We start from the raw sequence: 144,179 nt of genomic DNA on the forward strand, positions 1-144,179 counted from the left end.
CCATACCAAAACTGATTATAGAATAGCCTGGAAAGTTTGGTCTGAATCTATATACTGTTCTAGCAGATGTGAAAGATGTAACAGATTTCTTGGCTTCTACTAATTATTAATATGTATTATTTTATATAGCACCATCATTTTCTGGAGCATTGTACAATGGGTAAACATGACATAACAAGTAGTAAATAACATAGCAATTTGAGGTAACATAAGGTAACAAGAGGTAAGGAGGGCCCTGCTCAAATGATCTAAAAGGAACCATTTTCAGGACCATCAATCTATATCCTTCAGCTATTTCTGCAGGACATACCTCTGTGGACTCTGTGCCAATTCATTAATATGTTGGCTTCCTAAAGGTATTAAACATTATAAAAAAAATATCTACAAAAATAGGATGTTGAAATGGTCATTCATTTTCTTTCATCATAGCCAACTAATGAATCATTGTCACTAAAGCAATTGTCTGCCAAGCACATTTTTATGTCTAGTCACGTAAATTTGTGTCAGAGTTTCTAGGTCTTGATTCCCATAATAAATCTTTTGATCCTCACAGCATCCCTTTTTATTTCTAAAAGAACTGACAGTTACAAGGTCAATCTTTTATCCTTGTTTTCGTAACCATCCTAACTTATTTGTTGTTACATGTTTGTAACATTATTTAGATAGCTACTAATCTGCCCATTTGCAGCTTTAAATTTCTTATTGTAAACCACATGCTCCTGTCTCTTCCACTATTATTGCCAGGTGGATTAAATGGGTCAATGACTGTATTGTTTTTTTTCTTTGCTGCTTTTTTGTAGTAAAGGAAATTAGGGCTGCAACAACTAATCGATAAAATCGATAATAATCGATAATGAAATTCGTTGCCAACGAATTTCATTATCGATTAGTTGAATCGATTATTATCGATTATAAAATGAGGGTTTTTTCAGAGCAAACGCTCTGAAAAATACCCCTCATTATATAATCCGTTTAGTCTGACTCACAGCAGCAGCTCCTACTTACCAGCCCCTCCCTGTAATCACTGTGACAACTGGCCCCGCCCCCTTCCTTCTCCCAGAAGGCCAGAACCACATGGCTGTGACACTCATCTAACTGTAAGTATAAGATTAATATTTGGGCTGCTGAAAGTTAGGGGAGGTGGGGGTTAATTTAGGGGCAGTTATGGTTAATGGGGTGTTTAGGGTTAATTTAGGGGCAGTTATGGTTAATGGGGTGTTTAGGGGCAGCTATGGTTAATGGGGTGTTTAGGGTTAATTTAGGAGCAGCTGTGGTTAATGGGGTGTTTGGGGTTAATTTGAGGAAGTTGTGGTTAATGGTATGTTTAGGGTTAATTTAGGGGCTGTTGTGGTTGACAGGGTCTTTAGGGTTAATTTAGGGGATGCTGTGGTTAATGGGGTGTTTAGGGTTAATTTAGGGGCAGTTATGGTTAATGGGGTGTTTAGGGTTAATTTAGGGTAGTTGTTTTGATGGGGTATTTAGAGTTAATTTAGGGGTAGTTATGGTTAATGGGGTGTTTAGGGTTAATTTAATGATGAGGACTGAGGGTTAATTTGATTAATTTAATAAAGTTAACTTAAGGTGCAGTTAGAGATAAAGGGGGGCAAACTAAGGGGAATCTAAATCCTGGGGGCAGTGAAGATTAACCCAGTACTTATTTATAAAAGTATGGTGTCAGTGTGCTGTGAACGGGTCTGTGACTCTATGAGGGGACTATGAGATATCTGGGGGGTATAAGGCATATCTGGGGAGGACGGAGTGACATATCTGGGGGTATAAGGCATATACATTATATAAGGCATATACATTATATAAGGCATATGTGGGGAGGGCAGTGGCATGTCTGGGGAGGACGGAGTGGTGTATCAGGGTGTATAAGGCATATCTGGGGCCACAGTGGCATATCTGGGGGTAGACTGGAGTGGCATATGTGGGGAGGGCAGCGTGGCATGTCTGGGAGGTAGTGTGGCATGTCTGGGGAGGATGTAGTGGTGTATCAGGGGGTATAAGGCGTATCAGGCACAGTGGCATATGTGGGGGTGGAGTGGCATATGTGGGATGCAGCTTGGAGTGGCATATGTGGGAGGCAGCGTGGAGTGGCAGATGTGGGAGGCAGCGTGGAGTGGCAGATGTGGGAGGCAGCGTGGAGTGGCAGATGTGGGAGGCAGCGTGGAGTGGCAGATGTGGGAGGCAGCGTGGAGTGGCAGATGTGGGAGGCAGCGTGGAATGGCAGATGTGGGAGGCAGCGTGGAATGGCATATGTGGGAGGCAGCGTGGAATGGTATATGTGGGAGGCAGCGTGGAATGGTATATGTGGGAGGCAGCGTGGAATGGTATATGTGGGAGGCAGCGTGGAGTGGTATATGTGGGAGGCAGCGTGGAATGGTATATGTGGGAGGCAGTGTGGAGTGGCATATGTGGGAGGCAGCGTGGAGTGGTATGTGTGGGAGGCAGCGTGGCAAGCCTGGGCTCAAATGTGCATAAATTGGGGGGGGCTGGTTGGGAAATAAAGACAAGAAATGTATTTTATCAAAGTTTTTTTTTTATTCTGCTGTTTGTATTTAACAATTTGTTTATTAAATTATTTTAAATAAATGAAAAATTTACATTCATTTTTTTTATCCGATTAATCGATTAATCGAAAAAATTATCGGCCAACTAATCGATTATGAAAATAATCGTTAGTTGCAGCCCTAAAGGAAATATAACATAATATTCACCTCCTGTATTTAATCACAGAATTCTTGATTAACAGGTTTTCATATGTGTACAAATTGATGATGGGAATTACCGTATATTCAGTTTCTCAGAAATGTCAAAAAAATGTAATAAACATTGATCAGCATGTAATCAACTCAACATTCCAGCTTGAACAGGAAAAGGTGAGTCTGCTGTGTCATGAAGGGCTTGGTGTTAAACATCATAATTACAGTATGAATATAAGGGTTACCTGGCCTTAGTCATGCTATTACTGTCAGTTTCAGACTAAGCTAACTGCAAAAAAGGTAGCTCTGCTGGACAATATTTTTATTGTTGCTATTATTGTTGTCATTATCTCTTATTTATATAGTGCCAACAATTCACCTAGCGCTTTTTGTCATGCATACATTCATAGGGAAAACTAGAATTGACAAACTAAGACAATAATAATTTTTCATACAATAATAATTTATCATTGTATACAATTTGTGACCGATCCCTTTATATCATGCATTTTAACAGAAGTAGTAGTTGCTACAAGATTTAAGCCTTAACCAAAAGGTCTTCGGGACCATCTTTGATACAAACAATTTAATGCTAGATAAAAAAAATAACGGAACTTTTTAAAAAAAATATTATAATTCTTAAATTTTTTCTGTAAAGCTTTATGCCATTTATGCACAGTAGGTCTTTCACATGTGGCACTTATAGATGAATGGGTCACTAAGAAGCTTAATCTGATTATATACTATCCAATGGGAAACCTCAGCACCTATCTAATAACTTTGACAATATGTGACAGGCACCAATCGATTATACTTGTCAATATACAGAACATACATACACACTCCCCTACCTCTCTTGCAGCTAGGTTTTGATTTGGTATAGACATGAGGACTTGTAAAAGGTAAATTGCCCCTAGAAAAAAAAGTCACTACTTGATCCTTATACTGCCATGTTCCCAAGGAGGTGCCCCTATGTCTCCGACCAAGACGCCATAAATAATGACACAAACACCAGCAGAATAGGATATTTTATGTCACATTAGCATATTTGCATAACACAGTTATGACTTACCATCAGTAAAAACGTAACCAGTAAAAACATCTATCACAGGCGTAAGAGGAATCTCTTTATCCACAAGTGAGATTCCCACTCAGGAAATCAGTGCCATCCACAATCTGCCCCACACTAAATACCACCGGTCAGTCTAAAAACCAGTGGGTCAGGCTACAGATCTGCCGTTCAACACCACTTTCCTTAGTGGTGCATAATTCTAACATCTAACTCTTGAGATTTGACTTGCCCCTTCTTAGACTGGCTCACTCAAACTCCTCCGAGGGACTCCGGTTGCACCTCTCCTGTGTGAAAAAGTACCAATAAATCATCAAAAGGGGGGGGTGGGACAACTGAGAAATCTAATCCTCGCCCTTACGAAAAAATTACTGCAGTTTTTCTGAAGTAATCCTGCTGTTTTTTGGACATGGAAAAACTGCAATACTGGACTTTTACTGCAGTATTACTGCACATTTACTGCAGTTGTACTGCATTTATACTTCACTGTACTGCAGTTGTACTGCAGTTATTTTTGTACGGAAGTACAAATGCAATAAAGCTGCAGTACATTGAAGTACAATGTAGGTTTGCAATATAAAAAAAAAAGTGCAGTAAATGTGCAGTAAAACTGCAGTACAGTGAAGTACAAATGCAGTACAACTGCAGTAAATGTGCAGTAATACTGCACTAAAAGTGCAGTGTTGCAGTTTTTTCATGTCCAAAAAACAGCAGTATTAGTTCAGAAAAACTGCAGTAATTTTTCGTAAGGGTCACACTGTCAAATGAGGTTCAGCACCATGTGCTTGGGCAATTTATTGGCAGTAACACTTCCCTCCCCGCATTGACACGCCCCCTTCCAGGCTTCCACAGGGATCCATGAACACTGGCAAAAAGGAGGTACCCTCCTTCAGGGCCTGTAGGTACTTCAGGAGTCACTTGACCGTTGCACTGCCCATGTTCCCAAGGTCCCACTTTGTCGCCTGCCAAGGCACCATAAATAATGACACAAAGCAGGATTGGATGTTGAAATGGCCGAGACATTCATTTTGAAATATTATGACGTTACTCTTTATTAGAATATTTGCATAACACATGTACTCTAGCTGTACAATCCTCAGCCGGCACCTTTTGAGAAGAACACCCAATATCAAACCCAGGGTGTCATGACCCTGGTAAGCAGGTCGGGTAGGAGCCCAGTTGCAGGGGATACAAGGGGTTCTGTCTGTACCCCACGATGCCTGATGGCTAGTGGGATGGTACAGACAGGCGCAATGAAACACAGCACAGGCAGAATACTTGAAAGGTACTGTATTATTGAAGGTAACAGGAACAGCAAGTACAGGCAGTAAGTCTCTAGGCAGGATGCCCACTGGCAGGGCAGACGGCAGGATGCCCACTGGCAGGGCGGACGGCAGGATGCCCACTGGCAATGCAGACGGCAGGATCAACACAGGGTCAGGTACAGGGCCAAAGCAGAGCGGTCCAAACACTTTAATGCAAAGGCCCTGACTGAAGGGCAGGGCAGGTCTTTTAAAGGCAGGGCTTCAATCAGGTAATGGGTGCAGTTGTACCTGATAATCTGCTTCTGAGCACTCCAGAGGGAGGAGGGTGGCCACTAGTGGTAGCAGATGGACACGACAGCGAAATAATTATGCATGGTCCGGGATAACAGGGTGGAATCCTGACATACCCCCACCGCTAGGAGCAACCTCCGGGTGCTCATAGAACTGTATAGAAGCAGTGTCACCGTCTGTGGCGAGACATCTTTTTTCTGGCACGTAGCGCTTCTTCAAACACGTGCTGATCCTCACGGCATATGATAGTTCCGTTGGAAGCCACTACACAGCCTGGTGACAGCGCCTCCTCTCCTGGACACACAGATGCGACAGTCCTACATCTAAAGTCGTCAGGGGTTAGGAATACCCCCTGTACACAGAGTCCCTCTGATTGGAGTTGGTTATCACCAGGACTGGACTGGGTTGAGGCTGGAATGAAGGACAGCTTACCAGACCTCTGATCACGTAGATATTGCTCGTAATGTTTAAGCTCCTTTCTGTGCAGGATTGTCCCATTGGATGCTAGGACGTAACCAGGAGCCCCAAGGGAGTGTCTTGGGGTTTGGAGTTTCCTGTTCTCACTCCTGTGAGTGATGGGAGTGGTGGTCCCAACCGCACAAACAGCCATAGTGTTCTCTATCTCGGGTGTGTCCGCTATATCAGCTTCAGAAGAACCATCATCCATGTCAGACCAGTCCGGGTCGTTAGACATGGTCTGGAGTTCATCTGACATGACTTCAGACGGCGTAGGATGTTCAGGTGCTGGGATTTGGTTAACCCCTGGATCACCATTCGGGGGAAGCGACAGAGTGTGCTCCAGCTTTGATGCATTATTGTTACATGCAGTTTCCTGGGCACGGGGTTTGTCAGAATGGGTTGCAGACGGTTTGGCTGGTTTCAACGGACAATATGTAATCCTATGACCAGTCTCTCCACAATAATAGCACAGGTTATCTTCTTGCCTTCTCTGTTTTTCCTCCTTGGTAAGTGGCTCTCACTTGTAGCTCTTCTTAGCAGCCTTCTTGCTTTTGGTCTCGGTTTTGGTCTTTTTATCAGCATGGTCAGGTTTTAACACAGTCCGTACAGATATACATATCTGAAGAAGACACTCCGCCAGTACTTCCAGAATACTTGAAAGGTACTGTATTATTGAAGGTAACAGGAACAGCAAGTACAGGCAGTAAGTGTCTAGGCAGGATGCCCACTGGCAGGGTGGACGGCAGGAAGCCCACTGGCAGGGCGGACGGCAGGATGCCCACTGGCAATGCAGACGGCAGGATAGCCACTAGTGGTAGCAGATGGACACGACAGCGAAATAATTATGCATGGTCCGGGCTAACAGGGTGGAATCCTGACACAGGGGCACTAGCGCTACAGTGCCCCGAGAAGACAGAGGAGAAAAAGATGGAGGAGAAAGGAAGCATCACTGCCGGTCATGGGTGCCAATGGCCAATGAAGCTGGGGAAACAAGAGGTCTCTCAGCGCCATAAACATTGTCCTTAACAGGCCTCGTAGTGCATAATGTAGCACCCTTGATGCAAGACTGCTGACCAGACACGCTACACCCAGAGTTGAAACAGCCAACCTGCTGAAACGACTTCCCTGCTGGATTCTCGCCTAACGCGCTAGGCTGGAGGCAATGTGTCATCCACATCGTCTGGCTCATCTATGGCACCGACAGATGTGGACACATAGATCAAACTCCGGTGCAGGGATTAAGAGTGCGCCAGCTCAGGTCTGCTCTCTGACATCCAGAGGCTTCCCGCTCAGGGACACTCTGCCAGCCACTTCCTTTCCTCGTTCTGTGCACCTCAGGAAACGACGACCAAACTACCGGCTGTGCTGGGATCAAAGTCCACATCTGGACTGGGAAATGCTGTAGGCCCCATCGTGCTGGAACTTGTCTCTTTGCATGACCTCACTTTTTCAGCGACTGGGGAGCATGATCCAAGTCACCAAAGCGATGGCTGAGTCACTCCATACCTCGGGTCCTGGTTAAAGATCTCTTCTATGGCACCTGAAATGGTAAGAAAAAAACACACACAAGGCAAACACAGAAATCTAACATTGCAACTGTCAAAAAAGATCCAGCACCATGTTAATGGGCCATTTATTTTAGTAACCTATGCCTCCCTGCATTGGCACATCGTTACAGTTCTGTCCATCACCCTGCGATCTACCAACCCTATCAAAACGGGGGTACCCTCCTTCAGTGCCTGCAGGGTCATGCTCTCCTTATGCCAAGGACTCCAGGGGTCAATAGAACTTCTATGGTGAGTTTTACTTACACTACATGATCAAAAGTATATGGACACCTCACCATCATACCTATATGCTTGTTGGACATTCCATTAAAAAATCTTGGACATTAAAATGGAGTTGGCACCCTGTTTGCAGCTATAACAACGTCCACTCTTCTAGGTAGACTTGTGCATTCGTCTTCGGGCGAACATGAAAATGAACACGAAGAGTGCGGCGGTAAAACGTAGGGGAAGACAAAGACACACACCACGAAGATCTTCGTGATCGTCTTCGTCTACCACTCTCCCCGGTCCCTTCCCCTTCTAACTTACCTTGGCATTGCGGCAGTTCACGGAAGTGGAAATCCGCAGGTTCGCCGTCACGGGTTACAGGGCAGTGCGAATGAGCCTATTGGTCACCTACAGGGACACTCATTGTGACAAATAGGCTCACTCGCACGGCCTTTGTAACCCCTGACAGCGAACCTATGGATTTTACCCCTTCGATGCTGTGTTAGATAACGCGAGCGGAAATCCATAGGTTAAAGGGCCGTGCAAGCGACCAATAGGCTCACTCGCACGGCCCCTTAACCCCTTAAGGTCCAACAAGTGCACCAGGAGCCTAAAAGTTAACTTTAAAAAGTTAACCCCTAATGAAGCAACTTGTCCGGCAGATCCCACTGGTCTCCCTGTTCTATCATTTATTAACTGATAGAACAGGGAGACCAGTGGGATGTGCCGGGTAAGTTGCAGCGGTGCGGTTTTAAAAGTCTGTACGAGCGACCAATAGAGTTGCTCATACGGACATTTAAACTCCTGGCGCCAGAGCTGCTGCGGTACGCGTTAACCCCGTATTTAATCCCTTAACCGGAAAAACGAAGAAAAAACGAACACGAAGAATGTCCACGAATATTCGCCCGAAGAGAAGACAGGAACGGGCAAATATTCGCGGAATACGATGATTTTTTTTTCCTGAAGACGAGCACGAAGACGAACACGAAGAGCCCCCTGGTGCCCAAGTCTACTTGTAGGAAGCCAAATGTGTTCAATGGGGTTAAGGTCAGGGCTCTGTGCAGACCACTGAAGTTCCTCCACACTGAACTCTTTATGGACCACACTTCCACTGATCTTCGAGTTGTGTGCAGCTGCTTGGCCATGGAAAACCATAGCTCCTAATGTACAGTGTTAGTGTTGATGTTGCTTACAGAGGCAGTTCGGAACTCTGTAGTGAGTGATGCTACAGAAGACAGACTATTTTTATGCACTACGTGATTTAGCATTTAGCAGCCCCGCTCTGTAAGCTGTTACTGCTAGACATGTCTGCTTCACAATAATAGCACTTATAAAGAACTGCAGCAGATCTGGCAGCGCAGAAATTTCACGCTCTGAGTTGTGCAAAAGTAGCATCATATGAGTGCAATGTTTCAAGTCATGGAACTCTTCGGAAACCCTATTCTACAAAATGCCAGGATAGTCTATATTGAATGCATTGTCTATACGTTTTTTGGAGGTGCTGTATTACCAAGCCATTTGGCTAGGTTTGCTCTCTAGGTTAATAGATTCTAGCTGCCCCCTGGATGCGCGATGCAGTACACAGTGACATTGATTTTTAAATTCAATAACGTCAAAGTGATAGATCCTGACATGCACAAGCTTTCCTTGAGCTACATTAATTTCTTAATTTCAAGAATGTGATATTTATTATCATCTTCTTCCAAATCACTTATTTAGAATATATAAATAGTCCAGGGATATAAACATAACACCCAGAGGAGTAAAACACTCTCCACTTCTAAGTGGTCAGCTAGAGGATTTGACACTTTTTTCATATTGTTTTCAAAGCTCATTTCATCCATTTCGTAACGATCAAGTCATCATAGCTATTATCATCACCTTACTCTTTGGTCACTTTGTTTTTTTTAAGGACCTATTTTCATTTTCATGACTGAATATTTTAGGTACATTTCCCCTCACTTCTAAATATAAACGTCTTCAAATCTATCAGAGGAACTATGGCGGAAACAATGATTAGTAAGTCTAAAATTTCCAAACCATTGTGCCAGAGGAGGTGTGTTACCACATACATTCCATGCTGCACTTCCAAACAGGGGTTTGGTAATAGCTCTGGGCCAATAGTGAAATCAGCAGAAAGTACAGTATGGTTTTCAGCTTAACTATGTTTCCATTCTTGCTTTTTAGTACAAGCCAAAAATATGTTGGCAAAACACTGAGTCTACAAAAATACCAACTTTTTTTTGTTTTCTTTTTAACACAGATTACTTTGTAAATTGCTGGCTTCCACCGGGTACCTATTTTGGTCACTTTTCCATTCTTGCAGACATAAAAAGTAAACTGGATTTATCATGTCAGCTGTATGTTATATAGGTTTAATGTCTGTTGTTGATTTTAACAGGAGTAAAATTACAATAAGTCATAACCAACACAATGGAAACATGTTATTTTTGTGTACAAAAATACCTTAATATGCCAGGCCGCACACTACTTGAGCATAAAAATATGTGGCCTGTCATATCCAGCTGGAGGTCGCACACTGGAGAACATGATCTGCTGTTGGTGAGGTACATCTGGTAAGTATGGTGCGCTGCCATCCACCCCACTGGATATTTTTCCTAATGTGCAAGATGGCCACTCTTCTGTTAACTAGTTCTTTGTTGAATACATTTGTTGAATACAAGCTGAACTTATGTCATTAAGCGGCCACTGGCTTAAAGTGCCAGGGCGGCTCACAGGTGTTGGTACTTCATAATGGATAATAAAGTCAGGGAGGTGTAACTGCAGCAACTTGAAACTTCAGCTTTAATGAATACATCCTACTATATTTCTAGAACCCCATTTGCACATTACACGTTCCTCTTTCCTTGGTGCCTAAATGTCCTTCATTCGGTCATGTTCTCAAGATGTAATTCTGGGTCAACAGATGTGTTAGCAGGACAGAAACTGAAAAGTCAAACATTGTCGGTCCCTAACTTAAATCATTGAGCAATTTCAATAAACATTTGAGGTATTTAGTGTTGCTAATACTGGGTTGAATAACACATGACACAATTGTTGTAAATAAACCGTTTGTTATTCAGTGTATTCAAGCATTTTGTTAGTGACTAAATTACCTTAATATGCTTCAGGTCTTTATACAAGATTTTATCTCACACGCCAATATATTATCTCACACTCACACTGGTTTGTTTACCAGAATAACCCTTTGCCGGCTGTCTGCTAGTTATTTCAAGACTGAGCTATATGCATTCCCACCTGCACTGTACTCCATTACTGCAACTTCTCTGGCTAGTTCCCAACAGGCTGGTCCCTAACAACCAGTTTTGTCATCATAGGGATACCTTCTTGTTACAAGAGCAATCACAGAGGTCTACTGAGACACCAAAGGGGTCATGTCCCATAGTAAGTTTAACATTCTTTATATTTTATTTTTACGGGCTAATGGATCTGAAGGTAGTTTCTCATTGTGCTAAATGATCATTTTTTCTTAGTTCCACAGAAAAGGAGACAAGGCTTCTGATATTACAGGAATTACACTTTAGGAGACTCGGATTACCCGAACACTCGGCACATAAATATATATGCCAATATTACACCGACCACCCCAATAAGAAAAAAAATGTCAGCATACTTGAACGGATCCATATCAATCTTCAGCTACAAACACTGAAGGCAGATAAAAAGGTAGATACCTTCTCCTTGTCGGCTCCCTTAGAAAAGCAGGGAAAAAAGAGAACCAACATAGCAAATCATCACTTTTAACAAGCAGATTAGAAACACTTGAAACATTTCATAAGAAATCCTTAACAGAAGCGGTACTCCGCTAAATTACACAACTCCAAGAAGAAATAAAGTCTCTTTTGTATAAGAATGTTTTACATGCCATTAACTAAACTAAACTGAACAAGTCCTTTTTTTGAGAAGGCCAATAAACCTGACATCATGCTGGCCCAAAGACTAATAGACCAAAAAAACTAAATATCTCCAAGAGACAAGACGCGTAAATTGTAGTCCACCCCCAGGGACATAGTAGATTAATTCTCTGCCTTCTATAAAAAGTTGTACGACGGTAATAAGGCCCCAAATGAAATGGATGACAGAGTTTTTTAAACATCTTCATATCTCAAGGATTTTGAAATGCCCTATTACTGAAAAAAAGCTCCGGGCCCACAAGGCCAACCCGGCTCTTAAAATAAAAAACATCATACAAGGATTAAAATCAGCAATCCTCTAGATTTTTAAACCACTTGTCAGAGATGCTTGAAGCCAGAATAAAAGTTATACATAAAGAAGACAAAGATCCTACAGACTGTGGCAGTTGCAGGCCAATATCACTAAAACTAAAATTTGAACCCTATTTTGGCATTAGATACGGAAAAGACTTTCAACTTGTTTGCCTGGACATATATGCGGTAGGTATTAATCAAGTTTGTAATAACTGGTCAGTTTATACAGGGCACATAAGCGCTATACAGAAACTCCACAGCAACCATCACGCTTACGGGCTCTGAATCTAAGAGATGCCCCCTGCCCCCCATACTCTTTGAAGTATGTTTATAACCACCAGCAATTGAAGAAACAGAACACAAGTTAAGCTTATTTGCTGATGACTTGTTACTTAAGATAGATAACTTGTTACTTAAGATATCAAACCCCAGATCACTCTCCCTAAACTATTTAAGACTTCTGGCATATATCTGGCTATAAAATAAATAACAGCAAATGCGAAGCCATGAGTGCTAACTTTGACCCACAGGTGGTGGAGACCTTTACTTCAGCAGCATACCTTTTACTGGAGACTTAAATCTATTGACTATAAAGGACTTTATATAGAACCTTAGAGCTAGCTATGCTGACTTGTACATTGCACTTTCCAACATTGATCCGCTCAGTATCTAAGATACTATACCTGTTTACTGCAATACCAACAAAAAAAAAGACAAGAGAAAAAGCAGAGCTATAGTAAAGAAAGCAGGAATATGCAAGCAGTGAGCTGAGAAGGTAGGGAAACATTGTGTGAGAGAGAGAGAGATAGAGAGATTGAGAGTATGGAAGTGTAAAATACTGGTAAGACAGCATGGGATGTTACAGAACAACTAAGAGGCAGGTTTATTTGGTGTGAACTACTGTTTACACAACATGGTTGCAGATGGATGTAAATTGTGATGACGAAGATGCTGCCTATGTCATAACCTGATGCTTGATGAAGTGTGCTTCCATATTACAACATATAAGCTAAGCATCCAAGGCTTAAGAAATACATAAACATCATGTTGGCTTGTCAATGGGAAAGGGTGTTATTCAAGAAATGGAGTGGAGAGATGTCGACAAGAAAAAGTATTGGGATTTGATAACGAGCGACATACAGAACTGTGCTGTGTGTGGAGCACAGACATTTGTACTTGGACACCATCCAATCCGTGCTGCCTGAGTCACCCCTCTATAGGCCAATCGCAGATAGTATTATTATTGCCAGAGGACCAGATTGTATGATAGCATGGCTTGGAAAACCATGTACAGACTTTGAAATCACTGGCACAAAAAAGACACAAAGCCTGCCCAGATTAACTAATTCATACATGTGATGGAATATACATCATAGGACTTTGAAAACTTTAACTGTTAACATTAATGTAACTTGATTTTTTTTTTACTTACAAAAGGAGCATTCCCTGAAAAACCAGTGATGGGACTTTATTAGTATTTTATGTCTCACAAATATGTTCTTCGCTTCCCACTCAAATTCCATCATGCCATACTGCATTCTTTAGTGTCTACATTTCATAGTGTTCAGAGTATTCTTTAAGTGGTGCTGGAGTTACGTGACTGGTAAGTGCCATCACAAACGGAAAAATGTGGATGAGTTTGCAGTACTGCCTTTCGGAATTCAGTATACTCAGTGTATTCTGGCAACATAAGCAATACACACATTACCACATTTGCCTATAAAAATACCTATAATAAAAGGTAATGTGTAAGTATCTGTAACCTTTATTTGACTATTTGATTAGAAGACGCTGAAGACAATGGTGGCTTGTAGGTTTAGAAATATGTAAAGTGTATACTAGACATATAATTTGAAAATATACGCATGCAAGAAATTTGCGGTTGATGAAATTAAGAATTTGTCATGCTCTTTTATAAGAGGATACCAAAGTAAAGAAATTAGGCTAAAAAGCTTAAATTTAATCATTCTCCGATGTAATATGAAAGTAAGAACACATGATCAGTGTTTGTGTAGGACATCTAACCAAAAAGAAGATATATCTAAATAGATATATCTGCTTTATTTACTGGAAATTAAATCAAAAAACGCTATTGTCAGGAACCAATATTTCGCTGCCTGAACCATGGCTTTTTTATACCTGTGGTGTTTACATCTGCAACCACTAGTGGCCACCCTTCACCCTCTGGAGCACTCAGAACTCAGGTGTGCCTTGTTACCTGGGTTGAGCCCTAGTCTACATCCAGCTGGGCCTTGTTACCTGGATTGCCCTGCCTTTATGAACCTGCCCTGCCCTTCAGTCAGGGCCTTTGTATTGAAGTCTATGGACTTTCCTGCTGTGGCTCTGCACCTGTACGGTTCCTGGTTCCCTGCTTTGTGTCCTTCCAAGTGGACCTCCTGCTTTGTGTCCTTCCAAGTGGACCTCCTGCTTTGTGTCCTTCCAAGTGGACCTCCTGCTTTGTGTCCTTCCAAGTGGACTCCCTGCTTTGTGTCCTTCCAAGTGGACTCCCTGCTTTGTGTCCTTCCAAGTGGACTCCCTGCTTTGTGTCCTTCCAAGCGGGCTGTGTGCCTTTCGTGCCCTTCCAAGCGGGCTGTGTGCCTTTCGTGCCCTTCCAAGCGGGCTGTGTGCCTTTCGTGCCCTTCCAAGCGGGCTGTGTGCCTTTCGTGCCCTTCCAAGCAGGCTGTGTGCCTGTTGTGCCCTTCCAAGCGGGCTCTCTGTCTGTCGTACCCTTCCAAGCGGGCTCCCTGCCAAAAGACTTACCTGTATTTTATTTTGCCGTACGTCCGGTTACTTGCTTAGACTATATTACCCATATTTGCTGGTCCTGTTATATACATGAAATACACTGCATTACCTGGATTTCTGTTTGTGGTGTCTTTGTTTGCATAATCATGCACCGTGGGTTACATACTGAACCCCAAGTATCCCCTGCGCATGGGCTCCTACCCGACCTGATCACCCGAGTCCTGACAGAATACAAAGGCCATTACAAGGAGTCTGCGGGGTCACTTTCAGTCATCAAAGTGATAGGAGAATGCTTGCTTGAACTGTGCAAATCATTAATGCAAATCTGGGACTCCAACTCCAATCACTCTCATGAAGACCATTCACCTACACCTGCTACATCACCTGAGAAATCCAACAAGCCTGTTACCAGTATTAAAAAGGAATCTCCTAGGAAACGTGAACCCCTTACCACAACCGAATTACAACAAAGGCGTGATGAGGAATCTTGCTTTTACTGTGGCAAAAAGGGACACTGGATCACCCAATGTCCTCTGAAACCTCCTAAACCCTCTGTACCGAGTGAGCAGTCTACGTCACAACCACAGAGCTCTGCTAAAAGGGGAAATAGCTTTATTCCCCAGCATAGTGAACCCATGGAGTATATACCAACCCTGGTGATTCCTGGTGCTTCTCAAACTCCGGTGGATGTCCAGCTGAAGCCTGATGATTGTTCTGTGATGGAATGCAGCGTCTGTGATCCTACAGTCTGTGGCAGTGTGGGTTGCTCCCATATGGATGAACTTCCTATTGCTTTCTGTTCAGCTGTGATTGCAACTCCTATCACTGCTACCTCAGCAAAGTGTGATACACCAGAGACTACCATAGCCCCTAATATCTCCTCTGGACTGATAGCAAAGATACATGACCCTATTCCATCTCTGAGGAAGAAGGGGCATTCCATCAGTGCTTCACATACCAAGTCTGCTTCTCCCGTTTTGAACCATTGCAGTTCTGGTACTACCCCCCTGCCCCCAGTAGTGCCCTGTGTACAGGGCAGCTATGTGACCCCTGGTACATGGAAAGAGAAAGCACTGAATCATACCTTCTCATCAACTTCTTCAGCATCCAGTCCTAATTTGACCTACGATTGCACCACAGATAACCTTTCCTTTGATTGTGTTATTACCTCTAATGGCAATATAATCAGAAAGGAAGACCTGGAGATCTGCGAACAAGCTTTACCGAAAAAAAGGAAGAAGAAGAAATCACTTTAAGTACACCCTCCTGCTCAGTTTTCTAAAGGTGTACAGATTTTGTTCAGACTGTTTGCGTTCTGTGACCGCTCCTTAGGGAGGGGGTACTGTCAGGAACCAATATTTTGCTGCCTGAACCATGGCTTTTTTTATACCTGTGGTGTTTACATCTGCAACCACTAGTGGCCACCCTTCACCCTCTGGAGCACTCAGAACTCAGGTGTGCCTTGTTACCTGGGTTGAGCCCTAGTCTACATCCAGCTGGGCCTTGTTACCTGGATTGCCCTGCCTTTATGAACCTGCCCTGCCCTTCAGTCAGGGCCTTTGTATTGAAGTCTATGGACTTTCCTGCTGTGGCTCTGCACCTGTACTGTTCCTGGTTCCCTGCTTTGTGTCCTTCCAAGTGGACTCCCTGCTTTGTGTCCTTCCAAGTGGGCTGTGTGCCTTTCGTGCCCTTCCAAGCGGGCTGTGTGCCTTTCGTGCCCTTCCAAGCAGGCTGTGTGCCTGTCGTGCCCTTCCAAGCGGGCTCTCTGTCTGTCGTGCCCTTCCAAGCGGGCTCCCTGCCAAAAGACTTACCTGTATTTTATTTTGCTATACGTCCGGTTACTTGCTTAGACTATATTACCCATATTTGCTGGTCCTGTTATATACATGAAATACACTGCATTACCTGGATTTCTGTTTGTGGTGTCTTTGTTTGCATAATCATGCACCGTGGGTTACATACTGAACCCCAAGTATCCCCTGCGCATGGGCTCCTACCCGACCTGATCACCCGAGTCCTGACAGCTATTAAGATCTACACAAAAAAAATGTATGCTTTAGGCAGGTTTCCACTTGGGTTTTTGTCCTGCGTTTTTTTTTTTTCTTGATGGAAAACTGCCACTGCATTTTCCTGCGTTTTGGCGTTTTTTTCTGGAGTTTTTTCTGGCGTTTTAGCCTTTCTGTGGAAATTGCTTTTTTTGACCTTAGGCAGTTTTTCCAGCCTTTACAAGTTAGAAGTTTCACCCAGCTAAAAGGGATTAGGATAAATGGCAAGTATCTGCCCCCTGATGTCATTTACTTGGTAGAGTTCTACTTAAACGCCCTGGCGGACCCTTTTGTCTCTTTTCTGTGGTTTGTAAGGCCTGCTTTATTCCGAATGTCTGCTCCTCTAGGAAGATTGGCCCCAAATGATGGTGCAAATTGTTTGCTGTTGCTTTTGGCACGCAGGATCCAGTTGATGCGTCGCGTATGTTTGTTTGTAATGGCATGTTTGTTCTAAATGGTGTAGAATTCAATATGAACTTTGTTTTGTGTAAAACTGTTTGTTTCCAGCCTATTTTTCGTAGGACACACAGATCCTGGGTCCATCCTCTGCATTGTAACTGTGGAAAAAAACGCCATAAAAAACGCCAAGGCAATAAACCCACATGGCTTTTTCATGGCGTTTTTTCTCTCCCATAGACTTCTATTGGAGAAAAACGCCAAGATTTCCTTGCAAAAAACGCCAGAGCGTCAACATGCTGCGATTCTGAAAAACTGCCACAGAGCCCAAAAAAGCAGAAAAACGCCAAAGAGGACTGAAAAAAACGCCAAACAAAAAAACGCCAAGTGGATATGGCATTCTGCGATTTCCTATTGAAGAACAGCTAACATCTGGCTGCTGCGTTTTTTTCACTAAAAAAACGCCAGGTGGCGCTATTGGCGTTTTTAGCTAAAAAAAACCAAGTGGAAACCTAGCCTAAAAGAGGCATTGTACGCGAATGCTAGAGGTTAAATCCTCTAAATGTTTTTTTGTTGACATCAAACGTGATATCATGTATTCAAACTTTGGTGGCATTACAAACATATAGCATCTTGACTCAATACTGAACATCACCAAAAAACTGCAAAAATAATACCAAACACCGCTCTACTAGTACTGCAACTCCGTATCCATAAATTACCGCAAACCCATGATAAGGCAGCAGCAACATTCCACTAACCATGTTCCACTAACCTGATTAAGGTTTGAGTCTTTACCTCTTGGCTACCTTTTATACAAAAGCTGCTTGCGAGCCACAAATTAAAATGGGCCTGCTTGACCGCAACGTTGTCTTCATTTTGCCTATCTGATAGGTGGAGTAATCTGTCCGTTTCTATATACAGAATAGCTATTTCTCTCTTCCTGCTGCCCACTTTCCAAGCAATTGAAGCTCACTGTCGACACCATGAAAAAGTAACACTTAGATGAATTATTAAATTAAGAATATATTCTATTGCCAGAACGGTTTTTAGTAAGTCAAACGTCCTGGTAGCCACCAGAAAATGCATATTATTACTATAGAAAGACCTAGGGAAGCATATACTAGAAGTACCCATAGAAGACAATATACGGCAGAAAGAGGGGTTTTTTTGCCAAATGATAAAAAGGACACTGTAAAAAGGATACATAACCACCATCGTGGTGACTTTGATTGACACATAACCTAACAATGCATTTGTTAAGCCTTATGTTTACCAAAGCTAAAAGGAAATGTCTTCCAAACTATGGGTTAAAGAACGTGCTTAGAATATTCTTCAATATCATCAAGTGAGATTGTTCAGCCTGAACAGTACATCACATTTCAAAGTTATTGCCAACACAGCCTTGATCTCATAAACCATGTTGGGAATTGAGGACTAAATTAGATAAAAACCTTGATAGAGCAGAAAAGGGCAACATAAATTCACAGTTTACCTAGACTTCACATTATTTATACTAGTGTTTGAAATATCAATATATAAATTGGCTCCAGAGTAAAAAAAAAACTCCAGGAAGTATATGGCAGTTCCCACAGTATTATTTTATTTGTAGAGAGATAGACAATAGAAAAATAACAATAGTCTAGTTTCGTTTTACAAGGTTCTTTGTTAAAGGTTTGTTCTGCAACCTCAATTACTTTCCCTCTCTCACAGAAATATATATATATATATATATATATATATAACCATATTACCTACTACACTACAATAATTTTGTCCTATTCAGACAAAATAATAATAAAAAAAAAAAAATAGAAAACAATTAGAAAACAAAAGAACAAATATCATACAGTATTATATGATGTTTTTTTAATTGGGGCATGTTAATAAATATATTTTTGGTGTTTTTTCACATCTATATTAGCTGTAGATAATATACATACCAGTAAGCCTGAATACATTAATTTTTTAAAATCCTTTTTATATGATTTATATACATTTGGGTTGGTACCCTAAATGAGAAAGTGGGAAATAACGATTGAAGAAAGACATAGCAGAAACTCAAAACTTGTTCTGGTCCTATAGTGTAAAAAAGCCCTGCTCCATGAAAATGTTCCAACTTAATCTTTTTTTTTTTGAGGACAGCTTGACCCTTTAGGTCAGCAAACTCTTCTGGTGTATCTCGTAAAGATTACTACATGTTAGATTGCATAAAATCAGCTTTAGTGCTATGTTAACAGTTTTTAAACATTTTCAGACAGTTTATCTGTTTTTAAGATGCAGCAATAACTTACCGATAACTTACAACACAACATTTGCCAGTATATATGAGATCCCATCTTCCTGATTGATTGCTTACTACATTGTATCATGGGCAGAAATATCTGTTCTGCTTTAAATGGTCCTGCCATGTTAAAATCAATGACAATTAGTTCCAATTAAAATGATTATGCTAAGACTTCTGAAAAGATATCAATATAAATTAAATAGAGTTTTTCATTTCTATATGTAAATAGTTTTTTGGGTAAAAACATCTAATTTCACCTACATTAAACATGTTTTATGATTCTTATTACAGCTATTCTTGTTTCTTGTCTTTTTATTTATTAAGGGATTTGTCCAATTGTGGGTATAGAAGTAAGGCAATATTTCCAAACAAACCTAACTACCTATAACCATTTTTACTGGTAATTTGCTTTTTATGATCATAAAATTCTTGTTTCCCTTGGTTTATTTTTTTCATCACTTGCATTAGAGATACCCTAAGCTTATTATGAAGACACTTAGGCTAGCTGCTCAGGTATTGTTCAGAATAATGTATTGGATATTCAGATACAATTCAGCCAATGGGAGGATGTCCATTTTGACTATACAATAAAGACAAAATAATAATGGGTGAGGTTCTTGGAAAGAAACAGAAAAGAAAAATATGTGTTGTCATTATACAAAGTCATAGGCCTGAGAAAATCACACCTCGATCAAATATCAGCTTACTATATTTACATGAAAATGACAGCGTTACAATGGCATTACTAAGCTAAGTGTCATCTGCTGAGGATTCTCATGAACTGTATGTACTGACTGTGTAACTATATGCTTAAAATGCATCTAAAACAGCTTAAAACAAGAAGCAGCTTTAAAATACTCAATGCTTGAGGTGTCTTGCTTCCTGCCATGCAATAAAAGAAAAGGTGCCTGGGACTTGCAAGCGGAGATTGCAAGCTAGGCCTTCTCATCCAACATCAGTGCCTGACCTTACAAATGCTCTACTGGGTGAAAATTCCCACAGAAACACTCCAAAATCTTGTGGAAAGCCTTTCCAGAAGAGTGGAAGCTGATATAGTTGCAAAGGCAGGACGAAATATTAATGACTATGTATTTAGAATGTGATGTCCTAAAAGTCCCTGTTAGTGTAATGGTCAGATGTCCCAATATATATATTTTTTTGCCCATATAGTGTATGTCAGTACTCTCAAGGACCGGTTATAATAATTTTAAGGAATAAGTTAAGCCACACTTACTTTGTCATCTGGCTGCCAGCATTAAAAGTGCCAGTGTTTTAGGTTGCTATGTTTCTGGGTATTTAGCTTCACTTGCTTCCTGGTTGAAAGTTGGCTGCCCTTACCTGGCTGTGGTTTCTTTAACATTTCTATGGGATAATATCATAATGCCAAATAAAAATAAACAGATAAACTGGAAAAAAAAAAAAAAAAAGATTTAACAAAAAGAACCCCACACACATTTGGAGACTTTGGGAGAATGCCAAATCTAGCCTCTTCTCATTGTTTCCATTATAGACCCTAGTATTTTAGAGTCAAAAGTTATAACACATATGTTGATAACTTTCATGTGTTTTGTACACATGTATTATACATAGCTCATTACATTACATACAATAATTAAATATTGGCTTTGGGCAAAATCAATCGAGATAACCGGGCATAAAACTGCAGGACGACCTCTGTCCAGCAGGTGGCGCTACCTTTTGAGGCTCAGTAAAGAGGCGGTGGGAGGGGTTAAATAAAATTATAGGTGGTAAGGAGGCTGGGAATACATCTTCTGCTGGGACCCTATACCGGCCTCTCCCTTAAGGCTGCATGATAGTAGCAGACAGGGAGGAAGTAATAACTCCGCTTCATTCACACGCTTGCTGGATAGGGGAGCTGTTGGATACATTTTTTTATCTTGCAATTTCCAGCCCTTCTGTTTGGCTGGAAGAAAAAAAAACTTTTGTGATTACAGTTACTTTATCCTTGTGGACTAACAAGAAAAAGAAACTTGTGAGTGGAGGAAATTTGGGAGCCATCCCTAAGAAGGTATAGTAAATTTATGGATGGATATATTTATATATAGGATGTATACATTTCTATCTGAGTGCTTAATTGTTTCATATGCTGGGGCAGTTCGGTGGCATTAAGAAGGTTAGTGGCCCCGTAGAGCTTTTAAACGCGTGAGTAAGTGAGTGTGTGGGGGACACGCGTGCCCCGGGCAGGGAAAAGGGATTTAAATGCCCCGTCTGATCGAACGCACAAAGCGTGCAGCAGGATACCGAGCAATGTTTAATAAGGAGACGGGGCATGTGTACACGAGTAACCCTTTACATGCTGGGTGTGGTTCTGGAACAACTTCGCGTTACACACCTCCTCTTTTGTCTCCTTTGTACATTCACAATACATAGAACAGTCTCCTGCTTAATTAAAACGGTTTGGCCAACAATCGACAGTTTCACGTGAGCCCTTATCCGAAATTCGGGATGTATAGCTTTATTTAACCCATCTTTTGCCGTGCTATTAGCTTAACCTTTAAAAAGCTTTATAAAAGCAGATAGTGTGCTCCTATTGGAACGGGGTTACTTAAACTGAAAAGAAAATGCATCGATCTTCTAATGGGTGCAACAAGTGGGGAGCGGTCGTTTAACCTTTTCGGTGCTGTTAGTGTGTGCCTTCAACCCAATCAGTAACCCACTGTGTGCATTGCTTGGCTGTTTTGAAGCACTGATTGGGTTAATGGTTGCTGGCAGTACAGCTTGTGGCAGACACGTTATATCTTAACAGCCCTATGGGGTGATTTCCTGTACGATCACACATCTTCTGTTGGCAGCCAGTCTGCTCTGTTCATATGCATTCTGTGGCCAAAATGTAAATTAAATTCACATAAAATCCCCCATTAGATTGTTAAGTATCGGTAACTGTCACACGATGATGTGGAGAGATGTGAATCACTGTGTGGACAGTTAACGCTGCCCCGGCTACTTCATTCAATTTATAGCAATGAGAAAGCATGTTTTATTTCCGTGAGCTGTGTTATATCAATCATGGTTCTAATTAGCATTTATGATGTCACAGTGTCGGGGGGGATTAATGAAAGATCTACAGCCTGTGCCCTTGGTGTCAATATAATACTCCATCGGTTAACCTATTGTTTGCCAGAATGATGCCCGACAGCAGTAACTGTTTGCCAAAAGTAGTAAACTTGTATTCTTTCGGAATGATGTCGATAATAAGTTAGAAGGATGTTATCTAGCTCCTACATAAGTAAATGTTAGGAGTGTTATTAATATAACAATAATAAATGTCTAACATGTTGTAGCCTCGTTTTCAAAGTATTTACAAATATATGTATGTGTATGTATGTATGTATGTATGTATATATATATATATATATATATTTATATATATATACATAATGTGTGTGTGTGTGTGTGTATGACACTGAATTACACAAGTATTTAGTTATATGTACCCAACCTCTGTGAGTGAATAGGTGTCTGATATCTCCAAGCTAACTTTTACTGGAGATAAGATCTCCTCTTTCACTCCTCTGGATATCCTCTGGATATATACAGATTGCTTCATCCCATTAATAATCTTAAAACATCTGCAGACCGGTTCTGTGTGGCATAGAGATAATACATGAAACTGAATATATTGTGCCTGCAGTGATTGCAGAACAAAGCAGCATAAAACACATGAACCAGTTACTTGAGTATCTGAAGGTGTGTAACACATCTTATATTGCAAGGTTTTCCTTAAATTTGGCTGGAAGAGTAATCTTGTAATTTATCAGTATTATCTTTTTTTTGTGTTTAAACCGTGTACACCACCAAAGAATTTGCTGCCATAGGGTCCGGTCTTAATTACATTACATACCCCATGGCAAGGGAAGGGTTCAGAGGCAGACTGTTGCTGTAGGGTTTTTTTTAAGACCTGACTTATCTTGTGAACTTATTTAAATAGGGACCGCTTTTAATGTTTTTTTGCTCAGGAGGTTATATTTTACAACAAAAAAAATTTGCTGTGAATTACTCAATTCTAGCTGTGGGTTCAAAAGTACTTTTTTTCCCTTTGGTTTATATAATACTCCTTTCTACTTTCTTGCTAGTTAATCATGTGGCATGTGTCTACCCCCACACTGCTGAAATAACACAGCAAAGGTTCTGTTTATGGAAGCCCTTTATAGTTGTGGGTCTGTCTAGAATGAAATCAGATATCATTTACAGCAAAATGGTGAGATAAAATCTGGCAAGTCATTTTAAAATAAATGGCATAGGCAAGAAATATACAAAATCATAACTTAACGTTTTTTTTTCTTTTTCTTCTTACAAGATGACTTTACCTTGAAAATGATTTACAATTTAAGACTGTTCAAAGGAAAAATTAAAATATCTGGGCTGCTAATCAGAATTATTTTGTAAATGTTAAAAAGTTAATGCATACATGGTGTGCTTCATGCCATTCCGTCACTTTAAGGCTTTATCGATTAACTATACTACAGTTCTGAATTTCCAGTTATGAGCCCACACGGATTTTTCACACCAGTAGTCTGACTGTGGGTACATTTCCTGGCATCACCACTTTGTACATTAAAATTATAAGTTTATTTATAACTACTAGGACCCCAAGCATCATGAATGCATTGTCACACAAATTAGTCTTGACTATAAAATATATCATCATTCATGGCAGGTAGAGGTCTCGTGTTATACATATGGTGCCCACACTGAGCCATTTATTTCAGGGCATATACATTTTACTTGATCCTGACCAACGGCTAAGTGTGGCTAATACCCTATGTATATGGTCAATGCCTTCCTCTCTCCCATGATCAAGCTACATCTAAGATTCTTTTCTTATGTGTTTTTAGTGTGATTAGATGGGTACTGTGGGGTCCTAGCTCACAGATAATAGGTTACCACACGTTGCCTATATGTGCTTTCAAATTACCCATCAAATGCAGATGGATGTTTAGAAGGGGATATTTAAAGAATCTTCATCCAAACAAAATCTGCTATCAGTGTAAAGATATAATGTCCATATACAATAGGTCTGATCAACCAATAATGTGTTCCCACTGATAATGAAAAGGTCCCCATGAAGGCTCTAGAGATTACCCAGGCGTTCACAACGTTTAGGAATTTTTTATGCTATTGGATTTATTAGTTTACTTTTGATGGTTGAGCCACTTTGAGTATGGCTGGTACCAAGTTTTTGGCTCTCACAAACCCTTTCACAATCTCTGTAAAATTGCAATGTTTGCCTCACCAGTCACATGATCAGCCTGTAATTACAAATATTCGTAAGTACTGGTCACAGCTGTGTCACCAGAGCCTAATGGTATTATTATGTACCTTTTATTCTACTTCTGCCTGTATAATTTCTTTTTTATATGTAGAAGTTATGTTTAAAGCTTGACTCACCCAGTTAAACCATCATAATACGTTTTAATGTGCAGGTTTGTGCAGAATTAAAGATTGAGCAATTTCTTTAATGTGTTCACCCTGTGGGTTTGCCTAAATATTGTCCGCCAAATTTCTAGGCATAAAATATATTATGGAGTTAAATAGTTTCTGTTATATATGTTAAGTCTGCCTTGTGTGTCTGGTAACCTTCTGTCCATTCTGTGTGGCTGTTCCTTGTTCAATACTTTTTTAACCTTTTGGTCACCATTGGGTGTGTCAGGAACTTACTTTTGTCTTCATGTCCCTTCAATGCCCCCAACCCCCCATCACCTTTACTTGCAAATGCTTCACTGTTGATATGGCTAATTGACAAAATCTACACAAAAGCCTGGCTGATGGTTGCCTGTCCATCAGATCATCTTGACATTAATGTGGATTTCCTGTTACTTTTATTCGATCTTCCTGGATGGTTATTGTGACCTGCAACATCTCATTGATCTATGCTTCCTGTGTATCAATCCAGCCTTGTTGTTGACCTTGTCCTGTTGCGTTTGCTGATGTGCTCACTTAAGGTTAAAAAATAATAAATAAAAAAAGCTTAATGTAGTATCTCGTATGACGTAAAGCACACTGATTTTTAACTTAAAAAAGCTATTTTTATTTTTTTTTTGTTCAAAATACAAGAATTTGACGTGTAACGGATAAGCGATGTTTCATTATAAGTAAAATTGTTACGGTAATATAATAGTATTACATAGAAGTGTGTTCACCGTGTATCCTGTGGGAATAGGCACACTGGAGCCTGGGAATAACTCTTAACATGCTTTTCATACACGTTGTTGTATATCTGATTATACAATGTACCCCCCCAGCATGCAGATCTTAAAGTTTATGGCGTGCCTCATGTATTTGAGGAGGGTGGCTTTCTACTGTAAATCTACAAATTAGATCTAGTCTTTTGTATCAGAGTTCTAATAATTGACGTGTTCATCATTGTCTCGGCCTCAGCATCCACCCATTTTCACAAAGGATTGTTCTATCCTTTTTTTCTAAGACATATTAGCTTTTGGGTTATTGTCATGTTTTTTTCCCACAGTCTACAGTGAATATTCAATAAACAGTTTCCAGTTTAAAAACAAAATCTCAGAGAGGTGTGTTCAGTAAACCAGGACTGTGCAGGTAATATTAACAGTTGGACTTGCTTACTATCCTACGTGTTTTTTTAATGAAGCTTCTCTGGCTGCCTCCATAGTAACTTCCACAGAAATAATATTGACTGCAAAAAATGGGTAGAAGACGCCGGTTTCCACCCTTTGATGTAACACATGACTCCCTGAAACACTGCATGCATTGTGATGTCAACTGGTACCATGGCAAATACACAGCTGTTTGCTGTGGGCATTTACCATGGTGGTGTGTGCCCCCCTCATTTTTTTGGGGGGTAAATCAGACTTTATTAGTGTTTTTGATTTTGTAAAGTAAGGGGGGTACAGAAAAATAAGAAGGAAGGGGGGACAAAATAATTATACAGAAACAGAGAATCATATAGCAGTGTCTTACAAAAGTATTGTGCGGCGGGATCACAGCCCGACAAGGGCCCAGTGCGACTGCGTAGGACCCGGGGCGAGGAGCCCACCAGGGCACAGGAAACTCAGGCTGCGGCAAGGGCAGAAGGGGGGCGACATGGGTGGACGGGATGGGGGGCCCCCCTCACATTTTTTGGTTTTCCATTATACCAACAGTGGCCCATGGTTCATAGGGTGGTGGATGTGTAATTCTTATAATAAATTCTAAATGCTAAATTTAGTCTATTACATCACCTCCTAATGAGAATAAAGTATGCAGGTGTTGGAATAGGATACTCCTGTTCACGTTCTCTGTAAAAGTGCATGTTTTGAATTTACATTGTGAATTGCTTGAAAGGGGTAGGTTGAAAGAACGAATAGCTGAACAGCCTTCACCCATCTGTGGCCAATTATCCCTAGGCTTAAGAAATTAACATCTGGAATTATACTTTTAACTAAATTGCACAGACATGTTTTAACTCTGATAGTACTGGTGGGAATGACCATGTGTTTTTTTTACATTATATTATTTTTGTAACTTTATTTTGGGGAGATGTTTTTAGGAAGATGCATGTATATATAACATTTAGTTGGTATATCCAGAAACAATATCGCTGTTGTACAGTTTAGTGTTATTTTATAAAATAGTTGGCAGGAGGTTTTATTTTGTGCCATAAATACCCTTTAGAGCATTTCAAGCAAAGTAACCATACATTTTTTCAAATGGGATTAAGACACACATCATTTCCAGAGGCAGATCTCAATCAATTAGTTGTCCCCATCCTCTTTTTTTTTTTTTTTTTTGAATACTGTAAGATATAGATATGTGTCATGGAGCTTTATCCGACCTACTCTTTAGTGAATGAACTCGGTGAATGGCATATTGAAAGAGAAATGAAGCTATGCTGTGATCTTGCCTGGTTTTCAGGACACCAATGACGACATAGCTCTTAATTCTCAAATGCTGGCAACTGGTAGGAAATTTACTATTATTATTATTTATAATTATTTTACTCCGTGGAGTTGATTCAAGTCAGTTTGAAAGTATAGATATTCTCAGCAATTTCATAGCGTGGATTTTTCCCCCTTGGTAAATAAGCAGATGGTAATTTATGGCCATACCATCTCCTAGATGTAGAACATGTGGTGTAGCTAGTATCTCAGCTCCATTTAATGATTGGCTAACAAAAATCTCTACCATGTTTACGGTGCATTCAAGGTTTACATACGACACCGTTGGTTTTAATAGATTGGATCGGTGCGGCTATATGAAGACATTTTGCTTTGAAACCTGTTTTATGATCTCAACTTGCATCAAACTGCTCCTGCTATTCTGTGGAGTGTGGTCTTAATGAACTAAATGATTGACCCAGTACTCTTAGTAGGTTTACTTCATATCCTTGGTTCAGTACTTTGCCGTGCCGTTGCTTATGAAATCTCACGGGGCACCAAAGTTTGGGCATTGGTAATGCCAATTGTGAAAAAATAACAAAAAATCCATAGAAGCATTTCAAAAAAATGTGCTGTTCATATTTCCCTTGAGTGGACCCCATGTTACGCAATGGATAGTTTTTCTTAGTTCATACAGTAAAATATTTAATGGGAATAGTTTGTAAAATAAGTCCCACCTGTCAAATCCATCATTCTAAATTCTTATTTAAATACAGCAATTAACGTGTGCTCGCTAGAAAAAATAACTTAAGCATTCAAAATCTCTATTAGAGTCCTAGTTTTATAGGGCTTGCATAGCTATTGTGGCACTTCTATTTTGTTGTAAATGTTGATTTATTGTGCAACTGAAACAAACATCTACAGTAGCTGTTTTGAAAGGAGTGATAATGTCCAATACCTTTACCCTTTTTATGTCTGTGTTCGCCTCTAGACCAGGAGATATGTTGTTTCACTGTAATAAATGTGTTACCAGATTTATATGCATAATAGCCCCCCCATTACTTTGGAAAGCAGTAGCTACACATTTACATGCCTCTATGCCCCTAACCCGGCCACCAAATAAACAAAACCTAGTTTTAATTGTGATATAAAATAAAGCCAGAAAAAACCCCAAAAAACTTTGCTCTGATTGGCAAGCGCAAACAGGAAGACAATACCTTTTTAAATGGCAGCAGTTTATTCCAACTTGGCTTAACACTAATGATTATTTCACAGACGGAAAATAGGTACTTTCAGTAAGGTTTATTTCATTTATTATTAAGGTCCATTTATCAGATTTTGATAGCTAAATACAAAGATTAAATATTTAATTGCTGGAGAGGATTAACTTGTTGTTGTAGTGAGTACAATAACATGTTTCTTCTGTTCTTGCTATTCTTTTAAAGTGGACCTGCTGGCAATGTAATATGTAATTGGACAAATTAATTGACTTTATATATATGTATATATGTGTCCTGATGAAAGTCTAATAAACAGACTGAAACGTTGATTAGAAAACTGCAGTTTCTCGAATGATTATTTAAAGAAGTCCCTGGAGTGCCGGTAACTATTTTTGGATGTTTTATATATATATATGTATGTATGTTCGCAATTTTATTTGAATGCGAGTGCGTGCCATAGAATTGGCGTATCTGTTCCTTTTATGTAAATGAACTCCATACTAAAAATGTGAATGTGGTAATACCCAAGTTATTGGGAAATGAACTCATTATACTCATGTTCACTGAAAATGCACAAATAGGTTGAGCATTTTCTTTACAAAATTGTTTCAGATAGATGAATGAATATGATTCTTTTTGTTATTCATAGACCTGTAAGATTGGTATAGGTGGCAAGTCCAGTTCCAGCAGTAAGCCTGTCTTGCTTCATTCTGGAGACTGGCGATTTCTGCAGGTTGTGATAACTGTTCTAGTCCAAACTATGCCCATAAATGGATAAATTAATTTGTAATGGTTTGAAGTCCACTGCTAGGACTTTATTTATTTTTTATTTATTTTTTTTATAGACCTCGTAGCACGCCGTTTTAAATTAAGAGCTGTGGCACTTGCAAGGCTTTTTACGTACCTGATAATTCTACCCCATGCGAATGTGTAAAGATATGAACATACAACTTGTAAAGGGAAAGTTTCTGGAAAAAAAATATTGTTTGGGGTCTGTTTGTGTACGATACATATATTGTAAGTATTATATAAAGCCCAAACCCAAATATTCACATGCAATACTCTTCTATCCACTGCGGGGCCGTCTTTAATATTGATTGGACCAACACCACATAAAAGCACAAACAAAAGTACTTGCCGCACTGACCAGGCACACATAGGGCTTGCACTGGAAACCCAGATTGCACACACAGGGCTTATCACCTTTGCCCTCAAACTACATGCCTGTGCAATCTTTGCCACCAAACACTTATACATCCATGCTAACACACATATATACATATTTATACTACAGGGCAAGACCGGGGCACCTCATGGCACTTCATGGCCACATGCTTTTTTTTTTTTTTTTTTGCTTTTTTTTTTTTTTTGTTTTTCTTTGTTTTCGAAGTGTGCGGCTGGGCATATCCAGCCGGCAGCCTCGCATTGCAGCATCTTATCTGGAGCATTTGCCGGATATGCCAGATGCCAAGTCTGGGCCTGCTCAGCATGGTGGGCTAGCTGGAGCTCTGCCTCTTCTCAAGGATTGGCTTTGTTAGGAGGCATGGGTAGCTACACAAGGGGCATAGTTAGATGTGCGTTATGGGGCCAACCATAACAAGGGGAGGCTAGCCCCAGGAGCATCAGAGCAAGTCGGCGGTGGGAGGGGAATTGGCTGTGGAGTAATTGCAGCTAAACACAGTTCCTCCTACTTGGAGAAAGAGGTGAATGACCCAGAGAGTTCCCGGGTATGGTAGTATGTGCTCACTTTGTTACATAACAAAGTAGTAGGTATTGTAATTAAGGAAATGCCCATCAATTATTTATATTACTTGAATCAAATCAAAAGTTTTCAAAAATTATGTGCTTTTTGTTTGCATAATGTTTTTTTATATATAGGTTTATTACCCATTGGTTTCCATAGGACCAGTGCTTGTTGAGATTGCATAATAGTAGATACCCAGGAATGCATGTCTTGTTGGGAACAGCTTAAGAGCTGTTGTAGTCTTAACCTTTATGTTGCAACCTAACTAGATTTAACTCTTTGATCTTCAAAATCAGTGTAGGCATTTGGCTGTCTGGATGAGTAACAGTGTTTAAAGTTTGTCATCCGTTCTTTCTCAATCCCGATTGGGAGTCCCTCTTTTCTACTCCTTAAAGGCGTACTTTAGCTTTTCCTCTTGGTGCCCCAGGACAAAAGAAGTGGAACCTATAGTGGGCAGGGTCATGTGGTGCTGCGTGACCCTGCAGCACTGTGCTCCAGGCTACCTGGTACAGATACTGGGTGTCCGGAGCTCATTAACCAGCTTTAAGGTTGTATATGTCTCTTAAATATACGCAGTGTAAACACAATGCTGCCTGTGCACATGCCCAGGTTTGACTGGACATGACCCAGGTCTGGCAAATTTGGCTTTGTTGGTTTAAAGGGACATTCTAATGATCTTGACACCCCTTCTGAAGAAGAATGCATGTTAAAGTACTTTAATTTAATATCACTGCGGGCCAGAAACCGTTCAATACTTTCGTGAAAGTGGCTTAATTTTCCGAACTTTAACTGGACCAAACGTACCGGGGGATATTGTGGTCTTTGTGTAAAGTGTGAAAAAGTGATTCATTTCTATGCTGATAAGTGTCAATGATGGTATTTGAAAGGTTGTGTAATTTTACATAGCCCCATTGTACTACATGATCACATGATTTTTACAGGCCTGATAAATTTTATATATATATAATTTCTTCATCAAAGAACTTATAGAGACAAAGGCATGGCTGTTGAAGCGAATACTGGAGGCAAAATTATTAAGGATAACTAGTTGTTTGTTTGAATTAATTACCCCAAAATGGCTTCCTTATGTTTCCTGTAACTGTCATTTTCAAAACTGGAATGTAAAAGACCAGTATGTAAAAATAAGACCCTTTCATCGTATTTAATGGTACACGCTTTTAACGTTTTACGCTCATGGCAGTGAGACTTGGCCTATACATTTTTATTTATCCAACATCTTCTGCTGCTTTGTCATTGGGAGTTATATGGTAAATGCTTGTGATATATAGAAACAGAAGAGGAAGACAGTGTACACATTCATGAAATAGATGTGGTGTAATGTAAAGATGCCGTACCTACAGACCAGAGTGAATGGAGTTAATGTACATGGACATGCTTCCGACTCGGGAGTGCCTGCACCTAGTTACCAGTACAATAGAGTAGGGTTGCTGCAATTCAGAGAACAGTCTACCTGGGGACAAAAGGAGCACTGAGGCCAGTTACATGACTAACCTCAATACTTTCTGTTGGTTTGATCATTAATCTGTTTCTTTGGACAACTGGTACTGTATCTGAATCAACCTTTTGATCATTTCATTGTATTGATTTAGAGCTACATTTAAGTAGAAAGAATGACTAAGTTTAACACTGTTACGCAGCATTTGATTCTGAACCACTCCTTAGTGTTTTGCATAAACTGATGCTTACAACGTATACAGATCTATTGTTTAATGTCTCAGCCAGCATGGAGTGTCACGTTTAAGTCAGTCATTTAAGGTGCTGGTGTTCAGACTTTGTATTATCTTGAACATAATCTGGCAGTACCTGCAGTATGTATATATAATTATACACACCCCAATACAATGGTGGGGTACTACTGCAACACTTTGTGATTTAGCTTTAAGTCAGCATGTGATGACCCTCCAGCGTCAGCTAATTGGATGTCTGTGCTTTTATGGACAGTGTCCTGATTTAGATATTGGTTATAATGTAGTCCCTGGGAGTATCTCCTGAAACCCCCCTGTATCCTAAAGTATATTTAATAATATAACTTTCAATGTTTAAGTGCCTTAAAGCATAGTCAAATCTGTGTCATAAAAATCCCAACCAGGATGTTCATTAAATTTTACTTCATGAAATTATTTTTATGAAATTGCAGAATTTGAGAAAAATGACATATGGGAGTATAATTGCCAAATGTTCTAATTAATGTGAGCCCAGCGTGACTACACAACTATGGCACATCCGTTTTGTTAGAATGTTGCATATATTATAACATATAAAACATCACTGGATTTTATTTCTCGATTCTCATCAGCCCACTCTAGGGTTACTGTTATAATTGCCAATCATCTTTTGACCCCGGTGCAGATAAATTTGCTCTTCAGACTAGACCTCCAAGAGATGAGGCAGAGCAATGTAGTTTCAGCCAAATTCCCTGCGCATTCTTGCTGAAAGCAGGAGCCAGCGTTATCTAGCAGAGCGTAATGAAGGTTGTATTCTGTTTATTATAGGGTGTGTAGTTATTTTACTCTTGTCATTTTGTTGTATCTGATCTTTCTCCCAGAGAGGGGGCTAATGCAAAACTGGATCTTGGAATATGTGTTCTTTATCGAGAGTTTTAGCAAGTCATAAGGAGGGATCTTTGTTTTTTTTCTATCCTTTATTTTTTTTTCTTGGTGCTGATGTAATACAATGTGGTGTAATAGTCTTTTTTGCTCGTAATTTTGAGTTATGTTTAACCAGATCTTCTATGTTGACATTTGCAGCTGTATTTACTCATTGCCCAGTAGAATCACAGAGGGGGGTTATGTATAACATTTAGATTCTGCTAGCCATATAACTACAGTGACCCATGGAATGATCTTACTGATTGGCTCACTTTCAGTTGATGCTTTACGTCCAAGATGTTTTTTTATACATAATATCCATTGTGTTGCACAGATTGCTTTACGTTGTATCGCTCTTTAATTTGCACAACCTGCAGTTTCAACAAAGTCAAGGTTGTTGCCATTTATCCTGTACAAGTCAATAACCTGAAGGGCGGCTATTGACACTTACTGAGATATACCCTTGAGTATAAGTTTACACCAGCGGCCACAGAGTGGTGTATGGTCAAGTTATAGTAAAACGGCATACCTGTTCTGGAATCCTTTGTAAGAGTGAAGTGAGGGGATGGGAAATAACATGGCAGGAATTTGATGCACACAAAGCACAAGCTATAGGTAGTTATCTATAATAGTAATAGGAGCAAACAATGGATGTTGGAGTCTGGTGCTTATTTATGGTGGCACGTGTTAAATAACCAAAGGGATGGTTTTGTGATTGTGGGTTTAAATTAACATGACTATATAATGTATCCAATAATGGATTAAAGACTAATTAGAGAAATGCAGATCATGGCAAAAAGGCAATGTTGGAATCGGTACTCTTTCATGATACAACTTTGAGCACTTCCCACACCTTTTATGTGCTTCGCTTTTGTTTTTCAGGGTGCAATGGCCAAAATGGAGGTGAAAACATCCCTTCTAGACAACATGATAGGTGTGGGTGATATGGTACTGCTGGAACCTCTCAATGAAGATTCCTTTATTGATAACCTCAAACAGCGTTTTGATCACAGTGAAATATATGTAAGTATAGATTTTTCTTTATTAAAAATGTTAACACCACACATGCATATGACCTTTTTAAGTAAAGTGATAAAAACAATGTACTTGCTCTTCAGAGACCGATAGTATGCGGTTGAGTCCCTGGGGGTGAAATTCATGTCGGAGCTTGACACTGCGATGGGAATTTAGAATGTAGCCATGTAGATGACGTATGGATTCATTTGAATTTTCCCTGTTTTGGACACATTTTACAAAAACATTTTCGCATTGTTTTTCATATGCCCAACTCAAACAGTACTTGTGTGCTCACAACCTTAGGTTGTAATGATTTGCTTTTTAGGTATAACTAGAACTATACCTATTTAACAAATTTTTATATCATTTCCCTAAGAAGCCTATATTTATAAAAGCTAAATCTGGAACATTTTATTGGTGTAGTAGTAGTATTTAGAAACTTTAAATATGGCTTAACGTGGTGACCTGCCTTGGTGTGTCAATTGTCATCAAGGAGTTAAACCTTTTTCCCTTTGCAAATTGTTATATTTCTGCTTTGCACACATCGTCGATAGTGTCGTAAAAATTCTATTTCTATTATATCTAATTTATTTCTTACCTGTATAATTATTTTGGAGCAGTTACGCAGTGACACTATTTGCGTGGCCAATACACAAATATACTGTACTACTTCTTTTTTTTATTTTTTTTATTTTATAAATCAAAGTTTATTATTTTACAACAAGTTATACAAGACATGAAGGGAATAGGAGGGAACAGGAGGGGGGGGGGGGAGGGAGACCAGCAAGAAATCACAAAATCCTGACACAGCAGGAATGTGCATATAACAATGACAAAAATCATGACAGCGTTGCACACAAGGATGACATAATAGACCGCAACCCTGATAAACAGAAACAGTAAACACTACCCGCACCCCTCATCCCACACCGGCCATAGTATCAGAGCGCCCGAACTGAAACGGTGCGGTCCTTCAAATGCTAAACACGGGGAGAAGGCACCGGGCATCCCTAAGAAGGTGCATCGACGACTCGGCACCCGCAGCGTGTAGGGGAAAAACAAAAAACAAATAATAAAGAGTCCCTCAGCCAAACAGAAGTTGAGAAGAGGGATCCGCCAGGAACTGGGACCAGTAGAACCAGGTACGACAATGCCGCTCGCTAAGACTATCAGACCTGGCCACCAGCTCCTCCATTTCCAGAACATGTTCAACCCGCAACACCCATTCCCGCATAGAGGGCGGAGATGACGCACCCCAATGAAGGGGAATCAAAGCTTTAGCTTCATTCAGCAAGTGCCGAACCACCGAGCGCCGGTACACAGAGGCGGGTCGGGAGGTAAGGTTTAGCAAATAGTTAGCAGGGGCGAAAGGCGGCGGGGAATCGGTGAAACGCGGAAGGAGCCCATGGATGGTCTTCCAAAAAGGGACAATCAGAGGACAATCCCACCAGATGTGGAGCACCGTTCCCACCGACTGTCCACACCGCCAACACATATTCGAGCTCTCTGGGAACATAGCATGCAATCTGACCGGCGTGCGGTACCAACGCGGTAAGAATTTGAAGGACATCTCCTGCGACCTAGAGTTCAGGGAACAGCCATGTGTCAACGTAAAAATCTTACCCCACTGCGCCGCAGTCAGCGAGACAGCAAGCTCTGCTTCCCATTTACCCACGTACGCTGGTAGAGGAACACCATCGACGCCCAATAGGAGCTGGTACAACAAAGAAACGCCGTGGGGAGGCAAGGCATCCCTAGAGTGCAAAGCCTCGAAGGGGGTAAGGTCTCTAATAAGATGATGTTTCTGCGGAATGGAAGCAACATATCTCCGCAACTGCAGGTACTGGAGAACCTGAAGAGCGGTAGGGGCAGCCCCAGGGAAAAGGCTAGCAATGGGCCGGAGCTGATGACTCTGCATAAAGGAACCCAGCGTGGGAGAATCCTGCGATGGCGACCCCAAGAAGGCACCCCCAGACACCCCCGGGGGAAAGTCCGGATTATCACGAAGTGGAGTCTTGGGCGAAGGGTAAGTCAGTAGCCGGCACCTGCGAGAGACAGTGTGTAGCACCCGCAAGGTGGCTAGCACAAAAGGATTACCTTCCACCTGCCTCCGGGCCACCGACGGATCCAACCAGGTGAGTACCTGAATCGGTACCAAACAAGCAAACGCCTCCAAATGCACCCACAACTTGTGAGAAGGGCGATACGTCCACTCCAAAGACCGCAAGAGATGACAAGCAAAATAATAAGTACGGAGGCAAGGCAACCCCAGACCACCCTTCACCTTAGGTCTCTGCAATAACGCCATGGCCAACCTAGGGGATTTCCTGGCCCAAATAAAGGATAGGAACATCGAACGCACCGTCGAGAAAAAGGCCCGCGGCAGAACTATAGGCAAGGCCTGCAAAAGAAACAATATGCGGGGAAGAACGTTCATTTTAAGGGCATTAACCCTACCAACCCAAGAGACAACCAAGGACCCCCATGTGCGAAGGTCCCTGCGAATCCCATCAAGCAATGGGGGAAAATTAAACCGATACAAAAGAGATAAGTCCGCAGTCAACCATATCCCCAGGTGACGCAGCGCTTGAGCGCACCAACGGAAGGGAAAGGAGGAGGTCAAGGCGGCCACCTCCGCCCTAGGCAAGGAAATATTTAATATCTCAGATTTTGCGAAATTAATTTTTAAATTAGAGAGACCGCCATAGAGCCGAAATTCCTCGAGGAGCACAGGTAGCGAGACATGGGGAGTCGCGAGTGCAAATAGCATATCATCCGCAAAAGCCACTGTTTTGTGCTGTACACCTGCACACACCACCCCTGCAATATCCGGGTTAGCGCGCACCGCCTCCAAAAAGGGTTCCAGGGAAAGGACAAAGAGCAGCGGGGAGAGCGGACAGCCTTGCCGAGTGCCGTTTGAGATAGGGAACGAGGGGCCAAGAGCACCATTAATGCGAACCCTAGCAGAGGGCCTAGAGTATAAAGCTGACACCCAGCCCATCATATGAGGACCAAGACCCACCTCACGAAGCACAGCGAGCATAAACGTCCAGTCAAGCCGGTCAAAAGCCTTCTCGGCATCTGTAGAAAGCAATATAGACCTGGCCCCTGAACGCCCAGCCAAGTGAATAAGATTCAATGCACGGATAGTCCCATCCCTGCATTCCCTACCAGGTACAAAGCCCGACTGATCAGGATGAATCAGAGCCGGGAGAAATCGACCCAAACGCAAAGCCAAAATTTTGGAGAATAACTTTATATCGACGTTCAACAGGGAGATAGGCCTGTAGTTACCGCAGAGATCAGCATCCCTCCCCTCCTTCGGGATCACAGCAATCGTAGCCGCCAAAGTATGGGGATGGAAGCAATCCCCCTTCAGAATAGAATTAAACACAGAGACCAATTGGGGACCCAAAATATCAAAAAACTTTTTGTAATAGGCTAGAGAGAGACCATCTGGACCCGGACACTTACCAGATTTAGAAAGCTTAATCGCCCTAGACAATTCGTCCAGAGAAATCGGAACCTCCAACTGCGCAGAGTCCGAAGTGGGCAGACGACGGGGTAAGTATCGGGATAAATATCGAGCAATAGCCAATCGACGAGCCTCCGTATCCCCAGAGGAGTCATGGGTAGGGGAGCGATTGTAGAGGTTAGAATAGAAGGCCACAAATTCGTGCGCGATTTCCGACGGAAGGTATCGCAAGGCACCCCCAGCGGAACGAATTCTAGGTATATAGGAAAGTTGTCGTTTCTTGCGTAAGGCGCGGGCTAAATATTTCCCCGGCTTGTTCCCGTGTTCATAAAATAGGGCCTTAAAACGAACAAAAGATCTCTGAGCTTGGGCATTGAGGATAGCAGCGAGTTCCGCACGGAGCGCAAGTAAACGCGTAAAGTCAGCAGCCACCATCGTGTCCTTATGAACCCTCTCCAACCTCTCTATCTGCAAATATAATGCGCTAAGCTTCTGAGCATGATCCCTCTTCTTAGCAGCCCCCAATCTAATAAGCTGACCACGGACAACACATTTATGTGCTTCCCAAATAGTAGGAAGAGGCAGATCTGGAGTCACATTGGACAAAAAATAGTTGCGTAAGGTCGCGGCGGTATCCTCCGAAGTAAGGGCATCATGAAGCAGGGACTCGTTCAGCCGCCAAGAGCTCTGGGTTGGTCGAGACAGGGGGGAGGAAAGTGTCAAGGACAGGGGAGCATGGTCAGACCACGTAATGGCTCCATAGCGAGCAGCAACCAAGAGAGGGAGATTATAGTGAGTAATAAACAAACAGTCAATGCGAGAATACCTGTTGTGCGGAATAGAATAAAAACTAAAATCTTTGTCAGAAGGATGAAGGGCTCTCCAACAATCCACCAATTGCTCAGACGTGAGCAAGGAGTGAATATGTTTTAAGACATGAGAGGGGGTCTGAGACACCCCCGCGGACGTGTCCAAACGAGGAGACAGAGCTACATTGAGATCCCCACCGAAAATTAACAGCCCCTCCTGAAATCGGCGCAAGGCACGAAACGTTTTAGAAAGCCACAAGTGCTGCCCAGTATTAGGGACATAGACATTAGCAAACGTATACCAGGCATCGGCAAGTTTACCCTTCACAAAGAGGAATCTACCCTCCGGATCTGCTAAATGAGTGACATCAGTAAGCGGGACATGGTTAGAAAACAAAATAGCAACCCCTTTCGACTTGGAGCGTGGATTGTTACTAAAATAGGCAACAGGGTAATCGCGTGACCGCAGGTGAGGATGAGCCCCATCACGAAAATGAGTCTCCTGAATAAACGCTATAGAGGCACGTTGACGCTTTAAATCCCTAAGCAGAATTGAACGTTTCTCAGGGACATTAAGCCCCTTAGCATTGATCGAGAGCACAACAAGAGCGGCAGGCCGAGAAGTCATAGTGCAGGATGAAATCAATAGGAGGCAAATCGTCCCCCAGAGCACGAGTCAGGATCTCCCAGGGAAAGGGAGAAGGGACAAGGAAAAGGAAAAGGAAAGAGAAACACAGCAATACAAAAAGGAGGGAGGGTAGAGGGGGAAACAGACCCCAGGAGAGGAAGACAAAAACAAAGAAAGTTGCAGGCACAAAGCAACCTCCAACCACACGGACAGACAAATACACAAACCGGGAGGGGGGGGGACAAACACCAGGAGAGGAACACGAAGACAATGAAAGGTAGGAGGAACAACTGAACAAACAAACAAATATTCAGGGAGGGGGGGGAGAAACAATCCCCACCCTCCAAATGAATACCTAGGGCGTCAACTGGAAGAAGGTACACCGAAAGGCCCAGAAACAGCAGGACCACAGCGTTCCACCAACACCACACGACGCCTACGGTAAGAGGCAGAGTGACAACCGAAAAAAGAATCCGGCAAAAAACAAAACAAAAACTACAAAAGTAACCAAAGAGAACATGAGACCAACCATCGGTCCCCGGCACACAAGAGAACATATCGCAGTATCGACGCAAACCCCCCCCCCTAGAACCGACCAACCCTCCACCCCCAAAACCCAAAGAAGGCACGATCAGCGATCAAGGGGACATGTCACCAAATGAACGAAAGGCAATGAGATCACGGCATGATAGCGGAACGTCGATCGCCACACAGACGCCAACAAAGGGCAACAGCCGACAGGAGAAGGCCACTGTAAAATAAAATAGTGTTTATGTATCCCCCAGTATACCATTATAAGCATAACTCGTAATGACCGAAAAGTGAGCGATCGCAGGCAACACCTCAGTGGGCAAAGGGCAATGCTAAGAAGTGAGCGCAAAGGAAAATAAACAAGAACAGAAAACCCAAGCACCCCAACGACAATTGCCCCTAACCAGCCCAAAGACACTCCACACAACCTCACAAGACCCGGGGCATCCACAAGTGGAAAAACCCAACAGCAGTAAACATTATGTAGGCAATGTAAACCCGAGCCACCCCCCCCCACCGATCCGTTAGAGAAAAAGAAAACAAACAAAACACAACCCCCCCAAAACATAAACAGTTCCGCACAGCAGCCCGGCTAACCGGGTGCAGACATCTCGACGCAGGATAGCGTCCACAAGGGAGGCAGGAGGGAGCAGGACGCCCCGAGCAGAGTCACGAAGCAGGGCTCAAGGAGGGGGGCAAGGCCGGGGCCCAGGGCCAAAGGCAATGGCAGGGGGAGAAATGGTCCAGGAGCAGGCAATCAGGATGCACGCCAACGGAACCGCGGAGGCGGCCTCCACCTGACAGAGCAGCAGGGACATATCCCAGGGTGCTCACTCCTCCGGATCCGTCGCCTCTGGAGCCCTAGTAGTCAGACGCCCGATGCGGGGAACACGGCCAAGCATCCTCTCCCCTCGACGTGAAGAACCCGCTTCTCCGCTGCCAGAACCACGATCCGCCGGGACAGCAGGCATATTCCAATCAGGGATTCGAAGCGCAGGTAGGTGGAGGTCTCGGAGGAACGCCGACAACTCACGATGGTAACGGAGCGAATAAGTAGATCCTCCAGAGCGCACATTAAGGCTGAAGGGGTAACCCCAATGGTACGGAATGCCACGACTCCGGAGCTCAGCCGTAAGAGGTCTCAGCACTCTCCGAATCTGGAGCGTGATATTGGAGAGATCCTGGAAGAGGGTGACCGCAGATCCATTGAAAGTCCAGGAGCCCACCTCTCGCGCACGCCGCATAATCTGCTCCTTGAGCTGGAAGTCAGTAACGCAACAAATAATGTCTCTCGGTGGTGCTGTCGGGGGACCCCTAGGTCTCAGAGCTCTGTGAGCTCGATCCAAAGAGACCACAGTCTCGGGAGGTCTCCCCAAGAGACTGTTAAACAGGCGGGCCACAAGACCCCCAACATCCTCAGGTGCATGGGTAGCCTCCTCCGGCAGACCCCGAATGCGTATATTGTGGCGTCGGCCCCTATTGTCGAGGTCCTCCAACCTCCTCCGATATTCAGCCAAATAAAAGGCATGGTGGGCAGAAGAGGACTCCAGGGCAGACGTTCTCTGAGCCTGGTGAGCAGAATCTGCCTCCCGGAGAGCAAGGCGACGGTCCAGCCCATCCAGGTCGGCCCGAATGCCCGCCACGGCGTCGGTCACGGTTTGTTTCAGTTCCGACAGCAACTTGCTAAAGTCCTCGCGCCATGGAGCAGATGAAAAGAGCTGGCGAACATCCGCAGAACAGGTAGGTACATCAGGCACTCCCGTAGCTATATCCTCCTGCCTATCTTCGGAATCGCGGGAACCCGCGGGCGAAGGCGCCTCGTGGTCATCAGGGGCCTGTGATGTCAACACCGCAGGGGTGCGAAAATACTCCCGAAGGGATGCCGCCGAGGGCATGGCACCCTCCCCAGGCCCCGACGGGGTGGAGGACTGTCGTCTGTTACGCACCATAAGTGCAAATGATAGCGATTAGGTGCTAATAATACCGGGGGACCGACGGAGCTAAGGTCTCAAGCAGCCATCTTCTCCAACAGTTGGCCACGCCCTCGTACTACTTCTGTACCCTATTTCAAGTCTTTCAGATTATAGGATAGCTACTCAGTGACTATTTTACTGGCAGCAGTAGTAAAAAAAAATATATTGATGGGGCGAATGTGTGGGGCCCACAAGTAAATCTCACCCATTGGAACATGGCTTTCCATACATTTCTGGTGAGCCAAATGAGTCCAGCCATGCGTATGCAGTCACAGTCGCCTATGTTTTATTGCAAATCTGATACTTTTGAGTCCTTTTTACTTACCATTTTAAAGCCATAAATCCTTTTGATCGGTGACAAGCAGACTAGTCATTTTATGTGAACTAATGCCAGCTAGAGGCATAAATAATTGTGCTTCTTTGGTTTAGAAACCCAATACTAGTTATTCTGGACTTCATAAGAACAGAGAAAATGTCATTTTAACCTTTATTTTTATTTTTATTTTTTTCCTTCTCTAAACAAATCCATATTTGAAGATCATATATTGATCTAACTATTTCGTTTGGTGCATGAAACTTCTCTTTAGATACCAATTTTACTTATGTTGATAATTTTAAATATAATTGGTATCTAAAATAAACCAAAACACTATCATTGATCAATTGCTCTTGACCACTCTGCTCATGATATATCCCAGCATGCAACTGGCCTCCTAGTCCCTATTTAAATATGAAAGGCGTTTTAAAAACAGAGGGATGACTCTCCCGGTCCATCCACATGTAAAGTTATAAAATGGGATCTATAACACTACTTTTCAGTATGAAGAATACAAAAAAACCCCTTACATAACAATTTGACTTAATGAAACAAGCAGTAAGGCAAGCTCACAAGCTTCTCCTATCTAGCTTCAATAAGTGTTCAGATCATGGAAACAATCTATACAATCTATAACGGAGGCTGTTGCTAATGGTAATGCTTTACATTCATTCTGTGCCCCACCTCATACCCAAGTTTTTAGAGGAGGTACACTTGTATGACCCTACTAGGCGGTGTACAGCACCATAAGGAAGCATGTGACTATAATCGGTTACAGGCCTCGGTACCTTCATAGGTGGCACTTATTATAAGGCAGCATTCTGCAAAGATTATCTGGTCTGCCTAGGTCTAAGTACACCCAATACTGTGGAAAACTGAAATACTCGCTATTCTATCACTGAAATGGTTAATTAATGCAGGCCACAGCACTGAGTGCAGGTTTGGTTTTTAAGTTGACTTCTACCTTGAATTTAAAAAGTGGAGACAAATACATTTTAGAATGTAATGAAAGGTAAATTACAACAAACAGGAGAATACATAGCCAGTCAAAAGGCATTAAAAATAAAATAAGTTATTGTGTGCATATAACAATTTGCTTCTGAAAATGTGGAAGTTGAATAGCTGTTTCAAAGGTATTTGCAAAACAAAGAGGGTTGATAACATTATTTGCATGTACACACTCTTCACTTTTGTTTGTATACACTGTGACTAAGTAACTACTGTCATTGAATAGGTTGCCAATGTTTAAATGATTAATAGTAGTATAGAAACTAGTAAGGGGAACAGCAATGGTACTGGTAATCGGTGAGATATAGATGTGTTATTTTAAAGAAACCATACATATAAAGTAGTGATTGGTAAGTAGCAACCACCAGGGTAATACATATAGGTGGCTCTGGGCCTCTAGGGGCCCCAAGAATTAAGAGGTATGGGCTCTTCAATTGTATTTAAGAGAATGTAAGCTATATAAATGAAGGGATATAACACATGGTCACAGGTTCATTAATGAACAAGATACATTATATATACATACACACACAGAGTAGACCACAAGTAGGTATACAGGTATCTTTGGTGCAGCATCTCTAGAACTAGCTGTCGTTCTCGCTACCTGTAAAATAAAAACGACATCATCTGATATGTACTGTATACCTACGTTTGGCCCACCCTGTGTGAGTATTATATATATATATATATATATATATATATATATATATGAGAAATCTGTGCCTCCCCCTTCCCATGTCCTAAAGGTTTGGGCTTTGATCTACTTATATAGTCCCCCCCCCCCCCCCCACAAAGCAGACCCTGTGTTTTGTGCCTCATCATGTTGCTGCTTTTACTGTAGGAAGACATATATCTTTCAATTATACATTTTAGTTTGAGTTATAGTGTTTATCAAAATTCACCAGAATCAGGGTTATGACAGTCTTGTTTTTATGGGAATTGCATGGGTAGGACTGCATTTGGAGTTCCTCTGTGTCCTATCCTTAAAACATAGCTGGAGATCAACTTAATATACTCTATGGAACCTTGACATCTATTTGACAGTAAAGAACAGTGAGGGACCAACAATAAGTGGCCTGTCTTAGAATATCAGACCTGCTGTAAATAAGGGTAGACTTCTCCTATGATGTAGTCCAAGCCAGTTGAAGTATGCGGACCAAATCAGAAACAAACCTTTCAACACTTATTAAAAATAATATAAAACCAGACTTTTTATCTCCACTACCACAATACATAATAGGCATAACATGATTTTGTATGTTCATAATTTTATTGAATAGTGCATTTATATACTGTTTTTAGATTTTGCATCTCCCTCCAAATCTCAAATATCTTCAAATATATGCTTTTAGTTTATTAAAACTAGATTTAAAAAATGGTACTTACAATATAGTACATTGTTTCATAAAAGGCACTTTAAAAACTTTAACTAAACTAGGGCTGCAACTAACGATTATTTAAATAATCGATTAGTTGGCCGATTATTTTTTCGATTAATCGGATAAAAAAAAATTTTTTTTTTTCAATTTAAAATAATGTAATAAACGTACAATTTACACTTTCATCTCTTTATCACAATGGCCTCTCTCTATTCACCTTCTTATTTTACTGACATAATAAAAGCTACAAGAACCCAAACACAGTGTTTCTCAAACTAGGTTTTAATACAAAGTTATTAGTAAATATTAATTCATATGTTAACTATTTTTTATATTTAATAAAAACTATGAGAAAAAAGCCTTGTTTAAATTTTTTTTATTTACCAAACTGCCCCCGGTTATGCACATCTGACCCCCAGCTTGCCACTCTGCCCCCATATATGCCTTATACCTCTTATATGCCAGCGATATGCAACTGAGCCCCCAGATATGTTTTATGCCACCCTGATATGCCTAATATCGATATGCCTTATACCCCCTATATGCCACTGAGCCCCCTGATATACCTTTTACCCCCAGATATGTTTTATGCCCCCCTGATATGCCTAATATCGATATGCCTTATACCCCCTATATGCCCTGAAATTCATAATACCCCCCATACACCACTATAACTCACCCATACACCACTCTGGCTCCTCCCCCCTCCCATACACCACTCTGCCTCCTCCCCCCCTCCCATACATCACTTTGCCTCTTCCCCCTCCCATATACCACTTTGCCCCCTCCCATACTCCACTCTGCCTCCTCCCCCTCCCATACATCACTTTGCCTCCTCCCCCCTCCCATACTCCACTCTGCCTCCTGTCAGCCATGGAGGTTCACAAGACACCAGGGAGCCGGGTAGAGAGGCAGAGTGCCGTATGGGAGGGGGAGGAGCCAGAGTGGTGTATGGGAGGGTGGCTCCCATACACCCCTCTGACTCCTCCCCCCTCCCATACACCGCTCTGCCTCTCTACCCGGCTCCGTTACTGACAGGAACTTTCACTGCAGCTTCATAGAAGCCTCAGCGTAAGTGAAGGTGAGTAACAGAGGCTGTCTGTGCGATGCAGACCCCCACCGGCTGACAGAGAGGATGATCCTCTGTCAGCCGGTGGGGGTCTAAACGATGCGCACAGACAGCCTCCGTTACTGCCCTTCACTTACGCTGAGGCTTCTATGAAGTTAGTAACGGAGCCGGGTAGAGAGGCAGAGTGAGATATGGGAGGGGGGAGGAGTCTGAGGGGTGTATGGGAGGGGGGAGAGAGACGGAAGTGAGAGACCGGCCGACAGTGAGGGGAATCCAGGTCCCCTGCAGCGTTGCGGGGGATCTGGATTCTAGTGTTATAATCCGATCTCTGTTTGAGGTCGGATTATAATTTTTATAATCGATAAAAATCGATTCGATTAATCGATAATGAAAATCGTTGACAACGATTATTATATTGATATTGATTTTATCGATTAGTTGTTTCAGCCCTAAACTAAACAGAAATTGAAACCAACAGTGGATAGCCATGTCATCAAACTTCTGCTACCTTTATAAAAACGAATACATTTTTTTTTTTTTTGTTTTTTTTTAAAGTAAAATAAAGTTTGGGGAAAAATTAACTTTTGACCGTTAAAATAACATCGATGAATAAGCTTCAGCTTGTTGCAGCTTGGAGCAGCTGATTAAAAAAAAAATAAAAAAAATTGTAATGGAATGTCTTTATCTTCACACCTTTGTCTTCTCAGGTGTATCCTTTCAGGTAGACACGAGTCAAGGAACGCCATCCCAAATAGTGGGATTTAGTTACCATACTTGGTTCTACATTACTACATTTCGTAAATTTCCCCTTGTGCATTTTGTGCAATTCTTTTGTTAGTGGCTCCTGAAATTTCATTTCCAGAGCATATTTGATGGGTTCTGCTGATTTGGCAACTTTGTAGCGGAGGGAAAAGTTAATTTGATGAGATTTTCTTCGTTTGGCCCCAGTGAATATTAGCGAGTATGCATTCTCGGAATGCTTTGGTTCCTGCTTGAAGATCATGGCATTCAACATCTAGTTGTAGCATGAATAAAACCTATTTGGAAATAACTATGGTTGTCTCTTTAGATAATACATTTTTGAAAACCAAAGACCAAATTAAAAAGTTTAGAATAAATAAAGTGTAGCGGGAAAAATCTGTCCAGTTCCTGCATTATCAAATGAATGTAGTAAGACTAATGTAGGACATTTTAATTCTTCTCTTGTCTTGGTGAAGTCAAAGTGTTTCAGGGCCTTCAAAATTCTCCCTCTCGAATAACCTGGGTAACCTCGCACCAACCAATTATTCCAGGATCCTATGTCTATATCTAGGCTTTTTACACGCACACACTTACTTCCTGGTGGGTTGAACCACTTTTTAATATATAAATAGGTTAAGTATTGAAAAAAACACTTTAAGCCAAAGCAAATTATTTGTGTTTATGACTACTCTAAGAGCAAGACCCTTTTTCGCCTTTTCCAACGGTATGTGTTAAGTACATTCATTCAAAGACTAGCATGGGTTGGGACATGTAGTGATCATGGTTCTGCACAACCTCATGGTTACAGCTGCGCCAATAATCATTGTTAAACATCATTATATATCTGGGCAGAGAATGCCAAACCACCCAAGCATTGGTGTGTACGTAGCATCTGTGAAATTTAATGCAACCTCTTTATTTCCTTAAAATATTTAATCAAAGAAAACCAATATTGAAGGATGAAGCCATGTTATAGCTCTTATAGCATAAGAGCTCAAAATATATATAAATAGCCAAAGAGACACACTTGTTTCAGATTGTATGGTTAGAGGCTTTACTTAAAATGTATGTGGCTTTGTGACCTTATAATAACTATATAATTAGGTAAGGCATTTAGACAAGGAGCAATGTATTTTATTGACACAATTTAATTTACATATGTACCAATGCTTGTAAACTCACACACCTACCACACATATAATAGAAAAGGGACATCAGCATACCAGGAACTTTCTAAATGAGTTAATCCTGAGATTCTTGAAATATTAACCCCTAGTTGCTCGCCAAACAGCTCCAATACTAGTCCTTATGGAAAACCTTATTATTTAAAGATGAGTTGATTGAGTCACATGCATTCGAATAGAGCTATCAACCATAACATACTGGTGAAAAAATAACCTATTGTGGCACTCCTTGTATATGTAGTAATCACAGGCTACAGCAGTGTAGAATATGATTTTTTGACCTGCAGAATCTGGGATGGGGCAACAACCCCAAGACTCAGTCACACCCTGGGGTTCCCCAGATGTGAACATCAGATAACGAAATGGCAATAGAGAGATTTGGATAATAGAGGGACAGTTGGGAGGTATGCAGAGGGCAAATTTAACATGATTGTTAAAATCAGATTTCAAATTGCAATTGTTCTCCAATAACAATGCACCCATTAGTGAGTAAACTCCTTATTGTAGTAACCATGAATTTGAAACCATATAGGTAATTCAATTATTGGTAAAATTCTGTCTACGTGGCTACTGCTATTTGGCAAGGGGCCCTTTAACACAGCCTAGGTTGCCATGTAAATCTGTCTATGGGGCGCAGTATCATGTTGTTTGACCAGGGTATGTTATATGAAGCTTATCATGTGAGGAGCAGTCTCTAACACTTGAACTTCCATGAATCAATGAATAGTGTTTGTTGATTATGGCAGGAAATAGGCTTCAATGCTATTTTCTTTCTCATTTCAGACATACATTGGCAGCGTGGTTATATCTGTGAATCCATATAGGACGCTTCCAATTTACACACCAGACAAAGTGGAGGAATACAGAAACCGAAATTTCTATGAACTCAGTCCACACATGTAAGTATTTACTTAAACGGTGGAATAGGTAATTGGCATCCTTCTGGCAGCAGTAAAGGATCAAACTGTGTTCCCTTATGTGCTGTTAAAAAAAAAAACAAACCAAAAACCTCACTTTTTTTTTAAATAAAATACCGTATTTGCTCGATTATAAGACGAGGTTTTTTCCAGAGCAAATGCTCTGAAAAATACCCCTCGTCTTATAATCAGGGTCGTCTTATAATCAGACCTCAAATAGGTCTGATTATGAGACTAAGATCCAGATCCCCCGCAGCGATGCAGAGGACCTGGATCCTCCTGTGTTAACCCCCCCCCCCCAACTTACCGGTGCTTCTGAGTCCCTGGTGCTTAGTCCGGGCTGCGTGTAGAGCTCTACACGCTTCCCGGACTAAGCACTGGGGACCCAGATGCAGGGGACCTGGATCCTCCTGTGTTAACCCCCGACCCAACTTACCGGTGCATCTGAGTCCCCGGTGCTTAGTCCGGGCTGCATGTAGAGCTCTACGCGATATAATCGCGTAGAGCTCTACACGATACAATCGCGTAGAGCTCTACACGCTGCCCGGACTAAGCACCGGGGACTCAGAAGCACCGGTAAGTTGGAGGGGGGGGGGGGGGCATAACACAGGAGGATGCAGGGGACCTGTATCCTCCTGTGTTATGCCCCCTCCAACTTACCGGTGCTTCTGAGTCCCCGGTGCTTAGTCCGGGCAGCGTGTAGAGCTCTACGCGATTGTATCGTGTAGAGCTCTACGCGATTATATCGCGTGGAGCTCTACATGCTGCCCGGACTAAGCACCGGGGGCTCAGATGCAGGGGACCTGGATCCTCCTGTGTTATGCGCCCCCCCAACTCAGAAGCACCGGTAAGTTTGGAAGAGGGAGGGGGAGTGTTAAATGGGGGGTGTAAGGCATTTCTGGAGGCAGAGTGCTCTGTGAAATGCTTTTTAACCCCTTTAATGCCACTCTGCCTCCTGAAATGCCTTAAACCTCCCTATATGCCATAATATGCCTTTTAATCCTCTAAGTGCCAGAGTGGCATATAGGGTTAAAAGGCATATCATGGGGCACAGTGGCATATAGGGTTAAAAGGCATATTATGGGGCACTGTGGCATTTAGAGGGTTAAAAGGCATATCATGGGGCACAGTGGCATATAGGGGGTATAAGGCACTTCTGGGGCAGATGTGCATAACTAGGAGGCAGGTTGGAAAATAGAAGGAAATAAAACCAAAATATTTTTCTCAAGCATAGCTTTTATTAAAAAAAGTGTTTAAATGAATTAAAATTTACTGGTAAAACTTTTTTCCTATAGGGTCGTCTTATATTCAGGCTTTTTCTTTTTTTCCTAAATTAATATTAAGATTTGGGGGGTCGTCTTATAATCAGGGTCGTCTTATAATCGAGCAAATACGGTACTCCGGAAAAGCTTCCGTCATTGACGAAAAATAAGTCACACCAGCTTCTCTTGCCAGCCCTTCACAGATCTGTACCAGATGCCTTTTGTTCCACAGCTCTTTTCTAGCTCCTCAGGTCAACCTTCGTTCTCAGTTTGGTAAAGTGGTACCTGCCTCTGACCAATCTTTGTGTTTATCCATGTCATCTAGTCCATTTCTACCATCCCTGCTCCTCCATGGAAATTCCCATTTATTCCTATTGTGACTTGAACCTCTTATCACAGTCCAGGCCCTGTTCTATTGTAGATATCAAACATGGTATGGCACAGATGTATTGATTGATTCTGCTGTCAACAAAATGAGATGATGGCAGAAAACATTTGTTTGACAGAGTAGACATAGTAAAAAGCCTAGTGATGTACACTAGCAGGATGCCACCCGCACAGAGGTGATGTTATGGCATACCTGGTTTTAGGAGGCACTTTAAGAACTGATTGCTGAGCCCTCCAGGGCTGGGTCTTTCCTTGGATGGCGTGGCATGGAGCTGCACACTTTCATTGTCCGATCCTTTATCAATAATTTTCTTTCCTTCCTGCTCTGTCTATTGAACAAAAACCCACCTACCCAAATATGTTCAATCATACCACCATACTTTTTTATTTTCTAACAGATTAACATAAAAAAAGGACAACATTTGAAATGGGTTTGTTCTCCTATAAAACAGGTAAAGACCCATAAGACAAGGGTGCATGGGCCACACACTTTGCCATACCCACACATTCCCAAGTATTCTTATCAATGGAATTGTAGGCATTTTGTATTTTTTAAGCGCACAGTTTGGAAATATGGCAACATTTTTACACATAGTACTTTATTGTTGAAGAAAAAACTTCTTTCATGTTTCCAGTTGTTTAGGCTGATTGTCCTGGGGCTTTAATCAATGTTCCATCTAATTTTTCTTAGTTGGTGTGCGCAGAAAATTTCTCTTGTGCAAAAATTTTCAGAGCAAAAATTTTGTGCGCACAATATCCGCGCCACAAAGTTTCCAAAAAATGTTCTTCTTTTTTTGGGAAAAACTGTTGTGCGCACAATTTTTTGGACGTGCGCGCTCTAAAAAAGCTATGTGCGTGCGCACAAGCGCACAGCTTAGAGGGAACACTGTCTGTAATGGCTTTATCTTTCAGGAAAGTCCTTTTCCATCTGAAGATGACATCTGTTGCCTCATATGCCATGTACTTATGTAGCATAGTTAATGATATAGCCTGTACACTTATGTCCCTTGAGATTGAATTGCAGTAGCTTAATAGATACAGGCCTTGGCTTACATTCACAAGTCTTTACAGTGTTGTAGCCTGGTGTCCATTTATAAGATGTTGATGAGTACTATAATTCTGGTTATGCTATGATGAACAGTTATGCATTTTTTTCCAGGGCTATGTAAATATAAAGATTTAGAACTCAAAATCCCTAAAGTATTTGGAAAATGTTAAGAGGCGATACAGCTTTCAGATACTGTCCAGTCTTTTGTGGAATTTAAGCATTTGACATTCAGCTATTGCGGCATCTAATGAGAGCATTGGCCTTTCGGACACTGGCCTGGAGCCACATGCACTCTGTTGTGTAACTGCTGGATAAACGGGATATAAGTCTCAGTAATACAGATTCAGCATATTCACTTTCCATTTTTAGTTATGCAGCACAATGCTTTCATGCACTAAAATTAATTTGTAAGCTCTGTTAAACAAGAGTGCATTGTACCCTAAAAACTACTGTGAATAGTAATACCATCCGTGCCAACCATTTTCCCTCTGGGAAAGTATCTCATGCTATCAAATATGCTTATGAGCAGTGCAGCATTTAACTGTGGCTCCTGGGCAACTGTAGCTTACCAACTTATCTACAATATGGGCAAGTAGTTTCTTGTTGCATTCTGCACACACCATTACAAAGGTTCTTTTGCAGTGACCTGCTAATGGTTATGGTAACGGAGATAATAGATTGTTAGGCGGTAGATGCATTCTGAATTAAGTCATCTGCATTCAATCAAGTAATTCAAATGGTATACCGGTACTATCTAGCTCCATGTAGGCTACTTGGATTTCATAAAATCATAGTAGAATGTGAAGGTCTGTTTCTGTGAGAATACATAAATTCACCCTGTTACACTGAGGCTAATGCTGAAAACCCTGAGACTATATAATGAGGGTCCGGGAGCAGTGCCCTCATTACCTAATGTATAGATTTTTCTTAGTCTGTTAATTCTAGTTTTGTCCCACCCATTTAAACATATGTATTATAAGAAGTGTTACGTAAATTGTTTGCGCAATATAAATAATGGATAACCGTGATCTCATTGAATGAAACAAAGGCAAACTAAATGACGTACTTCAATACATAAGTAACTAGTAAAGGTCATGAGTTTGCATATAAGGTGAGCAGTAAACTATACCTGGAGAGTTCACAAGTATTGAGGCTGCTGCCCACCAGACCTACCACCCTTAGCCAACTTGACAATGTGAGACAGATTATGTAATCGGGAAGAATACCCATGTAATTTCTAAGGAACTTAAGGTGTCTGTTCCCATACAGATCAGCAGGCTTGATTTTCTTACAAGGTCACTCAGTTTAGGCTGTCCCTCCGCTTATGTTCCTTGCGTTCTTGCTGATGACCCATGCACAGGAGCATCTGTATCTTTTATTCTGTGTGCGTCTAGTGCACCTAAATCTCTAAATGGATTGAATAGAAAGATACTAATCTACATAGATTCAAACCTTGTTAGATTGGCCTAAAAAAAGCATCAAGTGGTCATCCTCACATGACAAAAATTGTGTGTGTTTCAAATATATGTTAATTTTAATCTGTTAACACAGTGGCATTAGTTTATTTGATATATTGACTGCATATTTTTAAATTTGACATTAAAAATGTATCTTTTTATAAACGGTGGTGTTGCAGAGCCAAATGCATCGATTCCGAAACGCTAGGGAATTATAATCATTTTACATTTTTTGTTGCCTTTTAGAAACATGATTGTTTCAGGTGCTGGAAATGATTTAAACTAATGAATGGTTTAAAAAAATAAATATAATAGTAACATGCCCTTCGGAAGTTTCTCAAGGGCGCTTACTGGCTGAAGGTTGAGAGTGTAAGGCTATACAAGGAATAGTGTATGATGTTACCTGACACGGTACATGGTGAGTGAATAAACTATTTAAATTCACTTTTCTTCAGACTTCGTTAACCCAGAATAGCACTTACTGACTTACAATAAACTATTAAATAAACAAGTGTAACTGCATTTAACCAAATGAGCGGATTTATGTCATGTAGACGAAAGCACCAGCTGCAGTCCAATTGGCCCTAGCAATTAAAGCAATTTAGAACATAATAGGTTATATAAGCACATTTATGAACCCGCTTGTTTGTTTTACATATCTGGTATTTTTTTATATTGGATACTGGATTGCCATGCTTTAAATGGTATGTATACAAAAAGAATGTGAATATCTTAAGCAGTGCAGAATTCTCTATTAGGCACATGCCTATTGGCCCTCAAGCTTTGGGCGGCCTTGGTTCCTTGATGGGTAGCCGGGACCAGGAGACAGGTGGTAAAGGTACTACAAGCAGCAGCTTCTGATATGTGCAGAAGGAGTGAAGTCGGGCATCTGTCCAGTAAGAATATTTGGTGTATGAGTGCACATGTCTGTGCCTCCCGAGGAGCTCCAAACAGCACTGCTCTGAAGTGTCCACAATTAAGAGTGACTGTCCTTCAATAAAACCAAAATAATTTCCTGATTTCTCCATTTTTTTTTAAATTTTATTTTTTTATAAGCTCAGAATGTTTGGTGGGTTTAAGTGTATCACATTGATGTAGTAGTGGGTAAAGGTCACAATACTATGTAAAGAGACTGTTTTTATTCTTATGTCACATAACTATATATTTTTAATGAATGCCTTAATTACATAACTAGGTCGCATAAAAACACAAATTAGTAAACCCTCACCACCACAAAGGTACCCCACCTTTATGGAATGCTGGTAGGTATGGGGTATGTGTGTGAATTTTACTTGCAATCCACACTGTAGATTTACTCCTAAACAAGAGAAGTGATTGTTATTTTACAAAAGGCAATGTGGCACAAACTCATTATATAGCCTTCAGCTGTAAGAGTTAATCTCCTTTCTATAGTGAAACACTCCCAGCAGAAGGCTCCCTTTTACACCCTCTGGCTAAAGCAAACAATGACAATGTTTGGTTCCTTCCTTGTTGTATCTCTGATCAATAATTCTAGGTGTTCAACACGGTTACATTTACTAGTTCCTACTGGCATTATTTTCTATGCTGTGTTGCCACAACTTTACTATAAATAAACCTCTTATTGTATTGCCTTACTGGAAAGAGTTAAATGGCAATTGCTGGATCCCAGAAAAAATCTGCTTGTTTTGCTGTGCCACAAGTTGTTTTATGACATAGTTTATATTATTAGTATGGTTTACTATCAAAGGTGGTAGATGTTAACACCTTTTAAAGATGGACTCACTCTTAGCTAGCACCATAATTCATTAATTAAAACTATATAAGGCACTTTGGACAATTAGGGTAATTAATTGGAAGCTAAAGTTAGTGTCAGCCTGGGGTAGGGCCATCATCGAATTTGTTTCCAGGTTAAAAGCTACATTCCCTTCCCATCATTCATATGAACCAATCAACCACCAGCAACAACAATAGAGAAGAAGTAACTTTTTCTTTAAAACAAATTTGTAGTCACTAATACGTTCTTCTTTTATTCAGAGTACCAGCTCTCTACTTCTAATGGTCGTATTTTATAAGGTTCTTTTGCATATAAAGTTTTGGTCCAATTAAAAAAAAAAATAATAATAATGTTAGTGTGTTTCATGGGATGATAGTTGTAAAATCTTTTTGGTGCTTAATAGTTGATCTTAATAATAGATTTTAGACAATCCAAAGCAAGAATTCAGCGCAATTATACCATAATAGACCAATCATAATTTTAAAATTTCTTGTGTTATTTTGGAAAATGTGGCAGACTCTAATGCCTTGTGTGTTGTCACCTCCCTAGTGACTTCATTGATGGTAGCCAATGTGTCCCTCCTCTCCATCCTCAGTGCCAGATCCTGTTTCATGGATTCCATGTTTTATTTTCCCTTGGTTCTTGAACATCTGGCTTTGGTTTTTTTTTCTTTTTTTTTTATATATATAAAGCCCTTGAGAATCTGAAACCGAAATAGACCCTTGTGCTCTTTCCCACAAACTTAAAAGAATGGAAGATTGTAGTAATGTTAGTTTTCTGGTATGTGACTTCTACCAGCATGTAGGCCAGTTCAGCGCAGCAAGGGGTTAATGAACTGTTTTCCCCTAAGCTACAACTATTATGGGAATTCATTGAATGTGTACACTATTTCAGTTTGGGAACTTTTCCCTTACCTTTTATAAACTGGTAATTAATAAATAAATTAAATAATAAAAAAAATTGTGCCATGTCAGACGATAGTCCTGCCTGGATGATGCATTGCAGCATCCATGATGGGAAAGTATAGGTATTCAATGAGCAGGTTGGTGAGAAAATTATATTATGTCGTATTCATGAAGCACTTTACTCTTCTTGTATTATAAAGATCTACCTTTATTGATCCCTGGGTTGTGTACACTTTTACCTGGAACAGCATGAAACACAAGGTTGACAGCTGTGGACTTTGGGTACCAGTGACGCCTGGTAGCTATTGAGTAAGTGAGCAATCCAAATTATCCATGTAGCTCCATATAGAGTCTACTAATGGATGTTGAGAAGACAGGATAACTGGTATTGGTGACAGCTTTTGAAGCTTCATTCAAATTGTGGTGGTTTTAATTACTTCAGTGTGTGCATGTATGTATATTATATGTAAATAATTACTTGTAATTTTACATTTAAACTGTGGCATGGTGTCCATTGTAGACTGGCTGATCCAAGTTATGTCCCCTGGATGATTTCATTTTGCTGGCTCACAGAAGCAGTACTTAGTGGTCAGCATTGTAGTAGATTCTGTTGATATAGGTGATGGGTCCAGTATTTTATCAAGCAACCTGCAAATACTTGTCTTTATGCTATTTGAAATAGTTTTGATTACATGAAATGTTACAAGAGATTTTTGTTGTGGTTTAATTGTCAGACTATTCCCTTGGAAAACCAGTATTGAGCAGGTACTCATCTGTACCTGCCAGTATAGTTGTCAATTCAAGGCATCAATGAGCCAGACATTGTTTTCTTCCATGAGCCCTGGGGAAGAAAGGATATTCTGTTGCTCATTTAACTTTGAGACTCTTGGATGTGCAGTTAAAAGTGTGTGTGGATAGGGGGTTAAGCAGATATACCAAGTTTACTTGGAGATGAGTGACATACAAAGCTTTCCCTCTTTTTACAAGAATAGGAAGATATCTCTTTGATTAGAACAAAATAGGTGTGGTTTTTTTTTCTTAGCAATTTGATGGCAAATATGTTGATCACTGAAATCCATTGCAATAACATTTCTTGATCTGTATACTATCTTCAGCCAGTATTCACCTTGCGTGAGTAGATGCAGCCACCTTCCTTCTCCAGATGAAATGTAGACGGAAGTCTTCTGTTGTCACAGAATCTGTGTTTGAGGAAAGTATGTGTTATCTAATCTGCTAACATTTTTTATACATATACCGTACTTGAACACTGACCTGGCTCTCATGAATGACCTGGTTAATTCAGATGTCAGTGTCCTAATGGTATATTGGCAGAATTGGACAATATTGCTTCAGGTATCCTCGGGAAAATGTCTGTTGGAAGCCCATTATTATTACGTTACCAGGAATAGGTTCTGCAAAAGACACTCCATGAAATTTAATGTACCGTACAGGGCATTATCAGGTTGTCAAAAATGTTTCCCTTTTACTCCGAAGGGGTGGGGGGGCACATTATACAAAGGTTGTAGAAAACTACAATAAAAGCCCCCCCAGTTATGCACATCCTTGCCTAGGCTTACCACTCTGACCCCTCATTTATGCACCTCTGCCCCACAAATACACTTTATACCCATATATGCCACTCTGCCCCCCCCAGACTTACCCCCATTCCCCATAATCCTTGGTGTCTAGAAGGGGCAGGTGGTGAACGTCTGCGCGATGCGCGTAGATAAACGTCTGCTGCTGGCTGGCACTTCCACTCGAGCTTCTATGAATGAATGAGCATCAGAAGGTCATGTGATGCCGGTGGAAGTGCCAGCAGTAGCGGGGGTTATATTGCTTCAGGTATCCTCGGGGAAAATGTCTGTTGAAGCCCGTTATTATGTTACTAGGAATAGGTAGGGTTGAGGTTCTGCAAAAGACACTCTTCATGAAGTTGAATGTACCGTACAGGGCATTATCAAGGTTGTCAAAATTTTTTCCCTTTTACTCCGAAGGGGGGGCACGTTACAAAGGTTGTAGAAAACTACAATAAATGCCAGGGCCTTCCCTTTGTAAATTACTACTCATACGTACATGCTAAATGCCCAAAATTGAATTCTGGTTCAAATGCTCAAGGTCAGAAGATTAATGCGTTTTTATATGAGTGTTCTCTATTTTCCTTATTGTTGCAGTGGTGTAATATCTGTGTACAACATTCTCAGTTCCCGCATAGCTATAATTCACAGCCGTGTTTATGGATATTCTTTCACAAGCTGTTAACAGCTGACATTGTTTGTCTAATATCTTTTTCTTTGCATTGCTTCTCTGTATCTTAGTGACTGTTTTTGTTTAACAGCCATTGTTCATTCGTTCTTTTTTTTATGATCCTGGTGAATGCAAATCATCTGCCTAGAACAGTTACTGATCACATTGCCTGCCACAAAAAAATGCTTCATCCCTTCTGTGCTGCAAACATAGGGCCACTGTTCCGAAGATTATAATTTCATAGTGTCTTAAATTGATCATTTTTATAAAATAACACGTAATATCACATACAATCGGTGTTCAATCCTTTCTCATAGTGCTTTGCAGTGCCAAGGAATGATGTGAGATCCTGCTGCTCTGTATGTAACAGAGCGAAGGAGTATTTAATGAAGATCTCTCAAAATAAGCTACTGTTCGACAATAAGGTGTGGGCTTAATTAGTGAATTAGAAGCATAAAAATCTGAGCAACTTTGACAAGGGCAAAATTGTGATGGCTAGATGACTGGGCCAGAGCATCTCTAAAACTGCAGCATTTGTGGGGTGTACCTATCAAAAATGGTCCAAGGAAGGAAAAGCAGTGAACCAGTGACAAGGTCTTGGGGCAGCCAAGGCTCATTGATGCACATTGGGGGGGTGAGAAGGCTTGCCTGTGTTGTCAAATCCAACAGACGAGCTACCGTAGCTCAAATTGCTGATAGAAAAGCATCAGAACACACAGTTCATCGCAGTTTGTTGAGTATACCTGGTCTAGACTGAATGTTTGACAGGTCCGTTGTATTCAGTTCATTGTTTAATATGAAAAATGTCATGGGGAAGATGAGAGAACTTTATCTCAGCGTTGTAGGAATAAAACCATTAACCCCATAACCAATCATGTGCCTGCCATGTCATGGCATTAAACAGGCCTAACAATCTAAGAGCACTTCCTTTGCTTAAACCGTTTTGCTGTAACTCTTTGATGTCGAGGCATTCAGGAATAACGAGATCGGCATCTGTGTGGCTCCTCCGCCAAACATTGTATGCCAATGGACACCTGATTTAAAAGATTGTTGATCACCTCATAGGCTTCAATGGTGTTGCTGAAATGCCTCAATATTGAGGCATTCAGGGACACCGAAAACCCACCCCACAGCACTGTAACAAAATGATTATGTGCAGTGATATGGTATGGTTTAATGGGGTAAAATTCAAATGGGGTAAAATTTACTTAACCAGGTTTAAAGATGTCCCAAATGGGGGGGGGGCACACCTCCCAAATGGGGTGTTTTATCTTCCAAACAACTAGATAAACACCATGCATGAGTGGTGGTATTGTGTTCCAAAGATATTGCTGAACACATATTGGAGTGTTGTTTGACAGTGATGTATATCAGGAGCTAGAAATACCTGGAGTACATTTTGCGTGAAGAAAATACAAAAAAAATACTACCACAGACTGTGGCAAAGGCTAGTACTAGAATTTGTAAACGAAAAGGGTTAAAATACCAGTATTTTGAAATACCTTGGGGTATCTAGTTTTCAAAAATATGTGGTTTGATAAGGGTAAATTGCTTTGGCTGACTTTAAAGATGCCCCAAATAGCACATGGGGGCAAAATGATCAGCTCTGAAAAAGTGTTTAAATAGCAAAACACTACTTGTACTTATTGCCCTATAACTTGCAAAAAAACCCAGAAACCATAAAAACATTGGGTATTTCTAAATAGGGCTGTAACCACTAATCGATAATGAAAATCGTTGCCAATGAATTTCATTATCAATTAGTTGAATCGATTTTATCGAATGTAAGATGAAGGTTTTATAATCTGACCTCAAATAATTTTTTCGATTAATCGGCCGTTATTATGAAAATAGTTAGTTGCAGCCCTATTTCTAAACTCAGGACGAATAGTAGAATCTACTTTTCGTTAGATTTTATAGAGGCGTAAAATATATTTTTAAATAAAAATGAGTTTTGTGGTTTTTTGGTTTGTTTTTTCCCCCTTAAGTTTTTCACCGTATTTTATTTGTTTTATAGGACATTTGATCTGATAAACAATGGTATCTGAAAAACCTTTCTTGTTCTGGAAAAAGATATAAATATATGCGAGTACACTAAATGGGAGAGAAGAAAATTACAGCAAAACACGAGCACTGCAAATGTATTAAAACAGCCTTTGCGATGAAGGATACAAATACCTCTGGTCCTTAAGGGGATAAAAAGAATATTGGGTGTATAATATCTTTTTAATAAATGTGACTACTTTGTCAGCCATCAAAAGTTTGCTCCTCAGTTGTTGTAGACATGCAAAGTAAAGTGTGCATAATACTGTGGGAGAATCTAAGAATTGTAGTTCCGCTTCAGCCTTCTGAGACCTGTCTTATGTTTACATCTAATCTATGCAAACCATAGAAAAAGGATATCTGGCACCACCTGTGGATTGTCCTCTGAAATCTAAAGATCACGTCCGTAATTTACCAGTTAATCACATTTTTCCATTGTTTGTTATACAAAGCAGAAGCGAACAGATCGTTAATTTGAAGATAAGAATTGCAAATTCCACCTTTGTGCAAAGAATACAACCATGGAGTCAAATTGTATGCAAACCACCATCAATATGACAGTTTTACTATAAATATTAATTTTGCTAGTATGTTTCAAAGGCAATGTAGACGTTCCCAATCATTTTATATAAAATGAATATCAAAGCCCAGAAAATTCACGCAATCTCTTGAGGGTTGTACTTTTCTCCTTATAAGTGGAAGAAAGACTAATGAAATATTTGTCATGTTGGGACAAAGCTGTTATGATATTACCATTATTAATTTGGTGGGATAATGGACTGAAAAGTATGTATTTGATTTTTCTTAATCCATCCTATATTTTCCAATCTGTGACTGGAAATACAGCTAATGTTTATAGGAAAATTCCAAACATTTTCTTTTTTTGTCTTCTTGAAAGAAAACCCAGTTAGTGGTAAAACTGCATATATTGTTCTCAATATACATTGACATTGTACAAAAAAAAAGCTGTTGAACTGCACTTTATGAGGCTTTTCTATATTAACAGCAGGGCCCCAACTTTGCAGCCTGGTAACTTAATCACTGTACTTTCTGAAGAAACAGTGGGAGTATGTTTTTTAGACTTCGCATTCAGGTTTTAAAATGCATTTATTATGAAGCCAACAACAAACTTTCTTAGTTTGAAGCATCAAGGCTCATTATAGTTAACTATTTTATGGTTTAAATAATTTTGACGGAATGTGGGCAGTATGAAAAGCTGCATTGCATTTATATGTGGTAACACATGGTCAGTGCTAGAAAACTGTATTGTGTGTGCATGGCAAATGATTAAACCATCCCAACACATTGTTATGACACAGTGTCATTCAACTCATGACCACACAATTAGCCAATCCGGTCGGGTTTTTTAAAGAGTGGCGCAAAATCTATTTGTGCTCCTTGTATTAATAGCACATTATTGATTATTCCCCATGTTACCTGCATGTACCAGCACAGTCTGTTTTTCTTCTCTGTGGCACCCTGTTCATCCCATGTGTGCGTTTTTGGCGCTCAACCCCCCTCCTCATGTGGTCCAGTTTTTGCCACCTATTGACTCCTTGAAACCTCCACTTGGAAGAGGAACAGCATGTAAATGTAAAAGGACATCTCTGCTGTTAATTGCATATAATGGTTGGAGTGTCCCCTTAAGATACATTTGTTTCCCATCAGCTAATGATGGCAGTGTGACCTTTATAAAGTCTCGTAGCCCTGTTTGTCCTTTAATTATGGTTATTATTATAGATAATTTATGTAAAATCAAAGGACAGCAGATGAAAATGTAGTATTTGTGGTAGTGGTAACTTTTTATTTCTTTTTCTTCAAGTTTTAATTTTATTTAACTTTGGGTTTCTTTTTATAGCCCGAGTTACATATTGGTTAATGCTGCTCACAAAATACAGCTTAAAAATCACAGTGCTTTTTCAAGCTACACCCTCCCTGAAAAGTTCCCTAGATGCCACCCGGAGTCGCTAATCAAAATATTTTAGGGAACTAATTCTTCTATGTCCACTGGCCCCCTATACGTTCAATAACTAAATTTGGGCTCTTGACCCTGACCTACAGAGCCCTAAACTCTGTAACCCCTATATATCTGCTCCCACATACAATACAGTAGCACTGTCTTTAAAGAATGAGAAATGGTTCAAGAATTTAAGTGTATCAAAAATAAAATTTTTAGTGGGGCTATACATCCTAAAGGTAAAAGGTGTTCGGAGTAATGGGTAAAATGAAGAGCCATCCTCGAGTATTGTATCACATGTATAACATTGCACTGTAATTGCCCTCGATACATAGCCAACTGTGTGTTTTTGTTAAATATTTCTGTAAAATGACAGCGCTGATTTTTTTTTTTTTTAGGATAAAATGTTTTTTATAGTATAACATTTCTGTTAGATGTGAAAGTAGCTATTTTATTCTAAATGTAAACGTATTCTATATGTCAGTTCAGTAGATAAGATAGCTTCTGTCACTTAAAATGAAAAATGATGCAATCATTTGGTTTGTAGTTTTACATCATTCACCTTTAAAGTAAAGAAATGGCTTGAATAACATGAAAATATAGGTGACTGTGCTCAACTATTCTTTGTGCTGGACTGCGATTCCACTTACAGTGGTGTTGATGGCTGTGAAGATATAGTATGCAAGCTTAGAAATTTAGAACCCTGTTATATTTGATAGGATGATTTATATTGTTTGCAAACAGAGCACTTATAAATCCATCTTTTATTTAGGGAGTGTGGTATTTTATCGCCTCCTTTTGTTTAGGTGTTGAATGTACTGTTTTTGTTGTTGCTGCTTGTTGCTGTTGCTAAGCAACGTTGTATCATTCTCCATTTTGTCTTCCACAAATTACAAATTGTAACGTAAACAATTTAATTCCTTGTTGATAGTTCAGTTGTACCTCCTGTGCAATAATTGGTTATCAAGACTATGGGTTGATCTTTGGGTCAGCTTTAGAGTTGGGGTCATCCATATCAGTGCATTAAATGGTCACAACCAGGATTCAATGATTATTTGACTCGCATGCTTTAAATATTTCCCTACTGTTACTGGCCTAAAATAAGGACATACTTCTGAAAAGGGAATAGAAATACCTTTCCGTTCTCCCAGACAACTAAGGCTAATTCTATGGGAGAAGAGCTTGTCTGATTGGGACATGACTACAACCATTTTCCATACTCTGCAATGTTATATAGCAAAAGCAGAGTGCTGCGAGGAAGTTAAGATTGATTAAGGTAAGGTTTGATTATCTACCTTCTTGCCGATTAGGGTTGAACAAAGCTTCACACGTAAGATCATCACAGCAGAATTTATCATAGGAAAATTCACGTCTTCCTTGGGGTCGGTGTTTTTCTTTAAATCACAAGCTAAAATGAGTCTGTTGAGTTTATTCTGTGAAAAGGACCGCATAGTACATAGTTGATTCTGTAAGATGAGATGCAGCACATTTTACATTAAACGATGCCAGCTTCTGCTTCTTTCTTACTGTGGATGACCTGCTCTACATAATCATAGTCCCCGGTATCACAAAACGCGCATTGATTAGGTGCCTCTGCTACTCTGTAAACTCATAGAATAGGTTTATTTTGCAAAAGGTTGCTATCAATATTTCATGTTGTGGGGAAGGTTTGTCATCTTGTTCTGTAATATGGTTAAAAGCCAAGATTACTTCCTGAGCCTGCCTGTCTGCTGCGGTTTTGTGCATTCCATATAGTGATGTCACTTGAGTTCCATGTAGCATTCCCTCAGGGGCAAATGAAAAATGAGAAGTAAAGAAAATGGCACATACTGTTCTGGCTAGAACCTCAGAAACAAGTAGCATGGTCAGCAAAGTGTTGATTTGCTAGAGAGTAGGATCCTACAGACTTGTATTCTGCAGAGTCAAATATTTACACATTTTTTAGATGGCAAAAAAGACATTTGATATGAATATTTATGATTAATATCAGTAGAATACAACCTGATGATTTTTGGTCTATTAGTTTTGAGCAGGTTATTAAAGGACTACTTGAGTAAACTTGCCTTTCATATCTGAAACTAATCATGTGAGTACCAATGTTATGAGTAATTGAGACAGACCTGCTGGTCCCATAGATTTTGTTAATTTATCTTTACTTTTGCAACATGTAATGGACTTGTTGAGCCATTATTTGGTTTGATAATTCTGAAAAAGTTTCAGTTCTTCAGTAGCTGTGGAGCTATCAACTCAACCTGTTGAGCACCAGACCAGATTGACAAACCAAACGGAAAAACTGCTAATCTAGACTTTATATTGTATGTTGTCTAGTACAGCTTCAGGGGTACACGTGAGACTTTATCCCAAATAAAGTGAGGTTGCATAAATAGGGAGTCAGAGTTAGTGCCCACTAAGATTTAGGCGTGTATGGCTCTTTAAACACATGTACCCTTAATGCAAACTATGAGACCGGAGGGCATTATTGTTCTGATGGAATCATTTTTTTTTTTTCTTCAGTAGTTACTTCGGGGAGTTTTTCCAAGTTGGGTACAATGAGATTGTAAATATTCTAACATTTTGTTTTTTTACCTATATTACAGCTATGCCCTCGCAGATGAAGCTTATCGTTCCCTGAGAGACCAGGATAAAGATCAATGCATATTAATTACAGGTGAAAGTGGAGCTGGAAAAACAGGTATGGTGTAGAATATTTTGTCCTAAACTGCTTTTGTAGATAAATCCAATTTTCATAGACATGTAAATATCCATAGATGACCATATAAACAAATTAAAGGTGCTGTTCCACCTACTCTGCTGAATGTAACTCTTGTAACGAAATGCAGCATTAGCAACTTAGTCAGAGACACTATTAAGTTAAGACAAAAAAACTCCTAGGCACTCACGCAACTCTGTTTCCATAAATGCACCTAACAGTAGCTCTCATCATTCAGACATACTCAACTGAGACTCAAAAGAACAAAACTTGCAACACACAGCCACTCGCACAACTCACCACAGGACACATTAAATATCTTCTGTAACTGCAATTTTGTGGGTTAAAAGATTAGTTATGCCATGAATGAGAAATCTGCTATTCCCTTCTAAGGAGAAACATCCTAGATTTTTTTAAATATATTACAGCACATCTTTTCTTCATTAGAATAATTGAAGCCATGCTCTACATAAGAGACAGTCATTTCCTGTGGCTATAAAAAAAAAGTTCTTTAATAGTTATTGTGGGCTAGTGTTGTATTTTACAGTTATATTTGCCATTAACTGATGAATGCTTTAGTTATTTTATATTCATTTCAATATGCATTATAAACACACAGTATTTAGTGCACGTCACAAATCTTAGTGTTCCTAAATTTTTTTTAAAAAGTTGCATAGTTATTGTTTGATGCTTGGCATTTTTGAGCTGCATAAAATTACAAGCATTAGAAATGTGACATCAATGATCTAATTGATTTACCTGAAAATCATGATTGAGTTTAAGAAAAATAAAATAGGTTATCTGTTGTGGAGCATGTGCTATACTCCTAGATGACAATCACAAAAATACCGGTTGCCAAAATCTATTTAAAAATCCACTCTTCACCAACATATACGGTAAACTGTATAAGGAATAACATCACCTATCCAAGACAAGTGTGAACTGTTGGAAGTAGTTAACTATTATGTCCACTAGGGACCTGGCAATAGAAACAGGAGAAACAGTGTATCAACTATATCAAGAGCAGGCATTTAGAAAAAAGCAAGTGTTACTGCACGAAGCTATGATAAGCTAAGTATCAGAAGGTTTCTGGAAGTCCCTTTCCAAAATATATAATCTTCAAAAAAAGGTATATACAGCTGCAGGTATCCACAAGAAGGATACAACAGATGTATTGTATCCATTTAAAAGTTCCTGAAAAACATCCACAAACAAACATGGCCATGGCACTCCAATAATCCCAACCAGTTTCAGCATTTTCTACACCATTATCAAGGGAATTAACCATACAGTAAATCCTGGAACTCTCCTGAACACTGTTGTCTACCAGGCCTTTACTGTTGGCCTTTTGTGTCTATTATGGGGGAGGTGATCTCATCTGTGAGTTGTCCTGTCACTTGACATGGCTAGCTTAGCCTCCCCGGGCCAAGTTTCACTCCCTCCTATCTCCTATGTGCAGCAAAATGTGCAAGTCTCTATGGTATCTGAAGCTCCCAGGTATGCCTTTTGGTTGTGGGCTTGCAGTTTTCATGTTAAACTAAATCCTTCTGCAACCTGTCCTGGAAAGGCACCAGGGGACACACACACGTGTCTGGGTGTATGTGTAATAGTCATGTCTGTGTACACATCTGTATATTTAAATATGTTCTAGTACACCTGTTTCTGGCCTCTGATATATTAATACAAATTCCTACATATTCTGGGAAAAAGCTCACAGGAAGCTGTGGAAAGAACCCCATGGAGTATGGAATGTAAACAAATGTGATAAGATATGTTTTCCATAAACTGAAGAACACTGATACAGAAACCTCTAAATACAATGTCCCTTTTTCCATGAAATAATCTTAAAACCGGTGATCTTTTTATGCGGTACAGTATTTTTTTGTGGAATCTCCTCTAATTAATTCTGGTGGAATATCTTCTAAATATATCAGTGATATATTAATAAAGATGGCTGGCATGGAACGGAGCCAGAATGGTGCTCCCACTAGACCTACCATGGCGAGGGGGTCCAACCTAGCATTTGTGACCGCAGTTATGGCACTTGAAATTAATTGATTTGAGAGGCAAATCTTTGGGGATAAACACCCTATTGTTTTGCTTGAGGGAATACACAGATCCCTTTGGACGGACCATATTAGAGCTCTGGATTGATTATTATTATCAGCAGCAGTAATTAAAATTACAATTTTTTTAATCTATCTTCTAGTAATATATACATCCTCTCATGGTCCATAAAAAATGTCAGCCTTCTAAATGTGGCCAACCTCTATGTGGAATAGTCATACATTTTGACACCTATGTTAATCTGTTCACCAAAACCCCTCAATCCTAACCACTAAGGACAGAGCAGGAAGAAAACTTGACACTTGGGAAGAAATATAACAAGTATGTGCCCAAAGGCTCCCCAGTGGGAGGTGCCATCGTATCTACTTACGTTTTATTGCATTATCAACCTTAGTGGTTAGGCTTGTGGGTATATGAGAGAGCAGGTTAATGTGTTTCTCAAAAAGTATGACAATTCCACCTTAGTCATTATTATTGTTGGTTAAACGTTATACAGGAGGGAGTGCAAAATGTTTTTTAGGACCAAGGTCTGCTTTATTTTAAATGACACCATACACAAAAGCAAGCCTTTAGATTAAGATGCTGTCATATTGTATAGGCAGTATTATAGACCAGCCTATATTCTTCATTTGCATATTTATTTGCGTATCTATGTAGGCAGCTGTGGTCGGTGAAATTGTGAAGCCTGTGTTAGAAACCGAATTTGAGACTGACCTATAACTAGGCCTTTGATCTGTAAAAAACAAAACCATTATATTTGTGCATTTAGCACGACTGGGTCCAGAGCCTTGCCTCAGAAAGGGCACTCAAATGCACACACATTAATTTAGCCAGACACTGATACAACCAGACACTCACACATGCACACACACACGAACATACCCAGACACGCACCCACTCTTAGCGATGCAGCTTGCACACACAGTGCAAGCTGCTGCTCCGCTCCAACAGGGTCAACCTCGCCTTCTTGAACTTACCGGTATAAAGAAGTAAATCCAGCACTTTAGACTTGCCTCTTTATCCCTACTCATGAAGGGTGCTGCGGTCTGTCAGATCCACCCATGGTGTTTAAAAGAAATTTCTAAAGAAATATAGTGGGGATCTAGGCTTAATACACATGCCCACATGTGGTTCTGTATGGTTCTTAAATGATTCAGAACGCCTTCAAATGATATCTATTCTTGTATGAACTTTATTATAAGCATACATGTATTATCCATATTTACTCAACATTAATTGCAGTAGCTCATTGAAATTCCTGTTTTTTGGTTTGGTTTGTTACAAAGTAGCCTCATTAAAAGACCCACTTAAAGAAAGAAGAAAAGCAAAATCTGTTTTCTGCAGTCATGGGATCATTACCAAGAAGAAAAATATGTATTAAAATATCGTTCAAGGTTTTATTTAGTCTGCGTTTTTTGTTTTTGTTTTGCTTTTGTCGCAAAACAATGGCCTATACTATGGCTGTGCAATAAGCAGCTGGCACAAGGCACAGCTGGCAAGACTGAATACATTTGCCTCTTAGTGCAGTGTGCCTTTGGCAACTAATACTACCAATGATTGATGTGCCTACATTATTGACTGCAAAAGAAACTCAAAGGTCTTTGAGCTAAAAAATAAGATACCATTTTTTTTTATAAGTGTAAATAAAAGCAGAATATATTCAGCAGTCGTATAATCGAATCCATTGAGATTTCAACCCACCATAAATATACACCATCTCCAACTAAAATTAAGATTGAGCTAGGTTGTGGTTTGGAGTCTGTCCTCCAACAGATGTAAATTCGATTGCCTTCACCTGCTTGCCCACCATAAAATTTTTCTTTCCCCCTATGGTTATTAGGGACCAGTTCTTGCAACAGTTTCAGAATCAAATTATTGCTTATTTACAAAGCAGTAGAAGTGCATGAGACAGCCATCTGTTTGATATTAGCTAATCCTGACTCTTACCTGGATGCAAAATGATTCAGAAGAATTTAGCAGCATATCTACTTAGGCTATCTACCTGATGACTAAAGCCTAGCACTGTGAGGTGGCTAGTTTGCCCAGGTCTAGATACCAACTGTATTTATATTTGATAAATGTGGTTTTGGGTATTCTGAATGTAGTTATCAAATTTTGTCTTTTTTTGTTGCCCCCCCCCCAGTCTTTTTGTGTGTGTGTATGGTTGAAAATGGGCATCAAGTGGAACAGTACATGTAATTGTGGATTCAGTGACTCATCTCCTGTCTACCGCTGTTCCATTTATTTGCCTGCATGCATGCTCTCATTGCTTTCTTCTAACCCTGCAAAAGGACAGATAACATTCACAAAGCTCTTTGATAATCTGTTTTGGCAGCCCTTGTCAAGTTATTCTGCATTTGTCGCATTAGCAAGTACTTCCTTGTGTGTTATCACATTTTCATGAAAGGAACACTATCGTGGGACATTTAAATCCGTATCTACATTTAAATGTAAAAGAACATGGCCTGCTGCTGAGTGGGAATAATTTTGTTGACAAGCTGGCTGTGTGTGTGGGAAGCAGGCCTCAAGGGTCTTTTTTACAGCCCCTTCTACTGTATTACTGGATTTGATATTGTCCTTACAAAACAAATGGTCTTCGTGAATGACACTAGTGTGCTGGTTTTGCAGTTGAAGGGGGGTAGCTCTTATGTTAACAGCATTGGGTTACAATTTTTTATCAATGTAGACATATTGTTACCTGTTACACAAAAAAACCCATTAATATAAAAGGTATTTTTAAGTTGGAACATATTGTAAGTAATAACATTTTGACAAAGTAACTTTCTAAAACCCAATTAAGTGACTTTAATATTAAGGATACCAAATATCCAGTTACTATTCAGACCCTTACAGATCATGAAGCCCTGTCCCACTCATTGTTTATATGCTATTTATTAATAAGTTGGATGGATATATATGTGTGTGTATATATATATGTGTGTATGTATGTATATATGTGTGTGTGTGTATGTGTATATATATATATATATATATATATATATATATATATATATATATATATAAATAATTAGGGCTGAAACAACAAATCGATAAAATCGATAATAATCGATAACGGAAATCGTTGTCGACGATTTCCGTTATCGAGTGATCGATTCGTTGTTTACTTACCTCCGCGAGCGTTCCCCGCTTCTGCAGTCTCCGCCTTCTTTTAGTTACGTGACGCGTTCCGGAGGTAAGTATTCTTCATGTCTGTGCGAATCGCTCTGTGCGAGTGGCTCCATTCGCACAGAGCGAATATCTGTGCCTAATATATATATATTAGGGCTGCAACTAACGATTATTTTAATAATCGATTAGTTGGCCGATTATTTTTTCGATTAATCGGATAAAAAAAAACAATATGCAAATTTTTCGTTTATTTAAAATAATTTAATGAACTGGATGTTAAAAAACAACTTAAAATTTACATTAACATTCTTATTTTGTTATGATGTAATAAAAAACAATATTTTCAAAGTACAAGAACCCAAACACAATATTTATGAAACAAAATAACCCCAAACATTCTGAAAAGAGGTGGACTATTACTGTTTAAGAAACTTTGCCCCAGCCCTGGCACTTTGCACCCAGAACTTTGCGCCCAGCCCTGGCACTTTGCGCCCAGCCCTGGCACTTTGCGCCCAGCCCTGGCACTTTGCGCCCAGCCCTGGCACTTTGCGCCCAGCCCTGGCACTTTGCGCCCAGCACTTTGCGCCCAGCACTTTGCGCCCAGCACTTTGCGCCCAGCACTTTGCGCCCAGCACTTTGCGCCCAGCACTTTGCGCCCAGCACTTTGCACCCAGCCCTGGCACTTTGCACCCAGCCCTGGCACTTTGCACCCAGCACCCAGCACTTTGCACTTTGCACCCAGCACTTTGCACTTTGCACCCAGCACTTTGCACTTTGCACCCAGCACTTTGCACCCAGCACTTTGCACCCAGCACTTTGCACTTTGCACCCAGCACTTTGCACTTTGCACCCAGCACTTTGCACTTTGCACCCAGCACTTTGCACCCAGCACTTTGCACCCAGTCTCCAACTCTGCCCTGCACCCTGCCCTGCCCCCACATTCTGCCCTGCCCCCACACTCACACCCTGCCCCCACACTCACACCCTGCCCCCACATTCACACCCTGCCCTGCACCCACATTCACACCCTGCCCTGCACCCAGTCTCCCACTCTGCCCTGCACCCCCACTCTGCCCTGCACCCAGTCTCCTGCCCTGCCCCCACACTCACACCCCGCCCTGCACCCACACTCACACCCTGCCCTGCATCCCCTGAAACCCCACCCCCACCCCCGCGAACCGCTCTGTGCGAATGGAGCCACTCGCACAGAGCGAACCGCATGAAGAATACTTACCTCCGGAACGAGTCACGTAACTAAAAGAAGGCGGAGACTGCAGAAGCGGGGAACGCTCGCGGAGGTAAGTAAACAACGAATCGATCACTCGATTAATCGATAACGGAAATCGTCGACAACGATTTCCGTTATCGATTATTGATTTTATCGATTCGTTGTTTCAGCCCTAATATATATATAATATGTGTGTATGTATGTATATGTCTTTGGTATAGTCCCTTAACTGCATTAAAAAATCATGACAGGACTTTGGTTTTAATATTTTAATTGCTTTAAAAGACATTTAATTCCTACTTATTTTCACAGTTTTAGCCAAATGCCTTTTTAACTTATTTGATAAAGGTTAAGTTTTAACAAACTGGGAGAATATCATTCTTATGTGATGGTGTATCCTGTTTGGGTTACCCCCAGTTCATATTCCTTCATGTTAATTTCAAGCTCTATAGATATCTAAATAAAATATGGGTTTGGAATGTCATCTGGTCCGCCATTTTTAGTTGATTTCACAACATATTAGAAAAAACTCTCACCATCATACGCTTGTATTCGATATCATTACTACCTAATAGTATGACGTTTAAGTTTACCTTCTGATGAACAAAGAACACAGTGTGTAGCAGTACTTACTCTGAGCCTCCTTTCTAGAATGCTAATGGCCTAGACTGCTTAATTGTTAAAAGGCCGTGAGTTATGGCTGTATTCTTGGTGGGAAAACTAATAATATAGTAAACAAACCAATAAGCTATGAATAATTCTCAAAACAAAATGTTATGCAACATATTACTAGTAGATTCCCTGTAAGGTGTTATCTTGAAATTTGAATGTGGTATTGTAACCACAATAATGTGTGTATTAATGTCTTGTATTAAGTCATTTAAGTAAATTGTATACCCGGTACACTAGAAAATTCTGAAATCCATTTACCTAACATTTTCTTTGGTTACTTAAGTTTCCCACTTTGGTCTGTATTTCTTATACAACTTTGGGCTTCTGGTTTGAAACATTCTGTATTTCTTACTTCCTGCAGAGGCCAGTAAGCTGGTAATGTCATATGTAGCAGCTGTCTGTGGAAAGGGAGCTGAAGTTAATCAAGTCAAGGAACAGCTTTTACAGTCAAATCCAGTTCTTGAAGGTATGTAACTAGTGTTTGTATCTGCTGTTTTTTATTTTTTTTATATGTTCTTCCTCATTGTTTCCGCTACCTTTTGAAAAGTTGACAATTGCCTTTCATTGGTGATTAAAGGGACCCGTCAACCACCATATGCCCTTTAATGCATATGACAGCTGTGTGGTCCCTTTACATTTTAATGGTTATACTTTTGCATATGTATGGGGGGATGTAATATTAGGCTGTACCCTACATTTTTTTTGCACCATGTCAGAATGAATGAGACGGCCTTCACCAGGAGTTCACTTGCCATCAGTCCTGTCCAGTGTAACAATGGATTGGCACTTCATTGGCTGCACATGTACTATTTTACATTGAAACATGCAAGAGGGGTTGTGTATGTGAGCATGAATGTCTGTGTGAGCATAGATGTGTTGTGTTTCTGTGTGAGCATGAATGTGTATATATGTGATGACACAAACAAGCCTTTTTTTAAGGCAATAATGGCACAGACTAGCTGTTTGAGGGGCAAAGATGGCACACGCAGAGTGTTTGGGGGTTAAGATGGCACTGGCAAGTAGGCTTGGGGCAAAGATGGCACTCACAAGCTGATTTGGGGGGCAAAGGTGGCACTGTGGAACATGTTGAGGAGCCTTGGGGCAATGGTTTGGCAATGTGTGGCCGGCACTCAAATTGCTTTAGGCAGCCAATCAGTGGCAACATGTTAGACCACAGAGGAGGAAGGCAGCTGCAGGGCTGTAGATGCTAGCTCAGGTGAGTGTTTTGCTTTGTATTTTTTTCATGTAAAAAATGCATATTAAAGTTCTCATACGATACTTCAAAATGCAATATTCTTTAGTGGGGTGTCATTTTTCCGAGGATGCTAGGTGAATGCACAGTGTACTCCTATAAATTGCTTTTTATTTATTTAACAGCATTTGGCAATGCAAAAACAGCAAGGAATGATAACTCTTCACGATTTGTGAGTATGTTATTGCAGAATATGTTTGTGCACTCACTTGAGGACAAACTTTGGATCACTTTTTTATGCATTTGTATTCACTATCTAGACCTGACCTGACTCTCTGGTGCTAGATCTCATACACTTCAATATTATTTGCTTAAATATTTTTCCCTAATATTCCTATATAACATATAATAACATGGAACTTTACTACCTCCTCCCTATCCTACAAGTGGTCTTCGCTCTCAAATATAATGCAGAACAGCATTTTAAAACTAACCTGTTATAGTAGTAGCAGTAAAAAAAAAAAACAAAAAAAAAACCATTTCAGGTTAGCTGTTATCTTGCTGTCCTTTAAACAAGTGTCTAATTTGATGTCTTACGTAATCAATGGTCATTTTGTAGAGCACTCATTTGTATTTTTATTTTTTGTTTTAACCAGGGTAAATATATGGACATTGAATTTAATTTCAAGGGTGATCCTCTTGGTGGAGTCATAAGCAATTGTGAGTATGTTCACTTTTATACTTGTCATAATTAGCAGTCCAACTATGCAGAGAATGTTATGACCGTCAAAACAGTAACGCTATCAGTCAACATTTTATAGTTTGTTACTAATGTCTGTAGACCAGTGTCTGTAGAACTTTTTTTTTTTTTTTTTTCCCCCCAGTCTCCATCTATGCACATCCCTGCTTTGTTTCTAATAAATTGAATTTGATAAGGCTATGCAGTGGCTAGTAACATAACCAGACAGTTTTCCCTTCATCTGTCGTGACTGTTTGTCCTTAGTCAGCTGGATTTTTGTGTTTATCGCTCACATGACTGGCCCAGTTAAGTTCATGGCCAGATCCAGGCACCCGTCAGAATAGCTGTGTTCAAAATCGGGAAAACATTTCAGTGACGGAACAAGGTCACTTTTGTTTTATTTTTTTTAACTTTTTTTTTTTTAATTTAAAAGCACAATACAAAACTTTAGAAGAATAAGGCAAAGCATTTTTTTTGGTTGTAAAGTGCATCAAGTACTAGTAGTTGTTGAGAGCAGATTTTATGGGGCGTTATGGATCCATATGGTTTAGCAGTGGCATTTTTAGGGCAGCCATATTGACCATCAGAGATTTATTGGGGCAGTATGTTGATAAACACAAACATAAGTATATAAAATCCTTGAATGCTTGACTACCATATGTAAGGGATGAAGCTTCTATGGGAACGTTAGGTGTTTTTGAAAATCTCCAAATGTTGATCAAGTCATATTTACATGTATTAATGTGTTTATTCAATAGAATGATTTGCGATGTGTCGAAGCGGCTGTTCTGCTGTGTATAGATTGGTTTCCGTTCCAAAGACAAATCCTATTTTTTTTTTGTGCATGAACACAAGCTGGAACATTTCTATATTAGATGTCATGTTAATGTTCTGAGTCTTGTTGTTTACAAATCAAGTAATTTGTTTCATATGATTTTGGTGTCTTTTTGAACTTTCCTTTTGCAATTTTGGTTGCTTTCGACTACATTTTATGATCCGTCCAGCATGGGGAATGAAAAGCCCCTAAGGCTATCAGGAGTTGTACCATGTAAGAGAACATGGAGCTCCACATTTACCTTGGTAGCTAATTGACATTTGAAAGCAGCACCTATGCATACTTTCCTGTATGGATGTCCATGCAAGTGCTTGTATGTCCTGGCAGGGAGTGAGTGTGGCATAATTAGTTGCCACACTGGATGTATTAAAATAACGTTTTGGGACATTGTATTTACAACTTCAAATGTAGCCACCAGGTTCTTTGGGGGGGGGGAGGGGGGAAGGGACTTTAGACAAACATGTACAACCAAATGCTTTTATATGCTTTAATGGCTTTTTGTGTGTATACCTTTTTAATGCATACCTACATACAATGTTTGTTGGATAGGGCTATATTGTGTATGTTGAGCATGCAGTCTGCCACTTATATATTTAGCTGCTTACTTGGCCAGTTTCCTAGATTTGCCTCTGGCCTGAATGCTCCCAACCCTCATCTGCTATGTATGATTTACACACTGGCATTAAATTGTGTATGAACTATTTATGGTGCTGGTAGACAGCGGTATGTACTCTTTCCAATACCTTAATATGGTAGCTTTAGGATTATATAGGGGTCCACCAACAGTAGTTATCCCAGGGCCACATTAGCATTTCAGAAAGTCCTGCCTTTGATCTAGAAGAAAATATAGCTTTTTTTTATCAGTTTTTATTCAGACATCTTTAAAAACGTAGACTAGTAACACAGGTATGTCCTTATAATTGCAGGGCTTGTTGAAATAGACAATAAATTATATGCTCTGAAAAGAGACTGAATTTCAGATAGTCGGGCTGCTTAAAATATGCTTTACAGGTAGTCCACAGAACTCCATTTAGATTTATTCTCAGGCCGTCTGTGACAACCCCCAAGTGTCATTTTAAATAAATGCGTGGTCTAGTTGGGTTTTTTTTGTTCATCTTATCTATTGCTAATGTTGTGTGGAATTAACACTATTTTGCGTTGTCTATTGTTTAAGTGCTTTACTTCTTAGGTTAAAATTAGTTGTTACATTATAGGTACTATTTTGTTAAAGTTGGATATAAACTGCTTCATTTTGTAAAGAAGAAAATCAAATACGTATAGTAACTTTTGCCTGTCTGAGGATACTTCTCTTTGAATGTCTACCTGCTAAGTAGAATTTTTTGTCCCTATCAATGTAAGAAATGTGAGGGGTAATAGAGGTCCTCTATGTAGGACTTTTTGTTATGCCTTCTATAGCTGATATCTACATAATTTGGGTGTTAATCGAACACCATGGATATAAGCGTATGCATATGCTGGTCCATGTAACGCATTATATGTTCTCTACATTAACTCCAGTAACTTTTTTTTTTTGGGGGGGGGGGGGTGGCGATCAAAAATACATTAACACACACAAAAGTGTTGCAGCAGCTGTGGTTCTGTATGCATTAATTTGCTGATTGTGTGAGCAGTAAATAAGCGGTATAGTTCATGACCTGATCCATTTGTAGTGAAACATGTGTTTTTCAGTTTAGTGGGCTTAGTGGTCTTTTGTTCGCGCAACGTGACCATTGATACAAACCACTTTGGATTAGCGTTTTTAGTAACATAATTGCCATACTAGAGTGGCACAAAGAAACTACATGTGCTTGTAATGAAATATTAATTAACCGTTTGTGCTTCTGTCTGGGTTTAAACCTACCTGTTAATGACTGTTTTGATGAGAACAAGCAAAAGAGCTGTAACATGCCCTAAAGCTTTTCAGCAAGATAATCCTTACTTTTCAATATACTTCTTGTTGAAAAATGAGAGGGTGAGGGGTGAGATGCATGACGCACTTGCCATTAATGAGGGGGTTTCTCACATAAAATAAAAGAAACTGAGCTCACTTGTTTAATGTTTCATTCGTTTGTGCATGTAAACCATAGCTGGATAAGTTTATGTACTTTGTTAGGAGCCATTTAGATTTTTTATGCTACATGTGGCCACCTGGATCTTGGTGCAGCAATGACATAATATAGATATATTTCTCATGAGTGGTATTTCAAATGTTCTTATTAATTGCCCAGGGCTGTCTCTTGAGAAAGAGGCAGGTCCCTTTGGATTTTTATGCCTACTTTCTGGCATAGGTAGACAGGCGAGTCGAAAACGATGGCATAATACGCTAGTTTACTCTTTCTACCCTGCTTTTACGCAGGCTATGCCCTTTAGGCACAGGAGAACTAGAGCAAAGCTTCATGTTTTGTTCTTTGTTTTCATCTAAATAAATTGTCTGTTCTGTGGCCTTCCATCAGATACAGGGGTAGTAGACTATTCTAAATGACAACACATGGGCAACATTCTAAAGTTTACATTTTTTTTATAACTGCTAGTTAGTGTTCCAAGGAATTTCAATAATTACCGAAAAAATACAATGTTTTGTGTTTTTTTTTTTTTTTAAGATAAACTAAAACAAAATTGGTCTATTAACAGAACCCCCCCCCAACAATTAAGATTATGTAATCTCTGCAAATTGTGTTTTCATTCCTTGTGAATATAAATGAAATATTCTCCCTCCATAAGATCTATTGGAAAAGTCCAGAGTGGTGAAGCAACCAAGAGGAGAAAGAAATTTCCATATATTTTATCAGATGCTGTCTGGTGCTTCAGATGATCTCCTTGGTAAGTGGGATGTGGTCCTTTTGCTTACATCAAAAGGCCAGTGTTTTGACATACATGTTTCCAAAAGTTGCATCTGATCAGCCAACTAGATAGCTTTTTTTTTCTGAGATCAGATACTTTAGAAATTATCTACGGAACTCAAACGTTGTCCTGATTTGTCTACAAAGCATTAAAAACAGTAAGTCAATATAACCATGTTTCTGAAAATTTAGCGTATTTGCAGTAATTTCATTATAAACAATAATGTAGCATCTTATTTGCATCATTCGGTGGGCTTACCCAAGGTAACTGCCTAGTACAATGGATCAGGACCTGAGTGGAGGCAGGAAAAATGTACACGAGATGGTGGTTTAAATCTTTTTAATTTATTTATTTATTTTTTCTTCACGATGGAGGTTTACAGACTGGGAGTGTTTGTAAAACGGTTTCCAGCTGTTATCTATGTGCACAATCATTTATTGATACTTTGAAGCCCTGGCAAAAACTTGAAGTGGGTTTTAAGGGTAGAATCTGCTACAGAAAGAGGAATTCTGTAATTTCCAAGCTTAAATTGGTAGGGCTCACGGCAACCTCTTTCAAAACCTACAGTGAAGACATTTGTACGCTAAACGTTCTTCCCTGATACATTCTAGACCTTTCCATAGTTTATTTTCCCATGCTGTGCTTTGTTAGTGATCTTAATTTGATAAACAAAATCCTAAACGTATTTCTATTCTTTAACATATTTTAATTTTTACAGATAAACTTAAGCTTGAGCGTGACTTCAGCAAATACAACTACTTAAGTCTGGACTCTGCAAAAGTGAATGGTATCGATGATGCATCAAATTTCAGAACTGTCAGGGTAAATGGCCAAATTCCAACTTACAAACGGTTCTCTTCTCATTTTTCTGATAAGGAATACTTATACTTTACTCTCAATGGTAGACTTGTGCTATTTTATTTATTTATTTTACAAATGTTGTTACATTTGTCAGTTTGTATGAATGTCTAAAAACAAGGAAGAACCCCAAAGAAACAAATGAAAATGAAGCAGAAAGCTCGGAATGTTTTTGTTTGCATTTTGTGCCCTCTCTCTCGCACACTTACACATACATGCACACTTTTATTCTCTCGCATGCGCACCCTTTCTCTCTTTCTTGGATGCTCTCTCACAATGGCTCCCTACCACCTCCATGTCTCCACTTCTTGTTCTCTGTTTGTTCTTTCTATTTCCGCAACAGGATAGAGCCCATTTTGTTGTGGAAGTACTACACCTTGTCAGAATAATGCAGACAGACCTGTGTCGAAAGCAGAGCTGCACTTCTTTTTCTGAAAAAACCTTCTGGCGATTATTATACTGATGCTAACATTGATAATGGTCTCTTTTTTTTTTTTTTTTTTTTTTCCCTTTCAGAATGCTATGCAGATAGTTGGGTTTTTGGACCATGAAACACAGTCTGTCCTGGCAATAGTGGCTGCAGTACTAAAACTGGGAAATATTGAGTTTAAGCCAGAAAATCGAGTCAATGGCCTGGACGAAAGTAAAGTCAAAGATAAAAATGGTAAAATCCAAAATGGTCGATATGACTCTTGTTAGTTGTCTCCATTAGTACATTTAAGGACACAGTGGGGCTGAACACGTGGAGATCGCAGGTGTCAATGTCTGTCCAGCTACACGCAAAAGGCCCTAACCTTTTCTGCCATTAGCATAAGAGGGTAAAAAAAATATATTGTACACACGCACACACACTAAATGAGCACACCAAGGATTGTTACTGAGGTTCAGGAGAGTTTATTCACTTTTAGCAGGTATCAAAACAAACTTGACATTTCAGCCCCTGTGGAATGTTGCAATTTTTTAGATGCAGAGCCGATGGTAGCTGTAATGTTAATGCCATAGAATTCACATGACTTTTCCTCAGCATTAAGTTGCTCCATTGCTTCAGAGGAAGCTGGCTCAGGCAGCCTTTGAAGGGGAAGTGAGGAGAAAGGAGGCGAGTTTAGGACAAGGAAATAATTTGTTATGCAAAGATTGCCCCGTCTGCTAATAGAGCTTTTCCAAATCTGTCTGATTACACTGAGAAACCGATAGCACACACCATAATCTACCTGAATAAATATATTCAGTCACATTATAGCTGGTGTGTTATGGACACATTTTCTTCCTCAAGAAGTTCATGGCTATTACAAATTAATGTCCACGTTGCAGTTTCTTGAGATTTTTTTTTTCTTGGCCCAGTTTCTCAAAACTTGATTTGTGTACCTGGTTTGCAGAATGTTGCTTTATGACTATTTTTCGTATAGAATATGTACTCAAAAGTATGTCTGCACTGCAAGTCTTGTCTCCACATTGTTGTGATTAGTGTGTTTAGCAATGTTTTCTGGCATAAACGTCGCTTTACGTACTAGAATAGACTGGTTCTCGCTATTGAACTCTGTATGGGTAAAAAACATACTGAGAGGATACTCAAGGATCATGTGCTTCACAGATGGCAATGTAGATGTTTCACATGCTATCTCTTTGAGACTGGAGTGGAACCTTTATTTTTCCTAGAACTCTAGCCAATGTAAATATGCATTAAAGGACCATGATGATATCACAGATGTTTTACTAAATACTTGATGCAACATTATGATCCATATTTATTTGTTTTGCCTTGTTCATTTATTTATTGACGGCCATGGTCAACAACAAAGGGACAGCATGAGTAATTGACTGGTGGTCTTTTCGCCCCAGTCAGGGATTGCCTACCTTTCCTCCCCAACTCTGTGCCTTTCTGTCAGAAGTTATGTGGCATGGTAACATTGCCTACTTAAAAAAAAAAAAAATGTGAGAGGGAAATAAAAAAAAATAAATAAATAAAAAAAAAAAGGCACCACATAACTTCTGATGGAAAGGCCATTTTATTATCAGAGTTTGTGCCCAAGTCAAAAATAAATTTGACTATACCTTGTGTGATCCATCTGAAATATGTCTTGATAATGGGAATGGCTTTAAGATTTTGTTAACCCTGATTTATAGAGCTGAAAGAGATTTGCGAGTTGATGGGCATCGAGCAAACCGTGCTAGAAAGAGCATTTAGTTTCCGGACTGTGGAAGCCAAACAGGAAAAAGTATCCACAACGCTTAATGTTGCTCAGGTGAGTTTTTGTTAAAGTGTAAAATGGATCTCCGGTGCAAAGCCGGATCAGTAGATGGCAGCAGTGACCATCTTTGTAGTGAACATGTTTTTGTTAGTAATGTTTTTTGTTTTTTTTTATATGAATCTATCGCAACAGATAACTTGCATTACTTTGGTGTTTGAAGAAGAAAAACAGGAATGGTGTCTAACAAAAATATGCACATTTTCTTTTAAAATTTTAAAACCCCAAGCATTTTTGTTAAAGGAGTCATTGTCGTTGAATGTATTCTTTCTGGGACTCAAACAAGTAACCATTTGTAATGAGTGAGCTGTTCACAGTAAAAGAAAAAAATATAAAAAGCAATCTGTCGTCCTATTTTTTCCACTCTAAGAAAGTCCCTATTCTGTTGTGTGTTAAGTGAATACATTGTTCGTTTCCACAACCCCTACCAGGATACAATTCTTATTTTAATTGATAGGGGTCATAATTAAAGATGGGGAAAGATAGGCTGATATTTGTTTTCAACTCTTTAGAGCCTGATATGAGCTTTTGACGCATTGGATTGTGCTTCCTTTCTTGCCCAGAACAAAATGCTATTTCACTGTTGAAATGAACAGCTATAGTTGGTCTGTACTGAGAAACCTGTAGAACATGTTTTACACATTCATGCTAATTTATTGTTCCTCTGACACACAGGCCTACTACGCACGTGATGCTCTAGCTAAGAACATGTACAGCAGGTTGTTTTCATGGCTTGTCCAAAGAATAAATGAGAGCATAAAGGTACCAGTAGTTATTTGATTATCCTTTCCAAGTCACTATAACCATTTTAATGTTCTGTTTTATGCCTCTGAATAGGAAACAAACCTTATATTCGTGTCAAAATGTTCCTTGTCATTTTTAATGATCATTTTCCTATTGTAACAGTTCTGCAAAATCCACTGAAGTGTTGCAAATAACTGAAATGTATGTATTTTGCAGATTGTATTAGCTGCCTCTGCATCTCAGATGTTCATGGCTGGAGAAGCCATCAGTTCAGTATCAAAAAAACCCAACATATTTTATTGTGGAAATATCTTGTACTTTATGTGAACAATCAACAATACAGGGCCAGGATGTGATCCCTTGTACATTTAGGCAGATATTAAGCAGACACAGTGGGTTTTAAGCTCTAAATTTGAGGCCAATACTAGTTTGGAACAAGCGTAAAATAGTGGGCAAATAAATGCAGAGCACTTGCTTTTTTTCCATCGAGATGGCAAGTTTAAATTTGTTACAAAGTTTGTGTTTTGGCATCTGTTTCTAATATAAACATTTTTTTATTTTGTAAGGCACAAAGTAAAGTAAGGAAGAAGGTGATGGGTGTTCTGGATATTTATGGTTTTGAGATTTTTGAGGTAAGACCACTTTCTGCAAAACTGCGCAATTAAGGACTGCGAGTGGTTATTGCTGAATCATGACCTTTAATACTAAGATATGCATTCTCCACCAGATTCTGTAACGGCCAGCAGAAAGTGACTTAATAAAAAATACCTGCTTGTTTGTTTGAATTTGAAATGAAAGACGCAGCAATGACCAGTGCAGTTTCTTATTATTCTTTTCCTTTTTGCTGCAATGAGCACCCGAGTCTATCAGAGAGCGAGCGCAAATCCCCATATAATCACTACTGGCATATCATGATGCCACCTATTTGTTTACTGTTTCTCCTATTCTTATCTCTTTCTTTTGTGTGGGCATATTTATATCTGTTTGATATATCATAAAAATATATTCTGGCTGACTCGTATTTGCCATATTTAAGAAACCACTGTGCTTAGAGAAATAGATATAGGTCATTGCACCATTTTATGTATGTTTGGAGTTCAGACAGAAAGTAGGCTGTTCTCCAGGCGCCTATAACTATATAATGACCATTCCACGCACAGTCATGTAGCCTTCTAGAAATGCATCATTTCATGGCTGTTCTTATTCATCCATGTTGAAAATCCCTTACTATATTAGTCTCCACCACTTCTGCCAGGTGGCTGTTCCACTTATTAGCCACCCTCTCAGTAAAGTATAACTTTTTTACATTACATTTAGCCTCCTACTCTCTAGCTTTTAGATCATGACCACCTTCTAACATTTCTCGTCTTTTTAAATAAACTCTTCCCATGTTTGGTAAATCAATTTATTCCTTTCAATCCCTCTCTTCTCTCGTGCAAGATATATACATATACATATATATATATATATATATATATATATATATATATATATATATATATATATATATATATATATATATATATATATATATATATATATAATCTTTGTCTTTCCCCATGTTTCACATATACATGTGTTAAGTATATATACATATGCGTTAAGTATAACTTAAGATTTTGACTCTTAGTACCGTTCATAATTAATGCTAAAAGCTTTGAACCTGGAGCCCTTTCATTGAGAAGTACTAGACCCTCCAAAATAAATTTAATAAAGCAGATATTCACTCTATACTGTGATTCAATGGGGGTATCTTATTTCCTCCTATCTGCCTTTCCTCTTTAATTTAGCCGTGTGACTAAGTTCTGGCTCTGGTCCTGCTAGAATTAGCTGTGTGTGCATACTTGCTAAAATGAATGTGTGTAGGGTGAAGTGGAGGCAGCAGGCGTATGTCAGCATAAATTATTCTTCAACTGTGCTGAGCAAGGCAGATGACAACAAGTACAACATCATCTTTTTCTCTGTAAACTAAGAACAAGACCAGCTTTTGTCGCTTACTTCTCAGTGCTTCATCACAGCTGACAACAGTAGATGGCAGGGGCTCCATAACCCTCCTTAAACACGGTCACTTCATTTACAATACATACAATAAAATACATAATTTTGGATCATAAAATAAACCAAAATATTAGTGATCAAATTAAGTGACACATGTAAAAGGATTTTAAACAGAAATTTATTGTAACATGACCCTAGAATATTTTACTTGAAATTTTAAAAAAAAATAAAAAAATCTCTTGGTAAAAAGGACATTGGGACCACGACTGGTTTTGGTGTTTGCTATAGTTATAGTGTTTCACACGTATAGAACAAGGCTACTGTGCCTTTTAGGGCAGCTTTATTGTCCACAGTTGTGCTAATCATTGAGAGATTTCATGTTTTGAAGATGTTCTGTAAGTTACAGCTTTTTTAAGTGTTACACATTTGGCAATTAAAAAGTAGCTGGATTTTTAGTGGTTTTGGATAAAATTTTGATGTCTTGATCCATCCATGTCTCTGTAAACAAATGTTTCTAACAGAATGCCAGAAGCACATAATGGAAAACAAATTCAACTGTTCAAGGGTTGGGAAGGGCAGGGCCTTAGATATTTCACATATCTTTCTAATTTTCCCACCATTGCTTTTTTATTAAGCATATCGGCATATTTTCGTTTTTCAACATTTCCGTAACACACATACATACACACACACACATACATGCATACACATATATATATATATATATATATATAACTACAGTAAACTAACCTATTAATCCCACAATACCATAGTCCATGACATCATATCTTTATTTTGCCATTTTACTATGCATTGGCTTTTTATAGCATTTTCATCCCACCCTGTACAGTACCTTTTGCCGACAAAATGGCGTCGTGTAATCGGGGGTTTCGCACTTTTGACCTAAACTCCAACCCGTGTTTGCCCCTGCATTATTTTAATTTGATTTCAGTATTGACTTCTGTATGTATGGTCTCCACACTGTAATGGCTAGATACGGTTGTCTCTTTATTACTGCTTAGTATCTTTTGAACTGACTGTACTTTTTGTGGATTTCTGCTTTTTACCCAGAACTCCGTAAGTATCACATTCGATGCAGTGAGCGTTCTTTGCATGCTTCATGTAAACTAAACCAGCTTCAGTGAGTTCTAATGCTAGCTGAACTTTTGATGCATTGTTTGGGACTAGACCTCTTTAGTTTAACTTCTGCTTTCTTCCTTATGTACTTTATGTACTTTTTTTTGGGGCCGCTCTTGATGAACTGTGTGTTTCCAGGCTTGGTTTCTGTTTCCATAAATGGTTTTATTTTGCAGTGGCTTTTAATGTACAGTAATGCGAAGCTCTGCTTAAATATCCTACCATCCATATAAATGTTTATGTAGTATTTTGTATCTAAAGTATTATGTGAAGTTAGAAAAGTTCTTGCCTGCACATGTATTCAGACAGCAGCCTTGCACAGTATGTTCATTTGTACAATTTTTTTTTTTTTTTTTGCATGGAATAATTTAGGAGAAAAAAAAACATTAAAAGAAAAACTTGTTTGAAATGGTTGGCAGCAACATGAAATGTGCCGCTAAGATAGAAAACCACAGTTGCTCCTTATATTAAGTACCCTTTAATGTTAAGAGAACTTCTAAAGTATGGCCCCAGAAGCAGTGTTTGAAGCTAGCCCTGTGAGGTCACATACATGCAACCCATTAAAAGGAAAGAAGGCTGAGCAGACGGAATCACAAAATATTTTAGCCACTAAATTCACAGATTGAAAACTGTGACTCGATTAGAGTGTTTAAAACCAGATGGATCTTATCTATATTAGTAGATATTACCTAGAACTAAACATTCTTGTAGTAGCAAATTTGATCCATATATTTATGAACCAAAATCATTAATCTGATTGGCTAATAAGGGAGTAAAATGTTTAAAAGATTTTGTGTTGTAGGGAATTGGGATTAACTGTCTGATATGTTTCTAGGAAAACAGCTTTGAACAGTTTATCATAAACTATTGTAATGAGAAGCTGCAGCAGATCTTCATTGAGCTAACGCTTAAGGAGGAGCAAGAAGAATACATTCGCGAGGTAACGTGCTTAATGTTATTATCTGGTGTGTCTCGGCATCTTATAGCTATCAATTGAAGTAATGTTTAGACTTTCTTATGTCAAACATGTCGTTCCGGAGGAGTCAAATATGGGCTGCCAGTTGTTGTAGCAGACTCTAACTTCTATGCTTCTTTGCACTAGAATTTTGATTAACTTGACCCCTGTTGAATTTTTGCTTGGCAAAGTGGTAACCATGAAGCGATGTAATGGGACCGTCCTGCTGTTAGGCTTTTACCGTTTTGCGCAGAATTGTCCATTTTACAGTGCCCCGAGAACGTGTGACTAGTCTTCAGTAACCTTTGATGGTCCAATATATTACTGTCACTGCATTGCTAAACCAAATGATCAGACATACCAAATTTATTGATTTTTAACAAGAATTCAAAACTGTTATTGTTGGTGTTTTGTGAACTAATGGGATTCCAAATGAAGTATCGATGGCATTCATATATATCTGATTGTTTTACTTTTTATATGTTCCTAAAAGGTAACATGCTGCAGGGAAATGAAATGTATATTTTTGCCAACCACATTTCTCATATTCAATTTTAAGAGCCTAAATCCTTTTCAGAATAGTGGTGTTGCTGTCATACATTGTGCCATCCTATGTATTCTGAAACTTGCACAGTAGTTGTCAGTACTGTATCCATACTAGATACTAGACTTGTGCATTCTTATTCGGGCGAAAGATGAAGATGAACATGGCGGTGGCAAAACGTATACAAAGATTAAGACATCTAGCCTACCTTTATCTACGCAGCATCGCAGGGGTTAACGGGAGCTGAAATCCATAGGTTCGCCGTCGGGAGTTAAAGGGTCGTGCGGCAGCTTGGCCCGATGAGACCACTGGTCTCCCCGCTCCAAGAGTTAAAGGTCTGTACCAGCGACGTTCAGGTGCACTTCATTTCTTGATGGCAGAGGAGCCCCCTGCCGGCGACCAATTAACCCCGTATTGAAAGATGGCAAAAATTGAGAAAAATGAATCTGAAGAATGTACACAAATATTTGCACATAGGAACAGGAATACAAAGTTCCCCCCCCCCCCCCCACGAACACAAAGTGTTGGCCGGCACCCAAGTTTACTAGATATATGGATTCTGGAGCAGTTTTATTTCTTCTTCTGTTTTTCAGCTAGTTTTTTACCTATAGCTATTTTGCAATGGGTCCAAGCATGACAAATTACTTTTTATTTTACGTTAAAAAGAGAACATCTAAAGCAGAATTTTTATTCCAAGAAATATGGAAGAGATTTAACACATTTAATGCAGATGTTTCATTAGAATGCCTAACCATATGGCATTTTAAATGGTTATAAACCTGTAGTATGTGGGGGGAAAAGAGTGCAAGGTTATTAGCTTGAATATTAAATTTCCTACAATAACATTTGAGTTTTCACTTCAAGTAGATAAAACCTAAATAATAATGAAACATTTTGTGAATTTAATTATAATACAGATGGTTAGGATTTTTTAATTTTTTTTTACAATAGACTTTATAAAATGTGTTTAAGTGATGTAATATGATGTCACATTCTTAAGTCTGACCTTCATGGACCAGTAAGGGCCCAAAGCAGTTCCTTATAAGTTAGCACATCTATGAACCAGCCCTGTATTCATATTTTTGCAGATTCAGGAAGAACTTGTTTTCGTAAATGAAACAAGGAAGCCCGGAAGCCCATCTGGCAGCTAAGCTTACACGATGATCGTATATTTGCCTGGCATACTTTAATGACTCATTAAGTGGTTGAGGGAGTGCAGTACTTAAGGCCGTTTTTATAGCTTACGTCATTGTCTAGAAATGCATAATATCTATAACATTTATGTTTCAAATGGTTGTAATTTAAACTTACTTCATACTGCAAAACATACAATACCTGTGTGAACACTTTTACAGTGCACCTTTTTGGGTGCTTGATTTCTTATGTAGAATTGATGAGAATGTAGAATTTCTTTTTTTTTTTTTTTTTTTTTTTTTTATGTGATCTCTTGCATTTTGGATAAGTTAATATGGTAATACCCAATTTATATTCTTTCTATAATGTTCAGTAAGAATTCTCTCATCCTTTCTCTACTAAAATATTGCGTGAATATTCAAAGAGCCTGTTAACTATTCAAAAAGCATGTTAATGAATATGGATGATATTAAAGTCCTAGATGAAAACAGTATAGTCTACGTAGAAATGTATGACAATATATTTCTGGTAAGGAGGTAATACAAAGCCATTTATAAATTTCAAGAAATTTTCAGGAAAGCAGATGGTCATGTGACAGGACTTGGCCACCAAGCTGTTATTCCAACTACAGGTCATTAATCATTTACACAGACAAATGAATAAGAGATATTTAAATATATTTTGTAGCAGCTGGGGCAGCTCAGGAACCAGCCGCTGATTTATCTAGCATCTCTGGGGCTTTGGGAGTATATGTAGTCAAAATTATAAAAGGGACCTTATGACAGGAGTTTCTAGAGTAAGAGGTGTTGAGAACAGCAAGACATCCCTCGATTTTGTGTTACATCCCATCCAATACTACTGGATTAGCTTCTAGATTCATCTTTATTATTGGATGAAATAAGAACTTTAATAATTGCAAGCTTTGTCTCTAGACTGTACATATTAATACGTGGAAATGTGTATTGTTATAGGATTCAAATGTCCGTATTAGACTGTTATTTTTTTTAATGCCCCAAAAGAGGATTTTGTATCAGAAAAAAAATGCAAATGGAGCTTATGAAATATGCAATGTAAATATAAACGGTGTGGTTCATTAAACTGCCTACCTCTTCACATAGACTCTCTCACGGTTGCTCACTCTCTCACTCCTCTACTGGAGTAATTTTCAATGCTATCTTGATATTGTGCTTAAAATAAAAAGAAAAAAGGTTTTGTTTCTGAAAATACTTATACCTAAAGTAGGGTCCTAGGAAGATGTTTTGGAAAAGTCTGACTTAAATGCGCTCTTAAATGTGTTTGTATTCCGTTCTAGAGTAGCTCTAGTGTAGAGAAAATGCTAAATATTTAATCTCTTCACCATAAGAACTGAATGCGTTCCAAGATTGCTAGTTCTAGAACAGGTACATTTTTTTTTCTTTTCTAAAGAAAGTGGTTTCGATACTGCATGCAATACTTTAATGTTTTTGAACATATTTTCAAGGTTATCAGTGACATATCTTGGCAGCCTGGCTCGTGTCATACGAAAGGACCTTTGAATGTAAATTAACAGGTTTTCCTTCATTGCAACAGGAAATGTTTTTATAAAATACTTGTAAAATGCCATATTCTGTTTTATCGGCAAAATACTATTGGTGAATTGAGATGGAGTGGCAGATTAGTCCTTGGTACTGGTGAAACTCTGTCGGATTTCACCTTTTTAGAATGCATTTACTATTTAGTGAATAAATCATAATAAGTAATTGTAAAGATTGTGCCATTTTGCAATATGTACCATTATTTACGTATATATTTTTTTTCTTTCTGGAATGCCACCAGGTAGTGTATACATCACTCATTTCACGTGGTATTGTATAGTGAGCACATTAAGTGCCGGAGGTATGCAAAAAATTACTGGACAAACAAGGAGTAAGCAAATTAAAAATATAAGAATTCTATACTTTGATTACACTTAAATATTTAAATTTGTATGCAAGTATTTATATATCGGCATGTAAAATGGCCTTAAGTAATAAAATGGAAAAAAATAGGATGAGAGTTTGACTGTGACTACTAAAAGAACAAAATAGTTCTGTTGTATTAAATTACCGTAATAGTTAATAGAGACAGAAGTCTGTTTGTTTTTGTTTTTTGTCTGCAGTAATAAAATGCCTGAGTCAATTTAGATGCATTTGGGTCCCACTATACATTTAGACCATTCATTGTTTTATTGGTTACTGCCCTTCCATATTTTATGTATCCGTTTACAGTATTGCATATATAATAATGTATCTTTATACAGAGTATTGTCCACGTGGTCTTGAACAATCGCCATCCTCTTGCAGCACCCCAATTGAATACATTGTTCTTTGTGGGCATTGGTCATTTGCTTCACCAAATTGAATACCACATCAGTCCCTGCATTGTTTGAATCCAAAAATATATTATTGTTTTTCAGTTAAGCATTGTGTCTCATGTTGAAAACCATGCAATAGGTTGACATTTAAAGCCAGAACAGTAGGAGTGTCTGATGTTCTTGAAATTGGAGAAGTATATACAAAGCACTGTTGACCTTAAAGCTTACGGCCGAAATGTTTGGCTCTGCTCCATTAAAGTGCATGGGAATGTGATACAGATCAGGGAATGGAATGAAGACTAAGTCTGGAAGTTGTTCAGGGGCATCCATTTTGCAATTGATGAACGGATACCGCATTTCTGAGTTTATTAGATGTTAACCAGTTCGGTGTCAAAACCGTTGAGTGGTATGTATGTTGCCTTGCCGTGTTAATGGCCTCGGCAGCAACCGTGAGAGAGTCTATGTGAAGAGGTAGGCAGTTTAATGAATGAGGATACATTGTAAAAACATCCCTCAGGAGATGTAATAGGATATTTGACCACCGTTTCATTTCCTGTCTATAGCGTTCTGCAATTTAACTGTTTCTTTTCCTTCCTCCCTTAATAGGGCATTGAGTGGACCCATATTGAATACTTCAATAATGCAGTCATTTGCGATTTGATAGAAAATGTAAGTACACAATAAAAGCATTAATATGCACAGGACAAGCAGATGTTTACATGCTATGCTTTTTCTAGTCCTGTCCAACAAAAGATTACCAAACAAAATTATGTACAATAAATGGTGAATAGAAATCGAGTTAGAGGTGCTTCTTCGCTAAAGTAGTAGTTGGCAGCATAGTTTGTGTATCGACTTGCTTCGCTATGCATCTTGAAAGGCCAACATTGGCTAATCTTCTCCACCGTGAGGACTAAATAGTTTAGGGGACAAGGCCGTTTTAAGGAAATTCCACTGAATTCAACAATGCCTTAAACAGGGCCAAACAGGCTTTCACAATGAGTCTTGCATTATACTTTGTGAGGTAAGGGAGTTGAAACTCTCCTGTGAACATCTACTTATGTAAATTAGCCCCACAGTGTAAATGCTTCTTAACTTTATTGAAGACACCCGCTGGGTGCTCATGGAATTGCAGTAAAAGCATGCACAAACTGGCTTAGAATCAGAGGCCCAGGAGATAACACTGATTTAAGTACGCATTGTACAGGACCAGCCAAACAAAAAGTACAGTCAAGCATCTGAAACAGAATGCTCTTACAAACTGTCCTGCTTTCTAAGGTTTTCTTGATGTAAACCTGGACCTTCTCTTATAGAAAGTGGAAAAGTTTAATCTGCTTGCCATGTGCACTTTGCTTTAGTAATAGGAATTATGCCTTGAGAACATATATTTATTTTACTCAATCTGTAGAATCAGAATGGAATTATAGCCATGCTGGATGAAGAATGTCTCCGTCCTGGCACAGTTACGGATGATACTTTCTTGGAGAAGCTGAACCAAGTCTGTGCCACTCATCAGCATTTTGAGAGCAGAATGAGCAAGTGCTCGCGTTTCCTGAACGATACGTCTCTACCGCACTGCTGCTTCCGAATCCAGCATTACGCTGGCAAGGTACCTCTCAGAACAAGCCTTAGGGCAATGTCTCTTCATCATTTGGCTTACGAACTTACCAGTACAGCACTGCTCACCTAATTAAACATTTTTAACTGAATTATTTCTATATAAAAGCTGAATAATTCTTGTTCAGCATCTTTTAATCGCAGATGACACATCCATACATACCCTTTCGGTAAAAAAATGTACTTGTCAGTGAACTTTTGTCAGTATATTTTTAATCTTGTGAATTGTGTTATGTATTACGTGAATGCTTGCATCTCCAACAATGTTGTACATCTTTCAGGTAATGTACCAAGTAGAAGGATTTGTCGATAAGAACAACGACCTCCTCTATCGTGACTTGTCACAAGCCATGTGGAAAGCAAACCACTCTCTCATTAAAGAATTGTTTCCTGAAGGGAACCCAGCCAAGATTAATCTCAAGAGACCTCCCACTGCAGGTTCACAGTTTAAGGCTTCGGTTTCAACCCTGATGAAGAACCTTCAAACCAAGAATCCCAATTACATTAGGTAGACATTGGCCAGTTGTATGTTCTTTATAAAAAAAAAAAAATAATGACCGACAGCTGATGGTTAGAAGACCACGGTACTGCATGTTTATCTAATGTAAACAAACTACAGATTGTATTGATCTGATTCTTGTCACAATCCAAGATGATATATATTTTGCTTTATCTATCAAATCTATCTTCTTGCCGTACCTACTATTTGGAGAAGAATATGTTGTAAAATAATTTTACAGTTTGCTAACTGCTACCACACTGTTTCAGATGCATCAAACCGAATGACAAGAAGGCTGCCCATATTTTTAATGATGCTCTTGTGCGTCATCAAGTCAATTACCTTGGTCTTCTAGAAAATGTTCGGGTCAGAAGGGCAGGCTTTGCTTTCAGACAACCATATGAACCTTGTTTAAAAAGGTACAAGATGCTGTGTAGGCAGACATGGCCTCACTGGAAAGGACCAGCTAGGTAGGTCATGAGCTTTGTTATTATTGAAAAATAACGAAATATGTTTATCTGTGTAAAAACTATTTTTACTCTTTTTATTATTAAAATGAAAGTTAAATGTCTCGTGCAGTCCCACCAATGAACACGGCATTTCTAAGTACTTTGTAAGTCTTTGGATATGCATCATTCCGCTTGTAGGACCTGTACCCTTCATTGCTGATTCCTGCACATGTGCTTGGGGAGTCTTGTTACACCTTGCTAGCTGGCCATGAATATAGTGGTGCTTTAGCGACCAGGAGATGTTTGGTCAAGCACATCTCCTGCAAGCCTAGGAGCTGAAGTGTGATGAGTAAGGCAAAATGAGGGAGAGGGTTCTGCAGAATTCAGCCATGTATTTTCAAGGTGGAGGAAGTACATATCATGAATGGAGTGTCCCTTGAAATCTCTATCGCATTTCATTCACTTGATCATTGTCAACTTCTCTACAATATCATCAGTGATTAAGTGAACTGTGATAACTATTCGATCTTATCTGGTTGATGGAAGTTGACAGGTAAAAGTTTATATTCTTGTTACCATTCTGAAGCTCTAGGAATTTACTCTGGACTGAAATGCATGCCGTAAGCAAACACAGTAATCTCTTGGTTTTTACAAGACCTAACGTTTTCATACCTACTTCACTTTGTTTCACCGTGTAAATAATCACCATAGCAATATTTGCTTAGTATTTTTACGAACCATAGCGCTTCTAAGTAGCCATTTCAATAGTCCATAAACCGTAGGGATTTTTTTTCCTATAATATCTGTATTTTAAAGAACTATTATGGTGTGTTTGAATGAGTTCTATTGTACTTCTGTCTGGTCATACAGCAAAAACACGTATTGAGTGGATTCTATTTTTAATTTTCATGTTCACTGTACATACAGGCCTGGCCATCCCAATAACCTACAGTTAGACTACCAAAAATAGATGTTTCAAAGGGAAATATTTGTAGAGAGATTACCAGTTAAACAGCGACTTCAGTTGTTTGTATTAATGTTGTTATATAATAATTGAAAGGCTTTTTTATCAGTGAAAGAGCAAATAGATCCCAAAACGAGTAGTGCATATACTGTATATATACTGCCATTCAAAAGGTTGGGGTCACGTAGATATGTTTTTAAGAGGAAAGCAAATTTTGTCCATTAAAATAACATGAAATGGATCAGAAATACAGTGTAGATGTTAATGTTGTAAATTACTATCGTAGCTGGAAATGTCTGGTTTTTGATTGAAGTATCTTCTTAGGTGTACAGAAGCCCTTTATCAGTAACTATCATTCCTGTGTTCCAATGGCACCTTGTGTTGGCTAATCCAAGTTTGTTTAAAAGGCTAATTGATCATTAGAAAAGGCTTTTGCAATTATACTAGTACATCTATCAATGACCTTGTTTTCTACTAAATCGGCTAAATCACTGTTTCGTTTTATAAAATCTGAACTCTTTCGATCCAATATTTTTTTTACAGCTAAAGTTTACTTTTTTATGGATTTGTCAATAAACAATATTCTGCAGCAAATAAATAGAGGGGCATAGGGTCTACAACATACCTCGGCAATATTACACCTTGACCAATTACATAAATATTGATATCGGAACATACACCCGCCAAAAGTGACGCTACTATGCATACCCTAACTTTCTTTTTAGCTGGAATTACACAGTTGCAAACTTGCAAAATTACCTTTTTTCTTTTTTCCAGAGATGGCGTAGAAGTGCTTCTTAATAACCTGAAAATACCCAAAGAAGAATATTCTTTTGGGAGATCTAAAATATTCATCCGTAATCCACGAACGGTATGTCTACATAAACCTGTGATTGGGTTTGGAAAATTGAGTATTCAAGCAGCTAATGTAATAGTCAAGTTATTAATAAAAAGGAGCTTCTATAATGTTTTCGGGGTCAACCTTCTACTTAGTAGATTCTGAACTTACATCCGGGCCACAGTAGTTCTCACACATTAGTAGCAGCAGTGATGCTTTTCAGAAGTCTTACAGTTCTAAATACCGTGTTTGCTTGATTATAAGACAAGGTTTTTTTCAGAGCAAATGCTTTGAAAAATTTCCCTCATCTTATATTTGTGGTTGTCTTCTAATCAGACCTCAAATAGAGGTCTGACTACAAAACTAAGATCCAGATCCCCCGCAGCGCTGCAGGGGACCTGGATCCTCCTCTCTTGCAGCCAGTGGAGGTTTGTGCTTCTACGACTGAGCACCAGCGTCACATGACCTTCCGGTGCTCATTCATAGAAGCCCTGGCGGAAGTGCCGGCAGCAGCATTGCACAGACCTTCCCCGGCTGCCCCACTAGACACCAAGGAATCTGAAGCACTGGGAGAAGTCTAGGGTAGGAGTGGCATATAGGGGGTTAAAGGGAATATCCGGAAAGCAGAGTGGTATATAGGGGTCAAGAGGCAGTAGTGGCATATGGGGGGTATAAGGGATTTATGAGGGGCAGAGTTGCATTAAAGGGGGTATAATGCATAACTGGGGTCAGATTTGCATAACTGGAGGCAGGTTGGCAAATAAAAGGAAATAAAAACAAAAAAAAATTTTTCTCAATCAGTTTTTATTAAATATGAAAAAATAGTTTACATGTGAATTAATATTTACTAGTTAAACTTTTTTCCTTTAGGGTAGTCTTATATTCAGGCTTTTTCTTTTTTTCCTAAATTAATATTCAAATATGGGCGGGGTTGTCTTATAAACGAGTAAATACGGTAATCCTATGCAATGTTTGTCAATGTATCATTGGGATAAGTATCTTAACTCCCATCAAGAAGTTGAGTTATTCCTCCTCTTTGATTGCTTCAGACAGCCTTTAAATTGGGCTTCTTTTGCCCTGATGAAGTCCCACCTAAAGTCAAACTTGAATAATTTTTGCACTTTCTGGAGTGTGCATGGCCACCTTGGTTACATTTATAATGGGAAGATTGAAAAGCATGGCAGAAATAGAGAACTTGAGGACAGGAAATGATGACATAATACCAGCCCTGTCACTCTAACAAAACAGGTCCCTGCTTCCCTGAGTATAACATAAACCAAATATCTCCAAAACAAATGCACTGATTAACAGACAAAACGCACAATCAATAAGAAGCTTCAGAATATACATCTACTTACACTGAAAGAGTGATCAACCTTGATCCGTGCAAAATTGTTAAATGTAGAAAAAATATTTTATCTATCCTGCCACTGTTCATGCACAGTCTAACGTGATTTGTGCTTTATGAATGAATTCCCCCCCCCCCACGTTACCTGTGTCCAGTTCCACAACTAGCTCATACGCGTACTTTGATCTTGAACAGCTGCACTTTGCAGAGTGAATTTTGGAGACTTTCTGAAGATGTCTAGGATTTCATTGCATGTCGAGCAGCCTCATTAACAGTATCTGATTGCTGACTAAATCCTAGACGGCAATTGGGTTCTTGTGCCCTGAACAGAAGAGCAGTGAAGAAGCCTTTATACAGAGCTAACAGATCAGTTACCTGGCTTGGCAGGAGTGTCGGAGTTGCTCAGCTTGTTCGGTTGAGTTGGTTTCAGTACTTGTTATTGGTGTATATTGTATGTTGAATACATTGTACTCTTTGTAAATGTTTGTTAGAACACAGACTTATCCTCTGAGATCACTCTTCTTACAACCACTGCTGCAATCAGTGTGGTTTATGACTTTCATTGGTGTATTCTTTTTGTAAGGCAATCTGCTTCTGACCCTATATGGTGTTCCATCACTGATTTTTAAGCACAATATATACTGTATTGGCTCGATTATAAGCTGGACCTGATTATAGGCCGCACCCTAAAAGTTTGGTGCTATTTTAGCATTAGTGGAATGATAAAACAGTATTTTACCTAATGAGAATACATGTATTTTAACATTTTTATTATCTATTATGCAGTTAGTCAGCATATGTTATAATATAAACAGAAATATGGAAAACCAATAGCCATTTTAAGGTCCCCCCCTTAATTCATATTGCACCTTACTTATAGATATCCCCCTCTTCCCCCCAGATATGCTTTATGTCCCCTAGAATTGCCCCCCCCCCCCCGAATTACCAATGCACCCCTGGTGTCTAGCGGGGCCAGCCGGTGGAGGGTAGACTAGCTCCGCTGCCGGCACTTTCGCAGGGGCTTCTATGACGAACAAACAGCGGAGGTTGTTTACACATCACGCAGTCGTCCACGGCTGTCGGAGAGAATCAAGGTCCCCTGCAGCGCTGTGGGGGATCTGGATCCTAACCCTGCTGCATGCCCGCAGCGGGGCTAAATGAAAAAGAAAAGAAAAAACATCACTGTGCTAAACCCCCGATTAAAGGCCGCACCCCCACTCAAGACTTAGTTGTGTCACCTTTGAGCGCAGAACTAGGGCTGCAACTAACGATTATTTTAATAATCTATTAGTTGGCCGATTATTTTTTTGATTAATCGGATAAAAAAATTTTTTTTTTTTTCAATTTAAAATAATGTAATAAAAAATGTACAATTTACACTTTCATCTCTTTATTGCAATGGCCTCTATCTATTCTTATTTTACTCACATAATAATAAAAGCTACAAGAACCCAAACACTGTTTCTCAAACTAGGTTTAAATACAAAGTTATTAGTAAATATTAATTCATATGTTAACTATTTTTCATATTTAATAAAAACTATGAGAAAAAAGCCTTGTTTAAATTTTTTTTATTTACCAAACTGCCCCCCGGTTATGCACATCTGACCCCCAGCTTGCCACTGTGCCCCCATATATGCCTTATACCTCTTATATGCCAGTGATATGCAACTGAGCCCCCTGATATACCTTTTACCCCCAGAAATGTTTTATACCCCCCCTGATATGCCTAATATCGATATGCCTTATACCCCCTATATGCCCTGAAATTCATAATACCCCCCATACACCACTATAACTCACCCATACTCCACTCTGGCTCCTCCCCCTCCCATACACCACTCTGGCTCCTGCCCCTCCCATACACCACTCTGGCTCCTGCCCCTCCCATACACCACTCTGCCTCCTCCCCCTCCCATACTCCACTCTGCCTCCTCCCCCCTCCCATACTCCACTCTGCCTCCTCCCCCCTCCCATACTCCACTCTGCCTCCTCCCCCCTCCCATACACCACTCTGCCTCCTCCCCCCTCCCATATACCACTTTGCCCCTCCCATACATCACTCTGCCTCCTCCCCCTCCCATACATCACTTTGCCTCCTCCCCCCTCCCATACTCCACTCTGCCTCCTCTCCCCTCCCATACTCCACTCTGGCTCCTGTCAGCCACGGAGGTTCACAAGACACCAGGGAGCCGGGTAGAGAGGCAGAGTGCCGTATGGGAGGGGGAGGAGCCAGGGTGGTGTATGGGAGGGTGGCTCCCATACACCCCTCTGACTCCTCCCCCCTCCGATACACCGCTCTGCCTCTCTACCCGGCTCCGTTACTGACAGGAACTTTCACTGCAGCTTCATAGAAGCCTCAGCGTAAGTGAAGGTGAGCAACGGAGGCTGTCTGTGCGATGCAGACCCCCACCGGCTGACAGAGAGGATGATCCTCTGTCAGCCGGTGGGGGTCTGTACGATGCGCACAGACAGCCTCCGATACTGCCCTTCGCTTACGCTGAGGCTTCTATGAAGTCAGTAACGGAACCGGGTAGAGAGGCAGAGTGATGTATGGGAGGGGGGAGGAGTCAGAGGGGTGTATGGGAGGGGGAGAGAGACAGAAGTGAAAGACTGGCCGACAGTGAGGGGAATCCAGGTCCCCTGCAGCGTTGCGGGGGATCTGGATTCTAGTGTTATAATCCGATCTCTGTTTGAGGTCGGATTATAATTTTTATAATCGATAAAAATCGATTCGATTAATCGATAATGAAAATCGTTGACATCGATTTTCGTTATCGATTAGTTGTTTCAGCCCTACTTAGAACAATGCTTTCTTAAAGTAAAATAATCCCATATACAACTACACTGATTAGAAAAACAAACAATATAGATAGTTTTAAAAAAAGAATGTTATGTTGGTGACAATTACTCCTTAATCTGAGTTAAGGGTGTATGCGTTCCTGCAAATTCATGTTTTACAAATTGCATGTGCTCTTTTCTGAAAGATGTGGGATTTAATTTTTCTTTGTATTCAATTCCCTGTTCCAGAAATGTTAAACACAAGACAATGGTAATGCTGTTCCCTGCTGGAAAAGCTGCAATTTCAAACATCTTTAACGTCAAAGAACAGAACACGGTGTTCTCTGATAAAACATAAACGTGTTCTACGTTTTGTTTCAGAGGGCGTTAAAATTCTGTGCTGTCGTGTGCACCTTTTTAATTTTCATAATTTTTGCCAGATAAGTGGGCGTTTAAAAGGTACTCTTTCACTTATGATGCCGGGTGACAAAGGCGAGCTATTAGCCGTGCTGTTTTGTCACAAGTATTGGTGTTATTACATTTATAGTTAATGAGCTTCACTATGGATGAGTAACAAATTCAAGGTGCTTTGTACTAGGGTATGTTTTCAGCAGAGGGACACCAGCAGGCCTGGACTGGGACAAAAAATAGTCCCAGGCATTTAAGCCCGAGCAGCCCATTTTTATTTATTTATTAAAGCCCACCCTTCATGTACCATCTTTGCATTTACTCATTCACACAAATCATTAACACATTCATTAATGCAGTCTCACAAATCATTCAAGCAATTCATCCACACATGAATTAATTGTCATACGCATTCACACAATTCATCCACACATTTATTCATTCATTCTCATACGCATTCACACTACCCCTTCTCCCCATCTTATCTGCCCCTTCTCACTATGTTCCCCCTTTTCACTATGTACCCCCTCTCACTATATATCCCCTCTCCCCATTTCTCACTATCTAACCCCCCTCTGCCCCTTCTCACTGCACCCCCCTCCCTCACCCTACTTACCTTGTTGCCGGAGCAAGCAGCAACTGCGGCCGGGCCCGCGGCAGGACCGGACTGACTGGGCCTATGCGGCTTCTACGGCCGCATTAACGCAGGGCATAAGGGGCACCTGCCCCTTTAGCCCGCCGCAACTGCGACTGGGTCCCCCCACCAGGGCTTACATTAAAACATCGGGGGGTTTTTTTACCTTTATTTAACATCCTCCATGTTAAATAAAGTTAAACTTTATTTAACATGGAGGATGTTAAATAAAGGTAAAAAAACCCCCCGATGTTTTAATGTAAGCCCTGGAGGGATGTTACATTAGGATGTTAAATAAAGTAAAAACATGGAGGATGTTAAATAAAGTAAAAAAAAAAAAACCCCGATGTTTTAATGTAAACCCTGTGCGGCCGCAGACCCCTAAGGCCGGCCTTCCTGGCCCCTTAGAGTGGCGGACCCGGTCGCAGTTGCGGCGGGCTTAAGGGGGAGGTGCCCCTTATGCCCTGCGTTAACGCGGACGTAGAGGCTGCATAGGCCCAGTCAGTTCGGTCCCGACTGGGCCTATTTTAAGGTAGGGGCCTGGAGCTGCAGCTCCATCAGCCCCTAAGTCAATCCGGCCCTGCCGCGGCCCGGCCCACCGGGCAAACGCCCGGTTTGCCCGATGGCCAGTCCGGGCCTGGACACCAGGCTGACAACTCGTCACATTAAGAGGCAACTTGGCTATCAGACCCTAGAAGACTTTTTGTTCTCCCCTGTTTTCAAAAGCCAGGGATGTGATGGTGGGCTCAAATCAGATCTGTAATTAAGCAGAGCCTACACGAAAAAGGCTGGCCTGGTACCCATTTTGTTTTCGAAAAGAATCCCTGCTTTGCACCTTAAGTCCATCAAATGTAGCTGAAAAAAAGAGTAGGACCATATAGGAGATCCCTGAAGCGTTTATTTACTTTACTGCATTTGCTAGACGGTACATTGGGGGTTCACATTGTCTGCATCAGTAAAAGGTTTCATATTCTTATTCAGCAAACAGTATAAGGATATTTCATAATTGCCGCTGGAATATACTTATGTTTCAGTCGTAATAAAGATGTCATTTGGTGTAAAGAAAGCTACAAGAGTGTAAATAGTAAGACATACCAGTCAAGTTGGTTTATACATTCTAGCTTTGTTGTCTTTAATACATTATTATATCTAAACTCAGTTTTACTTGCTATGGAAAATAAAATTCTTCCCTTTTACATACTCAAAACTCATACTAAATCAAGCCTATTGTAATCATCTGACCTTGTGAATGTCAGCTGTAATAACATGCGTTATCATTGCCCCATAGCTTTTTAAGCTGGAAGAACTAAGAAAGGAGCGCCTGGAGGATCTCTCCACCCTCATCCAGAAAATATACAGGGGATGGAAGTGTCGGACTCGATTCCTCCTTATGAAGAAAAGCCAGATTGTGGTGTCTGCGTGGGTCAGGCGCTATCTGGTAAGTGAGCTACTCATCACATGTCAGAAAATGGAGCTTTTGAAAGAAAGCTGATATATTTAGTTAATGTCATACAGTTGCAGGCAGCTATGGAGATCCAGAAGCTTCTTATTCCCTATTTACATGAAAAAATTGCTTTTGGAATCTTAAAATATTATCAAGCTAAAACTCTAATGATTTTAGTGCAATATGTGACATTTGGGGCAATCAGTTCTGTGCATGGGATATCCCTAATCCAGGTTTATGGTTTGCATCAGTGTCGTCTTAAAACATAGAAACTTTAATGGCAGATAACTATGAAAAGAATCAAACCTTGGTCTTATTTTAGATTCAGGATAGCCATATGCCTATCTTGTGTATGTTTAAATTCCCTTATAGTGTTTGTCATATAGAGGCCCAGAACGTGTGAAGCAAAACAATTGTCATTTAATCACAAATTGTTTACTTGTAACCCTTAAATTAACATGTTCTGTCTTTGACTTTCCTCATCATAGCAACAGAATAAGTACAAACAAATTAAGAGCTCTACGATTGTGGTACAGTCCTACACCAGAGGTTGGAAGGTAAGTGCTTCTCCACTCGGTTTTCCAATTTTATAGCATGTTCTGTGTGTTATATTTTGTAACTGCCATGTAGGTTGCCTGAAAAAAAAAATAGGATTTATTAAAAAAAAACATGGAATTTAGCATCGGATAAGAACAGTTTGGCCCATCTTGTCTGCCCATTATTTATACTGTAAATACTCAAACCTTAGCCTGGCCTTTCCTTGTTTTATATTCAGGATAAACATATTCCTATCCCACCCATGTTCTGCCAAATCACAAGTTTGTGGACAATGCTGATATGGTTATATACCAGTGGCACATGGGTCCAGCCATTGATAGCTTTCCACAATGCATGTTAGGATATATTAACAGTTTAACCTATTTGTGGTTGGCAAGATACTGAAGAACACGACTTTAAATTAAAACAAAAATTTTGTACCAAAGGCACGAAAAATCCTTAGAGAACTTAAATACCAGAAACGTTGCAATGAAGCAGTGACCACCATCGCAGCTTACTGGCACGGAACACAGGTAAAGCAGAATTCTATTTTATTAAATGTAGTTACGCCTATAGGGGTTCACATAATGGGGGCACAATGGATTATCGTTGATATTAACTCTTTGTTTTGTATTTAACCACACAATGCTATAAAAACGAGTTGTAACTATACCTGCTAGCTTGATTTCCTTTCACACTGGTTCATGTTCCTTGGAAACCTGGCATAACGTTTTACGCTTGTAAACTGCTCTATAACCTCGTTTTCAAATGCACAACAGGCGCGAAGGGAGCTGAGGCGACTGAAGGAAGAGGCTAGGAATAAACATGCTATTGCTGTTATTTGGGCTTACTGGCTTGGATTTAAGGTATTTCACGCATATCTCCAAATCACCCTCACCCGCCAGCCTCAGCGTCTGAATAACCATTAACAAAACCGTAATTTCAAGTTGTGCATGAATGTTCCCACTCCCGTTTCACACTAAACACCCATATTGTTTGTACAGCATAATTGTCGCATGCTTGCATAATCCTTATGATCTACCAACAATTCTTTAAATCTATAGATATGAGGGGCAAGAAATATTTTAGCTTGAGCATGAAAATGTCCAATTATTTTGCATGATGGATCATTTCAAAGCATATATCTAGGCATAATCTATGTATATGTAATTATCCTTTCATTGTGTACTTAAATAATGACGGTAAGTAAACTGAACCCAATAATGAAGTCTACCTGGCATTGTAGCTTCATTCAGATATTGATGGTCAGTTCCAACAATATTCATTGGTTTATATAAGGTTGTCGATCCATAGTGCTTTACAGTAGATTATCAGTGAGCCCTGTGTATGTGTGAACACGGATAAACACACCTAACTCAACAAGCTCTAGCTATACAGAACTTTTAATAATTGAAAATAAATATTTATGCTTTTGTGGGTTTTTCCAGTATTTGCTTATATTCACCCCTTCCTTTTTGTCTAGAGAACTTGTACATTCACATGGCCCTATTTGTTCAGCCTGACTTTATTGCTTTCAGAGCCAAAACTAAGCAGCGGAATCCAAATCAGTAATTTGCTTTGTCATTTAGAGACCTTCAACATCTTGTTAATTTATCTGGTGATGTATGCAACTATTTAGGATTCAGTATAATTGTGGCAATATTAAAAATACAAGATAAATGACATTAACGGATTCCTAGGATCTACTTTGTAAGTACATATAGAACCAAGTTTGGTGGCCATATGCTTATTATGTACAACATCCTCACCAGCCACAGTTCAACATTGTTTATTATGCCTTGAAAAGGGCTTATGCAATTCCACAGAAAAGTGTTTTATTCCTGTGAAAATGGGTAATTTAAAATTTAGCTGGAATGAAAATATGACCGTGACTAATTTTGCTCCTCTCACATAAAAGAAGAAAGCAGAGAAGTCTTGAGTGCGTTTTGTAAACCAAAGGTCAGAAAGAGTATAACAATTAACACCTCTGGACTGTCTTGCCAGAATAAATTCTGAATGATTCAATTGGAAGAAAATGTACGGGGGGAAAATGTAACAGAGCCCAGTAACAAAAAAGGCACAATAAGAAATTCCCACCCTTGAAAAATATGTCAACCTCCCCAAAACCCTTGTGGGTGTAAATTAAAATAGTAAAATAATAGAATCCTGTTGCCTTTTGTTGACATCAGAAAATAACTTTTTGGAATCTATTCTGTAATTAGCATGACATCGCACCGGAAATTATTTTTTTTTATACCAGTTTTGGTAATTCCTCAGCCTCTTGTAAAATTACATTTAGTGTATTTTGAGCTTTCATAAATGTACAAAATATTTACAGTTTTTAATAAGAAATTGGTCAGTTTGTGGGCGTTAAAGATTTACTGTTTCGGTGTGAAATACTGACACAATTTTTGATTGTTGGCTCATATCTGATAAATTGTTAGGTCAAGATGTTCAGATTTATTTAAAATAAAAATAAAGGTTGCAGTTGTACAACACTGTACAATCTAAAGGTGACCGCATGGTTTCTATTGTCAGTGTTGAATTATGTTCAAGTGTCCTTTCTGTAAAGATACAGGTAAGTAAACAGAAGACGTTTCCCCATGAGCGCTAAATCTTCTGTTAAAGGAATATTATCACTTAATCCGTTATACTGAATTTTAAAATCAGATGCTAAAACTTGTGTTTTACCAGGCTGGATTTGGGATTTCTAGCTCCATAGGCAAGCTATGCCTCTGGGGTCCCATTCCTGCATGCTATTGCTTTAAAGCATAAGGGGGCCAGGTGGCAGCACCCACATTTACTCAATGCCGAAGGCAGCCGCCTGTTGTCTTTATGGTGGAGGTGCACATGGATATTTCTTTGCTTCCTGCTACCCTTTTGGTTTAGTGATACCATAGAGAACCAGAACTATGGATTTTTACAGGTCATAATCACAGCCAATCCTTGATAGCCATTATGAGATGGAGAAAGATTTTTGTACCCTATACCCTTGCACTTCTTAAACTCCCTTCTTATCTTTACAAAGTCATTAATGGGACTGTGCTAGATTCAATTCAAAGTCAATTTCAGGACATGAAAGACTTCTTACTTCTGGTATGCTATATTTCTGTTTTCAGTAAGACATTCAGGTTTCTTGGGATTAACAAAAACTTTAGGTGTTTCTCCTATATTGTCTGCTCCCTCTTCAATGGTTTCCTGTACTGGAAAAGGTACTCTTCTGGTCGCCATTGTGCTTTCTGCTTCCGGCTGTGTATCCATTCAACATCTAAACATTTTAGGCTCGAAGGGAATTGAAGCGCTTGAAGGAAGAGGCTAGGCGTAAGCATGCAGTTGCAGTCATTTGGGCTTACTGGCTTGGACTAAAGGTACTTCTTTAACCACTGTGAAATCAAGTGTCTACTAACATCCCTTTGTGATTGCCTCTGTCACCGGTTGTCTTTTTTTTTTTTTTTTTTTTTTTTTTGCACTCTGTTCAATTACGCCACATCAGTAACTGTGATCTTCACTGTTGATACTCTAGTTTCATCATTGTATCCATTTGTGAAGCAGCATTTTATCATGTATGTTTTGCTTTTGAGTAACTGTATTGGTTAATGCACAGGGAGCTGTCTCCATTACAGTTTTGTATTTATTAAAACATGTAGCTTCTGGTTTTTTTTTTTCTTTCTAATCAGAGGTAAACGGTATAACATTAAGGCACAATTTTACTTTTAATAACCTGAGATCTGTGTCAGAACTAGTATAACAATTCTATGTTATCTCACCTTCTCATGCATACTTGTTACAAGAGTCCAGATATTTCTGAAACATTAAACATAAGTATCATACAAATATATAACTGTGCAGTTATGCCCCTATCACTAAAGCAGTTTGAGTGGACTATAGAAGTTGCAGATCAACATTATCTGCAGAAACCCCTGTTGTCCAACTCTGATCCATTGCATCCAGACATAGTCACACGAAGAGTTATTTACCAGGAATGAGAAGACAAATTGGTCAATTCAGGTTTCGATTGCGTTTTAAGATGCTTTTGGTCCTTAACGTTTAGAAGATTTTTAGGAAACAAAACCTGAAAATATTGGATACTGTAGATTCTGAGTATTTCAGTGTATCTTCAAACATTACTTCAGCTCTAAACATTACAGTAAGAACTCTTTATCATGTTTCTTTTCAAAATGCTTATTTCAGAGTGGTCCTTTTTTAGTTTTTTTTTTTATGTGCCAAATGTAACTGTAAATATCATTGGTGCGTTGCTTTATGATTATTGTTAACACTTACCAAGTTGTGTTTTCTTTGGTCTCTTTTCAACTTGTACCTTGATTGTCCTTTCATCTGCATTTGAACTACTTTTGTTTCCTTTTCTATATGATTAAGGTAAACCTTCATTTAAATTTTACTTAATTGACTCCTCATAGGTCCGTAGAGAGTATAGGAAGTTTTTCCGTGCAAATGCTGGGAAGAAGATATATGCATTCACTATTCAAAGAATAGTAAGTTTCGGAACCCAATGTAGCCTTTGTGTATACTGTAAAACCATCTGTTCTAGCAATTACTGTAGATGTGGCAAACCATCTGTGAGCCTGGTGTCTACAAACTGTGTGGAACAAATCCAGCATTTCAGTGACTTTCATATGCCCTAATCAATGATGCTGTTACCTAGCAACTAGACTAGTATGCTAGATCTTGTATTCTTGAATTTATGCTATTGGGATGTTTCAGTAGTATCTCTGTAAATAAGATCTCCATATTGTGTGGCTGGCGCATTATGTAACTCTTTGTTGACGAGAATGGTGGGAAATGATGGCCAATTAGTTTATTAGTAAACAAACAGCGTTCCAAATATAGGCAAACACTAAATTTAGTTTGAATTTGTGCTATACATTTGATCTAAGATGGGAAGAAATATAATTCTGTATATATGTTCTGTTTTCTCTTTGCAGATACAGAAGTACTTTCTGGAAATGAAGAATAAGATGCCTTCAGTATCGCCAATAGACAATAATTGGCCGAGAAGACCTTACCTCTTTTTGGACTCTACACATAAAGAAATGAAAAGGATTTTCCATCTGTGGAGGGTAAGCTTTTGATTTAGCCTTTAAAAACCATAATCATCTGGTTTGAACATTTCCAGCATGTCCCTGTTTATTACATCTTGGGGAAAAAATAGTGTGCTTCCAAAATTGGACAATAAAAGTGGTGTGCAAGCCATGAAAACATAGCCAAAGGTTTTATGTTGGCTCTTATAAGCAGTAATGAGCCATAAGAGGAAGAGCTGTAATTGTAAGAATCAGTCTGCATCAGTATCAACAAGTGTTGCCGTGGTATTAATAGCTCCTTACTTTTCTTGGTAGTCATTTAGAATTATTTATCATTAATTATTAAATAGTACAAAATATAACCAAAACTTTACGTATAACTAATGGTGTGGAGTGATGCTATATTAGAATTTTCAGCTAATGTATAGAAAAAGAAAATAGATTTTAAAGTTAAATGCAAAATGTGCTGGAAAGATTGGTGGCAACAGCTATATCTATCAACTTCTTAATTGCATTAATATGTAGGACAGACCAGGAATTACGACCTTCATGAATGCTGCCTTGGCGTTAAACATACGGTCACCAGATTTCCCCTTGATCTTTATAGGGTGAAATTTAAATCAGTGCGGCCCTGCATGAAGTGTGTATGCTATTAGTGATCCCATGACACTTATATGTAGTTTCATGGAGAAATTTGCTAGTGTCCTAAAATTCTTTCTTCTCCATCTATTTTTTGGATAGTGTGCGTCATATATTATATATACTGTATGTATACACTTATTTCTAAGCTTTGCAAACTGTTCCTTAATCGCCACTGCATGGAAGAGCAGGACTGTGCCCAAAAATGGGGGCTGTCTTTCAAAAACTAAGACTCTTGGTATATTAGTGAAAGGTAATCCTATTGAAAAAAACACAAATGTTGACAAGACAGTTTTCCATTCGGCAGCAAATAATCATAGATATTCATAGAAAAAAATGAACAAATCATGAATGAGACATAATTATACTTGACTTACGAATTATTTCTAGGAATGAAACTCAAATTAATACCCACGATGAACCTTACGGTGTTCTGCAAGACAAGAAAAAGACAAACAGTCCAGTATATTCAGGCTGGGGAAAAACATTTAATGATGGTTTCAAAAGATCAGCTTGCTATTTATTTGCAAAGATTACACCAGAGATAACATGCAATAAAACATGATTACTTTGTCATTTTTATGGCTGCAGAAGGTAATGCAAAGAGCTCTCTGCTTTTCTATAGGAAGTCCTCAAAGATAACACACAATAAACTGAAGTTTTTTCTAGCCGCTATTACAGATCCTAACAAAGCAGCTCTAGAAATAACACACGGTTACAGTAGTGGAGTTTAAACACCATAAAACGACAGCAGTCATATGCAAAGAAAGGTATAATGAAAAAACAAAGCAAAAAAAACCAAAACAATAATAAAACATGGAAATGTGTGGTGTATATGTGATGCATATGCAAAAGTGTAAATATAGGTAATAGAATAATGAACCACATTCCACTTTTATCCTTTGTGCCTACTACTTATGATTGATAGCTGTTAGGGCTATATCTGAAGGTTTCCTCTATCTGTTGCCACTTTCATTTGTAGTTCAGGTGAGACAGCAGTATTAGAATGCGCCGATATGCAGTTATCAAATTGATCTATTTAACGGCTGAATGTTTGTTTTTTAGCGTCACAATTTGTGTGTGTGATATTAGTGTCGGACAGGTCTGACAGCTGTCTTGTTTTGGGGGTGGGGCGGACATTAATGCAACATTTAATCAACTACAAGTCTAAAAGATATACTAGTGATGTAACAATTCTTGAACTTGAATTTTAAGTTCTCTGTCATGCCATTCAGTCTAGTAAAAGATATGTAATGTAAGTGTAGGTCATTTAATTACTTGAGATCAGGTTTAAAAGAAGCATGATCTCAGGGTTAATCACTAGATTAGATGAGTTAGCGTTAATGTAAAACTGCCCTGTATAACATCTGCAGTCCTAGTTCACTGGGACATTATTGTGTTTCTGTTTAAATAGCGTTTTTAGGGGGAGGGGAGGACATTCTTTTATAGAGGAAATGGCAAAATTCCTTCAGCACAGTGACTGTAAACTTCCTATTCTTTATTACAGTTGATGTGAACTTCAGTAATGAATGCAGCTTAAAATAACAAACAGCATTCTTTCACCTTAACTTAAGAATGGACTTATTTGTTACTATTTATTATCTATAATAATGGCTATTTTGAACCTTATACGTAATTTAGTGTCTTTCTCTTTGGCAAACAATATTATTTGTATGCTATTAATTTGCTTGTTGACAACTGTTTTTAATTGTTTTCTCAGGACAGTATCTTTTAAATAGTTTGAGCCCTGTAAGCTATTTATTATCCAACTTTAACTTTTTTTTTTCTAGTGCAAAAAATATAGGGACCAATTCACAGAGCAAAAGAAATTCATTTATGATGAGAAACTGGAAGCCAGCGAACTCTTCAAGGACAAGAAGTCTTCGTATCCTGCCAGGTAAGAAGTTGAACGCAGTTTTTCTGCAAAGGAAATCTAGAATTTAAATAATCATTGAGTGATTTAAAAGTGATGCATAGGTTGATGAATGGTGGTTAGAATGAATTACATACATGTGATCTTTCCTTTGAAAAATATGAAAAAGGTCAATAATGCTCTACATACAATGGAGTATATTTGCATTTTATTACTATTTAATGTAATTCACATGGATAAATAATTTTAGGAATAGGTATATCTATATGTACTGTGACAAACCCTATAGCAGGAGGGCCATACATGTCACTTTTAGGGGTCCTAAGCACAGTCCTCTAGGGCAATCAGTCTCGGAAACACCAGCTTGTAACAAAACAGATCTTTATTTTGAATTGCTGAAACCCCAAAAAATAAATCATAAAAAGAAAACCTAGCTCCCAATTGGAGCCCTCTCTAACTTAACTATGCTGGTCTAAACTGACCAGCCTAATCACCCACTACCTCAACCTCCCAACCAGACCCAGCTACGCCAGGCTCTGGAAAACCTCCCCCAGACAGCACACAAAATGTCCAGGCAGGTATTGCCTCACTTGGCTCAGGGATAGTCTTCTTCAGGGCCTCTCCTTGCCCTGGGAGCACAGGGAACTTCCTCTTCCCCCAACAGTCTTCCTGAGTATCAGGCTCCAGGGGTTTTTAATGCCCAGCACCTGTGCCTGACGCCAGCCTCATAGAAATCCCGGACCGGATCCTGCAGAATTCTTGCCTCCTGGAAAACCCGGCATGGAGTTTCCACAGAATGGGGGAATGGAGCATTGGCCCACCCTGCTCTCCAATTGCTCCACCCCAGGGACCCATATGTATAATCTGCATAGCAGCTGTACTCAGATGCCATGCTAATCATCTCCCTGGGGTTCACACGGTCACAGTACGTATGTCTGTACCAGGGCATAGAAATACAAATTTATATCTGAGATGCATATCTATGTATAGTTGATCTATTGATATCCGGGTATGGACGCATTTACAGATATTGATATTTAGCTCTTTATGCATACTTATGCTATAACGTTTTCTATTGATTGTTTGTCTTCTCCTGGTACCACCCTTCTCGCCCATGCGTGCACATTATTTTCACTGGGCTGCTGGAATGGCCTCTCTTGTCTGGCTGGAGCATCCTTCAGACCTACATGTATATGTAGGGCATCAATAGGTCACTCCCAGACAGCTGTCTCTTATCACTTGCTACAACATAGATTATTGCAAATAGCTGAGATGTTTTCTTTTCTGGGTCACAGTTATGCAGACACATTTTAAACCTTTGTACTTAATTACAGTCTTAAAGCTCCTCTGTGACCTCTGGCAACACAGAATTGCTGTGCAGAAGGCATTGACTCCCTGGTTAGCTGCAATGTACCTTTTTCTTGAGTTGTATAGACATTAAGATAGCATAAAAAAAATATCCTGCACATACACCACCAAAAAATCTACATTTACACAACAAAAAATAGGAGAGAGAGAAAGTGGAATGGTAGCTGAATGTAGAAGCCAAATCACAACGGGTTACTTAGCAGGAAGGAACATTGCTTTCTAACCTAGAATGGTAGAAAAATACATCAACTTCTCCAACCCTAAAAGCCAACATTCAATGAGCAGAAGTGTGGCAAAGCTTAGCATGCAGCTATAATAAGCATCCTTCCATCAGCTGTTAGGGACGTGAATCTGTCTTTTTTTTTTTTTTTTTTTTTTTTACTATATTTTGTTACTATTCCTCTGTCTTGTATTTCTAATTTTTAGTTGTAGTAATAATCGTGCTGATGTGAAAGTTTTGTAAAGTTCTACAGATAAAATGAAGATCCTCTGTCCTTTTATTTAATAGTGTTGGGCAGCCATTCCACGGTGATTACTTGGAAATTAGCAAGAACCCCAAGTACAAGAAGCTAAGTGATACAATAGAAGAGAAGATCATAATAGCAGACACTGTAAATAAGATAAACCGAGCCAATGGGAAGGTAAGCTTGTCCGGCTCTCTGAAAATAATTCGGTTGTGTGCGATTGAGTTCAAATGCTCCTATGACTAAAGAAAAATTAGAACACTTAGATATACTTAGAACATAGATATCTCAAGTGAAACAAATCTTTTTATTTAAAAACAAGTGTTGGGGTCTCCATAGGTTTTCAAGAGCGAGTAACGTACAGACAATATTCTTAATATACACTGCAATTTCCTATAACTATGAATTTATTTATATAACCGTAGATATGACATGTTGGTTACTTAATATCCTCTAATGTATATAGGTCAAAACTTTTTGTATTTTTTTGTTCAGAGCGTCTTCACGTGAGAGACTAGGACAGAACTATATATAGCAGCATATTTTAGCAAACATACTAGATAAACATTCCTTCTAATTGTCAGGGGGCCACCAGGATTTTCTTGCTGACAAAGAGTAATGTCACTATTGCTGACCAAAAGTCGGGCCAAATCAAGCTGGAGGTTCCTCTGGGAGATATCACCAAAGTTAGCATGAGTTCTCAAAATGATGGTTTCTTTGCTCTTCATCTAAAGGAGGTATGGTTGATATTTTTAAATGTGCATGTGTATTTCATTAATTGTATTTCTGCTGAATATGTTTTCACATTACCAGCTATATATAGGAGTCTTACTTACATGAAATGTACCTCCAATGAAAGCAAAATGTAATTTAGCCATTAAACTAGTAAAAAACTATAAAATAATATTAAAGGTCCTCTCCTGACCACTAGCGAACCTGTAGGGTCTGGTGGAAGCCATGGAATCCTGCTTAGAGCATAAAAGGAATGGAAAATTCAATTTAATTACTGTCTGTTCAAAGCTTTGGATATACATGGCACCAAATACTTTTCTTAAACCTTTGAATGGATATTAATATATATAATATAGTGAGACGAAACCATACCACTTTTCTTATTTAGGCACACTCGTCTGGCAGGCTTACCAGTTGAAGTTGTGAACTTGGCTGGCTTTAGATTATTCAACCTGTTTAATAACACTGGTGTACTACAAGAAAATCAAAATAGTACTTAAATTCTATAGGCAGTACACGATTCACTGATGAATTCACTGAACTGGATTATCAATACTTCCTCCTGTACTTCTAATGTGTTCCTGAGCAATGTACCTAAAAAATGACATCACTCAATGTAGTGTCATTCTGAATAACAGTGAAAAATGGAAAATGCCGGTGCATACTTAACAACCTTCCAGGATTTCTAATTTAGGAATCATGGAGAACATGTAATATCACATGCCGCTCTACCCCCAGCACTGATGCCAAGACCTTAATCCTAACTGTTTGCCAAGTGACACCTAATTCCTAGACACTGTTACAAGGTTAACTTGTTATATACCATCAGGGCCCAACAGCACCTCCATCTTAGGTTTAGCAGACACCCAGACACTAAGTATTTATTGGATGCTGGCTTATGTTACCGCGTCAGTTTGTATGCTGTTTATAGTTGTATTGTTTCACATATACTGTCTGCATAACATCTTAAAGTAATAAAAAAATTGTATCCTCATGTTGATGTAATTTATTCTGCCGTGAACTTTCACTGTGGCATTAGGTGGCTGTATTATGTAATTTCATTCCTGGTTTATGAACCTCATGCCAGTTAGCAAATTCCTGAGGCTGTTCAAAGTGCTGGCAGACCTCTTGCTAACTCTGCCGACTCATCAGAATGCCAAACTTTATGGTGCTGAAGTAATACTTGTAATTAGATGCTTGTGTTGTGTTGAATTTAATTGCAGACTTCTGTCTCTACCATTCCTAGGGTTCTGCAGCAGCTTGCAAAGGCGATTTCCTGTTCAGCAGCGATCATCTTATAGAAATGGCCACCAAACTCTACCGTACAACACTGATGCAAACAAAGCAAAAAATTTACATAGAGATTGCAGATGAGTAAGTTGGATTTCATGTTCTCGTTCTTTTGAAAAATGCATTGTATCAAAGTTAATATTCTACAGCATGCTGGAACATGTGATTGACCTTGCATTTGTTTTTCTTTTCCTCATCTGATACTGATAGAAGAGTTGGCTATTGCGCCAGGGTCTTAGGGAGCAAGGGTGCCCAAAAGTCTGATGCACTCTATATCAATTCCTTTTTTTCTGTAGACCATAGAGATAAAATCAATTTCCACGTTTCAGTTCTTTCACTTCAGACAACCAAAAACCTTCTGCCAAATTAACATGTGTTACAATAATCTGGAAAGTCTAAGGGTTTGGGTGTTTGTTTGTTTTTGTTTAACCATTAAAGTGTATATTTTTATTTGCTACCATTAATCATTGATGGTCTTTCAAAAAAAGACAGACCCTTGTCCTAGTCAGCACAGCCTCCATGGCATGCTGTTCCCAGGTCCTACGCATCCCTAAAAGGCAGAATACTGGGATATAATGTCATATCCCAGCACTTGGCAGTAAGAATGGTGACCATTGCCCAAGGGTTAGGCCTAGGGCTTTCAGGACCGGCGTTGGCAAACTGCGTCTTCCCTTGAAGACCGCGTTTTTTAAAAAAAATATTTAAATTCTGTGCTCGTGATTCGCTGCAAAGCAATCACGTGCACAGAATTGAGGGGGAGTGGCTGCTACGGATCGCTGGGGACATCGCTAACGTACCTGGTACGTCCCGGTCTGCCGATGACCTTTGACCTGGAAGTACCAGGTACGTCCCGGTCTTGAAGGGGTTAAGGACCAATTTGCCCATTTGGTCTGCCTGTTTTTCCTGATTTAGAGACTCAGAACTTGAGTCCCATGCATATTTAAATTCCCTTACAATACCACTCCTGATGGTAGGCTGTCTGTCTATCTATCTCCATCTCAGAAAGGTAAAACTACATTACATCTATCAACTAAAAATTAAAAAAATCAAAACGCACACAGTAACCGATGAATTGGTAATACATGGCTCACTTTTAGAATCCTCTTAACACACTTTTTTTCTCCTGCAGGTTCCTTGTGCAGTTCAAGCAGGACAAAGTCTGTGTGAAGTTCATCCAGGGGACCCAGAAGAATGGCAACATCCCCACTTGCAAACGAAAAAATAACCGCCTGTTGGAGGTGGCTGTGCCCTAACCACGTTTATGTGGGTTTTTTTGTTTGTTTTTTTAACCTATGAACTTGATTTTACCGGTGCAATTTTTAAAGAGGCGTTTTTGTTTTTAATTATTTGTAGGTTGTGCCAAAGGCTTGGAGTTTTCCAATGCGCCTGTTTGGCCCATACAATATGGCAATCTTCTGAACATTTTTAAGCTTTTTAGTACCTTATCTTTTTTGAAGGGGAATGTAGCCGATGTGGTTAATCCAAAGAAAGATGTTTTTTTCTGAACATTAAGCATATTTCACCCATAACAGCAGAGCCCATGATAGGCGAGACTAGCATCTCTCTGTATATTTAAATGTGGTTCAGTATGTATAAAATCTGAAAAACCCCACTCAATTATATAAAGTAATAGGGCGCCTACAAAATAGTTTTCGTCAGTGGGTGCCAATGGTGCCAAAGAATGTTTCTTGGATTCTCTTGATCATGCAAAATGGAATCAGAAGTCAACAAAATCTAAAAAGTTGTTAAACCACTACAGTAAATTTATAACACTATGGAAGGTACCTACTTCATATGCTTTGTGCAACTGTATTTTGTCGAGAGTTTGCAGGACCATCATTTGTATGGATTTTCTCATAGTATGTTTAATTGATGTGGAGAATTTTGTGTACTTAAAAGGGTTTAGAAAAAAATAAATCTACTTTTCCAATTGTGTGCAACACTGAAACATACTACAAACTAATGAATGGATGATTACCAGGATTGCAAACAGGTAATTTGAGGTGGCAGTCCCAAACGGCATGTTTAATTTTCACTTCCAGAAAATGGTTTGCTTGGTAGGGAAAAACAGTAGCGTTTATCTTATATAATAAGGCACATAGTGGCTTTTCCAGGAAAATGGTACTGATGCCCAAAACTAGGATGAAACATTGGTGCTGAGAACTAGCTTAAATGTATTTTGCCTGGATCTGTTCTGTGCATGAGTTAACCTTTTTAAATGCACAAAGATATATTGAGGGCTTATGTATAGGCATGTTCAAATATATTCAACATATAAGAATTTAGATGTATTCTATTTCCATAAAATGGGTGACACATTTTTATAGTTTCCTAATTTTTAAGACATGGTTTTGGATCAATAGTTTATAAAATCCATATAGTTGATATATATATATTTTTTTGCAACCTTGTAATTTCCTGTACATCTAAAATAGCTTAGGCTTATTTTTTTTATTTGGAAGAGGGCACCAGAAACCTTACAGGATCTTTGCTTTTGTCAATTTATTTGTATGTGGGCAATACCGAACCTATACTTATTATTAGACTCCGAATACATGAAAGTTGTTTGTTTTTTTTTATATTTTTTTTTGGGGGGGGGGCGCTGTGCGCAAAAGGTTCGTATTGCAAAATCTTTGAATCTTAAATGTACCCGAATGCGGCACTAAAGACTTACTATCGCTCAGTGCCATGATTACACTGAAAATCTTTTTCTCAATGTGATTGTAACAAATGAACAATACGAAAATGGCTTTCCTGGTTTTACATTGGTATTGACATGCAGTAATTGTGCACAATAAATTATTTATATCTCACAATACTATGTAACAAAATATGCAATGTTGCAATTTAAAGTGGTGGTTCTTCATTGTCTTGTACTATTCCCTAAGGTACTACTGTCTTAATTGTTATCTATGCTCATGTATTTTGTATTAATCATGAATCAATTGTAAACTGCACACAAAAGGACCAGCAATATGGATTTGCATTATAAAGCATTCTCTGTAATTAACTGCAATTAACCTTTTTATAAATCCAAGACATATGATCAATATGTGTGCTGTTTTGTTTTTTTATTTTGTACACACTACTGATGCTCATATCTTATCAAGACATAAGCTGGACATGGTACAACTCTTCGGTTGATAAGTTACTGTTTATTTGATATAAGACTCCGTTGTCATTGTTTCATTGCTTGCAACAAACAAAACAATAAAACAATGAAAATGGCACACACAAAGAACTATTGGGAGAGAAGAAGAGGGCCCTTCTCTTTAAACGCTGCAAGCCTCAAGGGACAGTCTAGCCACCCTATGCACTTGATGATGTCTGTTTTGCGACACTATACAAACACTCATTGAACATTATGGGCGAGTGTTTCTTCAAACCCCTATGCCCAGCAAATATTCCCATTGATTTATTGATTTGTGGTGGTAACAAAAGTTGGATCACAGAGGAGGAGGGCAGCTGCTGCAGTAGGGCTAGAACTTTTAGGACAGGTAAGTGCTATTATTTTCTTATTTGGGAAGAATGCATATTAAATTACTCGGTGTACTTTATTTTGCATTCTTCTTTAGAGGGGAGGTCAGGGACATTAGACTTCGCGCCTTAAAGGCAGCTATGATTTGTGATATTTGTTAATATATGAACATGGTAGGGTAACCAATAACAGAATTACCCCATTTATAAATTTTAGTGCCGCCACATCACTTACGTAATATTGCATTGAGTGTGAATTAATGCCTCATTTTTTATATTTTTCATGGCACACTACTAACATTTTCACAATAAATTGAAAAAGAAAGTGTTGGAAGTTAGATCTATATTTGTGATGTTGGAATGTTGTTGGGAAGCAGAATACACAGCATGGAAGCTAGAAAGAGACAACTCAATATAAAGTAAGGAAAGGTGGTTGTGAGTAGGACTGGGCCAAGTTGTCTTTGGAAATGCCTGGTTTTCTGCATCAATCTAATCCAAGTAACAAGTATAGACAACACAACGTGCTTAAGATAATAACACACGAACAATGATAATCATTTATATGTTTATTGAACACACCCATTAAACATATGGCCTCTGAGTGGTCACTTGTGTGGTAGATTGACTTTGATTTTAGGGTTATTATCCTGCATGACCTAAATTCTACTGAACTTCAGCTGGCGGACAGCTTTCCTGACATCCTGTATAATACCTTGAAAAAATTGGGAATTCATTGTCCTCTTGATGATGGCATGCTGTCCAGGCCCTGAGGCAGCAAAAGCAGCCCTAAATCATGATGCTCCCACAGCACACTTTACTGTAGGGATGAGGCTTTCATGTGCGTATGCCATGCCCCTTTTTTACGCTATACATAGTGCTGCATATTCTTCCCGAACAATTCAATCTTAGTGTCATTCCACAAAACATTTTCCCAGTTGTGTTGTGGAGTGTCAATGTGCTCTTTGTCAAACTTTAGGGGAACAGCAATGTTAAACCTGAGAGCAACGGCTTCTTCCATGGTGTCCTGTTATGGACTCCATGCCTGTTCAAGGTTTTGCATACGGTAGACTCATGAACAGAGATGTTAACCATTTCCAATGATTCCTTTATCTTTAGCTGTTACTCTTGCAGTTCTTTTAGCTCACTGGGCATTGTGCCTTTGTAGTCTTCTTGGCGGAGCGCCCACTTCTAAGGAGAGTAGCCACAGTACTAATTTATCCCAATTTATAAAAAATTTGTGTAACTGTGGACTGATGAATATTTAAACTCTTTACGATTCTTTTGTAACCCTTTATAGTTGTATGCAAATAACCCATTCTTGATTGTAGGTCTTAATTCTGAGACTTCTTTTTCTGAGGCATGGTTCACATCAGCAGATGCTACTTGAGAACACCAAACTCCAAAATGTTTGAGAGTCAAAGAAGCTCTAAATCCATTTTCATTGATTGGACTCCAGGTTTGCTCCTATATGGACAAGTTAAAATAGATTGTTTTCATTAATGTAACTTAAAATCATATAATAATTTACGACACATGTTTACATAAATGCTGGTTATTTCAAAGGATTGCCTTACTTTTCTTGCCACTGTAGGCGAAACGTTTTGCCCATCTCTAGTCCTGACTGCATTTACAGGTGTATGGCTGCATAACACAAACCTCTATTGATGTTCTGAGCATGCTTGTATTTGGTTGTGGAGTTTTTGCTGTAGGATCTCTGGGACATGTGTGAGTAGATATTATTTTCAATTGATTGTTTTCCCCTCAATCTCTAACCAAAGTCCCAAATAGATGTTAAATGTTTTTGCATCAGGGGTCCTGGCAGAAAGCATGCTATGGCTGCAACTATGGTGGTAACATTCAAAAAAAAAATTAAAGGCTTTTGAGGTTGAAGATGATGGCTTGTTTCACTTGCAGCCAGGAACCTACGGTGCATAAATGTTTGTTGTACTGACAATAGGTCTGTTGTTTTCTCTAGATAGATGCATAGTCTTCTTTATCAGATTATAAAACTAAAAACAGCATTATACCCTGGGAAAGTGTGTCAAGAGAATCAAATCTGGTATTCAGCCTGGAGGTCACAGAAGATTCCTCCTGATTATATATTCTGCTTATAGTTCTTGAAGACCTACAATTATTATATAGTAGCATCATATTTCACAGTTTTACAATAGGTAAACATCAGTAGTGCATCGCATATGATTGAACTGTTTTTAATAGTATTTGTAAAATGCAAATAATATTAGAAATACACAAATTATACAGTTCACATGCTGGAATTTTTGTATTTTTTTTTGTGTCAAAAAAGAATAAAAATGCTTTCTAGATGTGATTTCAGATTTAGACATTTTAGAAATTGAATTCAAGCCAGATGATGCTTAGACTACGGCCTTATTCATAAATGGAGCATCTGCCACACCATCCAAAGTATAAAATCTAATAAACAGAAAATAAATCAAAACCATTTATACAATGCATGTTATCCATGCTGGCATATCTATCCACATTCTCCGTTTCTGATTTAGCCCCTAATTGTCTTCCACCAGAAGCTGTTCACAAAGCTTAGTAATACATGATTTTGCATTCTATGGCCATTGGAAAGATCATTTCATATCTGCTTATTTTAACGTACTAAGCCTTTGGAGAAGCAGTGATACCCAATTTGTTTCCCCATGCCCCAGTGAAGCGGACACTTATTTACAGAACCTGCTGCTGTGGCTATAAGCGAAAATCTAGCCTGCCCCTCCTGAGAATTCATAAAACTGGATGGATTTAAGAAGTGAATTCTAGCAGTTTTTGTTTTGTTTGTTTTTTTACATACTGGTGGCAAACGTTCTATAACAATGCCACATTTAAAATCGCTGAAATCTTCAAGTAAAATCCATTCTACTGCCAATGTTCATCTATGGAGATGCGCTTGAATTTATATGCCTGTTAGTAATGGTGTGGCTGAAACTCCTAAACTTAGTAATTAGGTCATACTTTTGGTCATATAATATAACTATAAGTAGGTCACTAAGTCATAGTTATGGTAAAGGAATAACCCTTGACTCACCATGTACTCTAAAACACATACCTCTGAAAATTTAAATGGCCAGATGCTTTGTTTTAATTAGTGTTTTTTGCGGTAAAACCACTAAGATTACAACTACATTATTTTTAGTCTTTTTTTAAAAAAAAACTTGGAATTTTATGGGTTTGCTACGTGATTTTTAGTACATTTTTGACATACAAATAAGTTTTTGTTACTTCCTTGTAAAGCCTCCATCAACAGATGAGAACAATGATATGAAACAGACGTCATCCTAGATTGCTGCCGCATGACTCTTTGGTTTGTTTTTGTTTGGTAGAAAGAGACATGTAAAGGTGTTTTTTTTTTTTTTGTTTTTTTTTAAACTGCAGTTTAAATTATTGGCACATTTTAAATCGATCATATTAAACATTTATATGGCTGTGCAATTTTTAGCATTTGTGTGTATGAATGAGCTATTAGAAGTGATCTGAACCGTATGTTTTTTTTTTTTTTTTTTTTTTTTTTTTTTTAACTTCTTCCAAACCCCCAAAGTATTCTTCTGTAATCAAGATAGACATCAGTTCACATATCTTCAAGCTGCTTTCTCTCATTTTGGTGTTTTTAACTACACCCCAACATGTAAGAGAATAAGATAAAGTAAGTGCCTATGGCAAAGGGGAAAGTTTGTTCCTCTGGCCCAGGGTCTGGGTGTGCGCACTATATTTTTTCTGGGAAGGCTGAGCGCGGTACGTTTTTTTTTTTTTTTGTTTTTTTTTGAGCACGCTACCGCATTATGGACTTCCAGATCTCTTTGATTACTTTATTTTTTCTATTTGTTTCTATGGGATGGGGCTGGGCCCCTAAATTGAGACTGGTCAACTTGTATGCGGGCACAGCAAAAATAGTAACTTGATAAACACTTTAAGCACTCACTTTTCAGTCATGAGATGGTTCGGAACATGACAACATAACATATTCACTAAAACACAAGTTTGATATTAATAAGCATAATAACGTTGGTGGATTAAAATGTACAAAGTCCAGACAGCTTCTCATTCGTGTAAGGCTGAGGATGCCTTGTTTTATGCATAGTTAAATCAGTAATATGGCATTGAGAAATCTTTCCACATTTACTGTGTTATATACAGATTAGAAACTGAAAAAGTGTGTGAAAATCAGTGTAAAAAAGGTGTTTTCAAGAATAAAGGGTATACTTTCCTTTCTCCTTTTACCGGATACCCAGCTGCAAACCCATAACAACACACTCCTGGTGTTGAAATGATAATTTTGATCCACTAGGGGGCGCTTGTGTAAACCGGTTTTTCAATTTGAAATATAAACAGAAGAAAACTATAATAGTGTAGTAATTCAGACTCGGGTGTTTTATAGATGATATATATATATATGCACTCACAATCTGGATGTGCTGGTCAAAATCCGTGTATAAACCCACCGCGATCCGTATGTGGAGTATATATAAGGAAAAGCAACAACATAAAAAACACAATGGTGTGGTAACCTTATATGTTCTGGCACGCCAGAATGGATGTACACTTACAGTTATAATTGGTGTGTCAGGCGCATAGGAGCTTTGTTTCCTCGGTCCTTCACAGCTGCATGGTAGTATATGGCCGTTGTGTATATAGCCTAATCCACCAAACAGTATATACTGGTGAAAAAATAATTTATTCTTGGTACATGCCCAGCTAGATTAAAATAAAGGAACTACTTGTACGCACACTGTAAGGGAATACTACAACGCTAAAAAATAAACCGAATAAAATTCAAGGTTTAAAAAGTCCATATATATGGAAGAAGAGCTCTATCTGTGTTCCTCGACGCGTTTCGCCAAAAAGCAGCTTCCTCAGGAGCGTCTTTCCGGCTTCTCCATCGACTTTTTATCTGTGTGTGGGGGGGGCCATCTTCAATCTCTGACGTCTAGACGTCTGACGTCAGTGCGTCCGTTTGTTCGTAGATTTTTTACCGCATATGAAGTATGAACCGAAGAGGAGAACCCCGCATTTTTCACCGGAGAAGAGGAAGTGTGTCGTGAATATACCGTATTTGCTCGATTATAAGACGACCCTGTTTATAAGACGACCCCCCCAAAATCTGAATATTAATTTAGGAAAAAAAGAAAAAGCCTGAATATAAGACGACTCTATAGGAAAAAAAGTTTTACCAGTAAATGTTAATTCATGTAAACTATTACATTTTTTTTTAATAAAAGCTATGATTGAGAAAAATATTTTTTTGTTTTTATTTCCTTGTATTTTCCAACCTGCCCCCCAGTTACGCACATCTGCCCCCAGGCTTGCCACTCCAATATGGCACTGTGGCCCATGATATGCCTTTTAACCCTCTATATGCCACTGTGCCCCATGATATGCCTTTTAACCCCCTATGTGCCACTCTGCCTCCAGAAATGCCTTATACCCCTATATGCCACTCTGGCATTTAGGGGGTTAAAAGGCATATTATGGGGCAGAGTGGCATATAGGGAGGTATAAGGCATTTCAGGAGGCAGAGTGGCGTTCAGGGGCGTTCCCAATTAACACCCCCCCCCACACACACACACACACACTTACCGGTGCTTCCAATTTCCTGCTGTATACCAGGGCAGCAGTCTTCCTTACGCTGCAGCCGGAATCTGATCTCTGACAGTCGGGGAAGGTCTGCGCGATGGACGCAGACAACCCCCGCTGCTAGCCACACCTCCATCCGGCTGCAGCGGAAGTTGTCTACGCGGATCGCATGGACGTCAACCCGCTGCCCCGGTATACAGCAGGAAATTGGAAGCACCGGTAAGTGTGTGTGGGGTTGGGGGGGAGAGTGTTAAATGGGGGGGAGACAGAAGGATCCAGGTCCCCTGCAGCGGTGTGGGCGATCTGGATCTTAGTCTCATAGTCAGACCTCTATTTGAGGTCTGATTATAAGACGACCCCAATTAGAAGACGAGGGGTATTTTTCCGAGCATTTGCTCTGAAAAAAACCTCGTCTTATAATTGAGCAAATACGGTACCACCAATAGATGAAATTATTAAGTCAAGAATAAGGAATAAAATATGATAAAAGAAATAAAATATAATAAAAGAAAACTGAGATTAAATGAAACAGTTTTGACTAAGAGTTTCATTTATAACAGTTATAACTGTAAGTGTACATCCATTCTGGCGTGCCAGAACATATAAGGTTACCACACCATTGTGTTTTTTATGTTGTTGTTTTTCTTTATATACAGATTACCCAGCTCTTCTGACTGCATTGTCAGGGAGTTGTATTGTGCAGTCAGCTGCAAACTTCTGGTTTATTGAATGTACGTAACTGCATTATGTCATTATTGTATTTAATTGCCTTAGAGCTTGTAAATCTTTTACATGAAAATAATTCCTTCACTTGTTGACCATGCTTGTTTTCAACTAAAAGTGACAATACATTTTAGATATAAGTCCGAGAACATTTTGGCATTGTGTAGACAAATCTCAGTATTGGTTTTTACTATTGCACTACAATCATGGAACCATGGTTGCCTTGTTAGACAACCGTTTCTAAAATAGACTAGATTGGAAGAGACAACCATATTTATCCTCTACACACACACAGTGATTTTCATATTCTATGAATTGGTTGAAATTGGCTCATGCTTGTGATGAAATGGTGAGCACAGTTCACAGCCTCATCAGATCTTCTTCATTGTCAAGTCCGGGCAGAAATTTGTCACAATAGGTAATTCTACACTTCCACTTCTATCAAGTGATATTAGCATGTACGAACCCTTTCTGTTTTGTATGGCTGGAGGAACTCCTACTGTGTCATGATCCTACCCAGGCTGCGGAGCTGCATATCTCACTCTTGTGTCAGTTTCCCTGTTTTGCTTGAATCCATTCCTGGATTTCCTTTTGCTCTGTTCTGATCTCCCATTCCTTGCTTCTGCTTCAGCTCTTTGCTTTTGCTCTGTTTCCTTTATAAGGTGTGCCCCACCTGTGTGTTCTGTTTGTCTCAGTCTGCAGTCTAAAGGTATGTTTCAGTGCTATGTGTTTGGTTTACATGTTTGGTTTGTTTCGTACCTCTGTCAGCAGGGATTAGCGTTAGGACCCACCGTCATTGGAGTACTTTGGCGTAGCGGTGGGCTAAGCATACTATGGCCATAAGATGTGACGGAATCTCCAATAGTTATCAACCAGTCCTAGGCTAGTTTCTGTATTTTTGTGTATCAGTCTGTCCCTTATCCCTGGTAGAGGGGTGTCCTGTCTTGTTCATGTCTTGTTCCATGTAGTGCCCTGTATCATATATCTTGTTTATTATGTTTCTTGCCTGGTCTCCCTATCCCTTGCTTGTTATGTTTCTTCTATAACCTCTGCTTAGCTTCCACACTCCCAGCCTGCAGCATCCTGCACATGAGTCTTGTGTAATGTCTCATGCCTGTTCCAGGGAGCCTGCAGGATTTAACTTCGTTCTGGACTACATCCACTGCTATATCTGGGCGCTGGTGTGTGGCTGCACAACCCTAGATGCTCATCACCCGTGTGAGTGCAGTCGTCCCGCACCAGGCCCTGTCCTGAGACTCCGCTACTGCATACTGAACTCCTGAACTCCATCTTTGGGCGCGCTGGTCATTACCATTACAGTCATCCGTATGGACCCAGTTTCCTGACATACTGTGAGGTTGAGTTTCCTTCAACCATGTAGGTTGGCCTTTGTATTCCTACTGCCTGATTTCTGCTTCTATCTCCCTACTTTATCTTGACAACTGCCCTCTATGCATCTATCTTACAATTGTAATAAATATAATCTGAAAAAATACTGTAGTTTCAGTTTAAACCAAATTGGGTCTATTTACTGAAAGGGAAGTGTCCTTGATCTTGTCTTAGATTCACACATGTTTAAATTCAATAACTGTATTAGCCTCTACAACTCCTGATGACAGGGGCGTAACTAGTCAGGGCCCCCCCCCCCCCAAAAAAAAAACATGATTTTTACCCAACAATTTTTTTTCAACTAATTCAACAAATTCAATTTACATATTGAATCATATCTGTAAAAAAATCAAAGAAAAAGGGGTGCATGTACAAAGGGCATAATCCAGGGCTGTCCAAGTTTTTTCTGCAGTGGGCCACTTCATCAGAATTGTATACGTGCGCGGGCCGCACTCATTTTTCACTGTGACAAAAAATATGGCCTTTAATAAAATATGCAGATTAAAATAAAGTAAAATGACACAAAACCTTTACTCTTCCTCTCACTGATTTCTGGGCCTTGAAAGTTTTGCGACTACAAATTCAGGATTCCCTAGATTTATTCTAGGGATGAACTAAAATGAAAATTCTGGACCAAAACATTCAGGGTTCACTTAGCCAAAACCGAAAATGACCCCCACCTTTAAAAATAATAATAAAAACTCACATGTTTAATAAAAGTAGGTAACACACAATTGGACAAAATTAGAAATATGACTTGGCATGATAGGAGTGTGATTGCTGTTAGCCTAGGCAACCAGTAAATGCTGGTACCTAGGCATGATGGGACTGTGCTCGCTGTTAGCAATCACACTCCTATCATGCCAAGTCAGCCAGTACATGCTGGTACAGGATGGCTGTAAGTGATGTGCAGACCCCATACTGCTGGCAGCATCAATACACAAGGGGGCAGCTAGCCAGGTTTCAGCATGTACTGGCTGACTTGGCATGATATGAGTGTGATTGCTAACAGTAGTCACAGTCCCATCATGCCTAGGTTCCAGCACTTACACATCCATCCAGTAAATGCTGGAACCTAGGCATGATGGGACTCTGATTGCTGTTAGCAATCACACTCCTATCATGCCAAGTCAGCCAATACACGCTGGTACAGGATGGCTGTAAGTGATGTGCAGACCCCATACTGCTGGCAGCATCAATACACAAGGGGGCAGCATCAATACACAAGGGGGCAGCTAGCCAGGTTTCAGCATGTACTGGCTGACTTGGCATGATAGGAGTGTGATTGCTAACAGCACAGTCCCATCATGCCTAGGTTCCAGCACTTACACATCCATCCAGTAAATGCTGGAACCTAGGCATTATGGGACTGTGATTGCTGTTAGCAATCACACTCCTATCATGCCAAGTCAGCCAGTACATGCTGGTACAGGGTGGCTGTAAGTGCAGACCCCATACTGCTGGCAGCATCACTACACAAGGGGGGCAGCTGGCCAGGTTTCAGCATGTACTGGCTGACTTGGCATGATAGGAGTGTGATTGCTAACAGCAATCACAGTCCCATCATGCCTAGGTTCCAGCACTTACACATCCATGCTATCACACACACACACACACACACACACACACTCATTTATTCATATAATCATTAATTCACAGATTCATTCCCTCAATCACACACACTCATTCAAACACCCTCCCCACCCCCTTACCTGCACTGCATCGAGGGGATGCCGCTCACAGACTTCAGCAGGGGGCGCGGCCTCCCTCTGCCTTCTCTGCTAAAGCACAGAGGAAGTAGGAAGTCACGTGAACTCCGCTTCCTCTGTGCATTCCAGAAGACCCTCCCACAAGTAAGTAGCAGGGCTTGAGGTGCGGCTCGTGTAATATCGGTTGCCCTGGCTGCCGATCTTACGCGGGCCGCACCTCGAGGTCTCGCGGGCCGCATTTGGCCCGCGGGCCGCATGTTGGACGCCCCTGCCTTATTTAAAAAAAAAAAAAAACGTAAAAAAGATTTCGGGCGGCCCCTTGGCTTGGGCCCCCCTGCCGCCGGGGCCCGGTCGCAGTCGCGACCCCGGTAGATCCGCCACTGCCTGATGAATCAACCACACACTTGGTAAAGTAAAACTTTCTTACATTATATCTAAACATCCGACCCTCCAAGCAGAAGCTCATAGGGATTTTGCTTTTATAATGCACAGTGATATCAAGATTTGAAAAATGTACCTTTTCTGCAAACAACCTCTTCAAAAAAAAATAAAAAAATATTACAGAGACAAAACAGAAAATCTTTCGTTAATGTCATACAACCCTGTTAGACATCAGCAGTGCAGAAAATTATATGCAAAATCACCATATGTTTACCGCACTTAACTAATTCCTTTGGTATACGGAATTAAGGGATTCGCCTGAATGTAATGCTAAATGTAAAAAAAATTTGAATTATTGGATTGTTAAACTTTAAAGAAAAGTTTTATCAGTTTATGTGAATTATAACTTTACAATAATTATAAATTAGAGGCTCTGTTTTTTTCTGGTGTTTTGTTACTAAATTTGCAGAACCATTTAATTTTGTAAACACATTATAATTATTTATAGATTGCCAGCAAATTCCATAGGGATATTACAGTCAGGGGAGAGTGAAAATTAACAATAACATTAAACCTGACAATAACTTTAATACACATTAAAGCATACTGGTACAGCGGGCTCTGCTCTCACAAACTTACAATCTATTAACACCAAAGGCAAATTGGGTGCAAAATATTGAGTCAATTGCAGTTACTGCTTGAGTCTGTGGATATTGAGAGTTGTAGAGGCGCAGCTCTTTGAAAGTGCCCTCTTTCATAGCCAGATGTTCCAAATCACATGTGGAGAAGTGTTTGTGGTTGGAATCTGTTTGAAACTGATTGTTGATAGTCTCCTGAGACAGCACCATGACAAATTGTATAATAAAAATGTTAAAAATAGCAGTTATTCACAGGAAAACCAGAGTTCCCACAAGCCAGGAAGCTGGGAAAATTGCTAGAATTTCTCTGATTGCTGTAGGCTAGTTTCAGGTTTTTTTTTTTTACAGTTGCTTAATCTTCCTGTCTGGCCGATGTGCGTTGTGATCAGATCTTTGTAAACCCTACATGTATTTTGGTAGTATTTTCATTAAGAAATAAAAAGTGGTTTGCATTCATGATGTTCTTCATATAGCATTTGATGATCTGTTACAGGTTTTACTTCCCAAGAGGGTTGTCAAAGGGCAATGTTGCCCTGTAAGATGTTATAATGTGAGTTTTTCCTCTGTATTTTGCTTGTAACTCACATGTTTGTCCAGAGTCTTTAGATTACATTTATACTCTTTTCAAATCCTTTTTTGTGCACTGTTTGGTATACCAAGCAGTCCCTTTACTGTATTTACGCTGAATAGGGCTGGATAGCGAGCAGTGGCGACTCTAGAAACAATATATAGGGGGGGGGCACACAAGATACCACAGTCAAGCTGGGGGGGCATTAATAATTTCCACCATTTAATCATACTACTGAAAAAACATATATATATATATATATATATATATTAGCCCCTGCTGCCCATATATATTAATATTAGCCCCAGTTGCCGATATATATATTATTAGTCCCTGCTGACTATATATATATAAATACATACATAAATATTTGACCCTGCTGCCGATAGCAGGTATAGATCAACACATTAACACACAAACCCAGCTTTGCATGTATAGATCAATTGAAATTCACTTGAAGGTATATATCAAATCAACACAATCAGACATACAAATCCTGTATTTGCAGGTATACAATAATAATATATGAAACGTAGCATCGCAGGTATAGATCAAATAAATACAAGGAAGCAGCATTGCAGGTATTAATCAACTGAACAAGACATACAAACCCTGTATTTGCAGGTATACATATACATAGCATAGCAGATATGGATCTACAGAATAACACAGAAACCCAGCTTTGCAGGTGTAGATCAATTGGAATTCACATAAAAACACAACATTAAAAGTATATTTAAAACCCCCTTAATTACAGGCATGGATCACAGGTTGCACACTCCAAAGCCAGCCCTGGCGTCCACACTGCCCACATAGAACCAGACCAGCACCCAGATAACACACATAAGATTTGCCATCTTTGTCCCATATACACCCTGCCTGTGCCATCTTGGTCCCCAAGGCTCAAACATCCTGCTAGTGCCATCTTTGCCCTTCCACAATTATACATCTATGATACACACAAACACATTAACTCATGCTCTCCCTCATTCAGACAATTCATCCACATATTAACTCATGCTCTCCCTCATTCAGACAATTCATCAACATATTAACTCATGCTCTCCTTCATTCGGACAATTCATCCATTTTAAGAAACTACGCCCCTTGGAGCTTCAAATGAGGGGCTACATGTATTTCTAGGACAAAAGTTGAGTGCACAAATAATGATGGAATATGTCGCTTTGGCTAGAAAATATGTTTTTTCTAACTATAGCGACATGTTCATTTGTGTCTTGCGCACACCAGGTTTGTACTAGAAACACATACAGGCCCTCATTTGATGCGCCAAGGGGTGTAGTTTTTGCAAATGTGTACTTTTTGTGCCATAATTTAACTTCCTATGTGAGCAGTAATGCCACGTCAAGGCTTCAACCCTAATTACTGATCATTCACACGCCTTTCATATCTCCATTCACTCGCAGAAGCACACACCATACTTTCCATACATTCACTCACAGAAGCACACACCATTCTTTCCCCTTACAATCCCAAAGAAATGATGGTAAATGATGGTAAAATCACTTTTACAGCAAAAATAAGTCTTGCAGTAAAAATGCAAGGCGCTGCAGGGATGAGATGGTTACTCACGTACCACACAGGCTAAATGGCTGATTTTAATATTTGCAGTTCATCAGGATTTCAAAAATTTGCTTCCCTCAACCGTTGGCTAAATTTAACCCCATGATCAAAGGGATCATAGGATTAAAAATTAGTATCGGCCATTTTTAAAAAGGGAATGTGACTTTTTATAGCTATATGATCGCTGTGGTAACATTGGCTACCACAGTGATCATTTAGCTAGAATACTTAAACTTTTTTTTTTTTTTTAAAGTTAAACTACTTTATGTTTAAATAATTTAATTTGGGGGTCTCTAGGCAATTTTGATCTTTTTTAATCTGCCTTTAGAGACCCCCAAATCATTTTTTTTTTTTTTACTTTTTTTTACATTTTTATTTTTTTAACTTAGTATTTTTTATTCTTATTTATTATTGTTTTACATCTAAATTTACATTGTTTAGGCATCTAAGCAGCATGCCCCCATACCTCTTTAACTGACAATTGTCAGTTGTTAATAAAGTTGCGCGGTGACATCATCGCGTCATTGCGCGAGACGTCACCGGCCGGATCGGGTGGCCCCGGTGATGCCCTTCAGTTTGAGGGGCAGATCGCCGGGGTAGGTGGTGATGGAGGTCCACAGACCTCCATCAAGGTAGGGTAGTGCTAGTGACGGCATGGTGCCGTCATTAGCACCTGACTGGGACTGCTAGCGACGGCACCATGCCGTCGTTAGCAGTCAAGGGTTTAAAGTCCCATTGCGGGACTGTCCTGGGTGGCTCCAAATTTGGTGGGGGGGCAACAGGGGGGGCAAGGAATATCCTAGGGGGGGCAATTGCCCCCCCTTGCCCCCCTGTAGCGACGCCACTGATAGCGAGCAATAAGTCTATTGTATGCCAAATGTATTTTAGGTGCATTATGGCTTGGTCATTTAAATGTTCTTGCCCCTCTGTGCTTAAAGTTCACCGTCCTTATCTGTACTTGCTTATCTTTACTAGTATGGATGACCAGACAGCAAAAACAATGATCACTATTTGCATCACTCATCAAGCGTTCTTGGTAGTTTTATTAATCATTGGTAGTAGGAGGAAATGGGAAACATTATCCATATATGCAAATAACAAATGTCAAGATAATTTATACTGTACTAAGAAATAGATGTGTAGTCAGTCTGTGTGGAGTTATTATACACCCCAGTAATCATAAGAACTTTAATGCATATAATAACATTTAGTTACTATACATTTCTGTGTGCCCCAATACTTCCCCAGCAGCCTCGTCACTAGATCAGTCTCTCATGTCCTTCCCAATATCTCCGTGTCACCACTGTGCATACTGGATTTGGAAGGAAATCCTGTGCAGGTACAGGTGCTTGTTGATGACAGGACCATGCATGGGGCTGGTAGATTCAGGAGCCTATAAAAGCAGATGGCTACTGCAGCCTTAGTCCTCATTATGGGTGCGTCTACAGAAAAGGCCAGGAGAACATAAGAGACTGAGATGGGGACTGGCAGATGGCAGGCTGACGGGCTAGCTGAGTACATATATGGAAGGAAACAGAGCATAGTACAGAAGGCTAAGGCAAAGGGATAATCCAAGTCCAGGACAAGATCAAATATTAGTAAACGTGACTGAATCAGGGTCAAGGTCAATATCAGGTCAGTTTCAATATCCACAATCTGTGAGGCTAAAACAAGGCACAAAGGGAGCAGGCAAAACATGAAAACTAGTCTGAGCAAAGGTTAGGAACCAGGTAATTACCAAACTGTAACAAGACACACAGGAAACCAGGGGAGGACTAATGCTCCAGCAAAGGAAGATTGGAGGGGCCCCGGTATATAAAAGCCCCTGATTATCAGTCAAACCACAGGTGTATCAGGAATAGACTGAAGATGACAGAGAACATGGAGAGGTGTAAATCCCAGCACCTCCTGGTGGTGATCTGGGCAGGTACGTTGGATCCCATGCTCAGGTTTGCTTGTTGTAATACCAGGGTTCTTGACGGTCAACTTAATTCCATTTTTGGCCCACTCCTCCTTACCTTTCCATCCCCATCACATCCTCCCCTGCTCCTCTTTTGTCCTGCCATTAGAGAGCAGTAATGGTGAAAAGGAATTAAAAAAGGATAATTTTTTCGTTGAATGGTTTACTGCTTGTTTATTCAGTGTTGGTTACACTTACAGAGTTACTCTATAATCTCCATCAAGTTGAACCCTTCTAAGTACCTGCATCTCATACTCCCCAACACTGCATGTGCCCAAATAGGAACACAGTTTTTGTGAGCTGGGGTTAGAAGCAGGGCTGAAGCCAGGACTACGGACTTGTGTTGCTTTTAAGCAGAAAACCAGGATATGATAATTCTGGAGACTTCAGCATGAATTAAGGTAATACTTGCAGACAGCACATCACTTGAATAAAGTAAAATAAAGTCAGCATTAAGGTGAACTTCCACAAAAATGATGGCGCTTTTGGTGACTTCATCTCCCTGATTGGATGGTCAGGGACGAGAATGTCATTGGAAGGGCAGAAGAGAGAAGTTGAATGAGAGAAGATAAGATGAAGAACAAGAAGATGCTGAAGCGGAAGCAGAAGCGGAAATGGTCAGCAGAGAAGGTTAGGAAACATTTAGAGAATGTGAGAGAGAGTGAGCAAGAAAGAGAGTCCGAGTCAAAGGGCCCAACATTTCTGATGATAAATTCTGAGCTTTTTGCTTCGTTGTATAGGAACAGCAATGTGTTTATAACTTAAATTACTTACATAAATAGATATCTGTAGGACACAGTCACATAAAAAATCTTGGTAAAGCTTTATTCTCTAATACAGAAGTCTCCCTCTTTGGTCATTTGTAAAGGTTGGAGGTATAGAAAAACTGGCAATATAGATAGTGATGATAACTTAGCTCTCCTTTACTTAAATAGTAAGGGAAATGGAGGCTAACAGCCTGATATCGCATATGTTTTACCCCCCCCCACCACCAGCACTAACATGTACTCACACATGTGCAGTGGGATTAAAATAGTAAATATCTTAGATTCTTTCCTCAGTGTAGACCACCCAGTACCATTATCTATGTTGTCGAAGTCAGTGTACTTTCAAAATCCCAATAAATATTTTAAATGGAACCCAAAGTAAAAAAGTAATGTGCCTAAACAGCTAAAAAAAACCTTAAAAATAACTTGCTTTAGTGAAAGGCTTAGGATTTACTTGCATCAAAGCACTAAATGGGCAATGGTATTTCTCATGACTATTTCCAAAAAATTGTCTAAATACAATACTACAGCTCCAGTGACAGATCAGGTTCTGCAGTGCATGTGGATACGCTTGGCCATGTGCCCTTAGAGTTCCAGGGCTGCTAAGTGATTTTAGCATAACTAAATAAATTACCGTATTAGCTCGATTATAAGACGAGGTTTCTTTCAGAGCAAATGCTCTGAAAAATACCCCTCGTCTTATAATCGGGGTTGTCTTATAATCAGACCTCAAATCGGTCTGACTATGAGACGACTAAGATCCAGATCCCCCGCAGCTGCAGGGGACCTGGATCCTCCTGTCTCCTGGTGCCGCACCGGTGCGGGGAACTCTGATCTCTGACAGCCGGGGAAGGTCTGCGCAAAGGACACAGACAACCCCCGCTGCTAGCCACACCTCCTTCCGGCTGCAGCGAATCGCGTAGACATCTACAAGCTGCACTGCTCCGGCTGCATGACAGGGGAGTCAGAAGCACCGGTAAGTTTGGGGGGGGGGGGGGGAGTGTTAAATGGGGGGCATAAGGCATTTCTGGAGGCAGAGTGTGCTATGAAATGCCTTTTAACCCCCTTAATGCCAATCTGCCTCCAGAAATGCCTTTTTAACTCTCTATACACCACTCTGCCTCCTGAAATGCCTTAAACCTCCCTATATGCCACTCTGCCCCATAATATGCCTTTTAACCCCCTTAATGCCAGAGTGACATATAGGGGTATAAGGCATTTCTGGAGGCAGAGTGGCACATAGGGGGTCAAAAGGCATATCATGGGGCACAGTGGCATATAGGGTTAAAAGGCATATCATGGGGCACAGTGGCATATAGGGGGTATAAGGCATTTCTGGGGCAGATGTGCATAACTAAGGGAGCAGGTTGGAAAATAGAAGGAAATAAAACCAAAATATTTTTCTCAATCATAGCTTTTATTAAAAAAAATAGTTTACATGAATTAACATTTACTGGTAAAACTTTTTTCCTATATGGTCGTCTTAAATTCAGACTTTTTCTTTTTTTCCTAAATTAATATTCAGATTTGGGGGGTCGTCTTATAATCGAGCAAATACGGTAATTAAAACTATCTAGTACGTGTAAAAATAGTTTTGGAGATATTTAGAATAAATATTATTTTATTATTTCATAGAAATTGAGAATCGTGTCTCAGTGGCAGAGCCAACATTTAACTGATCAACCTTACAAAGGCTATCGTATTAAGTCACTAACTTAAAAGGGCAGAGATAAATTAGTTTGGAGGAATAACCCTGCAGATTCTGAGAATAGTAAATTAAGATACGTTTCTCCTTGGTATGCACGTAAAATTGATTTGTTTAAAGTCTACATATTGCATATCTTTATCTGTAAACTCAGTCATATGAGTTTTTTTAGTGTAACAAATGTGGAATTAGGAAATGGTGTTAGGAAATGCTTTAAGCATGGTGATCATTGAATTTTGCAGTTCACCTCCTCCATGTAAAATTTGTAAAATACCATTGTTCTAGGTTTATACCTTGTTTCATAGTGCCATCTAGTGGCAATTTGTATGAAATACATACGAATACCGTTTCTTTCACGCTAACACCATGCTATATAATTAAATGTAATGCAAAAAAATGATTAAATATTACTTACAACTTTGCACGAAAAAAAGCTTTCATTTATACTAAAAATAATTGCACTGGTAAATGTACTAAGTGAATTAGTTTATAAGTAGCATTTCTTTCACAAATTATCCCTGGTGATAAAGCTTGTTCGTTAGATGAGAATAAAAGTAAAGTTTTTACATGCATACTTTTTAAAAAAACATTTTTTTAAATAAATGCATAGCATTGTCCGTAGGTGGCAGTTTACAATCTTTGTCTCTAAATAACTTGTCACTTGCAAGTGCCAGCTGGCTTGTCTCTGCCAATGTTCTCCCCAAACAGCTTCCAAGCTTTGCGCCCAAACAGCTTAACAGTCCCAAATTTGTCTCCAAACAGCTTGTCTCTGCCATGTTTGTCCCCCAAACTTGTCTCTGCCATTTTTGTCCCCAAACATCTCAACAGTGTCATTTTTGTCCCCAATTTAACAATGCCACCGTTGTTCCCAGTTTAACAGTGCCAAGTTAATTCCCAAAACGACTTAACATTGCCATCTTTGTGCCCAGATTGTCTGACAGTTTTGTCCCCAAACAGTTTAACAGTGCCATTGTTGTCCCCAAACAGTTTAACAGTGCCATGTTCATCTTTAAACAGCTTAAAGTTGCTACCTTTGTCCCTTTTCAACTTGCTAGTACCATCTTTCTCCCAGCTTCACAGTGCCATTTATGTCCCTAAACAGTTTCACAGTTCCAACTTTGTTTTCAAACAGCTTAACAGTGCCAACTTTTTACCCAAACATCTTAACTGTGCCATCTTTGTCTACAAACAGCTTAACAGTGCCAAATGTGTGCCCAAACAGCCTTACCTCATCAACATAGCTTATCAATGTCATCTTCATCTACACATAGCTTAACAATGCCATCTTTGTCCATAGGTTCCCAGTGCAATATCTGCCCCCAAAAAGCTTAACAGTGCCGACTTTGTCCTGAAACAGCTTAATAGTTCTATCTTTTATCCCCGAACAGCTTCCCAGTGCCATCTTAGTGCCCAAACAGCTTCCCACTGCCAATTTTGTCCCCAAACATCTTCCCAGTGCCAACCTGAGCTTGCCAGATTACTTGTTGGTTATTGGTTTGCTGGAGCCACTACCCACCAAAAGAAGAATTGAGCCCACCCACTCAATAATTTTCAAGAGTGCAACCCCCTACCTGTGCCATTCACAGAGACAGTTTTGGAGCTGACTGGCTGTAGATATATTGCATGCATGGACATGTGTTTGGACGAACACATCTTCTGGATTGAACGCAGCTGGGGAGCAGGCAAAGGGGCAACTGCATGCATTTGCAAAGAGGACACCAAGAAAATGTTATGCAACCCCATAGCTATCATACAGTATGTATTATAGTGCATATGTAAGCCACAATGAAAACAGTTATAAACTTTGCAAAGTTGAGGAGGTGTTATTGAAAAGTTAACTGATTAAATTTAGCAAACTTTGCAGGGCATTTCAGAATTACTAGGATTTAAATTGTATGCATGGCCTTTAATCTAACTTTTATGTTCCAATTTGTGAGACAATTGGTTTAATCCCTTGCCGGTTTACTAAACATATACTGTTATATTTAAAGAAAAAATGTCAGTACATTTTCGCATTTCAATGAACGACTAAGAATGAGAAAGTATATAAGGATGGATGTGCAAAGAGGCAGAACAATAGTTAGAATATAACAATGGTGTGACACCCCCCCTTAATTATAGCTTCATAATAAGCCCATATGTCAAATCCTAAGAGCATTGTGCACTGCTGCCATAACAACCATATTATGCAATGCAAAACATACATGAAGTCACTAGAGACAAATCCAGAAAGTGTTTTCTCTGCTGGTTTAAATAGTAATTAGCCTGATCTTTACAATGTGATTTCTTACAAACACTTTTAAAGATATTTAAATATTCATGTATTGTTGGTTTAGACCAGAGATGGCGAATGTTTTTGGGCCAGAGTGCCCAGTTTTCTCCATGAAACCAAGTTGCAGACCTCAAAGTGCCAACAATGCATATTAAACATGGAGAGGACGTTTTTCCGGTGCACAATTACTATCCACAACAGTGTGCATCAATTTGCCCATATAAATTATGTTTATTTGTTTTTTAAGCATAGAAACATAGAATGTGTCAGCAGATAACTATTTGCCCCATCTATCTGCCCAAGCAGAAAAACACATGAAAAGAGGGTCTATTCGTGAAAAGGATTTTATTAAATAACATTCACGTTTGCACTGAAATGATATCAGTGTATAACAAAAATGGAGCCTAACAATTCACAGTACTTGTCCTGCATTGTCTGCCAACTCTTCTACATGAGGATCAAGAACATTACATTACTAAACTTTTTAGCAACATTACTAAAAGTAAAGCGAGACATACGAAGACATATTCACTAATATATAAAACCATGAAGGAGACAGAGGTGCTGCAAATAACAGAATACTATGTAATAATAATTTATAATTGGCAGCCGTTCACATTGATGTCAGCCCTCCTCCCACCTGAAACACCTTCTTGCCGCTCACAGAACGCAATCTGAAAAAAATAGTCGCCAACCTGGGCGCGTGCCAGTACTGAAGGCTTTGTGTGCCTGTTGTGGCACGCGTGCCATAGGATCGCCATCTCTGGTTAAGACTATTTATGTTGCATAGTTCTGGTTCTTGAAAGGGAGGTTAACTGATATTAAGCTATGATTTTAGGTAGAAATGATCACATTAAAGCAAGTGTATTATGACATTCCATAGAAGCATACAATTTCAAGCTGTCAATAACCAGTTTCAAGTCTCAAGCTTTACAACTACATATATGGAACACGCATTAGATCCCATGCGTCTGGCAGTTGTCCCATAGAGGGTGTTCTGTAGCTATGTCTGCTAGGCTTTCAAACTTTTCCACGGATCTCAGCTTCCCAGAGATAAAAACCAAAACACTTACACAGACACAAAAGACACAGTCTATAGGCAGTTTTGGTAAATTAATTATGTTACATCTTACATACCTCCTGTGTCTCTCTACAGTGGGGCAAGTCCTCATGTCCAAATTCAGGGCCGGACTGGGAATGAAAAGCAGCCCTGGAAACATTTGGAGACCAGCCCCATATAGTTTATCTCGCAGTCGAGCTCTTATACCCACACGCACTCCTAATACATACCTGAGTCACACTATTTGTCATACAAATAACTATAAAACATTCTTTTAATCACATTATTTGTATTAAAATGCCAGAAAGCACAGGCCCTAATAAATGAAATACATTAGACAGAATGGAATCAAAACATTTGCTCACTGTTTTGTTCCACTGAACACATTATTCTTCACGATATTCTTGTATATGCCACTCTGCCTCCAGAAATGCCTTATACCCTCTATATGCCACTCTGCCTCCAGAAATGCGTTATACCCATATATGCCACTCTGGCATAGAGGGGGTTAAAAGGCATATCATGGAACAGAGTGGCATATATGGGGGTATAAGGCATTTCTGGAGGCAGAGTGGTGCATAGGGCGCCCACTCTGCCCCCAGAAATGCCTTTTACCTTATGTTCTGGGACAGTATATACCGTATTTGCTCGATTATAAGATGAGTTTTTTTCTGAAAAATACCCCTCGTCTTATAATCGAGGTGGTCTTCTAATCAGACCTCAAAAAAATGTCTGCTGGGGCCATGCTGCTTACCGGGCTTTGGTCGCGAGCAGCGTCTCTGCTACTAGCAGCAGGAGAACAGGAAGCTAGCAAAGTCCTCACATAACTCTACCTCCCCCTTCCTTCCTCTGGGGGCGGGGCCAGAGAAGTTGCTCGCACAGCCGGGCCCCTGCAGAAGTCTGCAAGTGAGAGATCTGCAGTTCAGGTAAGGGGGTGGGGGAGGGTTTTTGAGCAAGTATGTGTGATTAATGGAATGGATGTGTATTTAAATGTTTGTGAATGTGTGTGTGATAGCATGGATGGGTAAGGGGGGTGGGGGTGGTAGTATGGCATAGGGAGGCTGTAATCACACTATCATCCCCAGGTTCCAGCATGTACTGGCTGCCTTGGCTTGATAGGAGTGTGATTGCTGTTAGCAGTTATATATATATATATATATATATACCTCTAGAAATGCCTTTTAACCCCCTATATGCCACTCAGCCCCATGATATGCCTTTTAACCCCCTATATGCCAGAGTGGCATATAGGGGTATAAGGCATATCATGGGGCACAGTGGCATATAGGGGGTTAAAAGGCATTTCTGGGGGCAGAGTGGCATATAGAGGGTTAAAAGGCACATCATGGGGCAGAGTGGTAAATAGGGGGGTATAAGGCATTTCTGGGGGCAGAGTGGCAAGCCTGGGGGCAGATGTGCATAACTGGGGGGGGCAGGTTGGCAAATAAAAGGAAATTAAAAAATATATATTTTTCTCAATCATATCTTTTATTAAATATGAAAAAATAGTTTACATGAATTAATATTTACTAGTAAAACTTTTTTCCTATAGGGTAGTCTTATATTCAGGCTTTTTGTTTTTTTCCTAAATTAATATTTTGATTTTGGAGGGTCGTCTTATAATCTAGCAAATACGGTAATATCTTATGTTCTGTCACCCCTTCATGGTTTTTCTTCCTTTTGTTACTGCTTGTCACATGGTTTTTTCTTATTTGTATCACTTTGTAGTGCAAATAGGTATATGGTGATTTTTTGGTGAACCTTCATGAATAAAATTGTATCCTGACAGTTTGCATAAAAGCTGTTACAATGAAAACGCCAAAGCAATGTAAAAAAAAAATAAATAAATTGACATTTCTCAGGCCTCTGGAAAACGTGGGCACCGAATATATGTTCAAATGATAAGACACAACTAGAGCTGACAGACTGACAAAGTGATATATTAGGTAAAAAGGAGCTCTGATCTGAAGATGAAATAGTATTCTTAACATCTACTCCATCTGTGAAATATTCGCATTTGTTTCTCTGTGGATCTGTGTACATTATTCTGATCTCCAGGAGCACTTTTGCATCAGGCGAAGGCCACCACGGGGACAACCTCGAGTAAGGGGGAGAAGCCCTGATGCAGAAGTGCTCAAAGGAGGCCAGGTCAACGCCACGGATCACCTGGAAAGGAAAGAAGAAGAAAGGAGAAAAACCGGAGGATAAGGAGCGGAGCTGTGCAGAGACAACAAAAGGAATAAAAAAAAAAGCCCTCCGAATTTTGTCAGAACCGCAAGGCCAAAAACGAAACAAATAATTTGTCTGAATTGTTTTTGGTCGATGTGCATAAGCAAAGTGATTGTTACACAGATCTGTTTTATCCTTTCAACCGAGGAACTGACTCGCAAAGAGGTGTTTATTTCAGGTTTAAATACCAACTACACTTGTGGTCTTATATATCACACCTCCAACATTTCAAATCACCAGAGGAGCACAAGGGGCGGGGCCTTACCTAGAGACTTTATATCGCTTTTTGACCTCTTTATAGTAATTTATGTAACAAAGTAAGGCATTTAGAAGTACAGTGCTTTTTATTTACACCATTTAAATTATAAACATTGCTTGTCGTTTCTATACACCGTATAGGGCTGGAGAGCACCAAACGTTTCGTGATAATAGAAAAGAGGAGAAAAGAGGGTGGGGATTTGGGACCAAAGGAGGGACTACCCCAACTAAAAAGGGACACTTGAGAGGTATTGTATAGTTCAGTACTTCAGCAAAATAACCTTTCTCTGGTTTCTTGTTAGATTTCTCCCCTTCCATCTTGATCTATAAAATCATTAAATACGTTATCACTGTATCGTATAAAACATTTTGGAAACCGGTAGAACAATAGGTGCATTGGGTTTATCGGGACAATGTTTAACTTGGTTTAATTCTGCGGATTGATGCAGCCCATCTTTCATGGATGGAATAGCTTTCATTTTGGTAACGGGAAATTATAAAACGAATTTCCGAACGCTGTGTAAAGTCTTTTACGAGAATCCGTTACTGGGTTCGTTAAAGCAGGTCTACTCTCGTACTTCGCCTTATTCCTAACGAACGTCATTTGCTTAGCGTTGGATTTAACATTCCGTTTATGCCATGTACTAAATAAATAGTAAAGAGTAATTTAAGAATAAAATGGTAGAACGTAATAACACCAAGCGCCGATAGCACTGGATAGCAATGCATGGCTGCATGCCTCATACAAGACAAAGTCAGAGGACAAAAGAACACTTACCACGCCCCATATGCGTAAATAAGCCAATCGGTTGTCGGCACCTCTGCACTGTCGTTGGTAAAGAACAGGCTGATTGAACGGATGGTTCCATTCCTATTTTCGACGCACCCAAGCGTTTGATTTGCGTTTCAACTTAAAAAATCATTATTAGTCAGTTAATACTGTTGGAGTAATATTACTACGACCAGAGGCTGAACTAAAACTGATTTATCGCATCAATCTGGCCATCGACAAAGTGTTTTCTTCTTCACAAGGATTTCCTCCCCTTCATTGCACAAATGGCATAGTCCATTTGTATATATACGGGTTACGCAGCACATGCTTGTAGACATTGTGAAAGGGGGCGGAGAGCAGTGTATTTTTTTTCTGTGTGTAAAAGGGTTATTGGTAGGGCTTTTGAAGTACGGGTAGTTGCTTACCGTACAGTTAACCATAACTGTACGCCCGCATACCGAAAGACGTCTTTAAGCCCTATAAATATATATAACAAAAAATCCTAGCGTTGTCCTGGCGACCGCTGGTGGCAGTATTGTGGCCGTCCGATCTGCGCTGATGGTCGTGACTGACACCCTTCCGGCTCCTCTGTACATTTAACGCTTTGCCCGTTCTGTGTTAAGAGCCATACTATTTACATCAAACTTTTTTTTTTCTTTTTTTTTTTTTAAACAAAACCTGGGCGGCGGGTCGAACTATAAAACCCTCTCAAATCCCTCTTTGAAAAGTAATGCTTAGTGGCGTTTGTTCGCGATCATGAACGTGGTAAACGATTCATACGTTTCCATTAAAGACATTAAGACCGGGCAGAAAAACTTAAATGTCGTCTTTATTGTCCTGGAGATCGGTAAGTTGGTAGACGGTGCCTTTTAGTAAAGGGCACGAAGTGGCAACGTGATGCAGCAAGTGTCAGTGCTTTGTATAGCAGACACGTGGGCACTGCTTATCTGTGGCTGCATTCCTTAATGATCATCTTTTTTTCAGATTCAATTGACAAGATTACATTTCATTCGATCTGTAGGGCTAATAATTACAGCACCTTTTTTTTATCTTAATTTTCATACAGGAAGAGTTACAAAAACTAAAGATGGGCATGAAGTGAGATCCTGCAAAGTGGCAGATAAAACTGGCAGCATCACAATCTCAGTTTGGGATGAAATTGGAAGCCTTATACAGCCAGGAGACATAATACGCTTAACAAGAGGGTATGTGATAACACAAAAGAAATCCAAAGACAACCATATAGTGCATAGAAATAGTTTTAATAAGAAAAGGATGCCTTTGAGCGATGCTTTTGAGCTCTTTGTTTTGTGTTTTTTTATTTTTCAGCTGGTGTAAAACTAGTGAGAATGAGTAAACCAAGGTCATCTCTTTGATAATGCGAATGCACAATCCCAAATTACCGCATTATGGGTTACTTGGCATTATCGACTGTAAATGGCCATCTGTTGTTAAAGCGTTTGCTGTAGTATAATTGATCATCAGGATGTAGATTTGGTGTCATTCGTAGTATACTGGAAGTTGGCATTTTTTTTCGTGCCAGTTATACAAAATGAATGTACATGGAAATACAGCACGCGGTAAAACCGTATGTTCGGTTTCCAAATTTTTACTCGCGGTGTTTACGTATCAGTAACATCCGCACTTATTTTAGCATTTTACTTTAGATTCTTTTTTTTGTTTGTGCGTGTCTTTGATATGCCATTTTTTGCCTAATTGCGAAGCCATTCCCATCACCCCCAGCCAACAAGTGATTGCCGGTGCATTGATATGTTGTTGAAACAGCTGTTTTGCTGCAGACTGCATCTCTCGTATAATGTTTACTTGTGTGAATCCCTGGTCAGTGTAGAAGATACCTTGAAGCGGATGTGTCACTTTTTTACAATTCTGTACGCTCACTAAGCACATGTAACGCTGTTTACAGATTAAAGTAAGCGTTACATATGCATTGACATTCCACCGTATACATATTATATGGGCGGATGTATCTCAACACACCTTAGATCGATTAGTTAACGCTGGCCTGGTACTCTGAGAGCCGACTCACGGCCTCCAAGAGGTTAAAGTTTTAAATATCTCCAAAACAATTGAACTGACTTCCCAACAAAAAAGCACAAGTTATAGGTAATTTAGTTCACGGATTTACTTATGGTAAAAGCTGCTGTTACAGTACTGCTTTAAGGAAAAAAATATCCCTCCTCCCTAAAAAAAAAATCCCTTAGTGTGGAAACTTTGTAAATTTAATGTATACCTAATTGGGGACAGATTTAGTAAAACAAGCCATCGTTTCCTGTAATGCTTGCAAAAGCAGAGTCATCTTAAAAGGAAGCGTGTAGCAGCTTCTCCTATTATTGCACCCTGTCATTAGCGAGCGGACACTGCCTTTTATAACTATAGTGCGGATATATACGTGATAATCGCATAGTGTGCATAGCTTGACAAACTGTTACACCTATCAGACCGCTGACTTACTTAAGCACTATGCAGAAGTCCTTGGCCTTAAATCTGGCAGTCATCTTAGAATTAATGGCAGAAGAGCCTTAGGTAGGCATTTGTTTTGAAATCCTGAGCCCAAGCAGGTAGGCCTGGCAGAGGTATTGGTGGTGGTGGTCCTCAGAAATGGCAGGTATAAAAAGAATCATAGCTTTGGGTACATTCCACACCCAAAATCTTTAGAAAGCACAAGCCATCCGGCATTCGGGACAGATAATATGGTGGTTGTACAGCAGAAGCTTATGGAAATATCTGTGTATTTTTAGGTACGCTTCTATGTGGAAAGGATGCTTGACTCTATACAGTGGAAGAGGAGGCGAGATTCAGAAGATAGGAGAGTGAGTATTTCTCTCGTGTAGAAGGATGTAAATCTGTTAACATAAGGCATGTTAAAATGTGTAGTCCTAATTTGTTCCAGTGTCCTCTTTATGCCCCATGGAATTTTACAAATTTAATCTCAAGATTTGTGTCCAAGCCTCCTAAGCTTATAAAATAACTCGTCTTCTATACTTTTTTTTTTCTTTGTTTAGGGACCAAGTTGAATTCGTCATCAAACTAGTGTCAGCATACGCCTGTAAATAGTGTTTTTTAGTCTAAACGAAATTCCTAAAGAGATCCTTTTATTTATATAGGTATATGTGTCAGGAGGCCCCTTGCCTGACGTGGATCACAATGACTTTTCCAAGGTTCACAGTTTAGATGGTGTCTGTCTACAAATGTATTGCAGGCAAAGGCTAACTATTCCTCCAGTTTTAGGTGTCATCTGACTACAGAACCTGCAGTTTCCTGCATGCACACTGCATTTTGTTCCCACATAACCACGTTTTTTCCGTGAAATGAATAACTTTCTATACTGTTATTAATGTTAAAGGACTGACAGCATGGGAAACTGAAGTCCTCTATTTATCCACAGGCCAGGTACGGTGCAGGCAGCCGCAATGCGAGCTTCCACACACTACCCTGACCGGAGGGACCACCCTCTCTAGGGCTATGAAAAGGTAATCCAACCTCCATGCTAGCTAGCATAGTGCTCAATCAGTCGGAGTGTTTGAAATGATGGTCTAGGTCTGGAAAGCTGAAATGATGTCCCCGGTGGGCATTGATGTCCAGTTTGAATCTTTATTTCTTCTTCCCGATCTGTACTCTGTGATAGCTGTTTGAGTAAAGATTTCATGTAAAATATTGTCTAGGCTCATGGTCTTTGGAACTTGGTTTCTCTTAATTTCTTGGTATGCAGTATAGATTTGCATATGGGTAATAACGACAAAGGTAAAATTATAGTGCTGCAATATTCAAGTATTGAAGGTCTGGTTGCTCTAATTTGCATATGTCCAAACATGTCTCCTTACATCATGTCAAAGTAATGTTACATATGTGTTTCATAGTGCATTTTTGCTATTTTGATGTCCATCATGAGTGAATATGGAACCACCTGGCCTTGGAATGGACTTTTTTCACTCTAATCAAAGTTCCAGAGTGATCTCAATATTCTAATCTCAATGTTGCTTTCAGGTTCTGCATGGTGTATTCCGAAGTACCAAATTTTAGTGAGCCAAATCCGGACTTTAGTGGTCAGCCTTCAAAGCCAAATCAAGCAAAAATGGTAACTAACTGTTTTAAAATTAAATCAAACAAAAGTATGTCATTGTTATGGATCATATACCCCACAAAACATACACGTCTCAAGTTTTCCTTGGTCACACGTGGAGTTCTTGAGTGCATGCATGGTGCATTGGGTTAGCCATAATCTTAGTATGTCAACCCAAAAGTTAAAATTATGATTTATATTGTTTATTGCCCTCCAAACTGCATTCCTTAAGTATGAAAAGCTGTTTTTGTTATTTCCAATTCCAAAAATTAGAGAATTCTGCAAATTGTCTGTGTACTTGGTTTTCATTATGTGACACGGCGTATTCTTCTTCCAGGGACCTGGTGATCAAAGCAGCAATTCATCTCCCAACAATATCGGTAAGGTTAATAGTTCAATATTACATCTTTTATGAAACAAGATTTATTTTCTTTAATGTGTTCTATAAAATGTCTGATTTTTGCAGTTGGTGCAGAAGGAAATAATTCACTAACCAACAGTTTTTAACTTTTTTTTTTCACTTCCTACTTTTATATTTTTTAATTGGTTACAACAGTTATTTCTGGTTGATAACATCACTGTTCCTCTTGCTTACCTCCTTAATCCCACAGTTATTAAAAAGATATGCTGATGAGGAGTTTCAGAACCATGGTTTCAGAAACCCATCCTGTTTTTATTTCTTTCATAAATGCAGCTGTCTCTGATGCAACAGCCTAGATTTCACTGTAACCCAAATGGATTTTTTGGTTTATTTAAATCGTATATTCATTTCCAATGCAGCAAACGGTTCACAACCTGTTCCTGGACAACCGGGGTCTTATTCCAACCATGCTGTATCATATAACAGTGGACGGACAAATGGACGTGGACCAGGAATGGTACAGACAAACACTTCACCAGCAACTACACCTCAGCCAGTAGTAGCCTCTATCAGCAACGGGAGAGATCCAAGAAGAGCAAAGAGATGATGTGCTGCTATCCCTGTACATTATCACTCCCTACTCTACTTGAACACTTACTGCACTTTTATTTATGGTTAAATGTGAAAAGTTTACTCCTGGATGTCTCAACAATTCCACCTCTGTAATAGAAGTGTTTTTTTGTTGTTTTTTGCGCAGATTAAATTTAATCTGCGATACCAGTAAAAAAAAAAAAAAGGCGATGCTTGACAGCAGTGCTGCTAGAACCAATGACAAATACACTTTTTAACATTTTATGAGGGACCAAATCAGGCAGAGTAATAATCCATATCCAATGTTATCCACATGCGCAGTGCCTATGCGGTTTACCAAGAGCAAGGGTTTGATGTGCCAATTCTTAAGTGGATAGCTTGTCCTTTTTTTTATTATAGAAAAATACCACTTTCTGAACTCTGGGCTGTCGCTGCCAATATACTTTGTTGGGCAAGAATATTATCACATCTATTTTCCTTTGAGGTTGGTGCTTGTCATTGCAGGACTGAAGCTGTCTGCTGTAAAAGTACTACAAGATTAATTGCAATAAACCTTTGTTTCCTATCTATTCTACCATTTTAGTGTTAGTTTCGCCATAGAGGCGTCCTTTAGATAATCTTTTAGAGATTTATTAGCCTATTAATAGTACATCACATTTACGCCAAATTAAGGTTGACTGTTTTTGAGCTCTCCTCCAAGATGGCGTTTGAGAAGTAAGACACACATGGTATTTTGGAGATATGTCCTAACAGCCAATACACAAATTAATTATCTAAACCTGAATACTAGCAAGGATAAATAATGTTGGACCCCTCCTTTATTGAGAGTATTTGTGCCCAAAATCCTGGGACCTTTTAAGCAGAACCACTTTTTTCAATTTTGTTTTTTCAAGGACCGCTTTCTTTTGATACCATTTTCAGATGTATAATCCAATGTTTTATATGAATAAATGAAAAAAAAAACTTTATAGTATTTTACTATGAAAAT

At 39.5% G+C, this 144,179-nt stretch overlaps 2 protein-coding genes across 5 annotated transcripts; both read left to right on the top strand.

Moving 5' to 3' along the window:
• The first annotated feature begins 33,574 nt into the window (after positions 1 to 33,574).
• On the top strand, positions 33,575 to 112,327 carry LOC149290639 (unconventional myosin-Ib-like). Of its 4 annotated transcripts, XM_089488364.1 has the most exons (30): positions 33,575 to 33,709; positions 47,600 to 47,715; positions 63,390 to 63,484; positions 70,960 to 71,064; positions 71,976 to 72,022; positions 72,447 to 72,510; positions 76,086 to 76,184; positions 76,924 to 77,027; positions 77,580 to 77,727; positions 79,188 to 79,306; positions 79,985 to 80,071; positions 80,620 to 80,685; positions 84,024 to 84,128; positions 88,760 to 88,822; positions 89,559 to 89,759; positions 90,049 to 90,275; positions 90,536 to 90,736; positions 92,457 to 92,550; positions 98,977 to 99,126; positions 99,621 to 99,689; positions 100,116 to 100,202; positions 100,449 to 100,535; positions 102,951 to 103,037; positions 104,088 to 104,162; positions 104,613 to 104,747; positions 107,138 to 107,244; positions 109,097 to 109,229; positions 109,637 to 109,789; positions 111,031 to 111,158; positions 112,204 to 112,327. In XM_089488364.1, exons 1-30 carry the CDS (start codon positions 33,575 to 33,577, stop codon positions 112,325 to 112,327), a joined length of 3,411 nt encoding a protein of 1,136 aa, XP_089344490.1. The 4 variants fall into 4 exon arrangements, with proteins under 4 accessions (XP_089344490.1, XP_089344492.1, XP_089344491.1 ...); XM_089488366.1 differs by lacking the exon at positions 102,951 to 103,037; XM_089488365.1 differs by lacking the exon at positions 100,449 to 100,535.
• Positions 112,328 to 138,914: 26,587 nt separating this feature from the next.
• Positions 138,915 to 143,160, top strand: LOC149290640 (SOSS complex subunit B2-like). The gene is made up of 5 exons (XM_089488438.1): positions 138,915 to 139,005; positions 139,225 to 139,363; positions 140,918 to 140,989; positions 142,164 to 142,254; positions 143,020 to 143,160. The coding sequence occupies exons 1-5, from the start codon at positions 138,915 to 138,917 to the stop codon at positions 143,158 to 143,160; spliced, it is 534 nt and encodes a 177-aa protein (XP_089344564.1).
• Positions 143,161 to 144,179: the final 1,019 nt, after the last annotated feature.

Source organism: Sceloporus occidentalis, unplaced genomic scaffold (assembly GCF_023333645.1).
Source record: "Sceloporus occidentalis isolate IW3139 unplaced genomic scaffold, rSceOcc1.0.p SCAF_38, whole genome shotgun sequence".
Taxonomy (NCBI): Eukaryota; Metazoa; Chordata; class Lepidosauria; order Squamata; family Phrynosomatidae; genus Sceloporus; species Sceloporus occidentalis.

Bases quoted from the DNA above. Each gene is read 5' to 3' on its own strand.
- LOC149290639 (XM_089488364.1), top strand. From the start codon at position 33,575: ATGGCCAAAATGGAGGTGAAAACATCCCTTCTAGACAACATGATAGGT. The intron at 109,790-111,030 runs GTATGGTTGATA...TACCATTCCTAG, and splicing joins TTGCTCTTCATCTAAAGGAG to GGTTCTGCAGCAGCTTGCAA. The intron at 111,159-112,203 runs GTAAGTTGGATT...TTTCTCCTGCAG, and splicing joins TACATAGAGATTGCAGATGA to GTTCCTTGTGCAGTTCAAGC.
- LOC149290640 (XM_089488438.1), top strand. From the start codon at position 138,915: ATGAACGTGGTAAACGATTCATACGTTTCCATTAAAGACATTAAGACC. The intron at 140,990-142,163 runs GTGAGTATTTCT...TGTTGCTTTCAG, and splicing joins GAGATTCAGAAGATAGGAGA to GTTCTGCATGGTGTATTCCG. The intron at 142,255-143,019 runs GTAACTAACTGT...TTTCCAATGCAG, and splicing joins AGCCAAATCAAGCAAAAATG to CAAACGGTTCACAACCTGTT.